General features: G+C 41.1%; 1 protein-coding gene and 1 long non-coding RNA gene across 2 annotated transcripts; one reads left to right on the top strand and one right to left on the bottom strand.

The window, feature by feature from the left end:
• Positions 1-50,973: 50,973 nt before the first annotated feature.
• MMP20 (matrix metallopeptidase 20) lies at positions 50,974-108,325 on the bottom strand. The gene is made up of 10 exons (XM_086338849.1): positions 108,200-108,325; positions 99,909-100,156; positions 95,711-95,859; positions 93,244-93,369; positions 92,299-92,460; positions 89,433-89,574; positions 70,526-70,662; positions 69,417-69,573; positions 52,198-52,301; positions 50,974-51,191 (listed from the first exon to the last, which is right to left on the bottom strand). The coding sequence occupies exons 1-10, from the start codon at positions 108,323-108,325 to the stop codon at positions 51,091-51,093; spliced, it is 1,452 nt and encodes a 483-aa protein (XP_086194975.1). The 3' UTR covers positions 50,974-51,090.
• Positions 103,597-105,753, top strand: LOC147357288 (uncharacterized). The gene is made up of 2 exons (XR_015141738.1): positions 103,597-105,150; positions 105,548-105,753. It is a non-coding gene; the product is annotated as an uncharacterized LOC147357288 (long non-coding RNA).
• Positions 108,326-144,179: the final 35,854 nt, after the last annotated feature.

Genomic DNA, 144,179 nt, shown 5'->3' with positions numbered 1-144,179 from the left:
TATCTAGGTTGGCCATAACTTTTCTTCCAAGGAGCAAATGTCTTTTAATTTCATGGCTGCAGTCACCATCTGCAGTGATTTTGGAGCTCCCAAAATAAAATCTGTCACTGTTTCTATTGTTTCTCTATCTATTTACCATGAAGTGATGGGACTGGATACCAATATCTTAGTTTTCTGAATGTTGAGTTCTAAGCCAACTTTTTCACTCTCCTCTTTCACTTTCATCAAGAGGCTGTTTAGTTCTTCACTTTCTGCCATAAGGGTGGTGTCATCTGCATGTCTGAGGTTATTGATATTTCTCCTGGCAGTCTTGATTCCAGCTTGTGCTTCTTCCAGCCCAACATTTCTCATGATGTATTCTGAATATAAGTTAAATAAGCAGGGTGACAATATACAGCCTTGACGTACTCCTTTTCCTATTTGGAACCAGTCTGTTGTTCCATGTCCAGTTCTAACTGTTGCTTCCTGCATACAGATTTCTCAGGAGGCAGGTCAGGTGTTCTGTTATTTCCATCTCTTTAGAATTTTTCACCGTTTGTTGTGATCCACACAGTCAAATGGTTTGGCATAGTCAATAAAACAGAAGTAGATGTTTTTCTGGAACTCTCTTGCTTTATTGATGATCCAACGGATGTTGGCAATTTGATCTCTCCTTCCTCTGCCTTTTCTAAATCCAGCTTGAACATCTGGAAGTTCATAGTTCACGTACTGTTGAAGCCTGGCTTGGAGAAATGTGAGCATAACTTTGCTAGCGTGTGAGATGAGTGCAATTGTGCGGTAGTTTGAACATTCTTTGGCTTTGCCTTTCTTTGAGATTGGAATGAAAAGTGACATTTTCCAGTCCTGTGGCCACAGCTGAGTTTTCCAAATTTGCTGGCTTATCGAGTGCAGCATTTTCATAGCATCATCTTTTAGGATTTGAAATAGCTCAACTGAAATTCCATCACCTCCACTAACTTTGTTCATAGTGATGCTTCCTAAAGCCTGCTTGACTTCACATTCCAGGATGTCTGGCTCTAGGTGAGTGATCACACCATCGTGGTTATCTGAGTCATTAAGATCTTTTTTGTACGGTTCTTCTGTGTATTCTTGCCACCTCTTCTTAGTATCTTCTGCCTTTGTTAGGTCCATACCACTTTTGTTCTTTATTATGCTTTCTTATGCCCATCTTTGCATGAAATGTTCCCTTGGTGTCTCTAATTCTCTTGAAGAGCTCTCTAGTCTTTCCCATTCTGTGTTTTCCTCTATTTCTTTGCATTGATCACTGAGGAAGGCTTCCTTGTCTCTCTTTGCTATTCTTGAAACTCTGCATTCAAATGGATATATTGCCTTTTCTCCTTTGCCTTTTGCATTTTTCTTTTCTCAACTATTTGTAAGGCCTCCTTGGACAATCATTTTGCCTTTTGCATTTCTTTTTCTTGGGGATGGTATTGATCACTGCCTCCTGTACAATGTCATGAACCTCCATCCATAGTTCTTCAGGGACTCTGTCTATCACATCTAATCCCTTGAATCTATTTGCCACTTCCACTGTATAATTGTAAGGGATTTGATTTAGATCACACTTGAATGGTCTAGTGGTTTTTCCTACTTTCTTCAATTTCAGTCTGAATTTGGCAATAAGGAGTTCATGATCTGAGCCACAGTCAGCTCCTGGTCTTGTTTTTGCTGACTGTATAGAGCTTCTCCATCTTTGGCTGCAAAGAATATAATCAATCTGATTTTGGTGTCAACCATCTGGTGATGTCCATGTGTAGGGTCTTCTCTCGTGTTGTTGGAAGAGGGTGCTTGCTATGACCAGTGCATTTTCTTGGCAGAACTCTATTAGCCTTTGCCCTGCTTCATTCTGTACTCCAAGGTCAAATTTGCCGTTACTCCAGGTATCTCTTGACTTCCTACTTTTGCATTTCAGTCCTCTATTATGAAAATGACATCTTTTTTTGGGTGTTAGTCCTAGAAGGTCTCGTAGGTCTTCATAGAACTGTTCAACTTCAGCTTCTTCAGCATTACTGGTCGGGGCATAGACTTGGATTACGGTGATACTGAGAGGTTTGACTTGGAAATGAACAGAGATCATTCTGTCATTTTGGAGATTGCATCCAAGTACTGCATTTTGGACTCTTTTGTTGACTATGATGGCTACTCCAGTTATTTCAAGGGATTCTTGCCCACAGTAGTAGATATAATGGTCATTTGAGTTAAATTCACGCATTCCAGTCCATTTTAGTTCGCTGATTCCTAAAATGTCAATGTTCACTCTTGCCATCTCCTGTTTGACCCATGATCTCATATCACTCCACAGGTTCATTTACTGTCCATACTTTAATCAGTTCCAAGCTTGTTTAAATCTCATTTTCCTGGACTTAATAACATCTTGTCACTTTGTTGCTATCAGGATAAAGGAAATGTTTACATATCATTTATCTCATTCCCTGGCATAAATTTAGCCTAAATCTCTTCCTTATAAATTTGTATTTCCTATCGCATTCTAGAAATGTTCATTTGGATGTTCTATAGGAACTACATGATAAACTAAAGTCATGGTCTTTCTCATCAGTCCTCCTCAGCTCTGTGTTTTTTATTTCAGTGAGTGTTACCACAGTTCACATTTGCTTTTGTGACTCTATAGGCATAGTGTAGGTCTGGAGCCAAAGTTCTGACTCTGGCTTTCAAATTCAGGTTAGCAGCTAGGGTGGTGGATATACTGTACAGCACAGAATATGGATGCTGCAGTCCATGGGGTCACAAAGGGTCAGACACGACTGAGCAAATGAAATTATAGCCAATATTTTATAATAGCTAAACCTTTAAAAATTGTGAATTACTATGTTCTACATCTGAAACTCATGTTGTGCGTCAACTATACTTCAACAGAAACAAAATATAATACATGTTTAAGTCTTTAAAAATGCACACAGAAAATAAAATATAAAACATTGAGAAAGGAAAAAGAAATAATACTTGGTAAGGAAAGCAGAAAAGCCAAGGGCAATCGAATTTCAACAATATTAATGACTGTAATTTAAAAATTACAATTCAAAGATGAATTATTGAGCTCTTACTATGTGTCAGACATGGTTTTTAATGTACCATGTGCATTATTTCACATAATACACAAAGTAATCCCATGAAGCAGTGTAATAGTCAGGGTCCAGTTGAGAATGACAGAAATCGCCTTACCTAGTTTTAGAAGAAAGGAAATAGAGGAAGAACTTTCAGAACAATACCATAAAACTTACCAAAGAAACCACTCCTTCCACATGCAGGATCCTGGGAAATCAGAGAGCTGCTCTCTGCATCAATGGTCCCAGAATTCCACACTTTATATTTGTCACCTGACTTATTTCATCAAGCACAATGTGCTCTAAGGTCTCCTGCATTGCAGACAGATTCTTTGCCATCTGAGTCATCAGGGAAGCCTTAGACCATCCACATTGCTGCAAATGGCAGAATTTCATTTTTGATGGCTGAATAATATTCCATTGTGTGTGTTTATGTGTGTGTGCATGTGAGAGAGAGAGAGAGAGAGAGACTTCTTAATCCAATAATCTGTTGATGGGCACTTGGATAGCTTCTGTGTCTTGGCTATTGTACATAGTACTGCTGTGAATACTGGGGTTGTTTGTATATTCTTGATTTAAGTGTTTTCATTTTTTTCAGATATCTATACAAGAGTGGAATTTCAGGATCATATGGTATTTCTGGGCTTCAACATAGAGAAGCTGGTTCAACCCCTGGGTCAGGAAGATCCCTTGGAGGAAGGCAGAGCAACCCACTCAGTATTCTTGCCTGGAGAATCCAGTGGACAGAGAAGCCTGGGATGCTACAGTCCATGGGGTCACAAAGAGACTGAAGCGACTTTGCATGGAGGCATGATATTTCTACTTTAATTTTTTGAGGAAACTTCATACCATTTTCCATAGTGACTGCCTCAATTTACATCCCCACTAAGAGTGTACTCGGGTTCCCTTTTCTCCACATCCTCTCCAACATTTGTTGTTTGCAGACATTTTGATGATAGCTATTCTCACAGATGTGAGGTGATACCTCATTGTGGTTTTGATTTGCATTGCTTTAATAATTAGTGATGGTAAGCCTCTTTTCATATGTCTGTTGGTGATCTGCATGGTCTCCTTTGGAAAAATGTCTATTCAAGTCTTCTATGCATTGTTTGATTTGGTTGTTTATTCTTTTGATGTTGAAATGTAAGTGTTTTTAATATATATTTTGAGTTTTAACTCCTTTTTGGTCATATAATTTGCAATATTTTCTCCCATTCTGTAGGTCATCTTTTCATTTTATTGGTGGTTTTCTTTGCTATGCAAAAACTTTTAAATTTAATTAGGTTCCATTTGTCTATTTTTGCTTTTGTATCCTATGCCTTTAGAAATAGATCTTGGGAAATATTGCTGTGTTGTTCAGTTGCCAAGTCGTGTCCGACTCTTTGTGGCCTCATGAACTGCAGCACTCCAGGCTTCCCTGTGCTTCACCATCTCCGGGAGTTTACTCAAACTCATGTCAATTGAGTTGGTGATGCCATCCAACCATCTCATCCTCTGTCTTACCCTTCTCCTCCTGCCTTCAGTCTTTCCCAGGACCGGAGTCTTTTCCAGTGAGTCAGCCCTTCACATCAAGTGGCCAAAGTATTGCACCTTCAACTTCAGCATCAGTTCTTCCAATGAATAGATCCTGGAAAATATTGCTATTTATGTCAAAGAGTGTCCCGCCTATATTTTCTTCCAGGAGTTTTAGGGTTTCCGGTCTTATAGTTAGGACTTTAAACCATTTTGAGTTTATCTTTGTATATAGTGTTAAGGAATGGTCTAATTTCATTCTTTTACTTGTTGCGGTCCAGTTTTCCCAGCACCATTTATTAGACACTGGCTGTTTTTCTGCTGTGTATTATTACCTCCTTTGTCATAGATTAATGAGCCATAGGTGTGTGGGTTTATTTCTGGGCCCTTTATTCTGCTCCACTGGTCTATGTGTCTGTTTTTGTGCCCGTGTTATAGTGTTTTGAATACTGTAATTTTGTGCAATTTGAAGTCAGGGAGCATGATAGCTCCAGTTTTTTCTTTTTAAAGATAGCTTGAGGAATTCAGCCGTTTGTGATTCCATGTAAATTTTAGGATTATTTGTTCTAGTTTTGTGTAACGTGTAATGGGTATTTTGATAGGAATTGCATTTAGTCTGCAGATTTCCTTGGGTAGTATGGTTATGTTAACAGTATTAAAATTTCCAGTCCAAGAACACAGTATATCTTCCCATCTGTTTGTCATCTTTAATTTCTTTCATCAGTGTCTTATAGTTTTCCAAATACAGGTCTTTCATGTCCTGAGGCAGGTTTATTTTTAAGTATTTTGTTCTTTTTGATGCAATTGTAAATTGTATTGTTTCCTTAATTTCTCTTTCTGATAGTTCATTGTTATGTGTATGGAAATGCAGCAGATTTCTATATATTAATTTAGTATCCTGCAGTTTACTGAATTCGTTGATGAGCTCTAGTTTTTTGGTGGTGTCTTGATTTGCTATGTATTGTATCATGTCATTTGCAAACAGTGACAATTTTACTTCTTGCTTTCCAATATGAAAGTGCTATCTATTTTTGTATTATACTTTATAATATAATACTAAAACTTTATAATATAACCATAATAGCAAATATTCTTATAAAATTTACAGTGTACTCAGCTCTAAGTGTTTAACATATTGTTAAGTCCTCAAAACACACCTGTGGTAGGTACTATTATTTTTATTCTTTTTTACAGTTGAAGAAACTGAGGTGTAGAGTTTAAGCAACTTACCCAGTGCATGCATGCTCCGTTGTATCCGACCCTTTGCGACCCCATGGACTGTAGCTCACCAGGCTCCTCTGTTCATGAAATTTCCCAGGCAAGAATACTGGAGTGGAATGCGATTTCCACCTCCGGGGGATCTTCCTGACCCAGGGATTGAACCTGTGTCTCCTACATCGAAGGTGGATTCTTTACCACTTACTGCTGAGCCACCAGGGAAGCAACTTATCCAGTATCACACAGCTATTAAAGTGGCAGAGACAGGCAGTCTATCCTATTCATCACTGTATAGTACTGCCTGTATCATGGGGTGAAATATTGTTTCATAAATTACTTCAAGGTTATTTCCTGACTCAATGGGACTACAAGGTCTTTGAGAGCAGGAACTTGCCTTTTTTTTTTGCTGTGTGCTCCACTTTGCGTGTCCTCCAAGTTATTTTCTCTTTTCATATGTACCTTAAAAACTTTTTAGTTTAAAATAATTTTAGATTTTCAGAACGTTCTTAAAAATAAAATAAGGAGTTCCTGAATACCCCTTACCCAGCTTCCTTTAATATTAATATCTTACACAACCATGATCTTTATCAAAATGAAATTAACATTGGAATATCACTTAACTAACATACAGACTTTATTTAGATTTCACCAGTTTTTTCAATAATTTTTTTCTATTCCAGGGTCCAATATGATATACCAAGTTGCATTTGGAATTTTACTGTTTTTTAAATCTTCAAATAAGCAAGAGAGGAAAGCTGACTATAGGGGCCAATCTGATAATGATATCCAACAGTCTAACTCTAAATATTCAGAGTTTTTAACCACCAGGTTTTCCTCCTTAGTTTTCAGTGATAGCAGTATAAATTTCTGTGCTTTAAAGTAGGTCAGTATGACACACAAAGTTCAACATTTAAAAATAAGTGTGTTTTTTTGTATTTGAATAAGGAGAAAATTCAAATTGGATGTGTAATTCTGGTAATTACATTTAATTCCATTCCTCTTAAAAGCGTTGTTATTAAAAAAAGCCACAGTTTGTTGACTGCCTATTACTGTTTAGTAAGTACTTTACATGTGATTTTGCTGTTAATCATCACATCAATGCTAGAAGATAATTTTAGTGCCAAGACGTTAGTTTTTGTTTGTTTGGCAGTTTTTATTTTTGTCACTGCCCTTCCCCAACTTGGTATGATCTCCCGTTTGTGGATTGCCCACCTGGCGGCTCTATGGCGATGCTAATGGGGACCTCCTCCAAGAGAACTGATGCCAACACACTGCGCCCCCCAGGACTGCTGTTGCCGGTGCTCTGACCCCGAGGTGGGCCACTGTGGACCCACACCTCCGCAGGAGACCCCCAAACACTCACAGGCAGGTTCTCAGTCTCTGGTGGGGCCACTGCTCCTTTCCTCTGGGTCCTGGGTGCACAAGCTTTGTTGGTGCCCTCCAAGAGTCTTTGTTTTCCCCGGTCCTGTGGAAGTTCTGTAATCAAGTTCCGCTGACCTTCAAAGTCAGATTCCCTGGGGATTCCCAGTCCTTTTGCTGGATCCCCCAGGTTGGGGAATGCAGGGCCTGATGTGGGGCCAATCATACCAAAAAGGTTCTTGCACTGTTGCAAAGGTTCCTGGCCCCACTGCTGCTAAACTAGTTATGGCTCTTACCATCCCGCCTTTCAGTGTTTGCATGAGGTTGTTTCTTTTTTGAAACATATTCATTTATTTACCAAATATTTATAAAGCATATGGTATGTGCTATAGCCCTGTGAGAGGGCTAGGGAACTCAAGAAAACTAACACTTAGACACTACCATCAGGGAGTTGGCAGCTTCGCTGAAATAGCCACAGAAAACTAGCATGCAATATGGTCAGTGCAATGATAAGGTTTTCTTGAGATATGAAGGAATAGGGAGGAGGAATATTTAGCACAGCCTGGTGTTGTTGGCTGATGCACTTAGGACAACGAAGGCAGACTCACTCATACCTGCAACATCTGAGTCCATCACATATCGATTAACTGATTGGTTAATCAAGTAACTGACTGGTCCCCTTGAGAAACGCTACCATACTGAAGGCTCAGATTTGGTTCTTAATACTGACAAGTCAAATCTGTAGTAGCAGCGGCAACAGCCAGATGAACTGTAGCTGAGCTCATGAATAGCTTCCATGTCCATTACTGTGCATTTTGTTCATAGGTCCACTATGTTCATGGGTAGCTGAGGGCAGAGACGAGCTGACCTCTACTAGACACGTGATTCCATCCACAGAGGTGGTCAGGGCTTCCTCCTAGGAAGACGTGCTCCTTCAGGCACTGATGTGAGACGTAAAGATCCACACGTTTTGTGCTTACTTGCCTAGGTTCATTCAGGTGCTACTTTCCCAGACCTCTTTATATTTGATCTTTATAATCTTTCTATCTTGTTCCTTCCAGATTCCTGATGAACCAGTCAAGTGACTTGTGATTACAGGAATTTATGTATATTTTTATTTTTATGTGATCACTTCCCCCTCCAGACTGAGTTGGTGGCTGCTTATCATCATCAACATCAACAGCAAATGCACTGTTCAATGCTCTGCTTGCTGGAAGCATCACCCTTCGTTACTGCCTTTCACAGTCACCCCCCCGGGAGGCTCGAGTACGGCAACAGCCTACAGTGAGCCAGGCATGAGAGTTTTCCCTGTCATCAGTTAGTGAGGGGGAGCAGAAAATGCCACCCCAAATATGTCACTTTGGCATAAGGCTTATTTGGAGCTAAAGGCAAATGAGAAGAAACAGAGATAAGAAAAGCTCTATGCCCTCTCCCTACTTTCCTAAAAGCAGGACATAAATTTATAAAGTATCCCCATTCTCTATTTACCAGGACGGACCAGACCTCCTATCAGCTCAGAGACAGCCCTAGAGGAATCTATATAACAAGGTTTACTCACTAGATCTTTCATTAGTTCCCCCATATATCTACCTTCCCACAGTTTGCTGTGCCAGAAACTTAAATCCCATTTCCTTGTCTTGTCATTTCTCACATTCAGCTTCTCCTCTGAATTAAACCATCACCTTTATCCTAAAAGGTGACTGAACTGAACTTTACCCTAAATTAAATGACCCTCGTGCACTGTCATGTAAATGATTCTAAGTATCCAAAGATGTATAGGTAAGTTAAAAACATTTAGCTAAATAAAATATTTAGTATTATTCCCTTGGACACAAAAGAGATCCAACCAGTCTATCTTAAAGGAAATCAATCCTGAATATTCATTGGAAGGACTGATGCTGAAGCTGAAACTCCAATACTGTGGCCACCTGATGCGAAGAACTGACTCATCTGAAAAGACCCTGATGCTGGGAAAAATTGAAGGTGGAAGGAGAAGGGAACAACAGAGGATGAGATGGTTGGATGGCATCACCGACTCTGTGGACATGAGTTTGAGTAAGCTCTGGGAGTTGGTGTTGGACAGGGAGGCCCGGTGTGCTGCAGTCCAGGGGGTCGCAGAGAGTTGGACACGACTGAGTGACTGAACTGAACTGAACTTCATCCTAAATTAAATGACCCTCATGCACTGTCATATAAATGATTCCAAGTCTCCAAAGATGTATAGATAAGTTAAAAGCATTTAGCTGAATAAAATGGCTAGTATTATTCCATTTGCATAAATATATGTTTAAGTATAAAATATATGTGTAGTAGTGATTTCTTTTGAGGAGAGAGGACAGTGGAGCACAGATAAAGGGAGGTTTTCACTTTTTATTTTATAACAACAGTTAATAAAAGATAACATTTTTGTATGTGGCAGACCCTGGCCTAAAGCTTTACTTTTTTTTATTTCACTTACTCATTACAACCCCAGGAGGAAGATACTTGTGGTTGAGAGTGTAGACTCTTCCAGTCTATAGACATTTAAGAGTTCATATCTCAGCTTATAGTTTAGCAGTGCAACTGTGAGCTTAAAACAGATAACCTAAACACTCTGTGCTTCAGTTTCCTCATCTGCAAAATGTGAACAGAAGTAATAGAGTTGTTGTGAGGGTTAACTGAGGTACACATGGAAGCTTGTTAGAACAGGCCTTGACACATAAGGCACTCATGAAATTATTATTGTCATCATCATTTCCATTTTATAGACAGAGTGAGGCCCAAAAGTTTTAAGTAACTTGTTAGTAAGTGGTAGAGTCAAATATTAAACCCAGCCTGTCCCCAAAACCTAGGCTTTTAATTATTTAGTCAAACTGCTTCTCAGTTCTCTTGGATAATTGAACTTTTTGTAAGCATGCTTATGAACACGTGTGTTACTTCTGTATCTTGGAGAAATTAAAAGCTGTGAAAAGAAATGTGAATGGAAAATAAAATTTTACAAGATGAAGATGAAATTTTAAACTTTCACCTGTGCAATTTTTAAGAGAGTATCATAGATATTAATGGGGCTTCCCAGGTGGTAGAGCGGCAAAGAATCTGTCTGCCAAAGCAGAAGACACAGGTTTGATCCCTAGGTCAGGAAGATCCCCTGGAGAAGGAAATGGCAAACCACTGCAGTATTCTTGCCTGGAAAATCCCACGAATAGGGTAGCCTGGCAGGCTACAATCCATAGGGTCGCAAAGAGTCAGACACGACTGAGCACAGTGCTTGCATAGATATTAATAGTGTCTTTTTTTTTTAAGCAGCTTTATTGGGATTTCATTTACATACCATACAATTCACCTGCTAATGGTGGTTGGTTTAGAGAAAAAAAAGTCTTGGTTACAAAGTTTTGTTTTAGCTCATGGTAGCATTTTCAAATTCACTGCAGTATTTAGCTTGGTGTCCAATAATTTGGTTCAATTCAACCCACTCACAATTATTAAGCACTTATGGAGGAGAGGCCTTGCGGGATACAGCAATCATGTGAAAAGTCCCTAATTTTCCCTTAAGTATAATAGCTGGTGTTTTTTTATCATTTGCATTTGATTATTTTTGGCCTTTTTTTTTGTCATGATGTAAATCATGTTTAAATTATTCATCACATCACTGTTTTATTTTGTGGGTGTGTGTGTGGCAAGAGATAATAAATTCAACATTTTTGCTATCAGGGAAAATGTTTCTTTTGCGTACTTTTTTGTTTTGAAGAAGCTGCATTCATTTGTGGCAAAGGAAGGACTTCTCTAATAATCTACTATATCCCTTGGAAGTAATTCTAACATCATGTTGTATCCTGATCATTCTAGTCTGAGAATTTCCTGAAGTGTTTGTACAGTTAGAATGATTCCCCTTGGTTATTAGGAAACTCCATCAGCTCTCCTTTCATGGGACTCTCTTCATTACTGAATTTCCAACATCCCATGTCTAGCCTTCATCACAGACTGGCCTGAATTGACATCATGTCTCTATGTATTGTAAGTCAGGTTATTTTGTAGAAGGGTAGTCTTTTTCCTTAGGGACTTGAATTTGGTATATATTATGAGCCAGATAGAGATCATCAATTGGGGAAGCAGAATGAAGGTTACTGGAAGATTATAAATATTTGGAGTGGGTGATATGATGCTGGGCTTCCCAGGTGGCTCACTGATAAAGAATCTGCTTGCCAACGCAGGAGACGCAAGAGACATGGGTTAGATCCCTGGATCAGGAAGATCCCCTGGAGGAGGGCATGGCAACCCACTCCAGTATTCTTGGCTGGAGAATTCCATGCACAGAGGAACCTGGCTGGCTACAGTCCATGGAGTCACAGAGTTGGACATGACTGAGCAACTGAGCACATGTGCGCATGATGCTGAAAGGGTTGCTGTAGCCCCCACAACAGGCTTGGCTACATTTGTGAACCCCTTGATGAGGCAGTGACTGAGTCTGATCTTGTGTTTCTATTGATGGAGATGGTTTGTTTTCTCACAGGCAGGAGGCAGTTACAGGGTGATGGAAAGAATGTGGACTTTGGAATAAGATACATATTGATTCAAATCCGCGTTTCATCACCTTGGACAGGTTACTCAGCTTCTCTGAGTCTGATTTCTTACCTCTTCAATGGGGTTCTAAAACGCTTGTTTCTGGTCCCCTGGCTCTTGGTAATTTTTTTTTTTTTTTGCAGGGCTTCTTAGCCAAAGTAAATGTTCAACAGTCCTGTTTATTAAGTAGTTAGGTTTGAATCAACTTAATAATTATGTCCTAACAACTTAAAAGCTATTTGAAAAAAATAGACATTGAAAGAAAAATAATCTTTTTATTTCATCTTTAAATAATCACAATTTCTTACTAATGGAATGTGCAGGCTCCTGGTGGACACTACACAACTTCTGGATTTTGGGGGAGGATCAATCCACACTGATTTTCACACAGTACTTGCTTTTTATCACAGAACCCAGTTTTGCAAAGTTTGATGACATCCAAAGGAATGTAGCATGATCTAATATTGAAACTGTGAACTACCTTGAACTACTAGTTTGCTCAGTTTCCAAGAAACACTGAGCATTGCTGTATTTCCCCTGAAAATTTAAGCTATCCCAGGAGCCCCCCTGCGTGAAGTTTGGCAGCCATGGGGTTGAGAGAATTCAAGTGCAGTGATTTTGGAGGGATGATGTAATAATGAGTGGCCAGTGCCTGGAACGTCACAGGTGCTCAGTAAGTATGCTCGGTGAGGGTGGGAGACAGAGAACACGGCACAGGACTCGATTTGGTATTATTCCTCTTCAAATAAACTCCTCTCAGTGTGCTGAAACAGAGTGCTTTCTAGATGGTCCCTGATCCTTGCAGTACCACTGCCACGGTGCCCTCTTTCTTTTATATACACACATAATAGGCCGGTAGTATCAAATTCCCGGTACACTGGGGAGAGCCTGGGAATTCAACTCAGGAGATCCGATGTGCTGGTTTCAGTAATGTGAGGGTAATTACTTAGGGTCTCTGACACTTCAGTTAAGAGGCAGCATATTGTTACCAGATATATACCAGATCAATATATACCAGATATATCTATATAATAGATATATACCAGATCAATACCATATTGATACCAGAGATATCATAAATTAAAAAAGATTATGTATTTTGATTTTGGCTGTGCTGGGTCTTGGTTGCTGTGTGTGGGCTTTCTCTGGCACGTGAGCTGGTGCTCCTCTCTAGCTGCAGCACTCAGGCTTCTCATTGCGGAGGCTTCTTGACGTGGAACACGGGCACGCAGGATTCAGTAGTTGTAGCACATGGGTTTAATTGCCCTACGGCACGTGGAATCTTCCCAGACCAGGGATTGAGCTGCTGTCTCTTGATTTACCACAGGACTGCCAGGGAAGTCCCAGAAATTTTTAATATTATTAAAAATTTAATACCTAATACATGAAAATTCTGATCTTTTTGTATCACTTTCCATTGTGTTTATTTTAATAATGTCACTAATGACCTCTAAAAGGTTTTACAGAGCTGGGCATTCAAAAAGGTAAATTAAAAAAATTTTTTTAACCATTTCCCAATCTGCTAAATTCTATTTATATTTATTACTTTTAAATTTTATTCAAGTATAGTTGGCTTACAATGTTGTGTTAGTTTCAGGTGTATATAAAAGTAAGTTATAAATACACGTGTATCTATTTTTTCACTTTCTTTTTCCTTATAGGTTATTACAAAATATTGAGTGTAGTTCCCTGTGCTATGCAGTAGGTCCTTGTTGGTAATCTACTAATATTTTATATACTGTAGTGTGTATATGATAATCTCCAAATCCTAATTTATTCCTCTCCCCCTTTCCCCTTTGGTAACCATAAATTTGTTTTCTATGTCTCTGGCTCTATTTATGGTTTGTATATAAGTTCATTTGTCTCTTTTTTGATTCCACATATAAGTTAAATTATGTGGTGTTTTTCTTTCTCTACCTGACTTACTTCACTTAGTATGATAAAGTTCCTGCAGATGGTGTTATTTCTTTTTTTATGGCTTAGTAATATGCCACTGTGGGCTTCCCTGGTAGCTTATCTGGTAAAGAATCTGCCTGCAATGCAGGAGACTCTGGTTTGATTCCTGGGTTGGGAAGATTCCCTGGAGAATCTTGGAAGATTCTTGGATGATTCTCCAGGGAATCTTCCCAACCCAGGGAATGTGAACCCCAAAGGAAATCAATCCTGAATATTCATTGGAAAGACTGATGCTGAAGCTGAACCTCTAATACTTTGGCCACCTGATGCAAAGAGCCGACTCATTGGAAAAGACCCTGATGCTGAGAAAGATTGAGGGCAGCAGGAGAAGGGGATGACAGAGGATGAGATGGTTGGGCAGCATCACCAACCCAATGGACATGAGTTTGAGCAGACTCCAGGAGATATTGTAGGACAGAGGAGCCTGGCATGGTGCAACCCATGGGGTCACAAAGAAATCAGACAGGACTTAGCAACTGAACAACAAGACATATACCTCCTCAAGAGCAGAGGCAATGTTTTTTTCATCTTTGTAAGCCTATTACTTAGCAGATAATAGATTCTTGGGCTTCCCTGATAGCTCAGTTGGTGAAGAATCTGCCTGCAATGCAGGAGACCCCAGTTAGATTCCTGGGGTGGGAAGATCCGCTGGAGAAGGGATAGGCTACCCACTCCAGTATTCTTGGGCTTCCCTTGTGGCTCAGCTGGTAAAGAATCCGCCTGCAATGCAGGAGACCTGGATTTGATCCCTGGGTGGGGAAGATCCCCTGGAGGAGGGCATGGCAACCCACTCCAGTATTCTTGCCTGGAGAATCCTATGGACAGAGGAGCCTGGTGAGTTACAGTCCATGAGGTTACAGAGTCAGACACGACTGAGTGACTGAGCACAGCACACAGCACAGTATGCCACTGTATGTGTGTATACAGCACATCTTCTTTATCTATTCATCTGTTGACATTTAGGTTGCTTCCATATCTTGGCTGATGTAAATAGTGCTGCAATGAACATCGGGGTACACATATCTTATTGAATTATGGTTTTATTTGTACAGCCACTATGGAGAGCAGTATGGAGTTTCCTTAAAAAAACTAAAAATACAGCTACTGTGTGATCCTACAATCCCACTCCTGGGCATATAGCCAGAAAATCCTGATTTAAAAAGAATGTTTATGTAACTAATTTAAATAAATAAGTAAACAAACAAACAACCATACTGTGTGGCCCAACACCCTGCAGGTCAAACAACGTGTGCCTTTGGGTTAGATTTTCCCCATGGATCATGCTTTCCAACCCTGAAACCAGCCCAAACTCTTCACCGCTGGTTGACAGGACCCAGAGCAAATCTTACGGCCCATGGAGTGAGTCATTTTTCAACACCTCCTTTCTCTGTATGACAAAATTATTTTCCATCATAATCAGGAAATGAAATGAATAAGAGTACTGACTGGAAAGAAAATGCAGAAGGTGAAATTTTCAGTTACCGAACATTGTAATGAATAATGCTGCACTTTCTGTTTTTGGACCTGAACTTCATTGTAATCGATTTTGCACAGTTGTGTCAAAATTTGTCAATCTATCTTGACTCACAGTGCATCGAAGAACACTTTTTTGATTTGCACTTTATTTACTAAACTTTTAAAATTGACATATAGCTGATTTACAGTGTTGTGCCAGTCTTTACTGTGTAGCTGAGTCACTTATGCACATATAGATGGACATTATTTTTAAAATACTGTTTGCTGTTATTGTTTATCACAGGGTACTGAATCTAGTTCCCTGTGCTGTACGGTAGCACCTTGCTGCTTATCCGTCCTGTATGCAACAGTTTACATCTGCTAACCCCAGACTCCCGGTCCCTCTCTCCGCGCTCCCCACTGGCACTCACAAGCTTGTCCTCTATGTCTGTGAGTCTGCTTCTGCTTTGCAGATTGGTTCATTTGTGCCGTATTTTAGATAAAGGTGATATCATATGGTATTCGTCTTTCCGTTTCTGACTTACTTCAGTTAGTATGACGATCTCTAATTGCACCCATGTGGCTGCAAATGGCATTATTTCAAAAAGAACATTTTTATTAATTTAATTTTAAAGGTTTTTTTTTTCACATGAAGTGACCAAAAAACAAATAGTTAGGAAAAATCTTAAACTTAAGGATACATTTGTCAGTCATGAAAAAATCCCATTTCACATCATTTTCCAGATATCACAGTGCTATCCACATCTGTTACTTTGGAACTGACTTTAGCATCTTTCATATATCTCTACAGTCGAAAAATTTTAAATACCAAAAAGCTCCACATAGTCACAGGGGATGACAGAAATGATGAAGTTCAAATTCTGTTCTCTTATTTTTATAATCCCTTATTTCTATTCTTTATCTTGAATCTACTCTTCAAACATAGGAATGAGTAGTCCTATAGAAACTAGAGAAAAGAATTGGGCCATAGTGATCATGAAAGTTATGAACTTACTTTTAAGGGTATGTGTGTAGCTGAGTCCGCATTAGTCCATGGCTAACTTCAGCTATAAGTTCTCCAAATTAAGTTCTATGTGGCACACAATGTCTATTAAAGATAAGTAATAAAACCATGCTTACTGGAAGTCTGCATATACATTATTAAAATTCAACTGTAATGTCAGCATTTATTTAGAATACAGATTGACACAAGATTTTTGGAGCGGGCTTATTTCAATGCTATTTGTTAGAATTGCTGGCATATCGTGATAATAAAAAGGAGACTGATATTTAGTCAGTCTGGAAACATGAAGCAAGCTATCCAAGAACACAGACTTCATTAACAGAAGCTTCATTAACAGCTCCAGGACTGGAGCTCAGATTTCTTGTTTCCTAGCATCTGGTAACAAGATGGGTAGCACTGCAACATGAAACAGTTCCTCAGGACTGTAAAAGGAAGTAAAAATAATTATTAATTTAATTTTATATCAATATATTTATTGATCAATTTATTGCTTGTTATGAGCTAGGCATTGTGATATGTGTTTTATGTAGATCGTCTCACTTAATGAAAGTCAAAACTATGAAATGGGAAATGGAGGCAAAGGAGCTAAAGTGAGCTGTGCAATAATGTAATGCTCAAAATTCTCCAAGCCAGTTCAACAGTGTGTGAACCGAGAACTTCCGGATGTTAAAGCTAGATTTAGAAAAGGCAGAGGAACCAGAGATCAAATTGCCAACATCTGTTGGATCATCGAAAAAATAGGAGAATTCCAGAAAAACATCTACTTCTGCTTCATTGACTACACTAAAGTCTTTGACTGTGTGGATCACAACAAATTGTGGAAAACTCTTAAAGAGATGGAAATACCAGACCAACTTACCTGCCTCCTGTGAAACCTGTATGCAGGTCAAGAAGCAACAGAACCAGAGCTGGAACAACGGACTGGTTCAGAATTGGGAAAGGAGTACGTCAAGGTTGTTTGTTGTCACCCTGCTTATTTAACTTCTATGCAGTGTACATCATGCGAAATGCTGGGCTGGATAAAGCACAAGCTGGAATCAAGATTGCCGGGAGACATATCAATAACCTCAGATATGCAGATGACACCACCCTTATGACAGAAAGTGAAGAAGAACTAAAGAGCCTCTTGATGAAGGTGAAAAGGAGAATGAAAAAGATGGCTTAAAAGTCAACATTCAAAAAACTAAGATCATGGCATCCAGTCCCCTCACTTCATGGCAAATCGGTGGGAAACAATGGAAACAGTGAGAGACTTTATTTTCTTGGGCTCCAAAATCACTGCAGGTGACTGCAGCCATGAAATTAAAAAATGCTTGCTCCTTGGAAGAAAAGCTATGACCAACCTAGACAGCATATTGAAAAGCAGAGACATTACTTTGCCAACAAAAGTCCGTCTAGTCAAAACTATGCTTTTTCCCATAGTCAGGTATGCATGTGAGAGTTGGACCACAAAGAAGGCTGAGCACTGATGCTTTTGAACTGGGGTGAGAAGACTCTTGAGAGTCCCTTGGACTCCAAGGAGATCCAGCCAGTCCATCCTAAAGGAAATCAGTCCTGAATATTCACTGGAAGGACTGATGCTGATGCTGAAGCTCCAATACTTTGGCCACCTGATGTGAAGAGCTGACTCATTGGAAAAGACCCTGATGCTGGGAAAGACTGAAGGCGGGAGGAGAAGGGGACAACAGAGGATGAAATGGTTGGATGGAATCATTGGTCTGAGCAAGCTCCAGGAGGTGGTGATGGACAGGGAAGCCTGGCGTGCTGCAGTCCATGGGGTCGCAAAGAGTTGGACATGACTGAGTGACTGAACAAAAAGAACAACAGCAACATTAAAGTAATAGGAATTTCCTATTTTTTCCTGGTGTTTCCAAGGAAGTGTCAGGGGCCTCTGAATTTTGGGAAGTGGAAAGGAAAGTACAGGCAAGGGGAGAGAGAAGAGCCCTGCAGATGGAGGGGATTAGGGCCTGGGGCGAGAAAGAGGCAGGAAAGGATATTGGGCTGACATGGTTTGGGAAGGGAAGGAGCTTCCCTGGTGGCTCAGTGGTCAAGAATCTGCCTGCCAATGAGGAGACATGGGTTAAATCCCTGGATCAGGAAGATCCCCTGGAGAAGGAAATGGCAACTCACTCCAATATTCTTGCCTGGAAAATCCCATGGCGAAAGCACTGGTGGGCTACAGTCGTGGTGTTCAGTTGCTCTGTTGTGTCTGACTCTTTGCAACCCCATGAACTGCAGGACCCCAGGTTTCCCTGTCCTTCACAATCTCCCAGAGCTTGCTCAAACTCATGTCCATTGAGTCAGTGATGCCATCCAACCATCTCATCCTCTGTCATCCCCTTCTCCTCCTGCTTTCAATATTTCCCAGCTACAGTCTAAGGGGTTGCAAAAAGAGTCAGACGTGACTTAACATGTACACACACACACACACACACGGTTGGAAAATGTTTTAAGAGAGTGTTGAGAGACTCCTGTGCTCTAATTTTCTCCTTAAACCTGCGATAAATCTGCCCCTCATAGCCCTGTGATTGTGATGACCTGGAACAAGGGGAAGAGGGGCTGTGTCCATGATGAAGGGGACAAAAGGCCTAGGAGAGATGACAAGGCACAGGCGACTGTGATGATGAGGAGGAGCTTGAGCAAAGACAATGGAACAAATAAGAGATGAGAGAGAAAGCAAGCATCCCCCTAGCATGGAAAGTCTCAGAGGATCTGCTTGGTGATAACTTGAGAGTCAGTGCAGAAAGGGTGACCTTGAGGGTGGAAATTTGGAGCTAAAATCAGTAGTGTAGGCTGACTCAGGATTGTGTCCACCCAGAGGGTAAGGCCAGGCCAACTTGGCCCTCAAAGAAGCAGACTGAGTCTCCCAGGGTTTTTCCCTCCCTGAAGGACATCCAAGAGTTTCAAGAGGGGAAAACCGATGATCTATGCGCAGACATGCTCCACTTGCGGGTTGTGGGAAGGTGGTCAGACAGCCAGAACCTCAGAGCACCCTTCCCAGGGTTTACCTGACGTTTTTAGAGCTCAGCTCATCAAAGAGGCTGCCGGCTTTCTCAGAGGAATTCCCATCAGAGTGGGAGGATAAGCCCGCAGCAGGGGAATGAGGAAGAAATAGAAAAAACAAACAGAACCAAGAACAAAGGGTGGAGTTCCAGGAAGAGATAACAGAAATTTTCTTCCCTGGGAAAGGTGAAATGTGTGTGAAAATCACTCATTCAGAGCCCTGGAGTCTGTATTATTCTGTATTATTATTCTAGGAAAGTTCCAGAAAGTCCGACGACTCATTGCTCAGGAAGTGAGAGATGCTGGAGGCTGCAAGTGCAGAGGGCAGAGCGATCCCAGGCAGAGCTCTTGACCTCACTTGGGTGTTGTCCATCTCCCAGTCTTGCCTAAGCCATCCTTCCCCTCCTTCCAAGTCTCCAAAGCATCTTCCTACACTAATTGCATCTGGGAGGCTTGTTTCTATTCCTATCAGCTCTCCGTGTATCCCCATGCAGAGCTGATGGGTGGCTGACTCACAGGACCAAATGCAGCTCTTCGTTTACTACACTGAGGGGTACTTTTCAGATGTGCTTGCTCTGGGTGTACTGAATCTTTCTCAGGGAAGGCTTAGTGGCTCAAAGCATTGGACATGGATTCCAGTCGTACCTCTGCCTCTAGGACTAGGGCAAGTTCACTTAACCCAGAAATAGAGAAACAGAAATACCCACCTCATTGAGTTGTGAAGATTAAATAAAACAACACATGTAAAGCATTTACATGGTGTCTGGTACATAGTAAATGCTCAATAAAAAGGATCATTCACTGGAACGCACACACTGTTGACTGAAATGTATATTAGGACAATCCTTCAAAGATGCATGCACTCTTGAAGACAACTTTTTGCATATATTATATATCAAAGCTGAACATATGCATCAATTATCTCAACAATTCTATTCAAAGTTACAATTTTTGTTAGTTTAAAAGGTCACCATCATGGAAAATATGCTCTGAGCTCTAAAGAGCCAACTAACAAAGTTTTGAAATTCAACCCAAGTATAACTTGAGGACTGTTTTATATCTGATTCATAATGTTGTGGTTTGGTGCAATGGCAACCCACTCCAGTACTCTTGCCTGGAGAATCCCATGGATGCAGGAGCCTGGTGGGCTGCAGTCCGTGGGGTCACTAAGAGTCGGACATGACTGAGCGACTTCAATTTGGTGCTGTTTGGTACTTAAATTTCTGAGCCTTATTGGCTTGACGATCTTTGCACTCCACGGTTAAATTAGTCACATGGTCATATTTTGGAATTTGAGCTCTGTTATTAGAGGAGTAATTACATCTTGGACTGACTTGGAAATGACTCAGAATTGGTTGACATCCTTGAATAGACAAGAGTAAGTCCCATGATGCTAGGCCAGCCACTAGGAGGGTTTCTGGGTGTGACAAATGTCACATTGAAATGCTTGACAATTTTCACTGTTGAGGACATTATTACTTGTGTAAGAACTAAACACTCATCAAATGCTCACTTGGTGAAATTACATTCAAAGCTCTCTTATTCACTCCTCAGCAGGATTGTCACATTTGGTTGTAATATTTTATGAATAAAGCCTTATTGATATACATTTTGGTGCAATCATAAAACCGTCAGCTCATTCTACTTCCTCTCTTCTTACTTCCCTCCCTTCTTCCTTTATATCCCTGCTGTGATCTATTTTCAGATATCTCATAAATATAAACATATATATTAATATGAAATACTTTACAGTTGACTTTGAATTTGAAAACTCGCTGAACAACACTGTTGATATGATAACAAATTTGAATTTAAGGTGCATCATTTTGAATGGCTCCATCCCATGGACCAGGGATACTCAGAATGTGGTTCACGGGGCAATGTCCGTCTACGATCTGCTTGCTACCAATCTGTGAAGACATACCTGCAGAACTTCTATAGAACCTGACAGTAAGCATTTATACATTTTTATAAGCAATTTCTCAGAGTGATTTTATGTCCGTCGAGTATGTCTGTAATAACGTCTTCCAAAGAGAAGCAAGTGGCTCGTCTCATGCTACTGCTTCTCTTCCTCTTTTTCTCCCACCCTCCTCCTTTTCCCCTCATCCTTTTTCTCCTCTTCCTCCTCCTCCTTTTTCTTCTTTTCCTCCTTGTCCTTCTTCTATAGACATAAAAGTCTGTGATATTGACATAAGGTGCATAAAGAATTGTTCCTCTGAGTCAGTGTAATGTCAACTTTGTTTAAACCACTGTTGGAGGAGGCCCTGTGAGGACACGACTGCCCGCTGACCCTTGGATTGCTGTGCATCCTGCCATCTACGCCAACTGTATCACTGATCGTGTTCATGACACCAGCTGTCTTGCTGTTCACACTGTCCGCACTGTGCTGAACCCGGGGTAAGGCAAGGTGCAAGCTAAGAGGCTGGAAGCAAACTCGGGCAGCGGTCGGATCTGCAGATGCGTTTCTTCTCGCCTGTCTGACGCAGCAGCCGTAGCAGCACACGTGCTATATTCTCCCCTCTGCAGGTTGACCCCACGGACACAGCCGTGACGCAGCAGTAATTGCCACCACCTTCTGAGTGGAGCTCACATATGCACACCGCACACAACCCGAGACTATGCCAGCACTTTGTGAGGCGCATGCGCAGTGCTGTAAGTGATCTCAGTTGTACTGTTTTCAAGAGTCAAGACATGCGAGCAACCTAGATGTCCCTCGGCAGACGAATGGATAAGAAAGCTGTGGTACATATACACAATGGACTATTACTCAGCCATTAAAAAGAATGCATTTGAATCAGTTCTGATGAAGTGGAGGAAACTGGAGCCTATTATACAGAGTGAAGCAGGTCAGAAAGAAAAACACCAATACAGTATATTAACGCATATATATGGAATTTAGAAAGACGGTAATGATGACCCTATATGTGAGATGGCAAAAGAGACATAGATGTATAGAACAGTCTTTTGGACTCTGTGGGAGAAGGTGAAGGTGGGATGATTTGAAAGAATAGCATTGAAACATGTATATTACCATATATAAAACAGATCACCAGTCCAGGTTCCACGCATGAGACAGGGTGCTCGGGGCTGGTGCACTGGGATGACCCTGAGGGATGGGATGGGGAGGGAGGGGGGAGGGGGGGTTCAGGATGGGGGACACAGGTACACCCATGGCTGATTTATGTCAATGTGTGGCAAAACCCACTATAATATTGTTATTAGACTCCAATTAAAATAAATTAATTAATTTTAAAAATGATCTCAGCTGTTACACAGTCATTATTTACAAAACATGGGGGCGAGAGTGTCTGAACAGTCCATTTTGGCCAGTGTGCTCTGTCCCCATGACCCCCTGGCTGGACCTGGGCAACCAGAGGCTTTTCCCTCCCTGCTGCCCCTGGAAGGCATGTTTTGCCCACCCTTCCCACAGCAGGAGTCATTTTCAGGGCACAGCTTAAGAGAGTGTGTGCTGTTGAGATCATGTGTGACGGTGACTGAACCTGGTTAAGACCTCTGTATAAACAAGACTCTGGGGGCAGGTGCAGACATTTACTCCCCTTGAGGTCGCCCAAGACAAGCCTTGTATGTCAGCTCCCTTGCTTATCATACCTGCCACCTACCCATCTGGAGTGATCTGCTTTCTCCAGCCTCTCCTTGCTTTACACATGTGGGAGCCAGTTTCACATTTCATCCAAGGGAACTCTTGAAGTTGTGAACCAATACCCATTATTAAAAATGCCCCCTTTTCTCTCTGCTGCTGCTGAGTCACTTCATTTTTGGCTGACTCTTTGTGACTCTATGCACTGTAGCCTGTCAGGCTCCTCGGTCCATGGGATTCTCCAGGCAAGAATATGGGAGTGGGTTGCAAGGCCCTCCTCCAGGGGATCTTCCCAACCCAGGGATGGAACCTGCATCTCCTGCGGCTCCTGCATTGGAAAGTGGGGTCTTAACCATTAGCTCCACCTGGAAAGCCCAAGTGCTCAGTACTGCTCCCCGTCAGGGAATCAAACCCTGGTCTCCTGTGTGACAAGCAGGGATATTCACCACTATACTAAGGAGGAGTAGCTCCATTAAAAAAATTCAGTTTTGCAACTTGCATTTTTTATTAAGTAAAATATAGTTCTTCAGCTTGACCTTTAGGATCTTAACATAAGCCCAGTATAACAGCTGAATTTCTCATAATTCTTATAAAAGTTAAACAATTTCTTCTTATTATCCATTTAAACCATTTCTTTTCCCAGAATGTTTTCTCTGCTTAAATATTTATGAATTTATTCACTCATCTAATGAATATTTGCTGGGCTTTCCTGGTGGCTCAGATGATAAAGAATCTGCCTGCAATGCTGGAAACCTGGGTTCAATCCGTGGGTCATGAAGATCCCCTGGAGATGGGAATTGCTACCCCCTCCAGTATTCTTGCCTGGAGAACTCCGTGGACAGAGGAGCCTGGTAGGTTACAGTCCATGGGGCTGAAAGAATGATCATGACTGAGCAACTAACACTTTCACTTTATTTTTTCACTTCAGATGCTGGGCAATGGGTTTCTGCCCCTCAGTAGTTTAATAACTAGTATTTCAAATACTTACCTGCTTTGGGGACTAGCTCAAGTCTTGCGTTCCCCATGAGGTGTAATTAGAAAAAGTACTGACTATTGTCAGAAGAGTTGAGAGTCAGAACACTTCGGTGTGAATCCCAACTGGGAAAGTTACTTTACTCCTTGAGTCTCATTTGTATAGTCATCTGTAAAATGGGGCCAATAGTGATCTTTTATTCATAAAGATTTATTTTTTTCAAAACAGACTGATTGACTTACTTGTATCTAGCGGCACCGGGTCTTTGCGGCTGCCCACCCCCCTCCCCCCACTCCCTCCGGTTTTCTCTGGTCGCAGAGATGGGGGCTGCTCCTTGTTTTGGCGCTCAGGCTTCTCGCTGTGGTGGCTGCCCCTCATGGCGGTTCTGTTGTTGCAGAGCACCGGCTCTACGTGCACAGGCTCCAGTGGGTGCAGTCACGGGCTTAGCTGCTCTGGGGCATGCGGAATCTTCCTGAGCCAGGGATTGAACCCGTGTCCCCTGCGTTGGCTGGCAATTCTTAACCACTGTACCACCAGGGAAGCCTCATAAAGATTTTTATTTTTTTAAATTATGTGAGATAATGATGTAAACATGTCTGGCATAATATGAAGTCTCTCTACGCTATTTTCCTCTTTTCTCTAATGATAAATTTTGCTTTTTACTCAATCTAATTCTGCCATCAAAGGCATGTTTTTTTCTCTCCTCAATACTGTACACATTCTAAATTAGTTCATTTAACAGGTACTATCTTCCTATCCTAACTTTCCCCTTTTCTGGAATCTCCTCCCTTCCTTTCCCATCTGCCCCAATTCATTATTTTTTTCAGGATGAGATTCAAAAACCTTGCTTCTCCATAAGTACTCACAGGCCCCTTGACTTTTCAGGATTTCCTTAGAGAACTTTAGCTTCTGGCCATGTTATCTCAGGTGTTGTTGAGATGATGTTGGCCATCATATTAACCCCACCTTATTGATCTAATGAAAATAAATGTTCTCTGATGGTAAGGAAAATGTTGTTATGTGTTGTTTGTATTTTCCTGCTCCCTGGAGTTTAGAAAGTATGATAAGAAGTTAAAAAACCCAGTAGAACCTTGACGCTGGTGAAGATATTGATGGTAAGTGACCCCAGTGGCTGCAAGGTCTACTGCTCAAATGCTTCTCTCATGTACAGCATCCAGACCAGGGAACTGCAACCAGTTTGTCCTTTAGCAAAATAATTAACCCGTTTCCTCAGACATTCTGTTTGCAAAAACCTGAAACTTTGAGGGTAAAAACTCAAGGGCTTCTTATGCTTTTGATAAAGTTGGTTGTGCCCCAAAATACCGGATGGAAAAATTCTTACTCAGCCAATTATTTTGACATCGTGCTGCTTCAGTAATAGACATATCACCAATTACCTGTCAGGTGTGGCTTGGAAGGTGGCTTTTGGGTAAATACAGACAAGGGAATAACTGCTAGTTCTTGCCTAAAGGCTCTGAACCTGCTTGCATTTTCCCAGCTCTGAAGGAGCAGATGCCAAACACTCCTCGGGGTGCTCAGTGAACTTCCAGAGGCCACATCACATGTCTTCAAAAGTCCCGCTCCAGGAAGTGTCCTTTCTCAAATGTTCCATCTCTCAGTAGCTCTACCCAGTAACCAACTTTCTGAAGAACAGTGTCTAGCAAAATGGAAGTAGAGAGCAGTGTTCTGACTTAGATGAGTATCTTTTATTTAGTTTTAACTTTATTTATATTGACTTTATTTACAAAAATTCAAAAAGAAAAAAGTAAGCTCAGAATTACACTGTATTAAGAACTAATATTAGAATTAACTTTCAAATTATAGCTAACCCTAATTGAATGCTTACAATGTACCTGTGCAGTCTTTCTTGTCCAGATGGTATATGAAAGCAGACTCAAAAAGTGCATGAAAACTGAACAAAGAATTAATTATATAGCACTGAATAAACTGATGTTGGAAACTAATTTTGGTTATTTATTGCAAATTTCAAGAAAAATTATGAGACTTAGAAATGGAGAAAAAAGAGAGCATTGAGTATTCTTTCAGCAGAGTGGTCATGAGTGTTGTCTAGCTGATCATCCAGGGATTATTTGATTATATTTTACTATTTCACTGTCTTGTCTGATTGACAAGTATATTCTATAATTCTGAGAGATAGAAACTAAGTTGTAGAAAACTGATAGCAATCTAAGTTTTTCTAGTCCACAGTAATGCAAACAATCTCGCCCATAGAGATGCAAACACTCTAAAAACAAATGAACAAACAAAACAAAAACAGTCTCATAGAAACAGAGAACAAACTGGTGGAGTAGGGGTTGAACCAAATAGGTGAAGGGGATTAACAGGTACAAATCTTCCAGTTATAAAATAACTGGGCTTCCCAGTGGTGCCTGCTAATGCAGGAGATGCAAGAGACGCAGTTTTGATCCCTGGGTCAGAAGGATCACCTGGAGTAGGAAATGGAAACCCACTCCAGTATTCTTGCTTGGAAAATTTGCTACACAGAGGAGCCTGCTGAGCTATAGTCCCTAGGTTTGCAAAGCGTTGGATAAAACAGCATGCAGGTGCACACACGCACACACAATAAGTGTCATGGGGATATAACGTACAGTGTAATATCTGATAATATTTTAATAACTTTGTATGGTGACAAGGCCTCCCTGGTGGTTCAGTGATAAAGTATCCGCTGGCTGACTCAGGAGACTCAGGTTTGATCCCTGGATCAGGAAGACCTCCTGGAGAAGGAAATGGCAATACACTCCATTATTCTTGCCTAGGAGATCCCATGGACAGAAAAGCCTGGCGGGCTATAGTCCCCGGGATGGCAAAAGAGTCTGATATGACTTAGCAACTCAACAAGAAGAAGAAGAAGAATGGTAACAGATGATAACTAGACTTATCATGGTGATCAATTCATAATATATGAAAATGTCAATGGCATATTGTCTCATAGAGATAAAACTTTGAAATGTAAAATTTATATCTTATTGACCTATAGAATTTTAATCAGTTTTGCATTTATTAGCAAAAATAGTTGAGTGTACCTAATTGCACATATATATTCTCCAGAATCTCTGTCTCGTACACCCATTAATTAATTGAATAAACAAATTCTTTGATATATGTTTATGTTTGAGAGTCATCATTTTAGAAAATTATAGCTTAGCATTTTTGGAATTTCCACTGAGAAACCTGAATGGGCTCTCTTGGCAAAGTATTCAGTTCAGTTCAGTCGCTCAGTCGTGTCCGACTCTTTGAGACTCCTTGAATCGTAGCATGCCAGGCCTCCCTGTCCATCACCAACTCCCGGAATTCACTAAAACTCATGTCCATTGAGTCAGTGATGCCATCCAGCCATCTCATCCTCTGTCATCCCCTTCTCCTCCTGCCCCCAATCCCTCCCAGCATCAGTCTTTTCCAATGAGTCAACTCTTCGCATGAGGTGGCCAAAGTACTGGAGTTTCAGCTTTAGCACCATTCCTTCCAAAGAAATACTAGGGCTGATATCCTTCAGAATGGACTGGGTGGATCTCCTTGCAGTCCAAGGGACTCTCTAGAGTCTTCCCCAACACCACAGTTCAAAAACATCAATTCTTAGGCGCTCAGCTTTCTTCACAGTCCAACTCGCACATCCATACATGACCACTGGAAAAACCATAGCCTTGACTAGACGGACCTTTGTTGGCAAAGTAATGTCTCTGCTTTTCAATATGCTATCTAGGTTGGTCACAACTTTTCTTCAAAGGAGTAAGCATCTTTTAATTTCATGGCTGCAGTCATCATCTGCAGTGATTTTGGAGCCCCCCCAAAAATAAAGTCTGACACTGTTTCCACTGTTTCCCCATCTATTTCCCATGAAGTGATGCGACCAGATGCCATGATCTTCATTTCCTGAATGTTGAGCTTTAAGCCAACTTTTTCACTCTCCACTTTCACTTTCATCAAGAGGCTTTTTAGATCCTCTTCACTTTCTGCCATAAGGGTGGTGTCATCTGCATATCTGAGGTTATTGACATTTCTCCTGGCAATCTTGATTCCAGCTTGTGCTTCCTCCAGCCCAGCATTTCTCATGATGTACTCTGCATACAAGTTAAATAAGCAGGGTGACAATATAAAGCCTTGAGGTACTCCTTTTCCTATTTGGAACCAGTCTGCTGTTCCACGTCCAGTTCTAACTGTTGCTTCCTGACCTGCATACAGGTTTCTCAAGAGGCAGGTCAGATGGTCTGGGATTCCCATCTGTTTCAGAATTTTCCACAGTTCATTGTGATCCACACAGCAAGGGCTTTGGCATAGTGAATAAAGCAGAAATAGATGTTTTTCTGGAACTCTCTTGCTTTTTCAATGATCCAGCGGATGTTGGCAATTTGGTCTCTGGTTCCTCTGCCTTTTCTAAAACCAGCTTGAACATCAGGAAGTTCACAGTTCACATATTGCTGAAGCCTGGCTTGGAGAACTTTGAGCATTACTTTATTAGCATGTGAGATGAGTGCAATTGTGCGGTAGTTTGAGCATTCTTTGGCATCGCCTTTCTTTGGGATTGGAATGAAAACTGACCTTTTCCAGTCCTGTGGCCACTGCTGAGTTTTCCAAATTTGCTGGCATATTGAGTGCAGCACTTTCACAGCATCATCTTTCAGGTTTTGAAATAGCTCCAATGGAATTCCATCACCTCCACTAGCTTTGTAGTGATGCTTCCTAAGGCCCACTTGACTTCACATTCCAGGATGTCTGGCTCTAGGTGAGTGATCACACCATCGTGATTATCTGGGTCATGAAGATCTTTTTTGTACAGTTCTTCTGTGTATTCTTGCCACCTCTTAATATATTCTGCTTCTGTTAGGTCCCTACCATTTCTATCCTTTATAGAGCCCATCTTTGCATGAAATATTCCCTTGGTATCTCTAATTTTCTTGTAGAGATCTCTAGTCTTTCCCATTCTGTTGTTTTCCTCAATTTCTTTGCATTGATCACTGAGGAAGGCTTTCTAACTCTCCTTGCTATTGTTTGGAACTCTGCATTCAGATGTTTCTATCTTTCCTTTTCTTCTTTGCTTTTCACTTCTCTTCTTTTCACAGCTATTTGTAAGGCCTCCTCAGACAGCCAGTTTGCTTTTTTGCATTTCTTTTCCATGGGGATGGTCTTGATCCCTGTCTCCTGTACAATGTCACGAACCTCATTCCATAGTTCATCAGGGACTCTATCAGATCTAGTCCCTTAAATCTATTTCTCACTTCCACTGTATAATCGTAAGGGATTTGATTTAGGTCATACCTGAATGGTCTAGTGGTTTTCCCTACTTTCTTCAATTTAAGTCTGAATTTGGCAACTAGGAGTTCATGATCTGAGCCACAGTCAGCTCCTGGTCTTGTTTTTGCTGACTGTATAGAGCTTCTCCATCTTTGGCTTTAAAGAATATAATCAATCTGATTTTGGTGTTGACCATCTGGTGATGTCCATGTGTAGAGTCTTCTCTTGTGATTTGGAAGAGGGTGTTTGCTATGACCAGTGCATTCTCTTGGCAAAACTCTATTAGTCTTTTCCCTACTTCATTCCATATTCCAAGGCCAAATTTGCCTGTTACTCCAGGTGTTTCTTGACTCCCTACTTTTGCATTCCAGTCCCCTATAATGAAAAGCACATCTTTTTTGGGTGTTAGTTCTAAAAGGTCTTGTAGGTCTTCATAGAACTGTTCAACTTCAGCTTCTTCAGCGTTACTGCTTGGGGCATAGACTTGGATTACTGTGATATTGAATGGTTTGCCTTGGAAACGAACAGAGATCATTCTGTTGTTTTTGAGATTACATCCAAGTACTGCATTTCAGACTCTTTTGTTGACCATGATGGCTACTCCATTTCTTCTGAGGGATTCCTGCCCCCAGTAGTAGATATAATGGTCATCTGAGTTAAATTCACCCATTCCAGTCCATTTTAGTTCGCTGATTCCTAGAATGTCTATGTTCACTCTTGCCATCTCCTGTTTGACCACTTCCAATTTGCCTTGATTCATGGACCTGACATTCCAGGTTCCTATGCAGTATTGCTCTTTATAGCATCGGACTTTGCTTCTATCACTATCAGTCACATCCGCAACTGGGTATTGTTTTTGCTTTGGCTCCATCCTTTCATTCTTTCCGGAGTTATTTCTCCACTGATCTCCAGTAGCATATTGGGCACCTACTGACCTGGGGAGTTCCTCTTTCAGTATCTTATCATTTTGCCTTTTCATGCTGTTCATGGGGTTCTCAAGACAAGAATACTGAATTGGTTTGCCATTCCCTTTTCCAGTGGACCACATTGTGTCAGTAAAGTATTAGTATCAAGTATTAGTCAGCAAAGTATTAGTATCTAGTAAACCGCACTTCTGGAAATGTTCACTAATGGTTATTTAACCTGAATACATCTCTTCTTGGAATCCAGGGTGAATTCCAGTAACAGTAGAACTTAAGCTCTAGTTACTCTGTTTCTGTAGTTTTTCTTCTCTCTCGACTGATTTTTTTGTTTTATTTTCCTTTCTGATTTGCTCATAGTCAATAACACATTGACTGGTATCCTGGTGGCTTGTGCGCACCAGGACCAAGGAGAAAAGAGCAATGACCCCACAAGAGACTGAGCCAGACTTGCCTGTGAGTGTCCAGAAGTTTCCCGTGGAAGCCTGGTTTGACAGCGGCCTGCAGTGGGGTCAGGGGCACTGAATACAACAGTCCTGGGAGCTGCATGGTGTTCTGGCATGAGTCCTTTTGAAGGAATTTGGCCTCAGGCCAAACTACTGGGAGGGAACACAGCCTCACCCATCAACGGAAAATTGGATTAAAGATTTTCTGAGCATGGCCCTGCCAATCAGAGCAAGACCCAGATTCCCCCACAGCCAGTCCTTCTCATCAGGAAGCTTCCACAGCCTCTTATCCTTATCATCAGAGGGTAGATGGAATTAAAAACCACAATCACAGAAAACTAATCAAACTAATGACATGGATCATAGCCTTATCTAAATCAACGAAACTATGAGCCATGCCATGTATGGTCACCCAAGACACACCGGTCATGGTGGAGACTTCTGACAAAATGTGGTCCATTGCAGAAGAGAATGACAAACCCTTCAGTATTCTTGCCTTTAGAACTCCATGGACAGTATGAAAAGGCAAAATGATAGGACACTGCAAGATAAACTCCCCAGGTTGGTAGGTGTCCAATATGCTACTGGAGAAGACTGGGGAAATAGTGCACAAAAGAATGAAGAGGCTGAGAAAAAGCAGAACAACACCCAGTTGTGGATTTGTCCAGAGATGGAAGTAAAGTCCTAGGCTGTAAAGAACAATATTGCATAGGAACCTGGAGTGTTAGGTCCATGAATCAAGGCAAATTGGAAGTGGTCAAACAGGAGATGGCAAGAGTGAACGTTGACATTTTAGAATCAGTGAACTAAAATGGACCAGAATGAGTGAATTTAATTCAGATGACCATTAGATCTACTGCTGTGAGCAAGAATCCCTTAGAAGAAATGGAATAGCCACCATAGTCAACAAAAGAGTCCAAAATGCAGTACTTGGATGTAATCTCAAAAATGACAGAATGGTCTCTGTGCATTTCCAAGGCAAACTATTCAATATCACAGTAACCCAAGTCTATGCCCCAACCACTAATACTGAAGAAGATGAAGTTGAACGGTTCTATGAAGACCTACAAGACCTTCTAGAACTAACACCAAAAAAGGATGTCCTTTTCATCATAGGTGACTGTAATGCAAAAGTAGGAAGTCAAGAGAAACCTGGAGTAACAGGCAAATTTGGCCTTGGAGTACAAATGAAGCAGGGCAAAGGCTGATAGAGTTTTGCCAAGAAAACACACTGGTCATAGCAAACACCCTTTTCCAACAACACAAGAGACAACCCTATACATTGACATCACCAGATGGTCAATACCAAAATCAGATTGATTATACACTTGCCTAGTGGCTCAGACAGTAAAGCGTCTGTCTGCAACACAGGAGACCCAGGTTCAATCCCTGGGTTGGGAAGATACCCTGGAGAAGGAAATGGCAGCCCACTCCAATATTCTTGCCTGGAAAAATCCCATGGATCACAGAGCCTGGTAGGCTACAGTCCATGGGGTCACAGAGTTGGACACGACTGAGTGACTTCGCTTCACTTCATACTCTTTGCAGCTGAAGATGGAGAAGCTCTATCAGTTCAGTTCAGTTCAGTCACTCAGTTGTGTCCGACTCTTTGCGACCCCATGAATCGCAGCACGCCAGGCCTCCCTGTCCATCACCAATTCCCGGAGTTCACTCAGACTCACGTCCATTGAGTCAGTGGTGCCATCCAGCCATCTTATCCTCTGTCGTCCCCTTCTCCTCCTGCCACCAATCCCTCCCAGCATCAGAGTCTTTTCCAATGAGTCAACTCTTCGCATGAGGTGGCCAAAGTTCTGGAGTTTCAGCTTTAGCATCATTCTGCCCGTGCTAAATGCGCTGGTCGCAGCCGCCTGCGCTAAAATGGGAGAAGCTCTATACAGTCAGCAAAAACAAGACTGGGAGCTGACTGTGACTCAGATCATGAACTCCTTATTGCCAAATTCAGACTAAAATTGAAGAAAGTAGGGAAAACCACTAGACCATTCAGGTATGACCTAAATCAAATCCCTTATGATTATACAGTGGAAGTGACAAATAGATTCAAGGGATTAGATCAGACAGACAGAGTGCCTGAAGAGCTATGGACAGAGGTTTGTGACACTGTATAGGAGGTGGTGATCAAATTCATCCCCAAGAAAAAGAAATGCAAAAAGGCAAAATGGTTGTCCTAGGAGGCCTTACAAGTAGCTGAAAAAAGAAGAGAAGTGAGAGGCAAAGGAGAAAAGGAAAGATATATCCATATGAATGCAGAGTTCCAAAGAATAGCAAAGAGAGATGAGAAAGCCTTCCTAAGTGATCAGTGCAAAGTAATAGAGGAAAACAACAGAATGATAAAGATTAGAGATCTCTTCAAGAAAATTAGAGATACCGAGGGAACATTTCATGCAGAGATGGGCACAATAAAGGGCAGAAATGGTATGGGGCTAGAAGCAGAAGATATTAAGAAGAGGTGGCAAGTATACATAGAAGAACTGTACAAAAAGGATCTTAATGACCCAGATAACCACCTTGAAGATATTAAGAAGAGGTGGCAAGTATACATAGAAGAACTGTACAAAAAGGATCTTAATGACCCAGATAACCACCTTGGTGTGATTACTTGCCAAGAGCCAGATATCCTGAAGTCCAAAGTCAAGTGGACCTTAGGAAGCAGCACTATGAACAAAGCTAGTGGAGGTGATGGAATTCCAACTGAGCTATTTCACATCCTAAAAGCTGATGCTGTAAAAGTGCCACACTCAATATGCCAGCAAATTTGGAAAGCTCAGCAGTGGCCACAGGACTGGAAAAGGTCACTTTTCGTTTCAATCTCAAAGAAAGTCAATGCCAAAGAATATTCAAACTACCACACAATTGCACTCATTTCACACACTAGCAAAGTAATACTCAAAATTCTCCAAGCCAGGCTTCAACAGTACATGAACCAAGAACTTCTAGACATTCAAGCTGGATTTAGAAAAGGCAGAGGAACCAGAGATCAAATTGTCAACATCCATTGAATCATAGAAAAAGCAAGAGAATTCTGGAAAGAATTGACCATGCTAAAGCCTTTGGCTGTGTGGATCACAGCAAACTATGGAAAATTCTTAAAGAGATGGAAATACCAGACTCCCTTACCTGCCTCCTGAGCAATCTGTATGCAGGTCAAGAAACAACAATTAGAACTGGACATGGAACAACAGACTGATTCCAAACCGGAAAAGGATTCCATTAAGGCTTTATATTGTCACCCTGCTTATTTAACTTATATGCAGAGGACATCATGAGAAATGCTGGGCTGGATGAAGCACAAGCTGGAATCAAGATTTCCAGGAGAAATATTAATAATCTCAGATATACAGATGACACCACCGTTATGGCAGAAAGCAAAGAGGAACTAAAGAGCCTCTTGATGAAAGTGAGAGAGGAGAGTGAAAAAGCTGGCTTAAAAATCAGCATTCAGAAAACTACGATCATGGCATCTGGTCTCATCACTTCATGGCAAATAGATGGGGAAACAAATCACTGCACGTGGTGACTGCAGCCATGAAATTAAGAGATGCCTGCTCCTTAGAAGAAAAGCTGTGACCAACCTAGACAGCATAAGCAGAGACATTACTTTGCCAACAAAGGTCCATCTATTCAAAGCTATAGGTTTTCCAGTAGTCACGTATGGATGTAAGAGTTGGACCATAAAGAAAGCTGAGCACCAAAGAATTGATGCTTTTGAACTATGGTGTTGGAGAAGACTCTTGCGAGTTCCTTGGATTGCAAGAAGATCAAACCAGTCAATCCTAAAGGAAATCAGTCCTGCGTATTCATTGGAAGGATTGATGTTGAAGCTGAAACCCCAATACTTTGGCCACCCGATGTGAAGAATGGGCTCATTGGAAAAGTCTCTGATGCTGGGAAAGATTGAAGGTGGGAGGAGAAGGGGATGACAGAGGATGAGATGAGATGGTTAGATGGCATCACCGACTCGATGGACATGAGTTTGATCAGGCTCCGGTATTTGGTGATGGACAGGGAAGGCTGCTGTGCTGCAGTCCATGGGGTCACAAAGAGTCGGACGTGACTGAGGGACTGAACTGAACTGAAGAGCATATTGTCAGTTGGTTGCATCAATTTTGGTTTTGGGAAATTTGCTTTTATACCACAACCATTTGATAATCTTTCTAGATAATGGATATGAATTCTCAGTTTGGTGAGAAACAGCAGAGAAACTGGTCTTTTTTGTTTGTTTTTCTGTTTATCTATTTGTGAGCTCACATTTATTCAGAATTTTGAGGCCATTGGGAAGGAGGATAATGCTGTAAGATCTAGATGAGTTAGATTTTTTTTTTTTCTGTTTTATTCTCGACTCAGCTGAAGTGTGAGACTGAAGCCAGAAGCTCTCTATGTGCTTATGCATCTCTCTGTGTTAGTGTCTGTAACTGAAACAGGTTCTATCCTATAATTGTGAAAATGGAAAATGTTTTCCAACTTCTGGAAGGTATTGCTATGGCAGAGTATTAATAAATTAGATTATAATGTCTTAAAGAAGGACTGTTGTGATTTTTTCAGAGGTAAATAAGCACTTATATAATTATTAAAAAATAAATGCATAATATATTTAAAAGGCAGTAATAGTCTTCCCATTCTTATGTCTTCTTTTTCTCACAATGTGCAGCAGCATAGACCTCTTGAAAATTGTAATAAATAAATTTAGCAGTGTCACAAAATCCGAAATTCATACCCCAAAATCAGCTGTATTTCTATATACTCACAAAGAATAATTGGAAACTGGAATAAAAAAGAATGCCATTTGCAGCAGGATGAAATATTTATATATAAACTTAATAGAATACATGCAACACCAGAACACTGACAACTACGAAACACTGCTGGGAGAAATCAGGGAAGCTGGCGGTGGCTTTCCCATCAGGAGCTCTGTTTTGGATGGAATGGAGTCCAGGCATGAGAGACCCATGGGGTCTGGAAAGGGAAATAAAGGTGCGCTGGCTTTGCCATCCGTGTTGGTAGTAATAGGAGATATCTCCAGGGATTGCTAGGTGAACTCATCTGAGACCAATAATTCATGATACACATGGTGTTACTGACCTGGCTTCTTGGACTCTGTAGTCAATAGAAATTGATGAGAAATTCAGACAAGGATTTATTAGGACTCAGCATGCAGGAGTGAAAACAAGTAACAGGTTCCCTTGCTCCATCTCTGAGTGGGGCAAGCTGGTCCCTCTAGTGGGGTGAGGGTAAGGGCAGATCCACGGTCGGGCCAGAGGGGAGGCTTAGGTGGTCTGGCCACCCCCTTGGTGCTGCTGTGTGCAGGGATCATGCTTAAGTACTTCACTTTTGCTCTCAGCACCTCAGAAATGGCAGTTAGGGTTTGGTCTTTTTGAATCTTACTGTTCATAACTTGCCCCAAGTGGGCATGCACACAGTTATTTTTAGTCCATTGTAGTTTCTTTGTATTTTGCTGCTTGAAATGTTCGTTCAGGTATAAATACTGCAGTGATTTATAGAAGGGTGTCTCTTTTTCTTATAAGTGAATAAATAAATACCTTGAGTTAATGAAAAAAGTGATTCATATATCATTCCCCACCCTTTTTCCATAGTAATAAAGACAGAGCCTTGGGGTGATGTGCTGAGGACAGAGAGAAGTATTGCAAGACTCTAGAATCACATAGCTAGAGTTTTTCATGTGATGTGCTTTCCGGAAAAGCCTTTACTTTCTGTAGTAGTTTGAAGCCTGCTTCTACTGTAGTTAAACTTCCATTCACATGCACATAATGTATCTAGGTTTCAGGCTTTCAAACTAAATTTGATCTGGAACCTGGGAAAAGAGACAGAGATACTGTGGGGAGGTACTGAGAGAGAGATTGGTTATGGGGTTGTATTCAAGGAAAGTGGGGATCCTGATAGTTAAGCTTAACCACTTTAGAGTATTGCTGCTATTGTGCTCAGTCATGTCTGACCCTCTGCCACCCCATGGACTGTCGCCAGCCAGGCTCCTCTGTCCATGGGATTCTCCAAGCAAGAGTACTGAAATGAGTTGCAGTGTTCTCCTCCAGGGGATCTTCCCAACCCAGGGCTCAAACCCAGTTTCCCCCATTTCAGGCAGATTCTTTACTGTCTGAGCCACCACGGAAGTATTCAGTTCAGTTCAGTTCAGTTCAGTCGCTCAGTCATGTCCAATTCTTTGTGACTCCATGAATCACAGCACGCCAGGTCTCCCTGTCCATCACCAACTCCCAGAGTTTACTCAAACTCATGTCCATCGAGTCAGTAATGCCATCCAACTATCTCATCCTCTGTCGTCTCCTTCTCCTCCTGCCCCCAATCCTTCCCAGCATCAGGGTCTTTTCCAGTGAGTCAACTCTTCGCATGAGGTGGTCAAAGCATTGGAGTTTCAGTTTCAGCATCAGTCCTTCCAATGAACACCCAGGACTGATCTCCTTTAGGATGGACTGGTTGGATCTCCTTGTAGCCAAAGGACTCTCAAGAGTCTCCTCAAACACCACAGTTCAAAAGCATCAATTCTTCGGCACTCAGCTTTCTTCACAGTCCAACTCTCACATCCATACATGACCACTGGAAAAACCATAGCCTTGACTAGATGGACCTTTGTTGGCAAAGTAATGTCTCTGCTTTTGAATATACTGTCTAGGTTGGTTATAACTTTCCTTCCAAGGACTAAGCATCTTTTAATTTCATGGCTGCAGTCACCATCTGCAGTGATTTTGGAGCCCAAAAAATAAAGTCTGACACTGTTTCCACTGTTTCCCCATCTATTTCCCATGAAGTGATGGGACCAGATGCCATGATCTTCGTTTTCTGAATGTTGAGCTTTAAGCCAGCTTTTTCACTCTCCTCTTTTACTTTCATCAAGAGGCTTTTTAGTTCCTCCTCACTTCCTGCCATAAGAGTTGTGTCATCTGCGTATCTGAGGTTATTGATATTTCTTCCGGCAATCTTGATTCCAGCTTGTGCTTCCTCCAGCCCAGCATTTCTCATGATGTACTCTGCATACAAGTTAAATAAGCAGGGTGACAATATAAAGCCTTGAGGTACTCCTTTTCCTATTTGGAACCAGTCTGTTGTTCCACGTCCAGTTCTAACTGTTGCTTCCTGACCTGCATACAGGTTTCTCAAGAGGCAGGTCAGGTGGTCTGGGATTCCCATCTCTTTCAGAATTTTCCACAGTTTATTGTGATCCACACAGTCAAAGGCTTTGGCATAGTGAATAAAGCAGAAATAGATGTTTTTCTGGAACTCTTGCTTTTTCGATGATCCAGCGGATGTTGGCAATTTGATCTCTGGATCCTCTGCCTTTTCTAAAACCAGCTTGAACATCTGGAAGTTCATGGTTCACGTATTGCTGAAGCCTGGCTTGGAGAATTGTGAGCATTACTTTACTAAAGGACTAGACCTGATTGATAGACAGAGTGCCTGATGAACTATGGACGGACGTTCGTGACACTGTACAGGAGACAGGGATCAAGACCATCCCCATGGAAAAGAAATGCAAAAAAGAAAATGGCTATCTGAGGAGGCCTTACAAATAGCTGTGAAAAGAAGAGAAGTGAAAAGCAAAGGAGAAAAGAAACGATATAAGCATCTGAATGCAGAGTTCCAAAGAATAGCAAGAAGAGATAAGAAAGCCTTCCTCAGGGATCAATGCAAAGAAATAGAGGGTCTTTTGGACTCTGTGGGAGAGGGAGAGGGTGGGATGATTTGGGAGAATGGCATTGAAATACGTATAATATCATATATGGAACGAGTCGCCAGTCCAGGTTCGATGCACGATACTGGATGCTTGAGGCTGGTGCACTGGGATGACCCAGAGGGATGGTATGGTGGGGGGAGGAGGGAGGAGGGTTCAGGATGGGGAACACATGTGTACCTGTGGTAGATTCATTTCGATATTCAGCAAAACCAATACAATATTGTAAAGTTTAAAAATAAAATTAAATTAAAGTGGGGGCAATAATAGTAAAAAAAAAAAAAAGAGGAAAACAACAGAATGGGGAAGACTAGAGAATCTCTTCAAGAAAATTAGAGATACCAAGGGAACATTTCATGCAAAGATGGGCTTGATAAAGGACAGAAATGGTAGGGACCTAACAAAAGCAGAAGATATTAAGAAGAGGTGGCAAGAATACACAGAAGAACTGTACAAAAAAGATCTTCACAACCCAGATAATCACGATGGTGTGATCACTCACCTGGAGCCAGATATCCTGGAATGTGAAGTCAAGTGGGTCTTAGAAAGCATCACTACAAACAAAGCTAGTGGAGGTGATGGAATTCCAGTTGAGCTATTTCAAATCCTAAAAGATGATGCTGTGAAAGTGCTGCATTCAATATGCCAGCAAATTTGGAAAGCTCAGCAGTGGCCACAGAACTGGAAAAGGTCAGTTTTCATTCCAATCCCAAAGAAAGGGAAGTATTGCTGAATCAGACTTCAGAATCAGACTTCAAGTTCACTTGTAAGAAGGAATATCCAAGATTCCCTTTCTTTTTCCTTCTCTCTTGCCACATTAAAAAAAAAAAAATTGGATTTCTGTTTCTTTTCCCTTCCGTCTTGCCAATTTTTTTCCCCTAAATTTGGGTTTCTATAGCATGTTTAGCTTGTCTTCCTCCCTTGGCAATTTAGTTAGCATTGATTTTACTCTCTGTACACATTCACATACATTTCTAGTCTTATCTGTGTGACTGTGGAAGTAATAATATCTCTCAGGGTTATTGTGAGTCTCCAAGCAGATTAGGTGTGCAACGATGCTTTAAAAACTCTGGTGCTGAATATAATTCTGAGACACCAGCCAAGTGATCTGGGGTTAAAAGCAGGCTAGGAATTTGTGTGCTGAGAACAAACTCTGAGGCAGGGGTAAGGGTGTGCATCTCTGGGAGTCATCCTAGCCCTTGGAATCCTGGCCCACTGGAGAGCGCCACTGATGGCTGGGCTGAGTTTCCAGGCCTAATGGTTGTCTTAAAGGTTGACTTGGATACTGAGGTAAAGACACAGGGACTTCGGTTTTCAGGCAAAGACAGAAAAATGTGGTCGAGACCTGGCTAGTCACCTTCTCTGTAAGGCTTGGGAACATTACAAATATAAGTTCTTTCACTATAAGAACAAAATGGATTTTTAAAAACTCTTAAAACTTTTTAAGAGTTTTAAATAAATTCCTTTTAAATAAATTCCCAGGATACCAACTTCCTTCCAGAAGAGCAATCTGTAAGATTTTGTATTTTCTTTTATGATTTAGGCTTTCATTTTTGCTCCAAGAAATGTAACTATCATGGAAAAAAAGCCTCAAAACATCAAAAACTCTTGTTAAAAATTAAACCATGTTCTTGAAGAGGGTAAGAAGAATGGATTAGTAGACTGAGCACTAGATCCTGATTAAAAAACTTTGAATTATTTTTATCTGCCTCTTTATTCTTTTATAATTCATTTTACCCAGGTTTTGTGGTAGTCTGTGGGGGAAAGGGCCTCAGCAGGTTGTAAACTGCAAGGTAAGGGTTATCTGTGATTCCCAGATATCTAGCTCCAAATTCTTTCTTGAACTCAAGCTTTTATATCTACTACCTAATTGAACATCTTCCCTTCGAATACATCCCCTTGGATGTATTGATAGGTAACTCAAACCCAGCAAAGTCAAAATTGCACTCCTGATTTCCAGCCCTCATAAACCTGTTCTTCCTCTAATCTCCCTCATTTTACCACCATTCTCCCATTTGCTTCGCCCCCAAATCTTGGAGTCCTTCCTGACCCCCTTCTTTTTCTTAAAGCCACATGCACTGTGGGGGCGAATCCTATTGGCTTTCATTTATTTTTTTTTTAAAGTAACAGCTTTGTTGCAGTATGAATTCACAGACCATAAAGTGCACTCTTTAAAAGTATACAGTTAAGTGGTTTTGGGTATATTCACAAAGTTGTGCATTGGTCATAACCACCTGATTTCAGAACATTTTCATCTCCAAAAGAACCCCATTCTCATTAGCATTTATTCTATTCCCTGTTCCTCCAAGCTCCTGGTGGCTGCAGGCACCACTTTACAACATACCTGCGTTGAGGGTTCCATTTTCTGTACATCCTCATCAGTATTTGTTATTGTTTTTGATTAGAGCCATCTTAGTGGGTATGAAGTGGTATCACTCTGTGTTTATGATATGTATTTCCTGAGCATCCTGTTGGCTCTGTCTAGAAACCTTCCTCTCATCTGACCATCCTTAGCGTCTTCATGGCTCTTTCCTTGGTCAGCACCATCATCATCTCCCCGCTGGGAAATGCCACTGTCTGGTGTCCGTCAATGCTTCTACACGCATATGTCCCACCATATGCATATGGCGTCCCTCGTCCACTTGTATGCTTCTACAGGCCTACTGCCAGCCGGCAGCCAGACAGACCCTTAGAAACCTGAGATCATCATGTGCCTGCTCACACCCTTCTCGTCAGTGTGCAGCCCATTTCCTTAGGTGGCCCACAGGCTCTGCAGAGTGTGGCTGGCTTCCTCTCTGATCTCGCCTTTTCTACTTCTCCCACCGCCTGCAGCCACCCTGGCCTTTCTGCTGTGCCTCAAACATGCCCGACCCTTTCCTAGCTCAAGGCCTCACCTTGCTGCTTCCTCTACCTGAAACCTAGAGACACCCGTGTCTCCTTCCTTCCCTCACTCACATCGTTGCATGAACATTCCTGACTCAGTGTATCCTTTCCCCACACTTGCTTTTATAAAATGTAACTCCAACACCCTTTTCCTTCTCTCCTGCTTTATGTATTTTCTAAATTATTTTCAATGTCTTTCATTGTATTGAGATTTATTGATCCATTTGAATATTGACTGTCTCTCCCATTAGAATGTAAGCTCCTCAGGGTAGAAGTTTACACTTGAAAGCAGCTGAGCCTAGACTGGTGTTCATAAAAAGCAAACGCTTAGTTTTTAATGAATTAAGAATGAATCCTGATAGCTAGAGCCTTCAAAAAACACTGAACTATTTGTGGAGATGAAGTATGACACGATCCTTATGGCAGAAAGTGAAGAGGAACTAAAAAGCCTCTTGATGAAACTGAAAGAGGAGAGTGAAAAAGTTGGCTTAAAGCTCAACATTCAGAAAACGAAGATCATGGCATCCAGTCCCATCACTTCATGGGAAATAGATGGGGAAACAGTGGAAACAGTGTCAGCCTTTATTTTTTGGGGCTGCAAAATCACTGCAGATGGTGACTGCAGCCATGAAATTAAAAGATGCTTACTCCTTGGAAGGAAAGTTATGTCCAACATAGACAGCATATTCAAAAGCAGAGACGTTACTTTGCCAGCAAAGGTCTGGGTAGTCAAGGCTATGGTTTTCCTGTGGTCATATATGGATGTGAGAGTTGGACTGTGAAGAAAGCTGAGTGCCGAAGAATTGATGCTTTTGAACTGTGGTGTTGGAGAAGACTCTTGAGAGTCCCTTGGACTGCAAGGAGCTCCAACAAGTCCATTCTGAAGGAGATCAGCCCTGGGATTTCGTTGGAAGAAATGATGTTAAAGCTGAAACTCCAGTACTTTGGCCACCTCATGCGAAGAGTTGACTCATTGGAAAAGACTCTGATGCTGGGAGGGATTGGGGGCAGGAGGAGAAGGGGACGACAGAGGATGAGATGGCTGGATGGCATCACTGACTGGATGGATGTGAGTCTGAGTGAACTCAAGGAGTTGGTGATGGACAGGGAGGCCTGGTGTGCTGCAGTTCATGGGGTCGCAAAGAGTTGAACACGACTGAGCGACTGAACTGAACTGAACTGAAAAGTGAAGAAGAACTAGAGAGCCTCCTGATGAAAGTGAAAGAGGAGAGTGAAAAAGTTGGCCTAAAGCTCAACATTTAGAAAACTAAGATCATGATATCTGGTCCCATCACTTCATGGCAAATAGATGGGGAAACAGTGGAAACAGTGACTGACTTTATTTTTTTGGGCTCCAAAATCACGGCAGATGGTAATTGTAGCCATGAAATTAAAAGATGCTTACTCCTTGGAAGAAAAGTTACGACCAACCTAGACAGCATATTAAAAAGCAGAGACATTACTTTGTCAACAAAGGTCTGTCTAGTCAAGGCTATGGTTTTTCCAGTGATTATGTATGGATATGAGAGTTGGTCTATAAAGAAAGCTGAGCACCAAAGAATGGATGCTTTTGAACTGTGGTGTTGGAGAAGACTCTTGAGAGTCCCTTGGACTGTAAGGAGATCCAAGCACTGTACCCTAAAGGAGATCAGTCCTGAATATTCATTGGAAGGACTGATGCTAAAACTGAAACTCCAGTACTTTGGCCACCTGATGCAAAGAGCTGACTCATTTGAAAAGACCCTGATGCTGGGAAAGATTGAGGGCAGGAGGAGAAGGGGACGACAGAGGATGAGATGGCTGGATGGCATCACTGACTCGATGGACGTGAGTCTGAGTGAACTCCGGGAGTTGGTGATGGACAGGGAGGCCTGGTGTGCTGCAATTCATGGGGTTGCAGAGTCAGACATGACTGAGTGACTGAACTGAACTGAACTGAACTGAAAGTCTTTCAAAATAAACCGTTGAAAAAAAATTAACTTCCAGAAATTGCCAATTCATATATGGAAATATGCCTAAAGTTTAATGGAATAACATGTTGCACTCAATGGGGATTGAGTTGCAAGTGATTCATGTGTAACGTGCTTTAAGAGGACTTTTGACGTCCCATCCCCTACTGAGGCAGATGTGAACACCCAACCTCAAGAGTTCACATTATTTACTTTGTTTTACAGGCCTGGAATTTTCCAAGAATAAACAAATTACTAGCTATTTACATAGACTTGATTTTCTCCCACCACTGCAGATGATCTAAAGTGGATTTAAATGTTACATTTCTTAATTGGTCTTTTGAAACTGTTTTTTCATCCTTTTATCTTTTTCTGATCTCTCCCTCTACTTGTAGAAACAATATACTGCATTGTATAACAAAGATTTAATTTTATCCCCAACCATTAAAAAGGATATCTTGAATGAAGGAAAGTATATTGGATTAAGATTAATGGAGAAGAGGTTAAAAATGAGGATAGGTCCTTTAGAAGCATCCCAAAGTCACTGACTAATTTCTTACTCTACCTTACTTACCAGCATGCTTCCAATTCTGCTTTATTTCAATCCCAAGATTCTAAGCTGTGACAGCAAGGCAGAAATTATGCAGTTTTTAGCATAATAGGATGCCCTTTAGCCTTACCATCTTGACAAGCCACTTGGGGATGAGAATGAGACCAAAGAAAAGTTCACCAGATGGAAGATAATCAGAAGATACTGTTTAGGCCTAGTCAGGCCTGTAGGACAGAGACACAGAGAACGTTTTGGCCCAGACCTTTCTATGATCCATTTTGTTGTTGTTATTCAGTCACTAAATTGTGTCTGACCCTGTGACTCCATGGACTGCAGCATGTCAGGCTCCTTTGTCCACCATCTCCTGGAGCAAGCTCAAACGCAAGTCCATTGAGTTGATGATGCTATCTAACCAACCTCATCCTCTGCTACCTCCTTCTCCTTATGCCTTCAATATTTCCCAGCATCAGAGTCTTTTCCAATGAGTCAGCTCTTCACATCAGGTGGCCAAAGTATTGGAGCTTCCGTTTCAGCATAAGTCCTTCCAATGAATATTCTGGGTTGATTTCTTTTAGGATTGACTGGTTGGATCTCCTTGCAGTCCAAGGGATTCTCAAGAGTCTTGTCCAGCACCAGAATTCAAAAGCATCAATTCTTTGGTGCTCAGCTTTCTTTATGGTCCAACTCTCACATCCGCACGTGACTAATGGAAAAACCATAGCTTTGACTATAAAGAGAATCTAAAACTCCAACCCGTTGACAAGCATTAGGCATTTCGACTCACTGGGAAATTTGAGCTACAAATATTCACATACAAACTTCAATAGAAGGAATGACTAAAAGCAGGAATGAAGAGGAAATGTGGGTGACGTATAAATGAAAGCTCTTAAAAACCCTGTGACACACTTTAAACGTATCACACACAATTCCAGATTAAAAACTGTAGTTCATCTGTCATCTACCACGTGAAACAGAAGTCCAAGATGCTTCTGAATAAACATTTGAAAAAGAACAGAGGACCTAGCAAAGTTGACTCCACCATTTCACACCAGGCTAACTGGAAAAGAGCTTGGTTCCAGCCACAGAAAATTTAATGCTGATCTGTTAGGGAAGCTCCCCACCTGGGTGATCCATTTGTCCTTTAGCAGCCTTTCTGGTGCTTTCCAAGGCCACCCACAAATCATTATAAAGAGATTAATAGGACAATACACAGAGGTCATCAGAAATCGAACTCTGTTCTGCTTCCTCTTGATTTCAAAAGAAGCAGTTGGTTCACACTTTGGTCAAAACTGTTATTTAACCAAATATTTTTGCACTGTTATCCTGAAAACACTGTATTCCAGAAACATCTACTTCTACTTCATTGACTACACTAAAGAATTTGACTGTATGGATTACAATAAACTGTGGAAAATTCTGAAAGAGATGGAGATACCAGACCCCCTTACCTGCTTCCTGAGAAATCTGATGCAGGTCAAGAAGCAACAGTTAGAACCAGACATGGGACAACAGACTGGTTCCAAATAGGGAAAGGGGTACATCAAGGCTGTGTATTGTCACCCTGCTAATTTAACTTATATGTGGAGGACACCATGAGAAACACTGGGCTGGATGAAGCACAAGCTGGAATCAAGATTGCCAGAAGAAATACCAATAACCTCAGGTATGCCCATGGCCACCACTGTTATGGCAGAAAGCGAAGAAGAACTAAAGAGCCTCCTGATGAAAGTGAAAGAGGAGGGTGAAAAGGTTGGCTTAAAACTCAACATTCAAAATACCGAGATCATGGCATCTGGTCCCATCACTTAATGGCAAATAGATGGGGAAGCAATGGAAACAGTGACAGACTTTATTTTTCTGGGCTCCAAAATCACTGCAGATGGTGAGTGCAGCCATGAAATTAAAAGACATTTGCTCCTTGGAAGAAAAGTTATGACAAATTTAGACAGCATATTAAAAAGCAGAGACATTACTTTGCAAACAAAGGATCATCTAGTCTAAGCTGTAGTTTTTCCACTAGTTATGTATGGATATGAAAGTTGGACTATTAAGAAAGCTGCTACTGCTCCTGCTAAGTCACTTCAGTCGTGTCCGACTCTGTGTGACCCCATAGACGGCAGCCCACCAGGCTCCCCTGTCCCTGGGATTCTCCAGGCAAGAACACTGGAGTGGGTTGCCATTTCCTTCTCCAGTGCATGAAAGTGAAAAGTGAAAGTGAAGTCACTCAGTCGTGTCCAACCCTCAGCGACCCTCTGGACTTCAGCCCTCTAGGCTCCTCCATCCATGGGATTTTCCAGGCAAGAGTACTGGAGTGGGGTGCCATTGCCTTCTCCAAAGAAAGCTGAGCACAGATGAATTGATGCTTTTGAACTGTGGTGTTGGAGAAGACTCTTGAAAGTCCCTTGGACTGCAAGGAGATCCAACCACTCCACCCTTAAGGAAATCAGTCCTGAATATTCATTAGAAGGGCTGATGCTGAAGCTGAAACTACAATACTTTGGCCACTTGATGGGAAGAGCTGACTCATTGGAAAAGACCCTGATGCTTGGAAAGATTGAAAGTGGGAGAAGGGGAAGACAGAGGATGAGATGGTTGGATGGCATCACTGACTCAATGGACGTGAGTTTGAACAAGCTTTGGGAGTTGGTGATGGACAGGGAGGCCTGGAGTGCTGCAGTCCATTGGGTCACAAAGAGTTGGACACAACTGAGCGACTGAACTGACTGATCTTGAAAACAAGTGAGCAGTATATGTTATAAACTACTTCTGCACAAAAGTCCTCTTTCAGATGAGTATGTAAATACTCTGATTGAGTTCTGACACAAACAAAATCACTTTTTCCTGTGCTTTAGAGACACTATATATTTACAAAATACATACATTTCCCTTACTCAAAAAGGGTTAAGGCATTGTAAGAATTCCTTTTGGTGGATGGGGGTTAACCACAGTCAGTATATTATTTGATTATTAATTCAATTTGGAATTTGGGAATGAAATATTTCAGGTCACTGGTTATCAATCTTTGTAGTACTATTGCTCAGCTATCTCAAGGGATAATTACAAATTCTATAAAATATCTCAAAACAAAATTAATTCTAATTGTTTCAAAAGCGAGAGTTTTAGAGCCCTTATATGGGTTGTCTAGAGTTCCACATATTTTGATTCATATATTTAAGCCTCTAAATATCCCAGCGAGGTAAGAATTATTTTTACTGTAATTTTACAAAGGAGGAAACTAAGATAGAATTAGGGAACTTGACCAATATCACAAGGCTAAAGATGACAGATTTGGGGTTTGAATTCAGTCAGGCAGGCCTCAGAGCACACACATTCATTTATTTGGTGAAGTGTCTACATTGGACACATGCAGGACTAGCAGTGGCTGCAAGACACCTCCCCGGGTGTACTCAGCACCACATGCCTTCAGGCCAAAGCTTCGCTGCTGTGGGTTCCCGGCCACAGCTGGTCAGCAGGCACGGCCTGCACACATCATCACACTACCTTGATCTCCTAGCTTATTATTTCAAAAAATATAACAGGTTTATTGAGAAATAATTCACATACCATACAATCCATTCACTTAAGGTGTACAATTTAATAGCTTTCAGTATATTCACAGATTTGTGCAACCATCACCTGTAGCAAGTCATATGCATTAGCAGTCACATCCACACGCCCTCTCTCCAGCTTCTGACAAGCAGAGATTAGTTTCCTGCATCTCTGAACATCTCATACATATAGAATCATGCAATATTCTCTGCCTTCTGTGCATATCAATGCCTTATGTGTGTGACTTTTTCACTTAGTGTAATGTTTTCAAATTTCATTCATATTGTAATACGTATTAGTGTTTTTTTAATTGTCAAATAATACTCCAATATGTGAATTTTCCAGATTTAAAAAGTCCATTCATCATTTGATGCCTGCATTTCCACTTTTTGGCTATTATGAATAATGCTGCTGTGAATCTTTATGTGCACATTTTTGTGTGGACATATATTTTCACTTCTCATAGGTATATACCTACTTGGAGCCTGGTGGTCTTCAGTCCATGGGGTTGCAAAAGAGTCAGACACAACTTAGCAGCCAAACACCACCACCACCTAGGAGTGCAATTGCTGGGTTATGTGGTATCTCTGTGTTCTGTGTTTTGAGGAGATGCCAGCCTGTTTTCCCTTCTTGCGTATTAAGTTTTCCTCAGCTGACCATTTTTGCAAAAGTGACTTTTTTTTACTCTGTAGAGTCAGTTGACATTGGAAATCAGGGTTACCAGATTTTGTCGTCAACAGTCTGGTTGGCTGTAAATAGCCACTTTCAGTAATGGAAACCAAATGGAAATTTTAGAGTACCCTTGAGTAACTGTATCCCGTCTTACTATTAAGTCTTTTTAGTGAGCATATGAAACAAATTTAATAAATAATAGTAAAATTATAACTAGTATCTATTGAATACTGTAGCTGTTCCTGGCAGTCTATGAAATATGCTAACTATATTTTATCATCTAATTTTAGAACTACTTTTTAAAAACATTTTTTTAATTGAAGGATAATTGCTTCACAGAATTTTGCAGTTCTCTGCCATACATCAACAAGAATCAGCATAGGTACACCCATGTCCCCTCCCTCCCAAACCTCCCTCCCACCTCCCTCCCCATCCCACCCTTCAGCCTGTTACAGAGCCCCTGTTTGAGTTTCCTGAGTCACATTAAAAAAACAATGAAGTATGGTTGATTTACAATGTTGTATTAAATTCTGATGTATAACAAAGTGGTTCAGTTTTATACATGTACGTATTACATATTATTTTTCATATCTGTTTTCATTATGGCTTATTACAGGATATTGAATATAATTCCCTATACTATATAGTACAGCCTTGCTGTTTATCTATTTTATAAATATTTGTTCGTAGCTGCTAATCCCAAACTCCTAATTTATCCTTCCCCTGCCTTTCGCCGTTGGTAACCATAAGCTTGTTTTCTGTGCCTGTGAGTCTGTTTCTGTTTTGTAAATAAATTCATTTGTATCATATTTCAGATTCCACATATAAGTTATATCGTGCGGTATTTGTCTTTCTCCTTCTGACTTATTTCACTTAGTGAAATAATCTCTAGGTCCATCCACGTTGCTGCAAATGGCGATATTTAATTCGTTTATAGCCGAGTGGTATTCCATTGTATGTTTATATCTCCATTATCCATTCATCTGCTGGTGGACATTTAGGCTGCTTCCATGTGTTGGCTATTGTGAATAGTGCTACCATAAACGTTGGATTGCATATGTCTTTTTAAATTAGAGTTTTCTCCAGATATATGCCCAGGAGTGGGATTGCTAGATCACATGGCAACTCTATTTTTAGCTTTTTGAGGAACCTCTATGCTGTTTTTCCTAGTGGCTGCACCAACTTACATTCCCACCAACAATGTAGGAATGTTCTCTTTTCTCCACACTTTCTTCAGCATTTATTGTTTATAGCCTTTTAATGATGGTCATTCTGACCTGCGTGAAGTGATAGCTTATCGTAGTTTTGATCTGCATTTCTCTGTTAATTAGAGAAGTTGAGCAATTTTATTGGCAATCTGTATGTCTTCTTTGGAGACATGTCTATTTAAGTCTTCTGTTCATTTTTTGATTTGGTTCTGTTTCTTTGTTATTGAGTCGTATGAGCTGTTTGTATATTTTGCAAATTAAGCCCTTGTCAGGTCTCATTGTGTATTTTCTCCCAGTCTGCCAGTTGTCCTTTTGTTTGTTATGGCTTCCTTTGCTGTGCAAAAGCTTACAGTTTGATTAGGTCCCATTTGTTTATTTTTGCTTTTACTTCTATTTCTTTGAGAGACTGAACTAAGAAAATGTTGCTATGAATTATGTAAGAGAATATTTTGCCTATGTTTTCTCTTCTAGAAGTTTTATGGTGTCATATCTTATATTTAATTAAGTCTTTAAGCCATTTTGAGTTTACTTTTGTGTAGGATGTGAAAGTGAAAGTTGCTCAGTCATGTCCGACTCTTTGTGACCCCCTTGGAATTCTCCAGGCCAAAACACTGGAGTGGGTAGCGTATCCCTTCTCCAGGGGATCTTCCCAACCCAGGAATCCAACTGGGGTCTCCCGCATTGCAGGCGGATTCTTTACCAACTGAGCTGTTAGGGAATCGTGTAGGGTGTGAGGAAGTGTTCTAACATCATTAATTTATATGTAGTTGTCCAGCTTTCCCAACACTACTTGCTGAAGAGACTTCCTTTTCTCCATTGTATATTCTTATCTCCACAAAGACTAATTGACTGTAGGTACGTGGGTTTATTTTTAGACTTTCTACTCTGTTCCATTGATTCATACTTCTGTCTTTGTGCCAGTACCCTGCTGTTTTGATTACTGTGGCTTTGTAGTATTTTCTGAAGTCTAGGAGGGTTATGCCTCTAGCTTTATTCTTTTTCCTCAGGATTGCTTTGGCAATTCTGGGTCTTTCGTGGTTCTGTATAAATTTTAAAATTATTTGTTCTAGTTTTGTGAAAAATGTCATGGGTAATTTGACAGGGATTGCATTAAATCTATAGTCTGTGTTGGGTAGTAAGGCCATTTTAATAATATTAATCCTTCCAATCTAAGAATATGGGATATCTTTCCATTTCTTTGAATCATCTTCAATTTAATTTATCAATGTTTCAAAGTAGAACTACTAAAATGTAAGATAAAAAAATAAGAATGACAGCTGTATTTATTTTATCTGTACTAATGACTAGGTAGAAAAAAATTTTAGCTTGAAATGAGAAAAACTAAAGCAAAAGACAAACTTCCCCAAATGAAAAGCTAGTCAGAAGAGGCCCTCTTAGAAGGGTTAAAGACAGTTTCATTGAGGGCATTTTATCTTCAGGAAGGAGGAAAAAGAGTGAATTACTATTATTTCTTCTGAGTCTGAATATTCACGATACTATCTCAAGGTTTGAGTTTTCTATAAAGTACACAGAATTTGCTATCAAAGTGTGATAGAAGCTAGTAACCATTAACTAAAGAGAAATACTGGATTGATCTTATACAACAATTTTATTGGCTTTTGTTAAAAATTTTCTTGTTGTTGCAAAACGCCCATCTCTTACCTAGTATGAGAATCCATGTGAGTAGATTTGCCCATTATAACCTACTTCAAAGACCAGTGAGCACACATAGAGTTAAACAAACAAACAAACACACAAACAATGAGAAACAAAACTTATACAGTGTGTAGTCTGTGATATGGTTAAAGACGGATACATTTATATTCATCATAACAAATGTTAAGACCAAAAAGGCTTGTATAGAATTAATGTAATTTGTGTGGTAATGCTATTTCCTATTAAAAGAATAATAATACACGTCAGAAAATCCACAAACTGATCAATTTGCCTCAGTGTATCAGTGAGGAAAAAAAATGATGGGTATCCAATTGAAGAGTTGCACTATGTTGATTCTGATTTTGTGTGAAGCTGACCGTATAATAATTTCCCATTTGGTTTAAAATTCTGAATCCAAAACTGAGAAACTATTTAGAAGCATAATTATTTTCAATGAATTCGAAATTACCCTTAGAAGTGAAGGCCATGGGAAGAATATGTAACCTGAGTTCCGATTTAGTCCTTAAGATCCAGTCCTCAGATCCAGCTCTCAGTCATCTTCATTCTTTAGGAAAGACTAGACTTTGCTATTTAGCAACCAATCCAGGAACTAGATTTCAGCACACTAACCACATCTTCCTTCTCTGTATCATATTTGTATGCTTTGGGTCCCGAAAAGAAGTAAATGTAGCCTAAAAGAGACAAAGATGAAGTTATGGTCACTGAAAAGGACTTGAAAATTTATAAATGGGATGGCCTTGCAGTTGTAACTTTCTTGAGGGGGCACCAAAGAGAAACAGGAAATGTGCCAGGGGCAGTTGGCTAACCCTCAGCACAGCTCTCTCTGAGCCCTGGAATCCGACACCCCTAACTTGCTAGTCATCTCTCATCATTCTCTCTGCCACGCCAGGGGCGCTCTATGCTTCTCCTCAGGCTGCTCCCATCCGGGAAAACCACCCCTGACTTTTTCTTTCCCGAGTCAAAAATCTAGCCGTTCTTTAAAACCCAGCCAAAGTCCCATCACTAAATCTATACCAACTGATGCCTGTTTTGATCTTTTCTTTCTCAGATCACCTCTTGCAATTATTGGGAAGATGACCACAACAATTCAGTACTAAATTATACTTGATTTCTAGTAATTTCATCTGCATTGGATGGAGGGGCATTTCCCAAAGACAGTAACCATTCCATGAGGGCAGAGACCATATCTGAAGTTGCCTTTGCATTTCTCAACAGTGTCCAGCTCTGTGCTAAACACTCAAGAAGAATGTGTTGACTGACTGATTCAAAGATTCAGTTAAACTTCAACCCAGTTCAATTCAACTTTCACAGCTATGTGTCAAATTTCAGAAGTTGGGTGATAGAATGGGGAAAGGCATTTATTCTCAATGGGAGGGTTGAGAATATGTACATTTTAAAGATGAAAAAGGTAATTTTGACTGGATGGCCTTTATGGTGTAACTGGCTAATGGACTGAAGCTATGCTTTTAAAATTTTCCATTTGTAAAGAGAGACCCATAATGGCAGACTTTTTATACTTTTTCTGGTGGTTAATCTGGTTAAATTTATAAGGGACTCAGGGCCCCAAAAAATAAGAACCAAGGACTCCCATTTGGAAATCCATTTTCAGTTATGTTAAAGCAAAGCCCAGAAATTGTTACAATTTCTACAAAGAAAGTGTTCCATGGAAACACTCACCATTTAATTCTACGGCTGCATCTATTTGGCCATTGACTCCTGAAAATTCTTCTTCAGTACTCTTTGGATAGTCTTTTTCCATTTTCCTTTTTCTTTCATCGTAACTGTAAGAAATATTATTTCATAAATAATATAAACATGAGGTATTCATTGAATGTAGAGGACATCATGCTAATCGGGTGTATTTAGCCAGGGTTGACTTATGATTTACTTCAGATCTCCTCTGCCTCTCTGTTTGCTGTGTCTCTCTCTCTCTCTCTATTTCTCTCTCTCTCACACTCATTCTGCCATTACTTTCCCAGGTTGCAGAGATTCTGTGGCCACTAGTTTGGGAGTCATTTGCTCTAAACATTTTCTTTAGCAAATTGCCAGATATGTTGGTTAGACTTAGTTATATTGTTTAGAATTGTAAGATCATATTTCTATAATAAAAAATTACTGCTTTTCAATGGAAAAACTACACTTATTTTTAGTGCTTTTTTTACTATTGTAATTTTTCTCTTACCCTCCATGTATGAATTTCCTGGCTCACCAAACAGTTGAAAGCCCTTCACAGAGGCTTTCATTAACCATTGCCATGGTTTGTCATCAGAAGTGCCGGTAAGGAGCTTTGTGCTCCGTAGAGAAGGGATTGAACAAATGACGCACGATGAATGAATAAATAAAGAAACAAATGTGTGAATGATCAGTAGATAAAGACAAGAAGTGAGAAAGTCTGGAATAACAGATATTCTGCTTTTAAAACATTCTAATTGTTTCCTAGAAAGATTATACAACTAATCAAAAAGTAGATTAGGTTTGTTTTTCTGAATTCACAACTACCATGCAATGATAACTCCGAAGACTGATTAATACATCTCTTTAGTAACTCTAAATTATCCCTTGTAAAGAGATTGTGACTCATATGAACCAGTATGACTTGGATGAGCTCATGTAGGCAGAGCAGGCTCTCTTCCCTTCAAGAAGACTTCATTTAAAGTGTGAGAAAAGTCCCTTCTTCATCAGCATGGAGCTCCCAGTGGGGACATTCCCTAGGTGGACACCCTACTCATTTCCCACCAGAAGGTCAAACAGTTTCTCCCGGTGCCTGGGCCACTGGGAGTTTCCTGCAGCAGCAGAAAAATAACCCGCCTTCTCCTGAAATGTGCCTCTCACATGGCTATGACTACACAGGCAGGGGACAGTGCTCCTGATACTGAGCGGATCAAACCCCGGGAAGGAAGTATTCAGGTTGAAACTGACTTGTGGTTGAGATGCTTTGCTGGGTGTTGAGGAGAGAAGTGGGAGTTAACTCCTGGAAGTCCAAACTCCCTTTCCAGGACAGTCATTAGAACCTTCCAGCGGGCCGAGGGGAAACCCGAGCTATGTGAGTTATACAAATAAGGATGGAAACCATTGCCACGGTTTGTCATCAGAAATGCCAGTAGGGAGTGGGGACAGGGCATGTCTACGCTATCAGAAGTGCTGCAAGGTGTCAGGACTGTAGTGAGGGAACGAGTGGAGGAAAAGGACAGCTGGGCATATTGCCTCGCCAGGGCTTGGATTTCTCTTGTTTGCTTTGTTCCAGTGTTTGAAATCTAGAGTCCCTGGTTTAAATTGGGAGTGTGGTTGTTTACATATTAACCAGTGCTTACTAGGTTCCCTTCTCTCACTTCCCTGAAACAGTTGAATTGAGGAAACGGATGCTATGACTGGAGGTAATGAGGAGGGTAATTCTAATGCTTAAAATATTTGGGGCGAGGGATGAAACAGGAAGAACAAAGTGACCAAAAGGTGTTGGCATGTCTGAAGACATACAGAGAGTTGTGGTGGGGGATACCAGGTAATGTGACATTTTGAATTCTTTGTTTAATGTCGATCCCTAAGCTCAGGGAAAAATAGTGAAATGCCTTTCATATCCTCCTCCTCTTTCATCTGTCCTGAATAAAGGATTAGGGGGTGAGCTATTATAATTAGAGCTATGCCTTACCTTTGTGTGCATTAAACATTTATGAGGGATTTTAAGAACTTCATCACCATTTACATCATTTTACAGCAAAATGTGTTCTCAGTTCCAAACAAATGACTGGCCAAAGAATATCTGTAGGGAAATCTATTACAAATTGATATCTGCTCATACTGAGACATCTGGAAAGTATGAAAGGAGAGAGTGAAGATCTTTTCTTGAGAATAGAAAAACCATTTAAATAATATGGAATAAGTTTTCAAGAAAATGATGACTATTAATCCAACAACAACAAAAAAAAAGAAAAATCCAGTAGATTTGAAAAAGTGATTTTTCTTTCTTTTAATGTGTGTGCTTAGTTTGCTAAGGGCAGAGGTGACATCTAAAATCTTATATATCTATCTGTTCAGAAGATAATGGAGTTAATAATATTATATGTAAATATAATTTCAGCAGAAATTTTGGATAAGCAATATCCAGCTGAGAATTTTAATTTTCAATTACATTTATAAAAACATAGGCAAAAATTTTGGCAAACCTATGAAATCATTTTCCTTTTTTTTATCCCTTCTACTGCTTAGGTATTTAATAGTTCCTCTCCCTTTCTGCCAACTGTGTCTCTGCCCTCTTGCCCCTTACCCTAGAACTGCTTTTCAAAGAGTATCTTTTTAAAGAGTATCAATAAAATCTATGTCAAAGTATCAGTCTGACACATAAATCATGTGGTCCTTGGATGTTGGAGTGGGTAACCATTTCCTTCTCCAGGGGATCTTCCTGACTCAAGGACTGAACCCTGAAATGCAGGTGGATTCTTTACTATCCAGGGCCAGAGCGATTAGGGAAGCCCACATTTTAAGATTAGCTGATAACATATATATTTCATTTGGACCTCTTACATGGACACTGTGCAGATGGCCTTATGCAGTTAACATAGGGTTAAACTACTTCTTATTTTACCAAATAAGAACATTACCATTAACCATCAAAATAATAATTATCACCTATTTTCATCATCATTTCATAAAAAAAGAAACTTTAATACTAAAAAAGGCAGAAAGAACATAACCTCAGAAGAAAAGATGGTTCTTGCCCATAATACTGACCCAGATCACATCCTCCTATGTCTTTATTGTGCTATTTTAATATTTCTGTGGACTAATGAAAACTTTGTGATGATCTATGCCTTGGTTTTTGGACAGGTGTTTGAGGATTTCACTTCCCTGGTACCTCAGTTGGTAAGGAATCCACCTGCAATGCAGGAGACCCCAGTTGGATTCCTGGGTTGGGAAGATTCCCTGGAGAAAGGATAGGCTACCCACTCCAGTGTTCTTGGGCTTCCCTTGTGGCTCAAGTGGTAAAGAATCTGCCTGCAATGCAGGAGACCTGGGTTTGATCCCTGGGTTGGGAAGATCCCCTGGAGGAGGGAACAGCTACCCACTCCAGTATTCTGGCCTGGAGAATTCCATGGACCGTATAGTCCATGGGGTTGCAAAGAGTCAGACATGACTGAGTGACTTTCATTTTCACTTTGAGGGTTTCTGTTATAGAGCAGAGAGCACAGTCGATGGCACATCAGGGTTTGAGTTCTGACTGTTATGTGCTGGCTCTGCAATCAGGAGAAAGTGTTCTGAGCCCTGGTTTCTTTATCTGGAATATAGTGGCCATGAGGATGAGAGAAATCACACACACACACACAGACACCACACAGGCACCTATGCACATAGAAACGTGCCTGGTATGTGTAGAAATCAAGGGCTGGCCCAAATTATTTGATGTTTATTTTGGCCCTAAGAGGGCTTCCCTTGTGGCTCAGCCAGTAAAGAATCTGCCTGCAATGTGGGAGACCTGGGTTCAATCCCTGGGTTGGGAAGATCCCCTGGAGAAGGGAAAGGCTATCCACTCCAGTATTCTGGCCTGGAGAATTTCATGGACTGTATAATCCATGGAGTCACAAAGAGTTGGACACGACTAAGTGACTTTCACTTCACTTGGTCCCAGGAGCCATTAACTGGTTGGCTAGTATGAAATTGAGTGAATGTGTGATTTTGTCTGGGATCCTGAGTCATCAAAGAGTTTAGTGTTTACCTAATTTTTTAAACACACTTCATTGGGATAACATTTTGCAGTAGTAGGCAAAGTTGAGAAAAAAAGAAGAAAGGAGGACTTGAAAATATTGGAGGTAGTCCAGAGACCTCAGCAAAAATGAGGTTAGAAGGTCTACTGTTAATAGTATACTGAGGATTTTACTGAGGATTAAAGAAAGTAAAATTATATGACGGGATGAGAATTATGGGCATGGTTATTGACAGTAAATAAATGGATGGTGAAGAGAATGAAAAGTTACTACACATGGTAGATGGAAAGGACTTCTGGATCTGGACTTGGAGAGCATAAAATGTAGCCTTGGATGGACTACTTTTAACTGTGTGGCCTTGACTTAATCACTTGATCTCTTAGATGCAATGTTTTTAACTGTGAAATGAAAATAACAATATCTACTTCTCAAGATGGTTGAGGAGGCAGATGGGAAAATGAGAGGAAAAAAAGAAAGTAGTATGAGTTCTAACACATAGTAAACCATCAATATTTGAATACTAAGAAAGTATTTGTTGTAAATATACTATATACCGTGTATGTGCTAAGTCGCTTCAGTTGTGTCCATCTCTGTGCGACCCTATAGACTGTGGCCTGCCAGGCTCCTCTGTCCATGGGATTCTCCAGACAAGAATACTGGAGTGGGCTGCCGTTTCCTCCTCCAGGGAATCTTCACAATCCAGGGATTGATTCCACGTCTTTTACATCTGCCTGCTTTGGCAGGTGGATTCTTTATCACTAGCACCACCAGTATACTAGATACCTGGTAAAAGCATTGCACACATTTTCTCACCACTAAGGTCTTGTTTGTGAAACCCAAATACCAGCTAAAAACGATTGACCAGTAACTATGTTTATTGCCTTTGAGAGTATTTGTTTCATCATTTAACACTGATCAATGAGTATAGAAATTAAACGAATCATTACTGACACTTAAACTTTACTAGCAATATTGTTTAACTGCAATATTGTAGGGCTGTAGATATCTGATATGCTTTTTCATATATATTGTCTTACTCTTCACTTTTGTAATCTAAGGATTTAGGGAGTATTTTGGTAAAGTACCTGTGAATTGTTTAACTTTTGACCGAGAACTTAGATTTGTTAGAAATTTCTAGCGTTTTCATTGTGATGATTTCTAACTTGTGTCAATGCAAAATTTAACAGCATTCTGTCTTCTTTGAACTACTGGATCGGGAGTTCGGTATGCTAAACAATGCTTAAAGAAAATGTGAGAAAGGATGGCAGACGCAGGAATTTACTGTTAAGTATGTAAGATACTGTCTTCCCAGGTGGGGCTAATGGTAAAGAACTCACCTAACAATGCAGGAGACATAAGAGACTTGGGTTCCATCCCTGGATTGGGAAGATCCCCTGGAGGAGGGCATGGCAACCCACTCCAGTATTCTTGCCTGGAGAATTTCACAGACAGAGGAGCCTGGTGGGCTACAGTCCATAGGGTTGCAAAGAGTTGGACACGACTGAAGCAACTTAGCATGCACACATGTATTTATGGTACATGTTTCAGGAAGTTTCTTCAAGGAGACCTTCCTAGTGAAATCTAATGGAATTTCTAGTGGAATCCCCTTTGAAGTTAAGCCACTTCTAGCCAGGAATCACATGGTTCTCATGGAGGAAGGGATCTTTGTGGTCTAAACTAGAGAGGGAGGGGGGTAAATGGTCAGGAATGAAGAGAAGGGAGAAGAGTAAGAACCGGCTATGCACCATCCTAGATGACGTGCATCCCCATGAGGAAAGTGGCTATGAGAAAATTCTGGAACAAAGAATTAGTAATAATGTTGAAAAGTACTGATGATCTCAATTACTACCTGATTGATGAAATGCAAATTTATATCCAGCCTGAATTCTCTAAATTCAAGACCTGTATGTCCAACTCCCTTCCAGACATTTCCATTCTTTGATCTTACCAGGATGTCAAACTACATAAGTACAAACTGGAATTTCTGTTCATTCTTTTAATTTTGCTTTACTTCTTAATTTTATTCTTTCCCTATTGAATGGCCTTAGCATTCTTGTCAAAAAGCAACTGAACATAGATGTATGGACTGTCAATTTTATTCCATTTGTCTATATGTCTGTTTTCATTATTAGTATCACATTGTCTTGATTAATTCTGCTTTCTGATAAATTTTGAGATTAGGAAGTCTGAATTATCCAGCTTTGTCTCTCTTTTTCAAAGTATTTTGGCTATTCTGAGTTTTTTGATTTTCCAAATAGATTTTAAGATCAGCTTCTCAATTTCCAAGAAGAAACCAGTGGTATTCTGGTAGGGACTGTGTAGAGTCTATAGATCTGTTGGGGGAGCACTGCCATTAGGGCTCTGAGCCATGAACATAAGGTATCTTTTCATTTAGATCTTGTTTAATTTCTTCTGACAGTGTTTTGCAGTTTTCAGATTACAAGTTTCCCGTTTATTCTGTTAAAATTTATTCCTAAGTGTATTTTTCTTCTTGATGCTATGGAATTGCTTTCTTAATTCATTTTTGCATTGTTCATTGAAGTATCTAGAAATACATTAGATTTTTTCATATTGAACGTATCTACAAATTTGTGGACTCATTTATTAGTTCTAACGGGTTTTTTTCTTTTGAGATTCCTTAGGCTTTTCTATGTAAAAGATTATATGACATACAAATACAAATAGTTTTACTTTCTTTCCCATCTTCTGTTATCATTCTTTTTTAAATATCATTCATTCTTGCTTAATTGCCCTGACTAGAGCCTCCAGTAAAATGTCGAATAGAAGTGGTAAGAATAAAAATTTTTGTCTTGTTCCTGATTTTAGAGGGAAAGCATCCGATCTTTCAACACTGAGAATGATATCAGCTGTGGGTATTCATAGATGCCTTCTATCAGAGTGAAAAAGTTTCTATTCCTTGTTTGTTGAATGTTTTTTTTATAATGCAACAGTGTGTGATTTTGTCAAATGCTTTTTCTACATCTATTGAGGTGATCTTATGGTTTTTAATTTTTAACTCTATTGATATAGTGTATTATATTAATTGATATAATTAATCAATTATAGATGTTATTATAGATGAACAGATGTTAAACCAATCTTGCATTCTTGGGGAAAAATTCCCAGCTGGTCATGGTGTATAATTCTTTTTTATATGTTTCTGGATTTGGTTTGGTAGTATTTTTGGAGGATTTTTGCATCCATATTCATAATAGATATTGGTCTGAAGTTTTATTCTATGGTGCCTTCATCTGGTTTTCATATAAGGGCAATAATGTCCTCATACAATGAGTTGGGAAGTATTACTTTCTCTTCTACTTTCTGGAGGAGTTTGTTAAAAATTGGCAATAATTCTTTAAATGTTTTGATAGGATACACCAGGAAACATGTAGGCCTGGGTTTTTCTTTGTGGATAATTTTTATACTATGAATTAAACCTCCTCATTTGTTATAGGTCTATTCAGAATGTCTATTTCTTAGTGACTCACTTTGTTTTTTTTTTTTATCACTTTGTATTTTTCTAGGAATTTGTCTATTTCATCTAAACTTCCTAATTTATTGGCACACAATTGTTCATTCTTTTATAGTCTATTTTATTTCTGTAAGGTTGTGTTCACTCTTTCATTTCTGATTTTAGTAATTTTGGTTTTCTTTTTTGTACAAGGTTAATTTAGTGAGAAGTTTATAATTTTTTTTTACCTTTTCAAAGAAACACATTTAGCTTTGCTGATTTTCTCAAATTGTTTATTCTCTACTTCATTTTCACTGTTATCTTTATTATTTCCTTTTTCTTGCTTGTTAGAATTAATTTGCTCTTTTTTCCAGTGTCTTAAGTGGAAAGGTTATTGATTTGAATTTTTTCTTTTTTTTTAATATGGATATTTACAGCTAGAAGTTTCCCTTTGAGCACTGCTTTAACTGCATCAACATAGGTTGTGCTTTAATATTCATTCATCTTAAAGTCTTTTCTAATTTCTCTTGTGATATCTTCTTCATCCCATTGGTTGTTGAAGAGCGTGATATATCATTTCTATTTATTCATAAATTTTCCAGTTTTCTTCCAGGTATTTGTTTCTACTCAATTCTATTGTAATCAGAAGAGATATTTTGTATGATTTCAATGATTTTAAATTTATTGAGGCTTCTCTTCTGGCCTAACTTTTTATCTATCCGGGACAATGTTCCACACGTACTTAGGTAGAATCTGTAGTCTTCTTTGACTGAATGAAGTGTTCCATAGATACCTATTAGGTCTAGGTGGCTTCTTATAGTGCTGTTCAAATCTTCCTTTCCTAACTGATCTTGTTTTCCAGTTGTTCTGTCCATTATTGAAAGTGAAGAATTGAAGTCTCCAACTATGATCATTTCACATGTTGTTTTTCTCTCTTCATTTTTGTCAGTTTCTTTGCTTCATGCATTTTGAGGCCCTACTATTAGGTTCTTATATTTTTGGTAGAGTAATCTGTCTTTCACTATAAATTGTCCCTGTCTATTCCTAGTAATACTTTTATTTTAAAAGTATTGTTTTGATACTTCTTGTTGCCTGATATCATAGCTACCCTGGCTTTCTTATGGCCATGGTTAGCATGATATATATATATATATATATTTTTGTTTGTTTGTTTTTTTTTGTTTTTTTCCCCATCCTTTTAACTTTCAGTCCAGTTGTATCTTTGAGTACACAGTGGCATCTTGCTTTTTAATCCAGTATGACAGCCTTTGTAATTTGATTAAATTGCTTAATCTATTCACATTTAATATTACTAATATAACTGGATTTATATACTTCTGTTTTCTACATACCCCACATCTTTTTTAGTTCTTTTTCCCTCCTTATGCTTTCTTTTGCATTAGTTACAAATTTCCAATGCACCATTTAAATTTCTTTTGTTATTTTTTCACTTCACTTAATAGAGTTATTTTCTTAGTAGTTGCTATAAAGCATACCATATACATATTTTAACTTACCATGCTCTGCTTTCTTCAGAAAGAAACAAATCTTTCTATATGTTATAGGCCCAACAATATAATTATACATATATATATATATGATTTTATACAGTTAATTTAAAAATTAGAGCAAACATACATTTATACTACCTATTATAATTTCATAATTGCACTTACTGGTGTTCTTTTTTTTAATGTGTTTTCAAATTTTCAAATTACTGTTTGGGTTTACTTGCTTGAAGAATTTTCTTTACTACTTTTTGTAAGGAAGATGATAGTGATAAATTCTCTGTTTTTGTTTATTTGGGAATGTCTTCATTTTGCCTTCATCTTTTAAAGATAGCTTTGCAGAATATAGGATTCTTGGTTGAGCGTTTTTTCCTTAAGCACTCTGAAGATGTTTCCTACTACTTTCTGGCTTAACTGGTTTGACTGCTTTTCAGTCTTGTTCCAGCTCTAATACAGCTACACTGCTTCCAGAGTGATTTAACAAAAACCTTAATGACTTACTTCCCTGTTTAAGACCTTTACAGATATCCCTATTTTCTCTAGCACTGATCTCCTAGAATGGCACAGGCCCTTCCTGATCTCCACCCTTGGGCCACATCTCTCATCCCAGCCCATGTTCTGATCATACTGAACTATTTGAGGTTTTCCTCCTATACACAGTCTGTTTTCATGCATCGGTGCCTTTGCTTCAACTGCTGTCTCTGCCTGGAAGATACCCTGCCCATCCTGTCTGGGAAACTCCTACTCAACTCTCAAAATGAAGCTCAGTCATTGCTTCCTCTAAAAACTCTTTCTTGACAATTTTGCTAGAATTGGCCATTTCCTTTTAGTTTTGCTCCACTGAACCCCATGCAGTCTTCCATGAGGCCACTTGTGGCATCTGGGTTGCTTTTAATTAGTTATCTATACATTTACTTTCAACTGTACAACTTGCTGAGGGCATTGATAACACCCAATATGAATTGAGTCCTTACTATACAACAGGAATTTCACATTTTTCTCATTGATTTCCACAACTCAATGAAGTAGATACTATTTCTGCATCCAAAAATGATCCAGCAGAAAGATGATCCAACATGCCAGAGCTGAGATGAACACTGTCTTATTCCTGTCTACACTCTTAAACAGCAAACTTTGTGCCTTGTCATGAGTGTCAAGGTCTTAGTACACAGCTTGACATGTAATCATGACCAATACGGACATGAATGCAGTAGTTTGGTAATGCATTAAAAAAAAAAAAGATTAAAAAACAAGATTTTGAAATCTACCCATCTTTCTTATTTTTGTTACTATTATTTATTTCCCTATTTTAATTAACTATAAAATCTTTAAATAAACAGATCCAGTTTCAGCATTCTTGAGGGATCCAGGAAGGAAAGAATCTGGAAGACTGTATCCTACTTTGTGCTTCCCTGATAGCTCAGTTGATAAAGAATCCACCTGCAATGCAGGAGACCCTGGTTGGATTCCTGGGTCAGGAAGATCCTCTGGAGAAGGGACAGGCTACGCATGCCAGTATTCTTGGGGTTCCCTTGTGGCTCAGCTGGTAAAGAATCTGCCTGGGTTTGACTCTTGGGTTGGGAAGATTCCCTGGAGAAGGGAAAGGCTACCCACTCCAGTATTCTGGCCCAGAGAATTCCATGGACTGTATAGTCCAAGGGGTCGCAAAGAGTCAGACATGACTGAATGTCAATCATGCCTCTAGTCTACCTGTTAGAAAGAATGATTTAGGAGTGGAAAAGGGCTTGTACCTAAACATTTGTAAGTCATTTTACACAAATTTTAGAAACCACTGACAGAAGCAGAAGATATTAAGAGGTGGCAAGAACACACAGAAGAACTGTACAAAAAAGTTCTTCATGACCCAGATAATCATGATGGTGTGATCACTCACACTTACCTAGAGTCAGACCTCCTGGAATGTGAAGTCAAGTGGGCCTTAGGAAGCATCACTATGAACAAAGCTAGTGGAGGTGATGGAATTCCAGTTGAGCTATTTCAAGTCCTAAAAGATGATGCTGAGAAAGTGCTGCACTCAATATGCCAGCAAATTTGGAAAACTCAGCAGTGGCCACAGGACTGGAAAAGGGCAGTTTTCATTCCAATCCCAAAGAAAGGCAATGCCAAAGAATGCTCAAATTACTGCACAATTGCACTCATCTCACACGCTAGTAAAGTAATGCTCACAGTTCTCCAAGCCAGGCTTCAGCAATACATGAAATGTGAACTTCCAGATGTTCAAGCTGGTTTTAGAAAAGGCAGAGGAACCAGAGATCAAATTGCCAACATCTGCTGGATCATCGAAAAAGCAAGAGAGTTCCAAAAAAACATCTATTTCTGCTTTATTGACTATGCCAAAGCCTTTGACTGTGTGGATCACAATAGACTATGGAAAATTCTGAAGGAGATGGGAACACCAGACCACCTGACCTGCCTCCTGAGAAACCTGTATGCAGGTCAGGAAGCAACAGTTAGAACTGGACATGGAACAACAGACTGGTTCCAAATAGGAAAAGGAGTACGTCAAAGCTTTATATTGTCACCCTGCTTATTTAACTTATATGAAGAGTACGTCATGAGAAACGTTGGGCTGGAAGAAGCACAAGCTGGAATCAAGATTGCTGGGAGAAATATCAATAACCTCAGATATGCAGATGACACCACCCTTATGGCAGAAAGTGAAGAGGAACTAAAAAGCCTCTTGATGAAAGTGAAAGAGGAGAGTGAAAAAGTTGGCTTAAAGCTCAACATTCAGAAAACGAAGATCATGGCATCTGGTCCCATCACTTCATGGGAAATAGATGGGAAACAGTGGAAACAGTGTCAGACTTTATTTTTGGGGGGCTTCAAAAGCACTGCAGATGGTGACTGCAGCCATGAAATTAAAAGACGCTTACTCCTTGGAAGGAAAGTTATGACCAACCTAGATAGCATATTCAAAAGCAGAGACATTACTTTGTCAACAAACGTCCATCTAGTCAAGGCTATGGTTTTTCCAGTAGTCATGTATGGATGTGAGAGTTGTAATATAAAGAAAGCTGAGCACCAAAGAATTGATACTTTTGAACTGTGGTGTTGGAGAAGACTCTTGAGAGTCCCTTGGACTGTAAGGAGATCCAACCAGTCCATCCTAAAGGAGATCAGTCCTGGGTGTTCATTGGAAGGAAGGACTGATGTTGAAGCTGAAACTCCAATACTTTGGCCACCTGATGGGAAGAGCTGACTCATTTGAAAAGACGGTGATGCTCGGAAAGATTGAGGGCAGGAAGAGAAGGGGACGACAGAGGATGAGATGGTTTGATGGCATCATTGACTCAATGGACATGGGTTTGGTAAACTCCGGGAGTTGGTGATGGACAGGGAGGCCTGGCGTGCTGCGGTTTATGGGGTCACGTAGAATTGGACACGACTGAGTGACTGAACTGAACTGACCATCTCAGAGCACGGTGGAGTTGATGGCACCCCCCTTCTCCCAGAGTCCTCAGGAGCTCCTTGGTGTAATCACTGCTCTGGTGCTAGTAAGCAAGGGAGAATACTTACAGGGAGAAGTTATCCAGAGGCGGTAGAAGTAATGTAAAGAAAGAAACTGAATGGATAATTGAGGCTGTCTAGAAATAGAAATGGAGGAGGCAATGGCAACCCACTCCAGTACTCTTGCTTGGAAAATCCCAGGGACGGGGGAGCCTGGTGGACTGCTGTCTATGTGATCGCACAGAGTCAGACACGACTGAAGCGACTTAGCAGCAGCAGCAGTAGCGGCAGAAATAGGAAAGGAAGGAATAAAAGCAAACAGACGAATGGGGAAGTAGCCCTTGTTAGTAAAGTTTACACGATGTGTCATTTGGTGGGGCAGCATGTGCTGGCATCAGCCTGGCAGAGCCCCATTTAGGTTTCACTTTGTAGTTCTATGGTCTGTTCCTCTGTAAATTACTATTACACTGATATGTGGGTTCTCACTCTTAGGTGGTGGTGGTGGTTTAGTCACTAAGTTGTGTCCCACTCTCGCAACTTCAAGATTTGTAGCCCACAAGGCTCCTCTGCCCATGGGATTCTCCAGGCAAGAATACTAGAATGGGTTGCCATTTCCTTCTCCAGCGGATCTTCCCAACCCAGGGACTGAACCCCAGTCTTCTACACTGCAGGCAGTCTCCTGCATTACAGGTATTCTCATGCATTTCAGGCAGATTCTTTACTCTTAGCCACCAGTGAAGTCCCCTTACTCTTAGAGCCTGAATCAACTTGGCCCAACCCAACACTCAATCCTGAGTGCAGGAAGCTATTCAGTAGTTTTTTAATGGCACGTCATTCACTAAAACGGGTCCCAGCCCTAGGGGTTCATGGAGAATTTCCCTGACAACAAGCATATCTAGAGCCTTTTCTTGCATTAGCACAGTGTTTGTACCGCAGACTGAACTAGTATGAGGACCAAAGAAGAACCTGAGGGGCGACCATGGAGAGTAAACCCTAACACACTGTCCAGGGGTATCAATAGAGTAAAATTATTGGTGTGTAACTTGAGGCTTTGGTATTTTTAGATGTGTCCATGTGCTTTACCTATAGAACTTCATTGCCCCCTTTCTCTTTCTTTCCAGTCCAACTTCTTCCTATTTAGCATAGGATGTAATGACTGAGGCACAACTGGCCATCTGGAATCCTGTGGCAATCATAAGAGTGGAAGCTACCTGTTAATACTTGGGCAGAATGTCAGAAGGAACTTGGGACCCTAATGGCCACGGACCCATCTTACCAGCTCTAAATCCATAAAACTTCAAACATCTCACATATATGAGGAAAAAACCCCTTGTGGTGTTTAAGCCACAGTTATTACTGGGTCTCTCTTTCTAGCAGCTGAACATAATTTCTATCTGATATAGGGCTTTATAGCCTGTAAGATGTCATACACATGAGGCCCTATTGAGGAAAATGTGTCCAACACAGGGGGCAGTTATTAATAAAAATCATACATTAGCTTTTCCTGAACTTCTGAGCTGGAGGTCAAGGTTATTTGTCATATTCCTTATTGTGAAAAACAGTGTGTGTGTTAGAGAGTGTAAAATAGAAGACTCTTATTGCTGAAAGTACTGTACCTGCCTTGCCAGAAGCAGAGATTTCAGTGCAATGTCAAGGCATTTGAGTGTTTAAAAACAAAATTCCCTTTGATGAACTCTTTGACTGGATTGCTATTTATAAGAATATTTAGGTTTAAGCAATCACTTGTTAATTATCACAACATTTAAAAAAATTATTTGTTAATTACCATATAAGCTCAAACAGCAGATGGCAAGAGTGAACATCAACATTTTAGGAATCAGTGAACTAAAATGGACTGGAATGGGTGAATTTAATTCAGGTGACCATTATATCTACTGTGGGCAAGACCCTTAGAAGAAATGTAGTAGGCCTCATAGTCAACAAAAGAATCTGAAATGCAGTGCTTGGATGCAATCTCAAAAACGACAGAATGATCTCTGTGTGTTTCCAAGACAAACCATTCAATATCACAGTAATCCAAGTCTATGCCCCAACCACTAATGTTGAAGAAGCTGAAGTTGAATGGTTTTATGAAGACCTTCTAGAACTGAAAAAAGATGTCCTTTTCATCACAGGGGACTGGAATGCAAAAGTATCAAGTCAAGAGATACCTGGAGTAACAGGCAAGTTTGGCCTTCCAGTCTAAAATGAGGCATGGCAAAAGCTAACAGAATTCTGCCAAGAGAACACACTGGCCATAGCAAACACCCTTTCCAACACCACAAGAGACGACTCTACACAAGGACATCACCAGATGGTCAATACCAAAATCAGATTGATTATATTCTTTGCAGCTGAAGATGGAGAACCTCTACAGAGTCAGCAAAAACAGGACCGGGAGCTGACTGTGGTTCAGATCATGAACTCCTTATTGCCAAATTCAGACTGAAATTGAAGAAAGAAGGGAAAACCATTAGACCATTCAGGTATGACCTAAATCAAATCACTTACAGTTATACAGTGGAAGTGACAAATAGATTCAAGGGATTAGATCTGATAGACAGAGTGCTTGAAGGATGATGGATGGAGGTTCGTTGCATTGTACAGGAGGCAGTGATCAAGGCCAACCCCAAGAAAAAGAAATGCAAAAAGGCAAAATGGTTGTCTGAGGAAGCCTTATAAATAGCTGAGAAAAGGAGCTGAAGGCAAAGGAGAAAAGGAAAGATATATCCATCTGAATGGAGTTCCAAAGAATAGCAAGGAGAGATAAGAAAGCCTTCCTCAGTGATCATTGCAAAGAAATAGAGGAACACAATAGAATGGGAAAGACTAGAGATCTATTCAGGAAGATTAGAGATACTAAGGGAATATTTCAGGCAAAGATGGGCACACAAAAAAGGACAGAAACCGTATGTACCTAATAGAGGCAGAAGATATTAAGAAGTGGCAAGAATACACAGAAGAACTGTACAAAAAAGATCTTAATGACCCAGATAACCATGATGGTGTGATTACTCACCTAGGGCCAGACATCCTGGAATGTGAAGTCAAGTGGGCCTTAGGAAGCAGCACTACTAACAAAGCTAGTGGAGGTGATGGAATTCCAAATGAGCTATTTCATATCCTAAAAGATGATGCTGTTAAAGTGCTGCACTCAATATGCCAGCAAATTTGGAAATTTCCGGGACTGGAAAAAGTCAGTTTTCATTCCAATCCCAAAGAAAGACAATGCCAAAAATATTCAAACTACCACACAATTGCACTCATCTCACAGGCTAGCAAAATAATACTCAAAATTCTCCAAGCCAGGCTTCAATAGTACATGAACCAAGAATTTCCAGATATTCAAGCTGGATTTAGAAAAGGCAGAGGAATCAGAGATCAAATTGCCAACATCTGTTGGATCATCAAAAAAGCAAGAGACTTCCAGAAAAACATCTACTTCTGCTTCATTGACTATGCTAAAGCCTTTGATGGTGTGGGTCACAATAATCTGTGGAAAATTCTGAAGGAGATAGGAATACCAGACCACCTGACCTGTCTCCTGAGAAACCAGTATGCAGGTCAAGAAGCAGTAGTTAGAACCGGACATGGAAAAACAGACTGGTTCCAAATTGAGAAGGGCGTATGTCAAAGCTGCATATTGTCGCCCTGCTTATTGAACTTATATGCAGAGTACATCATGAGAGACTCTGGGCTGGAGGAAGCACAAGCTGTAATCAAGATTGCTGGGAGAAATATCAATAACCTCAGATATGCAGATGACACCACTCTTATGGCAGAAAGTGAAGAGGAACTAAAAGCCTCTTGATGAAAGTGAAAGAAGAGAGTGAAAAAGCTGGCTTAAATCTCAGCGTTCAAAAAACGAAGATCATGGAATCTGGTCCCATCACTTCATGGGAAATAGATGGGGAAACAGTGGAAATAGTGTCAGACTTTATTTTTTAGGCTCCAAAATCACTGCAGACAGTGACTGCAGCCATGAAATTAAAAATGCTTACTCCCTTGAAGGAAAGTGTAAGCTTTTTGCTTCTCCCTTAACGTTCAAAAAGTCAAGGAATGCTAAAGTGAGAACTGTGACTGGAGAAGGTGTAGCAGCAGAGCTTGGCAAAGTTGTACCAAGTTCTTCAACGTGAGCCAGTTAAGGTAGTGAGATGAGGCCAGAGAGACGAGGTGTGAGCCTGTGCACAGTGATCGAATCTGCTCATAGTAGTAAGACAGGCCTGGAAATTACACACGATCTTTGGATAAGAAGAATTTTCATGCTCCAGGTTAAAGAACATATGGCCTTTTCCTTTCAGCAAGAATTTCCTTCAAAGAGCCCCACTGTCGTCACCACATTCATTTTGTACAAAATCACAGAGCATTCTGGAATGCAGTGATATTCATGTATCAATAAGATATACTTACATAAGAGGGAATCAGTTCTTCTTTCAAGGCATTCCCAGTGGGTAGTTATGTATTGGGAATGGTAACTCCACTCTTTTGGGCCACTGGGCATCCAGTTAATGAGTGCTTTGAAAGACTAGGATGTTTCATGTGTTAGACACCAAACAATGGGATTATTGAATGAATGTTTCATCCAGTATTATTCATCCATTATTTGGATGGTTCTGTATCTTGAAGACAGTGTCAACCATCAGCAAATGACACTCTAGTGACTGGGAAGAGTCAACGGGCCTTTTGTAAATTTGCCTTGCATTCTTTTTAGCAAAAGGATTTTCCTTCTCGTTGAATACAGCTGGACAATCACAAAGAGAAAAGCCATACCTGTAGTATTCATCTCCCACAAAGAAAAGGGTCTTCTGTGCATCCTTGAGATAGACTGCGGCATCTATTCGCTGCACATATCTTGGAAACCCAAAGTCATAAATAGTCCTAGGAGGACCTTGCATTTGGAATCCTCTTGTTATCCAATAGTGAGGTCCTGGAACCAGAAATTAAAGCTTACAAAAACTCTGTACTATTTAGTGGAGCCCTTCACTCATTAGGATTTCTAGGCAGGATTACCAGTGGGGCTAGTTTATGGGATATTTGCCATGGATAAAACCCAGGAGGAGATACAAGTCTCTATTCAGTTCAGTAAAAGACTTAAAACTTGCCCTGGAGGCAGAAATCCCTAGTCACGCCTTATGAAGGCAATAATACTGATACAACTGTGTCTCAAATGCAACACATTCATTTTTTTTCAAGATACTTTTCATCTGTATAATCTCATTTCAGTCTTAGATATGTGTGAGAGAGAAGGGGCAAGTGAAGCACAAATGCTGGTTCTTGCTTAAACTGGCACTAATCTTCTATTCTCAGCCCTCGGCATCAAGAAAATACAATCTAAACTGATAGTTAACGTTTGCTGGACAATTTCCATTGGCTAGCCACGGTCACATCTTCAAGGTTGTTATTACTGTGACTATTTTGCACGGGAAGAAACGAAGATGCAGAGCAATTAGATAACTTCCTTAAGGCACTAAAGGGCTGGAGACAAGAGTCCAGGCGTCTGTCTGCTCCCAGATGCTTGTATTGCTATCCTGAGGTTTCCTCGCTGACTTCTGTGAATGAGAGGCTCTCAGTAGAGAATACCATGTCACTCAGAGCAGAGGTCTGGCGGGTGGGGCGGGGCGGGGCAGGGAGCAGGTTTCCGCCTTCCCGGACACTCGCCTATCACCGAGCCTCACCAGACTGCACTTTTGGCTCTGGGAAGGGTACCGTCACTGCTGTCACTGTCACGATAGAGTAGAGGGATGTTTCACCCCAATCTGAGGAGCAGGAATGGCTGGAACTGCTCTGTGATCACTAGTAAACACTGATAGTTCTGGGTGCTCCAGACACACCGTGTCGTGTACCCGGCCACTTCTTTCTTCGCTGGATCTTCAGCTTACCTTTAAAGAAGTAGGCTGTGCCCCGCTCAGCCACTTCATAAGCTGCATCCACATTGGACATAAGCTGGGGGAAGGAGCTGGTGATGGTGCTGGGCCGGATCCCTGACATCAAGTGAACCTGCCGACGCCAGAAAATCCTATTTGGCAACAGAAAAGGAATAAGATCAGGGTTGACTTAGATCTTCAATTGAACTTGGACTGAAATATACGGCAAGCCATACTTTAGAGGCCATTTCTAAATGCCTCTTGGCCATGTCTTGTTTTTAAGTAGAATATATATATATATATATTGGCTTTAGTAATCTGTTTCTTTTTCCTTTTCATTCTTTCATTCTTTTAGCATCTCTGTAATTCTTTTTCCTTCATTTATTTAAGGATGTTCAAAGCATGGAAGGAAATAGCAGGGATTGACATCAATGATGCATACACTTAAGCTGTGCATCTTCCTATTCCAAGTATCATTTGCTACAAGTTTCCCTTTCCTCTTCTGATTTTTTTTTTTATTGTGTGTGTGTTTGTGCCTTAAAAATTTTTTTTAATTTATTTTTTAATTGAAGGATAACTGCTTTACAGAATTTTGTTGGTTTCTACCAAACATCAACATGAATCAGATCTTTTGAAAATTAAAATCTCATAAAGTTAGCCATTCAGGTGTATTTTATAAGTATTATATAAATGAGCCAAATTTTTGTGGTTTGGAGATGCTAATTACTTCCAGTAAAAACAGCAAAAACATTAACAATTATAAATTATGTTGCCTATTTACTTATCTATTGAAAGTGTTTATATCTTAGGACATAATGGCTGCATCTGGTCCCATCACTTAATGGGAAATAGATGGGGAAACAGTGGAAACAGTGTCAGACTTTATTTTTGGGGATTCCAAAATCACTGCAGATGATGACTGCAGCCATGAAATTAAAAGATGCTTACTCCTTGGAAGGAAAGTTATGACCAACCTAGATAGCACATTCAAAAGCAGAGACATTACTTTGCCAACAAAGGTCTGTCTAGTCAAGGCTATAGTTTTTCCAGTGATCATGTATGGATGTGAGAGTTGGTCTGTGAAGAAAGCTGAGCGCCGAATTGATGCTTTTGAACTGTGATGTTGGAGAAGACTCTTGAGAGTCCCTTGGACTGCAAGGAGATTCAACCAGTCCATTCTAAAGGAGATCAGTCCTGGGTGTTCATTGAAAGGACTGATGTTAAAGCTGAAACTCCAGTACTTTCGCCACCTCATGTGAAGAGTTGACTCATTGGAAAAGACTCTGATGCTGAGAGGGATTGAAGGCAGGAGGAGAAGGGGATGACAGAGGATGAGATGGCTGGATGGCATCACTGACTCCATGGATGTGAGTTTGAGTGAACTCTGGGAGCTGGTGATGGACAGGGAGGCCTGGCGTGCTGTGATTCATGGAGTTGCAAAGAGTTGGACACGACTGAGCGACTGAACTGAACTGAACTGAACTGAATGGCTAGTTCACAAAAATCTGGTACCTATACATTAACTTAAGATTTAGCAGCTTAACCATCCATTTTCCCAATATTATTTACATAAAATTGTGGGAGTATACATGAGGGTACTGGTCTGAAAATTTCTTTTTTTTTTTTTTTTTAGGCCTAATTTACTTTTTATCAGAGGTAGTCTTGTTCTTCAGGTAAGTATTTGAATGCTGACTTTAAATATTTCAATGTAAATGTGGTCTATTTTGAATTTTGGAGTTTAAAATCATTCTTATAAAATATGAATAGTTTACTGACTCAGTAGAAGCTAGAATCAATACATAAAAGTATTTGTGGACAGGGAACTTAAGGGAAAGTTTTGGTTTTTAAATTTCCATGTGGTAAATTTAGGTACTCCTCAAACATTCTGTTGAGCTTTAGTTAATTTAACAAATGTTTATAAGAACCTATCAGCAGGCACTGAGTAAGACCTTGGGATGAAACACTGAACAAGATTCAGGCTCTGCCCTCAAGAAGCTATCATCTAGTAGCAGAGGCAGATAAGTAGTTAGACACTGTGCATGCTTAGTTGCTTCACTCGTGTCTGACTCTTTGAGACCCCATAGACTGTAGCCCCGCCAGGTTCCTCTGTCCATGGGATTCTCCAGGCAAGAATACTGGAGTGGGTTGCCATGCCCTCCTCCAGGGGATCTTCCCAACCCAGGGATCGAACCCAGGTCTTCTGCATTGTAGGCAGATTCTTTACCATCTGAGCCACCAGGGAAGCCCAATTAGACATTATAATTCAGGGCAATTTGTGCAATGAAGAGTTAAGTTCATGATGTTCTGGAGCATAGTATGTACCCCGTAAGAGGGATGCTGCATACAGGGGTCTGCTGAAGCTATCTGGGTGAGCTGATAATGAAATCCAAAGGACAACTCTATTGAGAGAGAGGAATATTTTTTCCATGTTCCTAAGCAGCATCATTGGAGAAGGCAATGGCCCCCACTCCAGTACTCTTGCCTGGAAAACCCCATGGGTGGAGGAGCCTGGTAGGCTGCAGTCCATGGGGTCGCTAAGAGTCGGACATGACTGAGCGACTTCACTTTCATTTTTCTTTTTTTTTCACTTTTATTTTTCACTTTCATGCATTGGAGAAGGAAATGGCAACCCACTCCAGTGTTCTTGCCTGGAGAATCCCAGGGACGGGGGAGCCTGGTGGGCTGCTGTCTATGGGGTCACACAGAGTCAGACACGACTGAAATGACTTAGCAGCAGCAAGCTGTCTTTGCACCTCCAATGCTGCCATTATTTCCAAGCTTGTTTCATAATCTCTTAAATGAAAATAATAATACCTGGCCTATCTCATGAGATCATTAAGAGGATCAACTGAGATAAAGTGTCTGAAAGTGCATCATAAACTGTAAAGTGCCACTTGGCTGGATATTGTCCATTTTAAAAATAATTACTTGGGCACATACCATAGATAAAACTCAGTGTGGCAGGAGTCTATTGAGGGTACACTTCCTCTCCCCAAGCCCTATACATCACGGCCTTATCTAGACTGTAGGTATTTTTGTGGTTGTTGTTGTGTTAGTTAAGTTTTATTGGGGGCAATATGAGGACCGTAGGCTGGGAGATGGCCCCTCAGATGGCTCTGAGAAATTGCTCCAAAGATGCAGGGTGGGGGGAGGTCAGTATATATATTTGGTTTTGGTGAAGAAGGAATATATATAATCAAGCACATATTTTTCCAGAAGGTTTCTGCTAGTCTGGTGAAGCTTTCTGCTAGTCACAAGTAACAGTTGTCACTGTGAAGGATTTTAGTGCTTTTCTACATATGAAGAGGTACAAAAATTAAGCTCATAAAATCAGCTCCTAAAAATATCTATCTGAAAACCCATTCTGCCAGCTTTTCCCTGAGCACAGAGTGCCTCATTTTTGCTCTCCACCTTGAACATTTTCCGGGGGATGTTGAAAATCAGCAGTTGCCCCAGCTCACGATTTAATTCTTGTAGAGGTAGGTGGCAATTTGTAGTTGACAGAGCCCCCTCATGGTTACAAATTCGACCATACTTTAGGAGGCATTTCATGACCATTTCATCCCATGGAGCAAGGAACTCATTCTTAGGTCTGGTGAAGATTTTGCTGTTACCAGCGTACTGTTACTATCAACAGTAACCAAAGGGCTGGACCAACCTGTCTTACCCAGTCTCTTACAGTCCAGGAAAAATTTCCTCTTGTTTGTATCCTTCCATATCTAGAGTAATTACAGTTACTGATTGCATCCAGAACTATGTGTTTGATCAACTTTTCCAAGTCGCCTAGTTATTATTATTTTGTTGGAGGTTCAGTCACACATTTGGTAATGCAGGAAACAACAATCTCATAAAATAGGCAAAGTGCAAGTAACATAGCTAGCAGTATTATTAAAATTATACGTAAGAATTAGGCCAAAAACTTGTTAGGTGTGGGAAGCCCCTGGTGGCTCAGAGGTAAAGAATCTACCTGCAATGCAGGAAACATGGGTTCAATCCCTGGATCAGGAAGATCCCCAGGAGAAGCAAATGGCAACTCACTCCACTCCAGTATTCTTGCCTGGGAAATCCTATGGACAGAGGAACCTAGCAGCCTAAAGTCCATCAGGTCTCAAGAGTTCAACACGACTTAGCAACTAAACCACCACCATCATTCCATTACGTGTAGCTCAGTATATTCTCAGGTTGTCTGAATTAGTCTATTTTATACCAATCTTTATCTTTCAAGGAAATTATATATTTACATTGTATGAAGTAAAAGATAGAAAACTGAGTGAGACCCAGAAAGGCTGGGAGGCTCTAATGTCAGTGAGCGGCTAAGGCCAGACAGAGTCAATTAAACTCCAGCTGCCTTGATTTTCATCATACCCCCTAATTTCTCTACTTGCTCCTTCTCAGGCTTGTGACCTCTGGTTTTCCTCTGTTTATAACTTGACTGCTTATCCAATGAGATCTGGCCTTTTCTGGAGGCCAGAAGGACTGCTTTTCCCCACTTCCTTCTCTTCACCATCACAAAGTGAAAACTTTTTGGGTATCCAGAAGAATCAGGTAATAAATATAGAAAAACAGATTAAGTCAAAAGCTCATAATTTCATCTTTGATAAGGAGGCCAAACAATGGATTCACTGGGAACCCATGAAGAACCCAAAAAGCATTTTCCAATTAATTCAACTTAATATGTAATTCCAAAATGCTGACTCTGCTCATCACTGTGCTAGATTCTCTCTAAGGTACAAAGTGTGCCTTTCAAGCAATTAAAATAATGAGGATGAAGAAAGTGGGAAGGAGGAGGAGCAGACACATAGTCTAATAATCAGGCTGTTTTTGAATTACATCACTGATAAGGTTAACTTCCAGCTGCTTTCTCTTTTTGGGTACTCTAGAGCTGGGCTGTATTTTCTTTCATTTCTCATTTAAAAATCATGTGGGAGTTTTTAAATTCTCATTTAAAAATCAAGTGGCTCTAGACAAATTAAACCCAATCTTTCATTTGAAGTTACATGTTATTGATGTCCCAGATGACTCAATGTGAGAGGTAGTAAAGCGCAATGGTTAAGAGTTTAGGCAAACCAAAAACGTACTTTTGGAACTGTTCACAGGCGGTAGAATCTTATATTCCTTACTTAACTTAGGATATTGTGGGTACTGGGAGGATTAAATTGATGTGAAGTAGTCATTCTAAAGCAAGAATAATTTTGTGCCATGGAAGACATTTTTTAATGAGTGGTGGCAATTGTGGTTGTCACAACTAGGAGTGGGCACTGCTTTTGGAGTCTAGTGAAAACCAGGGATATCATTTTAGTTTACCTTTTACAATGCACAGGATAGTCCAGCATGACATAGACTTGTCTGGCTTAAAATATCAGTAGTGCCAAAGTCAAGAAACCTTGGCTTAAACACTGTTGTGACATATTAGAATGTATACATGAGGTAGTAATAAACACTACCTATATGTGATACTTATGTAAAGTATCACAAATTCCAAAAGAATCTGTACTCATGAAAAATTTCAAATTAATGAAGAAAAATTATATCTTGTGGGTAATAAAGTGATAAGACACATATCCAGAGGATTTACAAACTTAGAGCTATAGATTACAATAATAATTAAAATTGACCAAAAAAGGTATAACAATTAACCTCCTAATATACCTGTAAATAGATTTAAAGTATAAGGCAAAAAAAGCAAGTCTATAAAACTGTTAGAAAAGAAGAACTGAGGGGGGTGGAAAAAGATATTCCATGCAAATGGAAATCAGAAGAAAGCTGGAGTAGTAGTATTCATATAAGACAAAATGTTGTTGTTGTTGTTTAGTCACTAAGTCAAGTCCAACTCTTACAACCCCAAGCACTGTAACCTTCCAGGTTCCTCTTTCCAGTGGATTTTCCAGGCAAGAATACTGGAATGGGTTTCCATTTCCTTCTTCAGGGGATAGCGCTGACCAAGGGATCAAACGCATGTCTCCTGCATTGGCAGGCAGAGTCTTTACCACTGAGTCACCAAGAAAACCCAAGACAAAATAGACTAGAATAAAGACTCTTGGAACCCTCTTGCACTGATGGTCAGAATATAAATTGATAAAGCAACTATGGAGAACAGTATGGAGGCTCCTTAAATAACTAAAAATAGAACTACCATATGACCCAGCAATCCCACTACTGGGAATAAACCCTGAAAAAGTCAAGTTTCAAAAAGACACATGCACCTCAATGTTCACTGTAGCACTACTTATAATAGTCAGGATATGGACACAACCTAAATGTCCATCAACAGAGGAATGGATAAAGAAGATGTGGTACATACATACAATAGAATATCACTTAATCATAAAAAGGAATGAAATTGGGTCATTTGTAGAAATGTTGATGGATCTAGAGGCTGTCATACAGAGTGAAATAAATTAGAAAGAAAAAAACAAATATAGTATATTAATGCATATATGTGGAATCAATAAAAATGGTATATATAATCTTATTTGCATAGCGGAAATAGAAACACAGATGTAGAGAACAAATGTATGGATACTAAGGGAGGAAAGAGGGGTCGGATAAATTGGGAGATTGGGATTGACATATATACACTACTATGTATAAAATAGACAACTAATGAGAACCTATAGTACAGCTCAGTGCTCTGTGGTGACCTAAATGGGAGGGAAACTCAAAAAAGAGGGGATATATGTATATGTATAACTGATTCACTTTGCTGTGTGGTAGAAACCAATACAATATCGTAAAGCAACTATACTCCAATAAAAATTAATTAAAAAATGATAGATTGTTACAGGAGACAAAGAAGACACTACATAATGATCAAGGGATCAATCCAAGAAGAAGATACAGCAATTGCAGATGTAGCACTAGTGGTAAAGAACTCACTTGCCATGCAAGAGACTTAAGAGATGCGGGTTTGATCCCTGGGTTGGGAAGAGACCCTGGAGGAGGGTGTGGCAACCCACTCCAGTATTATTCCCTGGAGAACACATGGAAAGAAGAGCCTGGTGGGTTACAGTACATAGGGTTGCAAAGAATCAGACTTGACTGAAGCAACTTAGGACACATGCACCCAACATACACTTCCCAGGGGGCTCAGAGCAAAGAATCCACCTGCCAAGCAGAAGATGCAGGTCAATTCCTGGGTCAGGAAGAACCCCTGGAGAGGGAAATGTTAATCTTCTCCAGTGTTCTTGCCTGGTAAATCCCATGGAGAGAGGAGCCTGGTGGGCTACAGGCTACAGGGGGCCACAAAAGAGTTGGACATGACTTAGTGACTAAAGAACAACAAAAACAACACAGGAGCACCTGATAACAGATATACAAGGAGACATACAAGGAGATATTGACAGTAACACAATAACAGTGGGGGACTTCAACACCCTACTTACATAAATGGACAGATCATCCAGGCAGAAATGAATATGGAAATGCAAGGCTTAAATGATGAATTAAACCAGATTAACTTAATTGATATTTATAGAACATTCCATCTGAAAGCAGTGGAATATTCATTCTTTTAAGTGCACATGGAGCATTCTCAAGAATAGATCACATGCTAGGCCACAAAGCACGCTTCAGTAAACTTACAAAGATTGAATCATATAAAGCAGGGGTCCCCAACCCCCAGGCTGAGGACCAGTACTGGTCTGTGGCCTGTTAGAAAGTGGACCACACAGCAGGAAGTGAGTGGCAGACAAGTGAGTGAAGCTTCATCTGCCATTCCCCATTGCTTTCCATCATTCACATTACCACCTGAACCATGCCCACCCCCCCACCTGCCCTGTCCATGGAAAAACTGTCTTCCACAAAACCAGTCCCTGGGGCCAAAAAGGTTGGGGACCACTGATATAAAGCACTTTTTCCATTCACAATACTATGAGATTAGAAATCAACTACAAGATTTGTGCAAAAAAGCACAAACACATCAAGGCTAAACAATATGCCACAATAAACAACCAATGGATCACTGAAGAAATCAAAGAGGAAATAAAACAAAATACCTAGAGACAAAAGGAAGTGAAAACGCAATGATCCAAACCCTGGGGGTTGCAGCAAAAGCAATTCTAAGAGAGGAGTTTATAGTGACAAAAGCTTACCTCAGGAAACAAGAAAAATCTCAAATAAACAACTTAACCTTATACCTAAAGCAACTAGAGAAAGAAGAACAAACAAAACCCAAAGTTTGTAGTAGAGGGGAAATCATAAAGATCAGAGCAGAAATATTGAATAAATGAAATGGAGACAAAGAAAACATAGAAAAGATCAATAAAACTAAAGGCTAGTTTTTTGACAAAATAAACACAATTTATAAATTTTTATCCAGACTCATCATGAGAAAAAGGAAGAGGGCCCAAATTAATAAAATTAGATATGAAAAAGGAGAAGATACAACCCATACCATGGAAATATTAAAGACCATAAAAGACTACTACAAGCAATTATATGCTGATAAAATGGACAACCTAGAAGAAATGGACAAATTCTTAGAAAGAAATCTTATAAAGCTTAGAAATCTCATAAAGCTAAACCAGGAAGAAATTTTAAAAAAATGAATAGATGAATTACAAATACTGAAATTGAATCTGTGATTTAAAAGCTCCCAACAAACAAAAGCCCAGCACCAAATGACTTCACAGGCAAATTCTACTGCACATTTAGAGAAAGAGTTAACACCTATCTTCTGAAACTCCTCCAAAAAATTTCAGAGGAAAGAACATTCTCAAATTCATTTTATGAGGCAACCATCATCTTGATACCAAAATCAGAAAAAGATACCACACACACACACAAAAAAACAGAAATAAACCCATGCACCTATGGGCAATTAATCTATGACAAAGGTGGCAAGAATATACAGTGGAGAAAACACAGTTTCTTCAATAAGTGGTGCTGGTAAAACTGGACAACAACATGTAAAAGAATGAAATTAGAATATTCTCTAATATCACACACAAAAATGAGCTAAAAATGGATTAAAGGCCTAACTGTAAGACTAGATACTATAAAATTTGTAGAGGAAAACATAGCTAGAGTACTCTTTGACATAAATTACAGCAATACCTTTTTGAATCCATCTCCCATAGTCATAGAAATAAAAAAGTAAACATACAGGATCTAACTAAACATAAAACCTTTTGCACATCTAATAAAATCATAAAAAAAATAAAAAGACAACCTACAGAATGTGAGAAAATATTTGCAAAGGCAAACAATCCAACCAAAAAATGGGCAAAGGATCTAAGCAGACATTTCTCCAAAGAAGATGTACAGATGGCCAAAAGGCAAACAAAAATGCTCACCATCATTAATGATATTAGAGAAATGTAAATCAAAACTACAATGAGGTATCACTTCACACCAGTCAGAATGGTCAGCATCAAAAAGTCTAAACAATAGAGAGGGTATGGGAAAAAGGGAACCATCCTATACTGTTGCTGGGAATGTATTCTGGTATAGTCCCTATGGAGAACAATAAGGAGGTTCCTTAAAAAACTAAAATAGTACTATATATAATCCTGCAATTCCACTCCTGGGTGTATATCTGGGGAAAACCAATTTGAAATAATACGTGCACTTTGATATTCACTGTGGCACTATTTACAAAAGCCAAGACATGGAAGCAACATAAGTATCCATCAACAGATGAATGGGTATGAAAGATGGAATATATATATACATACATATATATGTATATAATGGAATATTACTCATCCATAAAACAAATGAAATAATGCCATTTGTAGCTACATGGATGAACCTAGAGATTATCATACTAAGTGAAGTAAGCCAGACAAAGACAAATATCATATGATATAGCTTATATGCGGAATCTTAAAAGACTGATACAAGTGAACTTACATACAAAAAGAATTAGACTCATCAATATAGCAAACAAATTTATGGTTACCAAGGGGAAAGGGAGAGAAGGATAAAATAAGAGTTTTTGATTAACATATACACACTACTCTATATAAAATAGATAACCAACAAGGACCTAGTGCATAGCGCAGGGAACTATACTCAATATTTTATAATAATCTATAAGAGAAAAGAATCTGAAAAAATATATGCATGTATAACTGAATCACGCTGCTGTATTCCTTAAACTAACTCAACTGTAAACCAACCATGTGTGTTCACTTGTGCCTGACTCTTTGCAACGCTATGGACTGCAGCCCACCAGGCTCCTCTGTCTATGTGATTTTCCTGGCAAGAATACTGTGTTGCCATTTCCTGGTCCAGGGTATCTTCTCAATTCAGGGAAAGAACCCATGTCTCCTGCTTCTCCTGTATTTCAGGTAGATTCTTTCCTACTGAGCCACTAGGGAAACCCAGTATACTTCAATTAAAATAAAAAAGAACAATTGCAGGATATTTTTAAAATGTAGTGAAATAAACAGATATTAATAGTCTGTAATCTGATCTTAGGTAAGGAGGGCAAAACAATGGAGTTTATTGATATTAAAGACTTGCTGATAGATATTTAACTGCATTGTTTAGCCAGGAACCAAAGCTGTATCTGGAACATAGTTAGGCTCAATAAATATTTGTTGACTAGATAGATAGATGTCACAGTTGTGTAGAACTTATTTAATCATCAGTTTTCATATTTTCTTTACTAAAGAACAGCATCTAAGTCATCAGGTTTGAGCAGAAGTCACTGGTAACATTCCTGGTGCTTGCTGCCAGTCCTGTGAGCTCCTTGCGGCAGGGTCGTGTATTATTCATCTATGTATTCTCGGGATCAGCAAGTCCTGGCACATCTGGGGCTTGATTCAAGTCTGTTAAGCTTTTTATCCTTTTTCTGTTGTTGTTGGACCCTTCTGTCTTCATTCCCCACCTGCTTGACTGATCCTCTCGCTCTTTCCTTTTTAGGAGACACGGTCACCTCTTCGCTGGCTGTAATCCAGCAAGAGTTGATGGGCCCTTTCATTTTCACCCCTGACTTTCCTTGACTCTTCTATTCTCTGTCACTCTGTGCCCTAGTTTCAGGAGGAGGGGATGTCTTTTTTCTTTCAGTCTTTTGATGCTGGGTTGAATTGATGCTTCTCTTCCCTGAGAATGGGCACTGTGGTGCAGTGAAAGAAGCAATGGGTGCTTGAGACCTTATTTTATTATTGGATGTGTGACCTTGTATGGAGATGGCAATGGCAACCCACTCCAGTACTCTTGCCTGGAAAATCCCATGGATGGAGGAGCCTGGTAGGCTACAGTCCATGGGATTGCGAAGAGTCGGACACAACTGAGCGACTTCACTTTCACTTTTCACTTTCATGCATTGGAGAAGGAAATGGCAACCCACTCCAGTGTTCTTGCCTGGAGAATCCCAGGGATGGGGGAACCTGCTGGGCTGCCATCTAGGAGGTCGCACAGAGTCGGACACGACTGAAGCGACTTAGCAGCAGCAGCAGCAGTAGCAGCAGAACTTGTATGAGTCACTTAATTTTTCTGAGGCTAAATTTCTTCTTGTCAAATAAGAATGAAAAAAATAATAATAACTGCTAACATTTCAAAGGATCAATTGAGACAATGCATATGAAAGTGCATAAATAATCTTACAATTATTTGTAAATACTTTAAAAAGATGTTTTCACCCTACAAATTTATTAATTATGTAATACTTAGAGTTTATGAATAGAACTAAATTTTCTTCTAAATTTTTCTCATTAATATAAAATTTTGTCTGTGGAAACTTTGAAATACAAACAATCACATCATTGGTCAAGAAGGCATTCATTTGTGGGGAGCTTGCTAACCAGGGCTGTTTATATCAGGAGGGTTAAGAGGCCAAGAATCAGACATGCATTAAACATCTCCCTGAAACCAAGAAAAACAGAGCTTATAAAATTAAAATCCTACATGTAGACAGTGGTTAAAACAGTGAAAACTATTCATAGTGTCCTTAAATTAAGTGTATATATCCATCTGTGGAGCCTATGGAGATCTATATTTTAAGCCACAACCTATGAAGATGTAAAGAACCTCGTCCTTAGTCAGAAGGAGGGGTTTCAGAAGAAACGACAGTGAATCAGCAATCTTTGTACACCTTCTGCCTCTTTGAATTCATAATACATAACAGAGAATCAATCTAAGTAAATACAATGCCATGTGTTGACTTTCAGTGATGCAACCTTATAGCCAGAAAAGAAATGTCCTCAGGGAGACTGAAGGAGGAAGACTTCCTCTTTAGTTGTTGTGCACGCTTTCCTCGAGCCCATGAAAATCTGGAAAACGCTAGGTTCCAATGGACTCATCTATTAATAATAGGAGAGGGTACTGATTATATTGTCTCTCCTTCTGATAGAGCTTTGCATTTCTTTCTCCTCAATGGCTCCTTTTTATGCCTTCAAATATTCCCAGGTATTTCTCAGACTGAAAAATCCTCATTGGACTCTGCTGCCTCTTCCAGTTATTGACTTAACTCCTTGTTATTAACAAGATTTTCAAATGAATGATTTGAAAATGAATGATCTATACCATCACTCTCTGCGCATGTATGCTGTCGCTTCAGTTGTGTCCAACTCTTTGTGACCCTAGGGACTGTAGCCCTCCAGGCTCCTCTGACCATGGGATTTTCCAGGCAAGAATACTAGAGTGGGTTGCCAGGCCCTCCTCCAGGGGGTTTTCGTGACCCAGGGATCAAACCCTCATCCCTTCTGCCTCTTGCACTGGCAGGGGGGATTCTTCATCACTAGTGCCACCTAGGAAGCCCACCATTACCCTTGGCCTTTTCATTCTGCAGGATCTGGGTTCATTCCTCCTTGTTGTTTAGTCGCTAGGTCGTGTCTGACTCTTTTCAACCCTATGGACTGTAGCCTTCCAGGGTTCTCTGTTCATGGGATTTCCTCAGGCCAAAATAATGGAGTGGGTTGCCATTTCCTTCTCCACAGGATCCTTCCCAGGCAGAGATTGAACCCGCATCTCCTGCATTAGCAGGTGGGTTCTTTACCACTGAGCCACCAGGGAAGCCCCAGCTGTGCTGCTAAAACTATATTCCTTCATCATCCCAGACAGTCAGTCCTGTTCTTCAGTTTTCAACCTGGTGACCTCAACAGCATTGTACACTACTGATCATTAAAAAAAAAAAAGACAATCTTCTTTCCCCTGACTTATCTGGGGTTCCATTGTAATGATTCTGTCTCTGATGTCAAGTAAACCTAGGTTAAAACTCTAGCTGGGACAAAGAGCATGGATTGAAGGAGCAGATGTCTATAAAATGCTTAGGATAACATAGCACGTCGTAAAGGATCATAAAATGTCAGATTTTATAATTAATAATATTATGAGTTTATCTAAAATTGAATTTTTCTTGATGTGTCTAAATCTTTTTGATTTTCTTATCTAAGTGAGAGATGCTGCTACCATCGACTCTCTTTTTCCATTGTTCTCATCAAATCAAGATACCTCTTACATTCGTCCTTCTCTTCAATCCCTACATGCATGACCCTGAAACCTATTTTTCTTTCCATTACTATATACGATACATAACATCTTTAAGAATGTGACAATTAGTCGATCAGTCAGGGATTTACAGATGTTTTAAAATAAAGAACCCTATTTTGAGAACAAAACAGCATGTGGAGAAGCCTAGCAGACATTTCTGGGGACCTGGCTACTCAAGAACCTCCTTCTCCTTGTGGCTTTTCACCCTACCTGCAGGCCCAGGGCCCAGGGACATAGCAGCTTTTCTTACTCACGCAGATGCATTCCAGTCAGAAGGCATTCATTCATGAATTCAAGTCAAAATTCAACATTCTCTTCACAGTTCCACTGCACAGCTATGAAGCTTTCTATGTGAGTGATAGACTCTGTGCTGGGCGTCAGCAGGCCTGGGTTTCAGAGCAGGGTCTTCTGGGCTGAGAGTCCCGGGCCTGACTTTCTTGTCTCCAAAATGAAGGATTTGGACACGATCAACCTTTATGGCTATTCTACATGTGAAATGCTATTATTCACATGTAGAAGCTACATGTGAAGCTGATAGACATATTCTTGATCTTATCATTAAAATTGTATCATATAAAACCCAGAATAATAGAAGGCATACAAATATCATTTGGGTATGACTGCTGTTCTAGTCATTTCAAGGAAATCTGAGATAATATTTTGTCATTTATTTATAAGAGTAAATCTATGTGAATTAAATGTGTGTGTGTGTGTGTGTGTGTGTAGCTGAAGTTTCTCTTCAAACAGAACATTTGAATGGACCCAAATCCATTTATACACTGTGGAGAATATGCAGCAGTCTCACAGTGACTTTAAAAGGCACTGCATTCCATCATGCTTTGGAAACAAACTGTGCGGTTATTACATGCACAGCCTGAAATGTCTCATCAACAGATTATTGTTAGTGGTGGGGAATTCCAGGCTGGCGGGAGGGAGAGAACAGGTTGGGAATGCTTTCGTATAACCCCCAGGTTGCCATGCTGGCTGTGGCTGAAAGAATTCTTTGTTCTTTGTCCAGGCTTAGCAAGCCCTTGGGGACTTCTGGTGACGGCCAGTAGGGGATCAGCGCCATGCGAGTCCAGCTCTGCACGGCACCCACAAGGCAGCAGGTCAGGGCAGTTAGGAGCACAGCCTCCGGCACAGGACTGTGGGTGTGGGCCCCAGCTTCAAACATGACTAGCCTGGTGAGCACGAACAAGTTGTTCATCTTTTCTGTGTCTAATAAAAAGGGAGTAATAATAATTCATACTTTACAGGGCTGTTGTAAGGAGTTGATAACAAAATGCTTAGCACCAAGTACTGAACACATTGAAGTCACAACAAATATCAGGCAACATCTGCTTTTGCAAAGGAGGAAGAGAGGTTCAAGGTCCCATGGCAGGTTAGTGGCAGCTCCAGTGCTGAAAGGGTAGCATCCTCGTCCTCTTTTTATTTATTTATTTATTTATTTTTCCTCGTTCTCTTTTTAGCTCTTCCTAGTTCTTTGGAATTACCTGCCCTTACCACAATAGCTCCTCAGATCCTGAGTGGAAGAAGATGAGAAGGTGATGGCTGAGCAGATATATGTTAATGAGCTACCTTTCTTCCCCTAATTTCTTCCCTGCTTACCCCTTTATAAATGTCCCTTATATCTATACTTCTCTTTCTATTCTCTTACCACCCTCAGTATTTACATTTCATTTACATTTGGTATTTCATAAAAGGATACATTATCTCCAATTAGTTGTCAGCAATTGTTGAATGCTCATAGTTTGATAAATAGAAGTTTAAAACGTGTTTCCTTTAGTTTTTAAAGAAAATATAATTGTGTGAAAGGGCTGTCTTTGACTTCACCGTCTCCTTTGCCTCTATCACAACTGTTGATAATACCAAAAGAAGCAGCTACTCGCTGCACCGGGGCACAGGCGCTACACCCCTCATTGGGACAGCACGGAGTCAGGTGGAGCCGACGTCACCTTGCACGGTGTCTGGGGCTCTCCTGCTCTGCACCTTGCCTATCGCTCCTGGGTCAATGCCTACTGATTCCACTTTGGTTTACTTTTTGGTAATAATAAAAACACAGTAAATAATCAGCAAGTCTTAAGAAAAAAGAATCAATCAAAACAGGTAACAATTAAAAATACCTCTGATTGTTTCCAAGCCTTAATCCATTGTACATATTTTTGATTCCCCCTCCTAAATATAGTAACTGCCTTTTATTGAGTGCTCACAAGTTTGGCACATGACTTACCCAGTGTCACCTGATCAGTAGGAAGCATGACCAGAATTCAAACCAACTTAGCCTAAGGCTAAAGCCTAGATTTCTGGGTTTTCCTCTCACTTGCTTTGAAAAGTAGATGCCCATCTATTGTTGAAGATTTAGTTCAGCTGTTTCTAACTTTTTAAAAATTGGAAACAATCCAGATGTTCATTTGTTTGGGACTGGTTAAATAAGTAAGGATAGATCTATACACTGGGATGATATACACATGTATTAAATAAAGATGAAAATTAAAGTTCATTGACATGGAAAAAATGAGAGATAATTGAGTGAAAAAGTTTGCAAATCAGCACATCTAGCACATTACAAAGTCTTACTTTTGTGGATATCCCTGTCTCCCTCCCATATTTATGATAAATCTCTACCCAGAGAAAAAGTCTGGAAGGATATTCAACAACATGTTTAGCAATATGATTACTCTGTGTTATGGGCTGAACGTCTGTGTCTTCGCATGGTTCATCGTAACCCCCAGTGTAATGGGACCAGTGGGAGGTGATTAGGGCTTGATAAGGTCATGAGGGCAGGCCTGATGGAATTAGTGTGCTTTTATAGAAAGAGACACCAGAGCTTTTCTCTGTCTGTCTAAATACACCCACAGCACACAGATGGCAGTGCTGTTTGGGTGTTTCTTTCCCTCATCTAACCTTGAGGTGTGCAAAGGCCAGGGGACTGTTGATCTGTCTTTCCAGGCCCAGGTACTGTGATGGGGTTAGCACCCTACATCTGTTCAACACACACTCTTTTCCAATGAAGAAAAAGAACAAGTAATGTCACACATGCTTATGCCTAAGCTACCTCTGCCTATTCTGATGTGGTTGAATTCTGTCCCCAGTAAATGGAGGAGTGGAAGTGAGAGCTGGGAGGTTTCTTTTTGTCCAAGGAGAGAAGTAATTACAGAGTAACTGGTAGCCATGTTCCCAGAGACAGCACAGTAGGAGGGAAAGAGGAACAATGCAACTTTAATTCATGAGCTTTCCAACAAGTCTTCATGCTTAACCTTGGTCACTGTCTACTCGTACCCACGGGGCTCCCAGCTGTGGCTGGCGAGTCCCTCCAGCTCGGCCTTGCTCACCACTTCCCCCAGTCTCACTCAAGCACAATGGTTGGAGCTTTATTACTTTGTTTTTATCAGTGATAGAAAATAATAAAACTATCCAAAACACGGACATCTGTCCAGGTGTTACTACCCACACCAACTATTCTCATGAAGCAGATTGCTCTCTTCTCTATCAAGCCATTTAGGCCTAGTAATAGTTACTATTGGTATTAGTCAACTGCACTTAGCATTCATTCATGTCTGCACACCTGCATTTTAAAAATGCATATTATTTATATGGTCTGGGTTTATTCTTCATAACTATAAACAGGACACCTTTCAAACGGGCAGCTTATTTAAAGCTTTACTCTTTATTTCAGCCTCACTTACTATCAGAAGCCTACAGCTCGTAGACAGGCCTTCCCTTAAAGGATTTTTCTCCAAAGATTGAATTATCAAAATTGCTAACACATTGTATACTAATGCCTGCACCTGATTAATAAGACTCACTGCCACTTTCTTAGCAGCTGCCCAAAGTATTCAAATGATTTTTCTTCATGTGTCTAGAAGAATCTCGTTTTTTGACTCTAATTTTAATAAATGAAAATAATCCTCTCCTAAATGATTCTATTAAACGTCTTTGAATCAGAAGCATTTTCACTAGAATTTTTACTTCCAACAAGATTACTCCAATAACTATTGACATATAACTCTGCCCTACCACCTAAAATGAGCAGCTTTGCTCTAACTCTCTCAGGTTTTATTCTAGTACTTGAATTTAACTTTATAACACAAAACCTAAAATTTAATTCCCCTTTGTGTGTTAGTTGCTTACTGGTATATGACTCTTTGGGACCCCTCAGACAGTAGCTACCAGGCTTCTCTGTCCACGGTTTTCTCCAGGCAAGAATACTGGAGTGGGTTGCCGGTCCCTTCTCCAGGGGATCTTCCCGACCCAGGGATCAAACCCAGATCTACTGCACTGTAGGTTTCTTTACCGACTGAGTCCCCAGGGAAGCACCTGGATGAATTTTTCAACCTTTTCAGATTTTTCCAGTTCTCACTCACTGGCTGTCACCATCCATCCACCTTTCAGCAAGCCAAAAGTATTATTACACTTAATTTGGCTATAAAAATGTATTACCAAAGCCTACTTCCTATCTTCAAATAAACAAAAAGTTTTAATTCTCTCCCTTTCCCTTATTACACTAATGTTAAACTTATGTCTACTTAATTTCCATGAGTAATCTCCATAACAACAAAATTACTAAAAAATAAAGATCAACCACCAACCACCACTCATCATAGCCATATCTGCAGCTATTCCTATAGTATCTTCACTAAAAATCCAGCATCTCCAGTATCATAAATTACTCAGTCTCCTATGCCATAAAAGTCAAATACCAATGCCATCTCATTGTTTTTACAAATCACAGAACTACTGAAACTTCTATTAATAAGCCCAAAAGAAACATTCCTAAAACGACAATAATGAAACTCAAATATCAGGGTATTCTTTTAGTAGCTATAGCTGTGGTATAACAAGAAGTCACCAATATTCCCTTTCTTTCTGCACTTTTTGACAACTGACAGTTGAAAAGAGGCCTTGAGAAACAGGGGTTTAGGAAGAATACTAAGTTTAGAACTCTCCACCCATCTACCTATGCACCTGATTATTCATCTGTGAATCCATCCATCCATGCACAACCTATCTGTCCATCTTTCCATCTACCCAACCCTCTTTAACAAATATTTATTGAGAATATACTATGGACTCCCAGTAGGGATACAGAAGTGAATAAAGTAGAAATCAGAGAAATCTGGGCTGATGTCATAACTCAGTCACTTCATACAACTGTGTTACCTTGTAAAGTTTTGTGTTCTCTTGAGCTTCTGTCTTCATCTGTAAATTTTGGATTCTAACTCTGCTTCACAGTGAAAAGGATTAGAAGAAATACTGGACTTATATAGAAAACAGCCCAGTGGCAAGAGCATTGTAGGTACCCCCCAAACAGTAGCTTTGGCAATTCTGTGTCTCCCCAAAGACTCCTGCCTCCCATCCGATTATCAAACAGGACAGCACTTCTGCACGATCGTCACCCACGGCAGCGACAAGGTCGTCTCTGACAACATGTACCTGGGCGCGCGGCTGAGGCCTGGTGAGAGCTGGGGGCACGTGTCAGGCTTACCGGTCCCTGAAGAGCAGGAGCTCCTTCCCCAGCATCGTCACAGCATCGAAGGATAAGTTGGAGTCACAGAGGTCAGGGATGGACGGATTATGAGGGGGGCCGTGGGGTGCAGTGGGCTTCCCTGAGAATGCTCTCCGAGGTCCTAGGATTCAAAGTGACTTGGTCAAAATGGTACCAGGAATACAGTCTGTACACTTCTGCTCCAGGGACTCACTTCCAGTGCATATTACAAGATCACAAACAGCGTGGCTGTCGATGACATGAGGACCTGGGTTTGAATCCTGGCTTCATTAGTTTCTGACTCCTATGATGGTGGTTCAGTCGCTAAGTCGTGTCTGACTATGGTGACCCCATGGACTGTAGCCCACTAGGCTCCTTGGTCTATGGGATTTTCCAGGCAAGAATACTGGAGTAGGTTGCCATTTCCTTCTCCAAGGGACCTTCCCAACCCAGGAATCGAACCGAGGTCACCTGCATTACAGGCAGATTCTTTACCAACTGAGCTACGAGGGAAGACTCATGTGATTCAGATGAATAATTCAATCTCTCTAAGCCTCCATTTCCTCATAGTAAAATGGGGGAAGGCAATAAAGGTACCTATCTCAGAAGGTTTCTGTGAGAATTAAATAATGCCTGAAGAGCACTTTTAGTGGAGTGCTTAACACATAATAAAAGTTCCCCCCAAATGGCAGCTATTATTTTATTATTATGCAAATTTCTTTGATAGCTATGGGTGTTTCAAATTAGCAATCTATTTTGAAAATTTCCTCTGTGGTTTTCTTTTTTTTTTTTGGTTATAAAGTACTCTTGCTCTCAATAAGATTACATCTTTCTTGTGTGTTTTCTTATTTTTGAACAGCTTCTGGGTGTCCTGCCCTGTGCATAAGCTTTTTCTTAGGTGTCCAGGAGAGGCTGAGCAAATTCTTGGGGCCCTGAGGTACCATGGAGGTGTTTACCATTTAAAGGCATCTTCTGGTAGATCCTCTTGGAACATAGGACCCGGGCCTTGGGGGAAATGCTGTTGAGTTTTCATCTCCTGTTCTGTTCCTGAGGACTGTCTGCCAGCTACTGAGGAGTGAGCTGGGGCTGCCTAAGCCACTGCTCCCGGCAGGTCCCTGTGCTGTATCGAGTCTTGGTACCATAGCTGGGGATCAGGGAAGGAGTGAGGCCAGGGGGTGACGTGGATAAGACCTGGGTGGAGAAGGGTCAGCAATAGGATGAAGATCAGAGGTTGGGGTGAGGCTTTGGGAAAAGATCAGAAAGTGTAAACTGGTCGGATCAGAAACACGCTGCCAGTTTTTGAACACTTCTTAATCCTCCAAGCACTCTGCTGAAGCTCAGGGTGGTAAGGTGGTCAGCAGTAGGTGAGGCTTGTGCCTCTCGGCAATATAAAACCATGTTTCTGTATTTTGTCCACTTGTGGAAAAACAGCCTTGTCAAAATATAAACTTCCTCTCCTGGCTGAGGAACAGTGGCTGTCAGAGTGGTGGTGATGCTCCAGGGCACAAAGACCCATAAAGGGTAGGCACAGATCTGGAGTGGGTTCCTCTTGGGGGCCACAGGAGAATGGCATGACTACCCACTCCGGTATTCTCATCTGGAGAATTCCGTGGACAGAAGCCGCAGTCCATGGGGTCACAAAGAGTCGGACATGACTTAGTGACTGAGCAAGCATTCCCTGATAGCCGCAGGAAGGGTTTTACACTGGAGCCCTAGCTTGTTATATGGAGAGATTCACAGTTTTTTTTTTTTCCTGTCACTCAAGAGAGAAGCAGAACTGGCATAGACCCCACTCTGAAGGGAAACAGCTGGCTGAACACTTCTTGGGATGAAATTTGTCTTTTTTGTGCCTCAGGTGAAATCTGACTGCAGCTGTGTGTACCTAAGTCTAAACAACAGATGAACTGGCCAGATGTGGGAAGGCAGGAGGAGCTGGGTTCTACAGGCCCTTCTCTAGGCTGAGTGGAAGAGCAGGTGTACTTGCAAGTAAATGCTGAATGAGCAGGTTCTGAGGCTTACGGGAAAGGCAGCTTCCTAGATTCTCCAGCATTTTACCCATCAAACAGACAAAATGTCAAGGTCTAGTGATGTTTCAAGATTTCTTCTCATGGATGAATGGACTTGTCTTTCTGTTTAGGAAAATGGGATATAGAGTTCCTAATAATCCTTTATCATCTTTAAAAGAATACTAACATTTCAGATAATTTTGATAATTTGGGATAGTTACTGTCTTTGAGCCTCAGCTTTCTCAACTATAAAATGCAGAAAACATTTTACATCCCTCAGGCTAGTGATGAGGTCATCACATACTGATGACCATGATTTGGAAACTGCAGATTGGCTATATGACTAAATGGTACAGTTATTACCATCATCATTACTATTTTTAGGAAGATAAGGTCCATTCCCTTCTCCAGAGGATCTTCCTGATCCAGGGATCAAACCTGGATTTCCTGCACTGCAGGCAGATTCTTTACTGTCTGAGCCACCAGGGAAGCCCCGAGATAAGGTCACTTATTTGCAAATGGATAAACACTATATATATGAACTATAAAAAAATCCACCCTCTTCCAATATCTAACCCCTGATCAACACTCAAAATACACACAAATGATTGTATTTTCTATGGCCATCGAGGGACCAATATGTTCTGGAGGAAAGACGTAAAATTTAAATATTCATCTTACAAAAGAAAGCAATACCCATATATGGTAAATAAGTTCTTCCTAAGAGGGGATAGTTGGGGCTGCGGTTTCTAGCTTAATCTTCACCTATGCAGGTTAATGGCTGGCAGGATACACTTTGCCATGAAACCAAATGCCTGTCACTTTCAGAGTCTGTAGTCAAAAAAGTGTAGCGATTGTACCGTACAGTGCCTGGATCCCCTTCACATCGTCCTTGGGGAGACGGAACCCATAGGGATTCTGATACTTATAAGTTGGGTACATCAGTGCTGACGGGTCTGTGGAATGAGCCAGGCCCAGTGCATGGCCAAACTCATGAGCAGCAACGGTGAATAAATTGAAACCTAGATGATATGAGAGAGGAAAAGACAGCATCAACACAGAGTTTTATTTTCACTATTTCCTGTCTTCACAGGAGAATTTATGCCAAATCATAGTTTATTCATTTTCTTTTCAGACCTGGGTTATTATAATGTTGGTAGGGTGTTCTGGCCCTTAGCTTTGCTGACTTTAGCCTAGTTCTTCCCTCCTTGGCAAGGAGGGGATTGGGGTAGGGGGTGATGGAAATGTAAATCGATTTATTTTGTTCATGGTCAATGGTGCTCCGTAAAGAAGGGCTTTAGCACTAACAGTGGCTGTAATACCTAGATTTAGTCCATGCATGCTTTACTGGCTCCCTGTCTGCTCTCTTTTATCCACCCATGTTTCACACTGGAGATTTCCAGATGACATGCAGATATTCTAGAAATGTTAACCCATCCCCATTGTACTTCTCAGTAAAGTACTAATTCTTCTTAGGTCATTTCTGAACGTAGCCTATTTCCAAGTACAGGTAAGAAACAAAAAATACTATGCAGTTGAAGAAAAATACTGCTGTGTGTTGCGTAGGGTATTGCTGTTTCTCGAGATTATACCCTGTGAACTAGAGGTCAGACAAATCTACAGCACAACTGAGGGTGGTTCTTTTCCCTTATGGTGTTCCCTTTTGGATTTTTGGCTTACTTGTTTTTCCTAGCCAGCCCCCCTAGTTAAAGGGTGGCTTGGGACGTTGAACCTCAAGGTTTCATGATGGAGGCCCAGAAGAAGGTACAATATTTTCCAGGTTATGGTGAATTGTGCATATATACCATTCGTTCCCATAGTCCACTTCTCAGCATTGTCGAAATGTGTATCTCCTCCCAGGCCTTCTCCAGGTGCAAATGCATGGGCTAGAGTCCCTCGAGGCCCATCAAATGGATAGGAATCCCCGTGATCTAGACATATGGGGCAAAACGCCAACAGGATTTAGTCCTTCTAGCAAATTTTGAGGGGTACATAATATCACAGGGAATGGATAACTTTTTGAATAGCATTGGTATTTCTCATACAAATAGATTTACTTTTCAATATTCATTTTTTATAAGAGGAATCTCACATACCAGTGGGTGATCTATTAAAATAATAAAAGCAATATTTTGTATTTTAAAGATAGTAAGCATTAAAAATTAAAAAAAACGTTCTTTCGTTATTGTATTTGTTGCACTATTAATTGGCACATGGCCTACTATAGACTATGACCATGCTGCAGATTACAAAACGAGAGAGGCAGATGGTTATTCAGCCACCATCTTATCCACTCACTGGACTGTGAACACATGTTGGCAGAGTGATTTCAATGTATTATTTAGGGGGTGGCAGTGAGGGAGGGACAAATTAGGAGTTTGGGATTAACATATACACATTTCTATGTATAAAATAGGTAACTGACAATGAACTACTATATCACACAGGGAACTATACTCAACATTTTTGAGTATAGTATAATAACCTATAAGGGGGAAAAATCTGAAAAAGAACATATATATATATATATATGAATTACTTTGCTGTACAACTAAAACTAACACAACATTGTATATCATGTATATGTAAAAAAAATTGCTAACAAAAAAAACAAAACAAAAATACGATCTGGCTAAGACGATGACAGTAAATTGGACAAGCGTGTGCTTTCTGTTTGTATAGCCCAATATATTTTAAGGACATGTCAAAACAAGAAAGAAAATTTCTCTGTAATTTTATTATACTTTCATGCATAAAACTCCTGAAAGCAACAGAAGTATTTATAAAATTGCAGCTTTTAAAGCTTAATAGGCTTTTGTTTTAGTATCTATATTTACTTAAAAGTTCATTACAAAATAATAGGAAAGGAGGAAGAATAAAATGAAGGATATTATAGAATACATTTCACAGATTTTCAGGATTTTTGTGAGAATACCTTGTTTTATTTAAAACCAACAAAACAAAGTTCTGGTGTGCCATTCCCCAAGTTTCAGGGCTGCTACTGCTGCTAAGTCACTTCAGTCGTGTCCGACTCTGTGTGACCCCATAGACGGCAGCCCACCAGGCTCCCCCGTCCCTGGGATTCTCCAGGCAAGAACACTGGAGTGGGTTGCCATTTCCTTCTCCGATGCATAAAAGTGAAAAGTGAAAGGGAATTCGCTCAGTCGTGTCCGACTCTTAGCGACCCCATGGACTGCAGCATACCAGGCTCCTCCGCCCACGGGATTTTCCAGGCAAGAGTGCTGGAGTGGGGTGCCATTGCCTTCTCCGCAAGTTTCAGGGCAGTGTTGTTTAATCAGTACATGCCCTGAGATCCTGGTTAAATGGCAGCAGAGTGCCCAGTCCACTTGTTTTAGGGAACAGAGCCAGCTTGAAAGATCAAGAGAGAGCCAGATGTTAACTCCGTCACCCCCAAATCTGCCCCAAGCCACACCACCCTGCTGCTTCCCTGGGGGTGGCCTTGACCCTGTGGGAGGGTCGAGACCTACCATGGGCCAGTCACCCCAGGGCCACCTCTGAAGGGCTCCGGCTCAGGACTTGCTTGGTCCTCTCTCCCAGCTTCTATGCATGTCTCTCCCCAGTGACATCAGATTAAAATCAGGATAAAGACTTTAAAGAGGACACTTAGAAAGGTTATCTGTGGAGGGAAAGAGGTGGGGATACTCACCTTGACTCTGAGAAAGCTGAGAGGGAAAGGACTTAAACGGCCTTTCCTTCATTTACTTCTAGACCCGTTTCTCTGAAACAGGGGCAAGTGAGGGACGGAGTGTTGCAGGCCGGTGGCAGGCCTGGCAACTCCACCAACAGGCGTCTGAAGTGTGGGCCAGACAGCAGCGGCAGCCGCCCTCCTAACCTCCACTGCCCAGGAAAGCTGCAGGAGCTCTGTGGGACTGACCCTTAGAGAGGATTCAGAGGGGCAGATCCTTGGCTAATATGAAGGGGAGTGATGGACACCATCATGGGGCTGGGGTGAGGTCAGAGGGCCTCCCAGCCATAGAGGAGCTAAACCTGACAGAACTCGTCCCTGACGGGGCAATGCCACAGCGAAAATGGGCTATGCCAAGTCCATTCTGTAGCTCAGCATGTGGAGAACTCCCCTGGCTCTGTTTTCTGACTAAATAAAGGTCATGACTTTGCCGTTATCTTGGCCTCTGCCCTTCACAGTTCTGAGAAGGAGCGTGCTGGTCACATGGATTAAACATTGTATGAGGAAAAGTACTGAAATATTTTTCCTCTGGAGTAATAGACAAAATCCAGGAAGCACCACAGTACCTCCGGTTTCAAAAGAGATCATAATGTCTGCTTCGCCCGCATTGATTCTGACAAAGTTCAGAGGGACGGCGCTGCTCCAGGCCCGCAGGGCCATCTCCATGGCTCTGTCCACTTCCGCAGGGGTCATGGAAGGGGTGTATTTGGATATTCTGTCAATACAGAAGCAACACGTTTTCCTTTTAACAAGTGGTCCTAAGTGAGGAAAGTGAAAGTTATGTCTAGTTCATATTGAAAATAAAAATAGTGATAAAAATAGTGACCATAAATCTACAATTTATAGGTTTTTCTCCAAATTAATAATTCTTATTTTGCTTTCATCTTTATTACATTACTGAAACATGCTAACTTAAGAAAAATGAAGGGGGTGAAATGAAAAATTTGAGATTTCTGATGCTGAAACAGTTTGACTTTTGTTGTTATTATACATCACTAATTGGAAAGAATAATACCTATGTAACTTTATGAGTAGCTAGAAGTCCATTTTTTCTAAAGCGGTTTTAATTGAGAAGGAATCTTTTTCCCCTAAAGAGACCAAAATTTTTCAATTGTAAAAAATAAAGACAAAGAGTTTTGAGGTTTTGCAAATTCTTACTCAAAGACAAGCAGGTTTTCCCCAGGGCCATGGGGGAATGTTTTTTCTTAAAATAATGTACATCTTAAAAGAGGAAGTGCTAGCTTGTCACAAGGATGCTCACTTGGGCTGAAAAAGGCTCAAGTCTTTCTTTCATCAAGTCCTGCTCTGACAATGACATTGGAAGGAAAAGTATAGAGCTTTTTGGATACAGTGGGTAGAGACAGTTGGTGTTTTTCTAGGACGTGCCACTCTGGAACCCAAGCGCTGGGGATTCTAAGCTGCCATAAAGGAAGGGTGGAAGAAAGGAATTGAAACCTGGGGCAACTTGGGCTCAGGTTGAATAGTGGGGGCGAGTTAGAAGTGAATAGAGTTAGAAGTGAATTCTGTAAATGCCCACCTTGAGAGCCAGACACATACTCTGCCTTCTCCAGGTCCTAGCCCTGGCCCTTGCACATAATAGGTGCTGAGCAAACACTTGCTAAATGGATGAACTAATGAATAAAAGCTAGTGTTTTTTAGGGCCTACTCAGTTGTTCTCAAAGTTTAAGACCTGTGATAACAACTCAGAAAGCTTGTTAAACATACAAGCGCGATCAAGAAATTTGCATTTTAACAAGTGTCCCAGGCTATTCTGATGCAGGTGGTGCAGTCTCAGCCAGAAATCAACAGTAGTTGTCCCGGAGGCCCCAAAGGAAGGGACCGTGTCCCACAGAGAGGAGGGGAAATAGCCAAACCCAGCAACTGAGAGGGAAGGAATAAGATCTCTCACTCCAGGAATTGGGTCCAAGAGGAGGGAGCTAGAGTGTCCAGAGGGGGAACCAGGACTCTTAAAGGGACCAGTTAGTGTTTTCCGAATTTGCCACTCCCACAGCATAATATGAATCTGTGATTTGTCATGGCTTTGTATAGTTAGCATCCCCAAATTCTCTCATATTGTAGATAAGTTATCCATCCCCACATAGTGGCCTGTGAGTGCTGGGCTGGAGAAAACAGGCATGGAGAAGGGGTGGACCAGAAAGGAAGAGCACTTGGACAGAGGTCCTTGCCAAGAGGGTCTAGAGATGGATACAGCAGCAGTGATGACAGCCGACGTTCTGGGAACACACGCTAAGGGCTGGACCGGTTCCAGGCACTTTTCAATGTGGAATGCCCAGTAACCCTCACAGCTACCTTCAGAGGTAATAGTATCACTCTATGTTTCATGCGTAGTCAGGAACTGAGCCCAGTTCTTCATGGCTCCAAAGTTTATGCACATAAGCACTAGGCTATATTTCATCTTTTTCAGTCCTCTGTGTGCTAAGTTGCTTCAGTCTGTCCTACTCTGTGGGACCCTATGGACTGTAGCCCACCAGGCTCCTCTGTCCATGGGATTCTCCAGGCAAGAAGACTGGGGTGGGTTGCCATGCCCTCCTCTCAAGGATCTTCTCAACTTAGGGACTGAGCCCCCATCTCTTACGTCTACCTGCTTTGGCAGGAGGGCTCTTTACCACTGCCACCACCTGGGGAGCCCTTTCAGTCCTCTGTGTGTGTGTCAGTCGCTCAGTCCTGTCCAAGTCTCTGTGACCTGACGAACTATAGCCCAGCAGGCTTCTCTGTCCATGGAAATCTCCAGGCAAGAATAGTGGAGTGGATTGCCGTTCCCTTCCTCCAAAGGCTCTTCCTGACCCAGGGATCGAACCCTGGTCTCCTGCATCTCAGGCACATTCTTTACCGTTTGAGCTACAGGGAAATCCTTTCAGTCCTCTGGGCTATGTTGAAAGAAGTTATTCTGAGATCCAGTAGCTTCACAGAGCTAAGGTAGTCTCTAGTTTCTTTTTCTTTTTTGGAGAAGGGGAGGGGAGGAGAAGGTGAGTTGTTCAGGAGGAAGTGGATGCTCAGTGTGGGTGTGTTGAGGGGTTTTGGGGACTGCCCAGAGAATATTACCACAAGAATACTATACTTCAAATCCCAAGTTAGCTTGTCTTTGCTGTGCGTAATCACAGACTATGGCTTCCCAGGTGGCGCTAGTGGTAAAGAACCCGCCAGCCAATGCAGGAGACAAAAGAGAAGTGGGTTTGATCCCTGCGCCGAGAAGATCCCCGGGAGAAGGGCGTGGAAACCGCTATTCTTGCCTAGACAATCCCATGGCTAGCGGAACCTGGCGGGCTATAGTCCATGGGGTTGCAAGGAGTCGGACACGACTGAAGTGATTTAGCACGTACGTAATCATAGACGATGTGCTAGGAAATGTTTACAGTTTAGGAAATGTTTAGGAAAGTTTACACAGTTTAGGAAAACTTCCTATGACACAGTTTAGGAGATTATGGGAAAGATTTCATGAGTTTATATAAAAATTTCCTTTCTTACCTCATAATCTTGTGGGTGCTCTGTTTCTTTTAGGTGTTCCCCCCCCCCCCCCCCCCCAAGAAAGATCTTTGAGGCATTTTTAAACTGAGGCAGAAACTAATAGCTGTATTCAGAGTGCCACCTTATGGACTCAGAGGCTCATAGCAACTAACAGAGGAATCATCTGATCTCTGCTTGGGTTGGGCCCTCAGCGGTCACAAGGAGTCACCAGAGTGCTGGGGCAGTGTAACAGCTGGCTCTGTAGACAGCCCCCTCCCTGCGCTGGGTTTGCTGATCACCATGCTAGAAACACTCTTCACTACAGCTAACTTCAGCTACCAGCCTGCCACCAGCGAACCTGGTAGGACTAGATGTTGGGACTAGATGAGCCGCAGCAGGTCATTTCCATCACACAGATAAGACCTGTAACTCACCTCCCCAACAGAACATTGATAACAGTAAAATGCACTGTAATAATTAGGAAGCGCCACGGTCGGTCTATCTGAGGTGGACTGAGTGGGAAGGAAGCCAGCATTGGCCCCGCAAATGGATGCGGGCTGCGGGGTTGGAGTTCAGGCCTGAGACTCCCAAGCACAGTGCGGGGGCAGTTCTGGCTGGATGAGTCCCCTTGGCTGATGCAGAATCCTTGTTCCCCCTCCGGCAGGAAGAAACGGGAGGATGGCCGGGGTGGGGGGGGGGGATGCTGGTGCTGGGTCAGGCGCGGATGTCACGGGCCATCCCTGGGTGACCTGGTAGCTCCTCCACATGCTGTCACAGCTCTCTGCTTAGACTTGTGATTTCACATTTCTCACCCGGAGCTGCGGCTATTTGCATGTATTTCTCCCCAAAAGGCGAGGGAAAATGATGTACTTACCTTTTACCTCCAGAACTGAATGCCTATGGCAGACATTTAACAAATTGCCAATAAATTATTTTTGGAATTAATAAAAATTAATTTATTAGGTGAGCTTTACTTCTAATTTAGAAGATTATTTTAAGAAAGCTGGTTGGTACCATCAGGTTTTAAATGTTAGGCAAGATTCATTTTCTATATGGAAAAACGTGTTGTCTCTAAACTGGTAAAATTGTTATACCTAAAGTGGCCACTCATGACAATCTCGAAGTCATGTTTTCTCGTGAATTCTCGTGTCTAAGGAGTAGACCAAAAAAGTTCTCATTCTCTCTTATGATTGGGATGAGTCATGATTTTTATACACATCAGAAGGAAGATACTTTTAAAAGAAAAGAAGGAGAGGGAGGCTATTTCTTTCTGAATTTGGAAAGACTCGATCTCATTACCTGTATGTCAAAGTATTTTTTTTCCATTTGGGTTCACCTGGGAAGAGGCGATAGTTGGCCACGTCGGGAACTCCACAGCGAGGCCTCTTGATCACGTCCATGGTAGCTCGGTCTAACTTCCCGGTGACTCGGAGGCCGAAGAACTCCTGCAGCTCCTTAATCTTTTTAACCGTGGAATTGCCTCCTCTTGCAACCATCTCCCCAATCTGGGGCCCTCCTTTCTTTGTGTAATACTTGTCAAGGTACGCCTGAAACGGAGAGGCAGGCTGACGTCTACAGCACAAGCTCTGAGCAACACTCATGCTCAGGTAAGGCAGGACAGTATTCTTGTTATGCTAAAGACAGTCTGCACAGCATTAGCCACTTTTGGAAAAAAAAATTAGATGTATTTGCATAGATAAAGCTTAGATAGATAAATCCAAGTTATTAACAACAATTATCTTTGGGAGGTGGGATTTTAGATTTTTTTATTTGCATGCATTTTGTGCTTTTTCTACAATTAACTGCTATTTTAAGAGGGGAAAAAAATTAGAAAGAAAATAATGTGAACATTTTCCCCACAGCCCATTTACTTGTATTGAAGTCTTTACCAATTTGCAAAGTAAAGACTATCCTATTTCTCTGTAAGCAACTGTTCAGTGTTGCCTTTTCATTGTACCCTATGTAAGATCAGTGAGTTCTTAGCTCTGTGAGGCCTCATAGTGCCGTCTCTCCTTTTATGTGAAGCAGTAGGTGTCAATCTGTTTCCTGGCTGAGACTTTTAAATAATTCAGGTGGGTTGGATATGTGGGGTGTTTTTCAAGGGGCAGGTTTTCTAGGACTGACTCTTTGTCCCTTGAAGCAAATATTAGAAAATTAGTCATAAATATAATGTTTTCATTTGCGTTTAAAGGCTTAAAACCCCTAATATATCACTCAAAACACTCTGTATGAGTTCTTAGGTGAAGTGAATAACATAGTCATGCAAATGCAGGTTTAATGTGTTCTGTTGTCCTAGGAATTTCATCCACCCAACTTGTTTCAGGAAAACAGAAAGCAGCTAAAGATTTATATCTGTATTTTATTAAACATAAATGTTTATATGTTATAAGGTGTTTGTTGTATATAAATAATATTATTTGTATATCATATGAACTATATTCAGAAACTGTGTTTTATTATGTTCTATATAAACTATGTGTATTATTCATTTTTGTTAAATATATTTATGTATAAATAATAAAATATTGGAAGTAATCTTAATATCTAACAATAAGGAATGTGTTAGATACATTATTATATATTGATATGAAATAATACTAGGCCTCTGCTAATATCACGTTTTTGGAAAATATTTAGTGGCATGTATAATGATTCAATATAATGGCAATACACTGAGAAGAGCAGAAGTGAAATCTTTATACAGATTATAATCACAATTTCATACATAAACCAAATCATATAACGTATATGTATTTCGTTCATGTTTATTACATCTGTATGTTAATATATCAATAATAATGTTAGCATGTATATTAACATTTAAAGTTAACACACTAATCAATGCATTGGTAATTAGCACATATAATTTAATACAGTGAACATAAGTAACATAAATAATGGAAGGAAATATGTCTGAATATTAATCTTGCTTCTCTCTGAGTTATAAAATTATGGGTGACAATTTGTCTTTATCCTTTCCTATATCCCAAAGATTTCTGGTGTCAACATAAGCTGTAATTGTTAAGCAAAAAGTGAAAAGGAGTAAGACTCACTTGTTTAGACAAGGTGCTCTGTGTCCTTACTGTGTCCTTCCCGTGGGCTCAACCAGCCCTTAGTCCTTGGCCTGCTTGTGAGCAGACCTCACTTCCCTAGTGGTGGTTCTTGGTAAAATCTTAGTGAGATGAGAACCCAAGAGGAGAAAAACGGTAAGGGAGCCCTGGAACCCAGGAGAGGTGCCCTGAAACAGAGGTGTGACTATTTGCTTTCATTTCCGTGTCTCATTAAGCTATCCGATATGCACATTTATGTTTCTTTTTTTTCTAATTCTTTTGGCAAGATGACGTTGATTCTCTGAGCTGTTCTGTTTGCTCAAGCAGATGCTGTAGTCATACAAGGCTCATGGTGAGTCTGAATCACACTCTTTAGAGGTGACCTCTGTGTGGAGCTCTATGCTCCATATATTCTGAGGCTGTTTAAATTTCAAATATTTTGTTTCCTGTTAGAGTATGTGTTACAGTTACACTCTAAACTCTGATTTTCATTTCACAAAATATAGTCCCATAAGAAGATGCTTTGGCCACCAGCTGCGAAGAACTGATTCATTTGAAAAGACCTTGATGCTGGGAAAGATTGAAAGCAGAAGGGGACGACAGAGGATGAGATGGTCGGATGGCATCACCAGCTCAATGGACATGCGTTTGAGTAGACTATGGGAGGTGGTGATGGACAGGGAGGCCTGGTGTGCTGCAGCCCATGGGGTTGCAGAGAGTCAGACATGACTGAGCGACTAAACTGAACTGAAGAAGGTGCTTAATATGCATTAAGTGAAAAGGGATTTATCACTATTATTATTATAGTACAAGCCAAGTTTGTAAATAGAAATATGTGCATATGAATACACACAGACATACAGTGATAAACTAGGATGAGGTGAGGAAGTGGGTGGGGGCTGCCAAAAACAGTGATCCAGAAAAATAATATCAAATGCAATATTTTTGGAAAAAAACTTAAAAAGACAAAAAAATTCACGGTGGAAAAAATATCAAAATTTTAAATAAAGATAGGATCTAACCTTCAGCAGTCCTTTGTCCTAGTCCCAGCCCTGAGTCATAGAAAGTATTTTGAAAAATATAGACTAAGGGATTAACAATTGTGATATGTTGGTGATGGAATTAAGAATAATACTTTTAAAATCATATATGTTTTATATATATATATATATATGTTTGCTATGAACATATAGCAATAAAATTTTTACAATAAAATGGTTCTTCTTAAAAATGCGCACAAGAGGCTAGGCCTGCAGCTCAAGAAGTTTAAGGCCAGTGATAGTAAATAGGATGCAAACCATCTTCAATGAAGTAAAGGTAGAATCAGAAACGATTTCTCCTTAGAGCACGAGGACTGGTTGCTGAAGTGAGCGGGTGAGTTGCTCCCCGCTGGGTGCTCCCACAGGACGCGGCTCCTACACGAGGAAGCACCGGCCACTGTGCACACAGTCCACGGCCTTCTCATCACTCCCACCCGGGGGTCTCACGGTCCTCCCTGCTGGGCGTGATGATGCCTTCACAGCTACGGCTGTGGCCTGACCCAGTTCCAGACACAGGGTGGATGTTCAGTTACAATTTGAGGTCCTATCCTTTAGGCAAAATATAGCAAATATGCTTCTTTGAAGAATTATCAGGTGTTCCGAGGTACAGAGAGGCCAATGTTTTCTGTGCACTTTATTGCTAAAATTACCGACGAGGTTACCGACAAGATTACTGACGAGGTTTTAGCATGCTCTCCAGAGTCAAAATGTTCAGTTAGGCACAAAGGTGCACACTTAGATTTGTGTGTTCTGTTCTAACACTTGCGTGCTGTTGGCTCAGCTCTTGGTTGTGGGATCATCTGGGCCAAGGATTTGAGGCTTCCCCAGAACTGTCCTACATGCCTCCACCTCCTCATCCCCTCTGGTAAAACCACAGGAGCCTGCCGCTGGTGTTTGGGTGATCCTCTTTCCAGAAATTAGAATAGCAGAGGCCTGGAGAACAGGCCCAGAAGCTCTCATCCCGCCCAGCTCTTACTGAGTGTGCCTTCCGAGTGTCCCTCCCAGGAGGAAGGAGCTTAAAGCTCAGATTTAAGTGCTCCTCAAAAGAAGGTGAAGTTCAAGTTCATCAAGTTCTTCTTGATGAAGACATCAAGATACGATGTCTTCAACATTTCTTTCTGTTTTGGCAAAGTCACAGAAAGGCAACTGTGTGAATTTTCAGCTGTGTGATAAATCCTAGGTTCTAAAAAGTGTGGGCAATTCCTGTAATTTCTTTTGGTGTCAGTTTTCTCATCTATGAGATGGGTTCAGTGTCTAGCCTTCCCACACCAAGGTGAGGATCCAATGAGATGCTCAGTGTGAAAATGCTTTGAAATATATCGAAAGACTTTAACATGTTCATATCCTTTTACTCATTAATTCCACTTCTGGAAATCTATCCTGAAAAAATAATCCTTTAAATTAAGCTGATGTACAAAGATGTTCACAGAAATCTTATTCATATGGAAATATTCCATGTATCCAACTATATAAATGGAACAAATTATAGCTCACTTATTTTCTGAAATATTTGTCACTTTTAAACATGATGTTTATGAATATATAAACATTAAAATTTTATTATGATTTAATAATACAAAAAAGAAGGAACCAAAATTTGAGTATAATGGTAATTTAAAAATATCTTTATGCACAGAAAGTAAAAGGGTAGTAAAGGCACCTGAATTTAACAATTTGTATTTGGAAGTTTTTTTAGTTTCTTCAACTTTTAAGTTCATAATGCTGCTTGCTGCTGCTGCTGCTAAGTCGCTTCAGTCGTGTCCAACTGTGCGACCCCATGGACAGCAGCCCACCAGGCTCCTCTGTCCATGGATTCTCTAGGCAAGAATACTGGTGTGGGTTGCCATTGCCTTCTCCATAAGTTCATAATAATGTGATAATAAAAGCTTCTATTATTTTAAAGACAACTTAACAGCCTGTATTAAATGTCATATTGATATTACTATTTAAAAACAAACAAACAATAGGCTAAAATGTTGGATGATGAGACTAATTATTTCATCATTTGCCAAGCCTTTGTGATAACTAGCCAATGAGAATTGAAAAGATACAAGTGGGCATGAAATAAATCAATTACAAACCTGTTTATCTTTTCAAGAATAGACTATTGTGTTCCTGGAGGAAGAAGTGACTAGCACTTGGAAACATTTCCTGCCTGGAGTTCCCAGGCACAGGGAACCGTTTGCCCGCTCTTGGTGAGCGATCGAGAGAGAAGCGAGCAGGGTGGAGGCCCAGGCCCCGGTGTGTGCTGGCCTGACTCTGGACTCAGCGGTGTCCTCCTGCAATCTGGCCTGCTGCCCCGGCTGCTGCATTCATACTCTTTCCTCTGCTTTGACAGCTCTGTCTCCAGATCTTCACACGACCAAGAAGTTCAGGTCCACATAGTTCTTTACAGAGTTCAAGTTCATTGCAAATATCCCCTCCTCAGAGAAGCCTTCCTGGACTACTCAGGTGAGAATGCCCCTCTCCCCCTCCAGGGCCCTACTAACTCTCTATCATCCTGGTAAATTTATTTTTTAATATCACATGGACACTTATTGATTGCCTGGCTTGTCTCCTCCCAGCTCTTCCCACTCCTCCGTCATGCCCATGTCAGTGCTGGAAGAATAGGAGCTTTACTTGTTTTGTTCACTGATGTTTCTCCAGTGCTTAGGACAAACCCTGGCACATAGCATATAGTAAGTGAAAGGGTGAAAGTGAAAGTTGCTCAGTCGTATCCGACTCTTTGCGACCCATGGACTATACAGTCCATGGAATTCTCCAGGCCAGAATACTGGAGTGGGTAGCATTTCCCTCCTCCAGGGGATCTTCCTGACCCAGGGATAAATTCAGGTCTCCTGCTTTGCAGGGGCATTCTTTACCAGCTGAGCCACCAGGAAAGCCCAAGAAAACCGGAATGGGTAGCCTATCTCTTCTCCAGCAGATCTTCCCGACTGAGGAATCGAACCGGGGTCTCCTGCATTGCAGGCGGATTCTTTTACCAACTGAGCTATCAGGGAAGCCATTCAATAAATAATTGGTAAATGAATAAACTTAAGCTGTTTTATGAAATAAGTCTATTTTCATGTCATTTCATTTGTTGTATTGTTGCCTGAGTTGTTAGCTACTTCTTTAAACTATAAGGTGGGACAGTAATTTTTTGTAGTCATTGGGATGCACTTAGGAGGTTTGCCTAGATCATACCAGCCTGCTGAAGAGTGATACCCTTTCCTTCCTGGAGCTGACGCCTAGGGCCCCTGCAGGCAGGAGAAGGCCTGTTTGCCAGGTGTCAACAAGTTTCCTTGATCCTTGGTCGAAGGTCTTTCAAAGTATGTCGTAAGGGAAATGAAAGGGGGCTGACTTGCTTTGGAGAGAAAGGGTAAGGGGTCACTGTGAAAATTACTCAGTCGTGTCTGACTCTGCAACCCCATGGATTGTAGCCCTCCAGGTTCCTCTGTCCATGGGATTTCCCAGGCAAGAATACTGGAGTGGGTTGCCATTCCCTTCTCTGGGGAATCTTCCCCACCCAGGGATCAAACCCAGGCCTTCCACACTGCAGGCAGATTCTTTACCATCTGAGTCACCAGAGAAGCCCCAGGGGGTCACTAGAGACCCCTAACATTCCAAGAACACCTAATTCTTTCCTAATACTCTTAGCAAGGACAGATTTCTTTCAAGGCTGGCTGGCCTTATTCCTGCATAGACCACTGTGGGGTCAGTTAACTGTTTTCTGAAAGGTCCGATAATTAATATTTTCTGTTTCATCACCTGATTTCCACCATTGCGGTACAAATGCAGAAGATGATTTGTAAACAAACAAGGGTGGCCGGTTTGGGCCCGATGACCATAGCTTATCTGAACCTGGACAAAACCATGGTTTTTCAGCCACCAGATCAGTTCTAACCTCAGTATGACATTCCTTCTGGAGGTCCAGTGGCATGAAACTGGGTAAGCGACAATCACATGTCAGGAGAAGGGAGGCAAAGGCTGGTGGCAAAATACGATTGGAAATAGACCCAGGTAATATTCTGAGATATGTTATTTAGAATTTAGTTCGTCTGAAAGTGGTTTCAAGTCAAAGAACGTTCAACTCGACTGCTCTGTACTCGGCACCCACTGTGCTGTTTATTTGGAGAGCTGATATTCAAAACATTGAACGACCGGTGTGGCAGGGGGACTGATCAGTTAGAAAGCAAGAGTGGCATGAGCCATCAGTAGGGCCACGCGGTGTGTACAGAAGAAGCAGCCCACGAGTGTAGCCTGGCAGGTAGGAAAGCAATCCCCAGCAGGGCTGCAATCACAAGTATGCTGTCTTTGTGACAGATATACAAAACAGAGGCCTTGGTGCAAAAACGTCTCACTACACACCTTTCACGAACGTTGGAAATTCCTCCACTGAAGGTTTATTTCTTTAGGCTAAAGTTTGACATCTTTGTTTTAAATGTAAAAAAAAAACAAAAGCAAAAAAAATCCCTCCCACCACCCCCACCCCACCGCCCCCAAAAAAACACCCAAAAAACGCTTGGAAGCAAATATACATTGAACCACTTTGAGTCACTCTTAGTCTTTGAAGGAATTCTGGTATGCTGAATGAATTATTTGAATTCGATCCTTGCCAACAGTCAGTTGGGAGAGATTTTGAAAGAGAAAGATACAGAAAGTGTAAGTAAATAAGGGACTTTGGGAATATGCTTTAGAGAGGAAAGACCTTGGCATGAGAAGTGGGTTGGCATCCAGGAAAAATTCGGTTCACTTCAAATTTTGATCAAATTTGCCCTGAGTATAAAAGCCATTTTTCTGAAAAATGAACACAGGAAATCTTTCTGTTGTGACTGTTAGGAATCTTAGCACTAAATTTGCAACCCACCTCTACTGTGCAGTGGAGAAGGCGATGGCACCCCACTCCAGTACTCTTGCCTGGAAAATCCCATGGATGGAGGAGCCTGGTGGGCTGCAGTCCATGGGGTCGCTAAGAGTCGGACACGACTGAGCGACTTCACTTTCACTTTTCACTTTCATGCATTGGAGAAGGAAATGGCAACCCACTCCAGTGTTCTTGCCTGGAGAATCCCAGGGACGGGGGAGCCTGGTGGGCTGCCATCTATGGGGTCGCACAGAGTCGGACAGGACTGAAGCGACTTAGCAGCAGCAGCAGCAGCTACTGTGCAAATCTTACACTTTGTTTTTTATTTTTCTTATAGTTTTCCTTCTACGTTGTTCCTCAAACACTTCTTTTGTCTTTCTGTAATGCCTGTATTTTTGCAAGCCCCCTCAAATTCTGTGTGCAGCAAAATATCTGGATAGATATTCATTCATTTATTTATGCAATCTTGCAACACAGACACTCAGTGTGTACTAGACACCAGTCTTAGCTGAACAGGGAATCGTATCCATCAGGCTTCAGTGGACTTAGAAGATGATTTCAAAACCACAACAGATATTCCTGATTTTCTTATTATTATCCTCTTTAGATTTTCTGGGGCAGGAGGGGGAAGAGGGAATTGTGCAAAGATTCACCAACCTGTGCAAGGCGGTAGTTGTTCCTTGAGGTCCTGGGGGAGGCTGCAGGTAGGGAGGGGGCTGCGGTGGAAAACTTCAGAGCGGTGACGAGGAGGACAGCAAGGCCAGATGCAGGGAGCATCTTCATCTCCTCTTGGTGGATCGGTAATTATAGTAACCCTGGGGGACGCGAGACAGTGCATGTTTGCACTTCAACCTTGAGCTGCTTTTATAGAGTCAAACAGGTCTGGGCCCTCAGAGTAAGGATGATTCATGTCTCAAAAGGTAATTATACAGCTCCTTTCTCCCCTGATGATGGGGTAACACAGTAGGACACAGGAGTCAGGGAAAGCTTCATTCTTTGCCATTTATCAAGTGGCAAAAGGAGGAAAAACAATCACTTTTAATGCATTTTGTCAGCTATTAATAATTCCACGAATTGGAGTAGACATGATTAATCTGAACCCATCTCAAGTGAAACCTTTGATAAGTCTCAATTTGGGGCCTTGTCCATTCTACTTGCAGGAAAGGTAAAGGAATAGAATATACTTAATTTGTCCTCAGTAATTCTGGGCTCCCCACACGCTCACCCCTATCACCTTCTGCATTCACTTGGACATTTCTCAGAAACGAATGCCGCTTATAACGATGCTGCTGGGACACGTAAGATCCTGAGTCATCAAGGAAACAGTACATTATTCTGTGCTGACTTAGGTTGCAAGGTACACTGGTAATTGTTAGAAAGCTTTTGAATAAGTTAGCGCAAGAGAGATGTTCTTTGTTAACTGAAATATTAAATTCTGCATTCTCTGTGCATTCTGGTTAACTAGAGTCATCCTCTTGTTCCTGGCTCTGATTTAAATGGATCGTGACTTAAAGATAGCATGCAGAAATGGTGCAAAATCACTTTGGCATCAAATAGAGATTAAATTTCTAGCTGTGTGATTTTGGACAAGTTATGTAACCTCTGAACATCAGTTTGTTTTAATCTGCAAAAGACTAACTAATGCTGTGTGCAAGCTTGTCACATTACAGAGGTAGCAGAGCAGGCAGCATGATGTCTGTGGGCACCACTTGCATCCAGTAGACCTGGGTTCAAATGCTAGTTCTGACACTTGTCCATATGACTTTGAGCAGGTTACTTAATCTTTTTCAGCTATGTAATTTTTCCTGAAAAAACGGGGGAAAATGTGCCTACTTTGAAGAATTGTTATAAAGGAGTAAATCAGGTCTTAACAAAACAGAGTGCTCAGTAGACATCAGCTCTTACAAAATAATGTTCATCTTTTTACTTCGATACCAGGCACCAGGTAGGCTTTTAATTAATGTTTTTTGAATATATGTGCCCAGTTGTATCTGACTCTTTGTGATGCCCTGGACAGCAGCATGCCAGGTCCCCTGTCCTTCACCATCTCCTGGAGCTTGCTCATACTCATATCCATTGAGTCAATGATGGCGTCCAACCATCTCATCCTCTGCCACTCCCTTCTCCTCCTGCCTTCAGTCTTTCCTAGCATCAGGGTCTTCTCCAAGGAGTCAGCTCTTCACATCAGGTGGCCACAGTATTGGAGCTTCAACTTCAGCATGAGTCCTCCCAGTGACTATTCAGGGTGGATTTCCTTTAGGATTGCCTGGTTTGACTGATGGATATATGAATGACTCAATCAATGAATCTCAAAATGTAGTTCCTAGACCAGTAGCATAACTATTACTAGGAAACTTGTTGGAAATGTAAATTCTCAGGCCCCACCCAGAATTACTGAATCAGAAACTCTGGGACGGGGGCCCAGGAGGTATGTTTTATTAAAAAAAATTTTTTTAATTATTTATTTATTATTATTATTTTTTACTTTGCAATATTGTATTAGTTTTGCCATACATCAACATGCATCTGCCATGGGTGTACACATGTTCCCAATCCTGAATCCCCCTCCCACCTTCCTCCCCATACCATCCCTCTGGGTCATCCCAGTGCACCAGCCCCAAGCTTCCTGTATCCTGCATGGAACCTGGACTGGCGATTCATTTCTTATATGATATTATACATGTTTCAATGCCATTCTCCCAAATCATCCTCCCACTCCCTCTCCCACAGAGTCCAAAAGACTGTTCTATACATCTATGTCTCTTTTGCTGTCTCGCATACAGGGTTGTCATTACCATCTTTTTAAATTCCATATATATGCATTAGTATACTGTATTGGTGTTTTTCTTTCTGGCTTACTTCACTCTGTATAATAAGCTCCAGTTTCATCCCACCTCATTAGAACTGATTCAAATGTATTCTTTTTAATGGCTGAGTAATACTCCATTGTGTATATGTACCACAGCTTTCTTTTCCATTCGTCTGCTGATGGACATCTAGGTTGCTTCCATGTCCTGGCTATTATACACAGTGCTGCGATGAACACTGGGGTACACATGTAGGAGATACGTTTTAACAAGCTGTGCAGGTTATTCTGATGCATGCTTGGAAAACCATTGGAGTAATTGAGCAAACAGGATTATGAAATATGGGATGAAGTGAACAATATATACAAAATGCCAAAAACATCCTTGTCACAGACAGTATTCAGTATCACCCTTGCCATCTGCAGCAGTGTGGCATTTCTTGTATTTAAAGTCATTTGTGAAGTCTGTTGCAAATAATTTAACACTAATATTTGTTAGGTGATAGATAAAAATACGTGAATGTCTTACTTAGATATCAGAATAAGTATGATTAGATTCAAGGTTATTCCTAGGTGATCTCTCTCTCTCTCTTGCTCTGTTGCATGGTGATATATTTTCCTACATGAAGAGAAAATAGTGGAGTTACAAGCCATGTATGGGGGTCTGGTGAATAATCCCGGGTGCTCGATGAGAATTTGTTATACATATGAACATTATCTCTGTCATATGCTGTGAGATACACAAAACATGATCCTCAGAAGAAAAAAGAAAATCACAGATCCAGTAGGCTAGTTCAACTAACTAAATTATATTGTTCCTTGAAGAATGAATGATACAAGTCTCACTTAAGGTTGTTTTACAAATGAATAAATGAACACACACACATATACTCATTGCCACTTTTTGGTCTGAGAAAGGGAAAGACATTACAATAATCATTCAAAATTTCCATCTATATGTTCTCCTATCTTCTACAGTACTACTTAATACTATAACTTCATAACAGCTGCCACAATTGAAGAACAAAGAATGAATGAGTCCTTGAAACTTCCCTCCGTTTGATCATCTCATTCCCCTGTTTTCTCCCCACACTATTGTTCCAGTTTATCATGATGGTCCAGTGCAGACAGGAAGTGGAGGGATGGCAGCAGGAAATTCTGGACCAATTGAGAGAAAATGCTCTCATTTCCAGAACTCCAAACAGTTTACAAAATTCCATTTTTGGATACAAATTGAGGAAAATAACTGCTTATAAGGTATGATCTGGGCGTCCCTGGTGGCTCAGATGGTAAAGAATCTGCCTGCAATGCAGGAAACCTGGGTTCGATTCCTGGGTTGGGAAGATGCCCTGGAGAAGGGAATGGCTATCCACTCCAGTATTTTTGCCTGGAGAATTCCATGGACAGAGGAGCCTGGTGGGCCAAAGCCCCTAGGGTCACAAAGAGTCAGACACAACTGATCAACTAATACAAGGTATGATCTAGATATTTCTAGAAGATTCCAGCATCCAGTTTTCATTTGCATGAGCTTAATAAATCTCAATACTCTCAAGTATGACCCTTTGATTGTTAAGAACAAAAGCCGATAATTTCTAGGTATTTTCTCTCTTCACAGAAGAGAAAAAATTTGCTTTCTTCCGTTTTTGTGTCAAGTCTAAGTTAAATCCAAATCATTCCAACCTAAAAAGTTCATATCAAAGCAAGTCAAGGACTAAAAGGTAATGAAATGAGAGACCATATCACAGAGAAATGTGGAAAGCACAGTATCTGTAGAAAAATTGGGTGATAAAAATAATATGCAGATTGGAGGCTGATAATCTGTTTCATGTTTACTGATGCTTGGGTTGATGTTTTGGGGATCCTGCAGACGTTGTAGAAAGTTTATACAGAACTTAGGTTTCCATATACCACTAATATGTGGTATTATATAATGTGGTATAATAAGGGGCTAAGTATTTCAAATTATAGAATAAAGTTCACTGCAAATAATTGCTCTTTTTTAGACTCTCGCTGAATTCAATTCCATGGTGTGATCACTCATGTCTGACTATTTGTGACCCCATGGACTATAGCCCACCAGGTTTCTCTGTCCATGGGATTCTTGCCTTCTCTCTCCAGGCAAGAATACTGGAGTGGGTTGTAATTTCCTATGCTAAGGGATCTTTCCAACCCAGGGATCTAACCCACATCACTTAACTCTCCTGTATTGGCAGGCAGGTTCTTTACCATTAGCACCACCTGGGAAGCCCTTGATTCAATAGGGGTTTTAGTAAATCCTCAGCATTTAGGTTGCTGAGACGGTGCCTGCTGTGCATATGATGAATAATTGTTGAATAAATTACTGCTTGCCCAGTTGACTTACTTAAGGGGTTCTGTTTTTAGACAGACCTAAAATTAAATATTGACTTGGTCGCTTTCTAAATGTATTATTAGTTAGTGTTATTAAGTTTCAAGCTATGAAAATCTGTTTGGATAATTCAGTTTTGAAAGGATACCAGGCATCTGAGAGGACTGCCAGGAAGGCTGGCACATCAGGCTGGGAGATCCAGCAGAAATAAGGGCAGCAGAAACGAAAGCCAAGGAGTGCTCTGTGGCTGGGACCCGGGCACCTTACAGCCGGGCACAGGCCCAGCTGACAGTCAAGGCCATGCTGCGGGGCTCTGGTTTCTGATTGTCTTTTTCTCTCTCCCACAGCATTCAGAGTCTTTAATGAGAGATTCTGTTGCTTAGGTTGGGTCAGTGTCCTTACTTTGACGTTCAGGGTCAACGAGCATGTCTCCACAATAAGAGGCAGGACACCTTCCATAGAGATCACTGATTATATATATATATATATATTATGCATATAATGGCAATATCCCCTGGAGAGAAAATTGGTGCTGGGCAAAGAACAAAACATAACCAAACCCAGAAAATGTCTATTACAATCTGTGAACCCTCCTAAACTATCTCCTGCACTGTAAAATCAGGGAGTGGGGTAATATCTATCTCAGATGGATGTTGAGAGGATTATAAAATAGCTTATGGAAGCTTAGGATTCAGTCCAATTCTGAAATAGGAGGTTTCAGAATTGCTTTTTGCTATGTTTTGCAAAAATTCCCCAGAAATACTGTGATTAATTAATAAACAAATGAACATATGGCATTTTCTAACTTCTAAGATACCATTGGTTATTGAATTGACCATTGATTAAAATAACAATTATGGGAAAAAAACAAAGCATCACATCATTAAATGTACATATTGATATGCTATATGTTGTTTAAGTGTGTTTTGTCTGACACTCACTACTAGAATGTAAGCTCCATAAGAATAATGACTCTATATTTTCTCTGCAACAATATCTCTAGTACATAAAACAGTGTCTGGCACAAAATAGGTATTCAGTAAATAGTTGAATAAATGATTGCATGCATGAATGAATGATTGAATGATTAAAGCTAGGAATAAGAAAAATGATTGTCCTCAGAGGGATAAATTTTACTTAACCCATATGGTGAATCAAACCAACGTGTGTAGCATTACCCCAAGGTATTCTTAAACCCTTGTTAGACACCACACTTTGAGCCAAGCACCCTATGTACACTTCCCCCAAAAGTGTAGAACACTCCATTTTTTCGATGAAGACACTTCAGGCTTAGTTAGGGAGGGTAAATAGTTAGTTGGAGTATCCGTAGATGCTAACTGATGGCTCCATGATTTTAATCCAAATTTGTCAGAGCTCAATACCTGTGCTCCTGTAGGTTACAGGAAGCATGCACACATGGGTGCGTGGGCCAGGCAGTGTCCTCGGGATGCTGGGCTCGAGCGAGGAGAGGACCACCTGGCTGACTCCAGCTGCCAGCAGCTCCCGAGCACTTTCAGGTGTGGTTTCTACATTTCTGGTTTCTGCATCTCAATCTCTAGTGAATTCGGCTCTGGCAAATGATTGGATCTCTGGACTTCTGAGGTGCAGTTTGGGAGAATGCCTTGCTAGGAGACAGGCTCCTAGCAAATCAGCCACCAGCATTACCATAGCCTTTCTTTCATACTTCTCAAACAAACATACTCCACTTTGAAGTCTGACTTGTAAAAATGGTGCAAACTGATATAATCCTAAAATCACTATGTATCAAGAACCATATAAGGGTTCATACTTTTTTGAACATTTTGTATAATCCTCAGAATTCTCATTGAGAATATAATTTAAAAGAATAAAATCCAAAGTGTTTATTTTATTCTTAGTGATAACAGCAAAAACTTGGAAACAACCTAAATGTCTAAAAATAGGGAAGTGGTTATGTAAGTGATAGCAACTCAAGATTGTATAATTTAGTCATTAGAAAGGAAAGAGCAATGCATAAAATATTAAAGGAACAATTTCAACCAAAAAAGGAAATCACAAAATTGGGCAAATTTGTTTCAGTCTGCTAAAATATATATATATGCTGCTGCTAAGTCTCTTCAGTTGTGTCTGACTCTGTGCGATCCCACAGATGGCAGCCCAGCAGCTCCCCCGTCCCTGGGATTCTCCAGGCAAGAACACTGGAGTGGGTTGCCATTTCCTTCTCCAATGCATGAACGTGAAAAGTGAAAGTGAAGTCTCTCAGTCATGTCCGACTCTTCGAGACCCCATGGATTGCAGCCTACCAGGCTCCTCTGTCCATGGGATTTTCCAGGCAAGAGTACTGGTGTGGGGTGCCACTGCCTTCTCCCGAAATATATATATATACATAAAGGCAAAAGAGAATATCTGGAGAAATGGCAGCAGTAGTGTTAAGGTGGAAGGTCTTATACATAACTGTGTTTGTAAATCTTCTTCTAATTTGACCATAGTGAAAATTTCAGATATACAGAGCAAGCTAATGGTTATCAGTGAGGAGAGAGGAGGGGGAAGGGCCGTTTGCGGGAGAAGACTAAGAAGTACAAGCCATTAGGTATAAAATAAGCTACAAGGGGGGCTTCCCTGGTGGTCCAGTGGTTAAAGAAAAATACCTATTACACAGAGTGAAGTAAGTCAGAAAGAAAAACACCAATACAGTATACTAATGCATATATATGGAATTTAGAAAAATGGTAACAAGGACCCTATATGCGAGACAGCAAAAGAGACACAGATATATAGAAGTCTTTTGGACTCTGTGGGAGAAGGCGAGGGTGGGATGATCTGAGAGAATGGCATTGAAACATGTATATTATCATATGTGAAATAGATCGCCAGTCCAGGTTTGATGCATGAAACAGGGCGCTCAGGGCTGGTGCAACTGGGATGACCCAGAGGGATGGGATGGGGAGGGAGGCGGCGGGGGAGGTTTGGGATGGGGGACACATGTACACCCGTGGCTGATTCATGTTGATGTTTGGCAAAAATCAGCACAGTATTGTAAAGTAATTAGCCTCCAATTAAAATAAATGAGTGAAAAAAAAAGAAGAAAAATGGCCTTGCAGTGCAAGGAACACTGTTTGATCCCTAGTCTGGGAAGATCCCACATGACCAGAGCAACTGACCCTGAAGGCCACAGCTACTGAACACCAAGGACCCCGGCACAGCTGGAGCCCGTGCCCCGCTGCAGTGGGAGGGCTGCGCACCGCAGCTAGAGAAAGCCCGCATGCAGCCAAAGACCCACAACAGCCAAAGAGCAAAAGCACATAAATCTACACAGAAAAAATAAGCGACAAGGAAATAGTGTCCATCGCAGGGAATGTAGCCAGTATATTATATTAACTAAACATTTACAAATTGTGAATCACTGTATTGTATGTCTATACTTATAACAAACATCAACTATGCTTGAAACAAGTATAACATTTGGATGCCACAAAAAAAGAACCAGTGAACCATCTAAGACTACATCCATGTACTCCTTCCGTTTGTATTTGAGAAAACCTATATGATGAACTCAATGGCATATTTACTTATTCATTTATTTGCCCATTCTTCATTTGTTTCCCCACTCTAAAGCTCTTGCATCTTATCTATGTGCTGGTACTAGGCTTAGGGCTGAGGTACAAAAGATAAATAAAACCTGTTCCTACCCACAAGGGTCTCTGGGTCTCCAGGGAGCGAATCAGAGGTAAACTCAGAGAGTCCTGCAGCATAATTAATTGGAAATAGAGGTATCTGGCGTCCGGATGAGGGTGGAAGAGGACTCCTGAGAATGGAGGTGGGACGGGAGGAGGGGGTCAGAGTGGGCTCCCTGCAGAGTGGAGCTTCAGCTGAGTCCACCCGCAAGACAGGTGAGGTGAGGACTGAGCCAGGGAAGCGGGAAGGGGAAATTCTGAGGGGAAGGAATTGGGGGCGAGGAGCTATTAAAAGGCATGTTTCCTTCAGGAGACTGGAGGTGTTTCTGTGACCGAGTCTGTCTGGGGGCAGCATCAGGAGATGCAGCGGAAAAGGTAGCAGAGACCTGTCTGCTGGAGGATGCCTCTGACCCGCAGTTCCGATGACTGCATCAGCCAGGCAGGCCAGGGGCCGTTTGCCCGGGGAGCCACGAAGCAAGCCCGGAGAGCGAGCTCTGCCCCACACTGAGGTCCAAAGGCAGGACTGATCTGTGCAGGCACAGATCTGCCACGTGTGGACAAAACCCAGAAGGCAGAAGGTGAACAGAATGCCCAGCACCATCTGGGGCCGCTACAGCAGAGCCTGGAGAGCTCTTTGGATCTTTGGACAGCTTTGGAGAGCTTGCTCGGTTTATTTAAAGGGCAGAGAGGGGTGGACTGGGCAACGTCATGGAGCCCTGTGTGCCAGGCTAAGGCATCTAGACATTAAGGGTTTGTGATGGGAAGCCACGGGAGCATTTCTGCCCCGGGAATGACATGACGGGGTTTGCATTTCCAGAAAAGACTGTTCTGAAGCGCACAGCGCAAACTGGTGGGGACTGAGGACGGCAGGAAGGGGTCACTGAGGGGCGGGTTGTAGGAGGCCCGGGCAGAGTGCCAGCAGCTGTGTTTATCTTAGATCAAGTACGGTGCAGACACACATGTCAGTATGGTTAGCGTTCTGTTTATTCTGTAAAATCCCGGGCCTGTAATGCAAGGACCACTAATATCAGCGTTTGAGGTCGGATATTCAGTGTGTTTACTGTGGCCTGTGTGAGGGGTGGGATGTCAAAAGTTCCATGAGACCACATACCATGTGTCCAATCATTTTAGCAGTCAATTCTCTAAATTACAGATCTATTTCAGTGGAGGAATCAGCAATTTCTGGAAGTCGATAGCTGGCCCAGAAGTTTCTTTTGAAATCTCCATTTTCGTTTTCCTTTAGAGTTTTATCTGCATGCAAAATAAATTCAATCACTTTGAGGGATCTACCACACATATCTCCCACCATCCCCTCTGAAAGAAAGAAAGAAGGAAGGAAGAAAGGAAGGGAGGAAGGGAGGAAGGAATGGAGGAAGGGAGGAAGGAAGGGAAGTCGCTCAGTCATGTCAGACTCTTTGCAATCCTGTGGACTGTAGCCCACCAGGCTCCTCCACCCATGGGATTTTCCAGTCAAGAATACTGGAGTGGGTTGCCATTTCCTTCTCCAGGGGATCTTCCCAACCCAGGGATCAAACCTGAATCTCCCGCATTGCAGGCAGACGCTTTACCCTCTCAGCCACCAGGGAAGCCCCCCTCTTCAATATGTGTTCAAAAATGTTTCTTTGAGTATCCTCTACTTGTCTCAGATACTGTTCTGGATGCAGGGAATGCAGAAGTGAGAAGGAGACATTTAAGTAGAGATTTAAATGTAAGGAGGGAGTGAGTCTCTTCTGCGTGGAGGGGGAGGAACATTTCAGGTAGAGGGAACGGTCGGCTCAGGTAGAGCCAAGAAGAGTCGGAGGCCAGAGCAGAGGGGGTGAGGGCTGTGTGGCGGAAGGGGCAGGGTGGCTGCGGGGCAAGCGCGGCAAACTTGGGTCCCACATCTGGCTCTCCACGGGAAGGGGAGGCCTGGAGGATGGGTTGAGCAGATGCCTCGCCGTGCAGCCAGCGTGTCTATAGAGGTGACTGACCGCTCTGGAGACATGTGAGTCCGAGCAGGGAGACCAGCTGGGAGCCTGGTGTCCAGGCAAAAAGTGGTGGTGGTTAGAGAAGGGTTCTCCAAGTTGGTCCCTGGACCAGCCACATCAGCATCACTGCGGGGTTTCTAAATTTCTGGCCCCCTCAAGGCCTACTGAATCAGAAACTCTGGGCTAGGGGCCCAGCAAGCGGTGTTCTAACCGGCCTGCTAGGAGACTCTGATATATGCTTCCTGTCCTGGGCACTGGTGGGAAGAACATGTCAGATCTGGGATATACCCAGAGAGAGCTTTGGGGCTTGCTGATGGCATGGATCCGGTATGGATCAGACAAGAATCCAGAATGAATCTTGTTACGTCTGAGCAAGTGGTGAGGGAATGCGGTGAGGCATGGCAATTTTGAACATTAGTTTGAGACAGTCTGTCTGGGTTTCAATCCTAACTCCATCACTAAGTATCTGTGTGACTTTGGGGAATTAAAGTCTCCTGCAGAAGTAGACACTGAAAGAATGACTTAGGTGCAGTGATCCTCAGAAGTGCCAAGAGGGGCATCCTGTGTCATTTCCCAGGGATGGGAAGGAAGCCAATAAAAGGTATAATAACAGGAAAGTTACCACTGTGTACCCACAGAAGGTTCAGCCCCACCTAGGACCCCTGAGATCCTATGTGGAGCATACTTCAGAACTCCCCAGGAAGTGGGAGGAAACTGGGATATTTATCTAGTAACTCCTGTCTTCACTGGTTGAAGTTACTCTTGGGACATTCCTTTTCAGGAGCATCCAGACAGTAAATGTCCCCATAAAGAGATAGGAATTGGCTGTAGATAAGCTCTGACACTTCCCTGGTGGCTCAGATGGTAAAGCGTCTGCCTACAATGCAGGAGACCCGCATTTGATCCCTGGGTCGGGAAGATCTCCTGGAGAAGGAAATGGCAACCCACTCTAGTGTTCTTGCCTGGAGAATCCCATGGACAGAGGAGCCTGGCGGGCTACCGTCCATGGAGTCACGAAGAGTCGGACGCTACCGCATACAGCACTCAGCCTCTGACCTTAGCTAAGGTGCTGGGAGAAGGTTACTGACGAGGTCTGCAGCTTGTGCTCAGACCCCGTGCCTCACTTTTCTCATCTGGAAAGTAGAAATGGTGGTAATTATACATCCCTGCTAGAAATGCTCTGAGGATTAAATGTTAGGACATTTAATGCTATCGGAACTGTGTCAGACATCTTAGCACACGTTAGCACTCAGCGGACATCATTTTTTTTTTTTCTTTTAATGAGATAAAGACTAGGGGGGGTGAATTTGGGAGCAAGGGAACTCAAGAGTTCTGGGTTGGATGTGTCACGTGATTTTCTTTGCAGTTGACAACAGGCAAGGCGAGACTGAGGAGCTGTTCCAGGTGGAAGGAACCTAGAGCGATGACCAGGTGCCTTTGGGATCCTCTGCTGCAAAGGATGTGACCAGCATAAAGCAGGTCTCGGATGACGTCTCTGGGTGAGCGTCCTTGATACTCTTCTTGTGACTTTTCTGTAAGCTTAAAGCTGCTTCAAAATGGAAAAGAAAAATTTAAATAAACATTTAAAAAATGATCATTTAAATCATTCAGGCTTAGATGCAGAAAAATAGGACTCAGGCCCATGTAGTAGGAACTCCTTCGAAGTGTTTTTCCGAGGAGCTAGTGAAAGAGTGTGAAAGCGAATTTAAATTGCTGTATCTGTCGACTGAAAAAAATGCACAGCTTAATGGTTGAGAGTAACATTTTATCTGGTGGACAACACTAAGGACTTAAGCCTGGGACACAGCATCTCAGATATATAACTCGGGGAGACTGCTACAAGAGGCAGCAATGCAGGGGCCTCCAGATATACAGAGGTTTTTACAACAGAAACCATGCAGGCAGAGCATCAGAAGGTTATTGCTTTTTGTTTGTTTGTTTGTTTGTTTTTGGCTGGGCTGGGTCTTCTCTGCAGTGCCCCAGGCCTTTGTCGCTACGCAGTGGCTCTCCCTGGCTGTGGGGAGTGGGGCTCTCCCTGGCTGTGGGGAGTGGGGGCCCTCCCTTGCTGTGGTGAGTGGGGCTCTCCCTGGCTGGGGTGAGTGGGGGCTCTCCCTGGCTGGGGTGAGTGGTGTGTGTGTTCTCTCTGGTTGCAATGTGTAGGCTTCTCACGGTGCTGGCTTCTCTTGTTTTGCAGCATGGGCTCTCAAGCACTTGGGCTCGGTAGCTGTGGCTCGCGCACAGGCTCTAGAGCGTGCAGGCTTCAGTAGTTGCGGTACTTGAGCTTAGTAGTTGTGGCTTGGTTGCCTCTCGGCATGTGGGACCTTAGTTCCCAGACCAGAGATCAAACCCGTGTCCCCTGCATTGGCAGGCAGATTCTTAACCACTGGACCACCAGGGAAGTCCCAAGATTATTCCTAATTAAGGAAACCCAGATATCTCAAGTTAAGGAATTTAGTGCTTCTGTGTATACATAATCTGAGTTTACGGAAATAATCCCTTTGATATGCGCCTCAGCGATCTAGGACCAGCATCCTGTGCTTCTCACCCTGTGTCTCCTCAGGATGCAACCCGGGGGCGGGGGGTAGGGTTGGGGGTGAGGGGTAGCTGCAGCAGCGGACTGCTAGATGGGGCATCCTGCCTCCACCCTGAGATCCCTCGGGATGGTTATGATGTGATGCCTTGATAGCTGCAACATCCCTTGTTTACTATACGGCAGGCAATAATCTTCATGCACATATTCATGAGGAGAAGAGTAAATGCTAGCGATCTTGAGAACACTCAAGCCAGAAAAAAATTATTATAAACAATCTGTAAAACCATACCCACACAAAATAACTCATTAGCTTTGCCTAAATATTTAAGGGAAAAATTGAAATAAAAGATAAATCCAAATAAGTTAAAAGTTTATGATCCATTAAGTGCCTGTGATAAATCTCATTTTATATACAGAAGATATGATCTTTGTTTGGAGAAGGGAATGCAACCCACTCCAGTATTCTTGCCCAGAAAATCCATAGACAGAAGAGCCTGTCGAGCTACAGTCCATGGAGTCGCAAAGAGTTGAACACAACTGAGTGACTAACACACACATGAACTTTGTTACCAGAAAAGATTTTTTCCCTCATCTTTTTTAACTAAGCATTGAATAAGTCTTCTAAGATTATAGATTTGAAAGGTGCCAAATTATCAGGCTGACTATTAGGCTTTAGCTTTGGTCTAGTCTTGATTAAGGAAGGAGAGTAATATGACCTCTTAAATTCCCAGAAAATAATTACAATGGTCAGAAATGCGATAAAATTTAAATATACATGGAACAAGTCATCCTAAATTAGGAACATTAAATAATAAGTTTATAAATTTATTTGTTCTCTGAATTCATGAATATCTAAAAAATTTTGTCAAGCTAGGTAATCAAAATAAAAAAGTTATGAATATTTGAATAGAGAGATTTAGCATTATCAAACTCAGTTCATGTACCCCAACCCTAACCTCTTAGCCACATTATACCAGCTTATACCCATGTCCTTGGGCTCCTCTCTCATCTCCTTAGTTTACTTTCTTTTCCTTCAAGTGTGTTAATCGCTCAGTCTTGTCCAATTCCTTACAACTCCATGGACTGTAATCTGCCTGGCTCCTCTGTCCATGGGATTTTCCAGGCAAGAATATTGGTGTGGGTTGCCATTTCATTTTCTAGGGGATCTTCCCAACCTGGAGATCGAACCCTGGTCTCCTGCATTGCAGGCAGACTCTTTACCCTCCCATCCAGCAGGGAAGCCCTTCTTTTCCTTATCTAGGCCTTTAAATAAATGGACATTTGGATTGCTTTCATATTTGGGGTGTTGTAAATAGTGTTACTGTGAACATTTGGGCTCCTGGATCTTTTCAAATTAGTGTTTTCATTTATTCTGGATATATACCCAGAAGTGGAAATGCTGGGTCACGTGGTAGTTCTATTTTTGGTTTTTTGAGGAATCTCCATATGGTTTTCCATAGTGGCTGCATCAGTATCACTGCACATGGTGATTGCAGCCATGAAATTAAAAGACACTTACTCCTTGGAAGGAAGGTTATGACCAACCTAGATAGCATATTCAAAAGCAGAGAAATTGCTTTGCCAACAAAGGTCCGTCTAGTCAAGGCGTCATGTATGGATGTGAAAGTCGGACCGTGAAGAAAGCTGAGGGCCCAAGAATTGATGCTTTTGAGCTGTGGTGTTGGAGAAGACTCTTGAGAGTCCCTTGGACTGCAAGGAGATCCAACCAGTCCATTCTAAAGGAGATCAGTCCTGGGTGTTCTTTGGAAGGACTGATGCCAAAGCTGAAACTCCAGTACTTTGGCCACCTCATGCAAAGAGTTGACTCACTGGAAAAGACTCTGATGCTGGGAGGGATTGGGGGCAGGAGGAGAAGGGGATGACAGACGATGAGATGGCTGGATGGCATCACCGACTCAATGGACGTGAGTTTGCGTGAACTCCGGGAGTTGGTGATGGACAGGGAGGCCTGGCGTCTTGCGATTCATGGGGTCACAAAGAGTTGGACACGACTGAGCCACTGAACTGAACTGAACTGAATGTACATTCCCATCAACAATGTACAAAGATTTCCTTTTCTCTACATCTTCACTGGCGTTTATTATTTGTAGACATTTTGATGATAGCCATTCTGACAGGTGTGAGGTGGTATTTCATTGTTGTTTTCATTTGCATTTCTCTAATAATTAGCATTATTATTATTATTATTGGGTGCATATATGTTAACAAGCATATCTTCTTATATTGATCCCATTATATTGCTGTTTTGTTATATAGCCTTTCTTTTAAAATCTATTTTACTTGATATGAGTATAGCTACCCCTGCTTTCTTGCAATTTCTTTTTTTTTAAATTTTATTTTATTTTTAAACTTTACATAATTGTATTAGTTTTGCCAAATATCAAAATGAATCCATCACAGGTATACATGTGCTCCCCATCCTGAACCCTCCTCCCTCCTCCCTCCCCATACCATACCTCTGGGTCGTCCCAGTGCACTAGCCCCAAGCATCCAGTATTGTGCATCGAGCCTGGACTGGCATCTCGTTTCATACATGATATTTTACATGTTTCAATGCCATTCTCCCAAATCTCCCCACCCTCTCCCTCTCCCACAGAGTCCATAAGACTGTTCTATACATCAGTGTCTCTTTTGCTGTCTTGTACACAGGGTTATTGTTACCATCTTTCTAAATTCCATATATATGCGTTAGTATACTGTATTGGTGTTTTTCCTTCTGGCTTACTTCACTCTGTATAATAGGCTCCAGTTTCATCCACCTCATTAGAACTGATTCAAATGTATTCTTTTTAATGGCTGAGTAATACTCCATTGTGTATATGTACCACAGCTTTCTTATCCATTCATCTGCTGATGGACATCTAGGTTGCTTCCATGTCCTGGCTATTATAAACAGTGCTGCGATGAACATTGGGGTACACGTGTCTCTTTCCCTTCTGCTTTCCTCAGTGTGTATGCCCAGCAGTGGGGTTGCTGGATCATAAGGCAGGTCTATTTCCAGTTTTTTAAGGAATCTCCACACTGTTCTCCATAGAGGCTGTACTAGTTTGCATTCCCACCAACAGTGTAAGAGGGTTCCCTTTCCTCCACACCCTCTCCAACATTTATTATTTGTAGACTTTTGGATCGCAGCCATTCTGACTGGTGTGAAATGGTACCTCATAGTGGTCTTGATTTGCATTTCTCTGATAATGAGTGATGTTGAGCATCTTTTCATGTGTTTGTTAGCCATCTGTATGTCTTCTTTGGAGAAATGTCTATTTAGTTCTTTGGCCCATTTTTTGATTGGGTCATTTATTTTTCTGGAATTGAGCTGTAGGAGTTGCTTGTATATTTTTGAGATTAGTTGTTTGTCAGTTGCTTCATTTGCTATTATTTTCTCCCATTCTGAAGGCTGTCTTTTCACCTTGCTGATAGTTTCCGTTTGTATGAAATGCCTTTTTCAATCCTTTCACTTTCAGTCTGTGTCTTTAGCTCTGAATTGAGTCTCTTATAGATAGAATATGGGTGGCTCTTGTTTTTTTTCTTTTTTAAAATCTAATCAGCCACTCTATGTCCTTTTTTGGGAGCATTTATCAAACTGTTATTTAAAGTAATTACTGGCAGATTTGCATTTGTTGTCATTTTATTACTTGTTTTCTGGTTGTTTTTGTATATCTTCTCTGTTCTTTTTTTGTTTGTTTCTTCTCTTATGGTTTGTGGATTTTCTTTAGTAGTATGCTGTGTTTCTTTCTTTTTGGGTTTTTTTTTGGTATCTCTTTTAGGTTTGTTTTTTTTCTTTTTTTAATTTGTGGTTACCATGGGGTTCATTTATCTTGACCTACAACTGTATCTACGTGTTTTGAACTGGTAGTCATTTAAGTGCAAACACATTCTAAAAGATCTATATTTCTTACTCCCTCCACATTTTGTGTTTTGATGTTATAATTTACATCTTCATGCTTATCCCTTAACTGTTTATTGTAATTATATTTGCTTTTACTTTTTTTTTTGTCTTTAAACCTATATACTGGCTTATTTAAGAGGTTGATTTTCAGTCCTTAACTATATATTTGTCTTTCCTAGTAGAATTTTCCCATTCTAATAAGTAAAAGATTATTACTTCTTTTCCACTTAGAGAAGATCCTTGAACATTTCCTTTAAAAGGTAGCTTTAGTATTGAACTAGGTAGAGTATCCTAAAATAAGGTAAGGTGTTAGTACTATGCTCAGTCATGTCTGACTCTTTGCAACACCACAGACTATTGCCCGCCAGGTCCCTTTGTCCATTTGATTTCCCAGGCAAGAATACTGGAGTGCATTGTCATTTCCTTCTCCAGGGGACCTTCCTGACCCAGGGATCAAACTTGCATCTCCTGCATTGTAGACAGATTCATTATGGACTGAGGTACCCTAGGTTGCAGGTTTTTTCCTTTCGGCATTTTGAATATATCATGACAGTCCCTTCTGGCCTACAAGTTTTCTATAAATAAATCAGCTGATAGGGATTCCCTTGTATGTGACTCTTTGTTTTTCTCTTGCTGCCTTTAGGATTCTCTATTTTTATTCTTTGCCATCTTATTTATGATCTGTCTTGGTTGGGTCTGTTTGGGTTCATCTTATTTAGGATCCCTCGTGCTTCCTGTACATGGATATGTTTTTTTCTTCAGACTTTGGATGCTTTCAGCCATAATTCCATCAGATACATTTTTGATGCCTTTTTCTCTCTTTTTTTCTGGGACCCCTATAATATTAATGTATACATGTTTAATGTTATTCCAGACATCTATTAAATTGTTTTTATTTAATAAAATTTGTATTTCTTTTTGCTGTTCTGATTGGGTGATTCCCATTATACTATATCCAGATTAAGTGAAGTGAACTCGCTCAGTCGTGTCTGACTCTTTGCGACCCCATGGACTGTAGCCTACCAGGCTCCTCCGTCCACGGAATTTTCCAGGCAAGAGTACTGGAGTGAGTTGTCATTTCCTTCTCCAGAGGATCTTCCTAACCCAGGGATCGAACCCTGGTCTCCCACATTGCAGGCAGATACTTTAACCTCTGAGCTACCAGGGAAGTTAGCTAATATCCAGATTACCTATGCATTTTTCTGTATCACTTAGTCTGCTATTCAGTCCTTCTAGTGTGTTTTTATTTTCAGCTATTGAATTCTTCATTTCTTTTTTTAAATTTATTTTAAATTGGAGGATATTTGTTTTACAATGTTGTGTTGGTTTCTGCTGTACAATGTGGAAGTCTTCATTTCAGATTCTTTTTTTTTTTGCATTTTCTATGTCCTTGTTGAAGTGTGTGCATCGGTTCTTTTCCCTAGTTCAGTTAACATTTTTATTATTGATGCTTTGAATTCTTCATCTGGTAAATCGCTTATTTCTCTTTCATTATGTGGTTTTTCAGGGGTCTTCTCTTGCTCTTTCAGTTGAGAGCAGTTTCTCTCTCCTTTCATTTTGCTTTACTTTCTCTGCCCCTATTACTCTAGAAGAAACAGTTACCTATTGTGGTCTTACAGGGGTGATCTTCGTGGGAACATCCCTGTGCAGACTGTGTGCCCAGTGCCTTGGGTGGGAGAGTTGGGTTTGCCTTGGAGACAAATCACGTCTTTCCTCAGGCTGTGCTGGCAGCTGACCCCTTGGTAGGGGATGTGGCTAGAGCTGGAGCTGGGTGTGATGGGGATGTCCCCCTCTGCTTAGTGGCTGCTCCCACCCTACCGAGGGGAGGGCCTGATTCCAAGTTGTTAGAGCACAACCCAGAGCTGGCTCTCTTCTCTTTGTGTGTGTTTCCCTCTCCCTTGCCTCAGAGGGCTTGAATGCTGAATTGCCTGTCTCTTTAGACTCAGCTCAAAGATCATCTATTTATCATTTATCATTTCTCATGCTGTTGAGCGAGTGTATGTCTCTCCTTTAATTATGCTTTGAGCTCCTTAAGGAAAGAAACTTGATATCCAGTAAATATGGTTATTGGATATAAGATGTTGAAAAAATTAACAAACTATATTTGTTGAACAAATTAAGATTTTCTTGAATGAATTAACAAAATTACTTGATAAAAATGGGATTAGAATGAACTTTGGATGTTCTAGAATAGTACTACATAGTATTTTCTTTAGACTTCAGGAAAAGTTTAAAAATAATGATATGTAATTGACATATGTAACACATACATTTTTGTGATACATATAACAAAGATCGGGTTCTCCTGGTGGCACACTCTGCAGTGGACACAAGAGTGTAGGAAGTTATTGGGAAGTGGTCTCAGCACTGCCAGTTGTGGAAAGGATGGGAAAGGAACTGAAAGAATGTGAAGGGAAGGAAAAGGAAGGGAAGGGTAAGGGAGGGAAGGGGAGGGGAGGAGAGGGGAGAAGAGAGAAGGGGAAGGGGAGGGGAGAGAAGGGGAGGGAAGGAGAGGGGAGGGGAGGGGAAAGGAGGAAGCAGGATTAAGCAGATGGAGAATCTCAGCTGTGATATAGTTTCAGGATGGTGTCAGCATCCCGAATGGTGTCAGGAGCTGACAGGGTCCTTTAGAGTTGTCCTGAGTTGAACTGTGATTGACTTGCCTTATAACCCATACATGTAATAAGGATGTGGTCTGCCTTGGAAGGGAGGAGGAAATGGCAACCCACTCCAGTATTCTTACCTGGAAAATCCCATGGGTAGAGGAGCTTGGCGGGCTATGGTCCATAGGGTCGCAAAGAGTCGGACATAACTGAGTGACTGAGCGCTGTCTTGGAAGAGGCAAAATCCCTCCAGTTGAAGCAATGCAGAAAAGGGCTAAGAACTGAGGGCTGTCTGCTGCAGTGCTGCCAAGAGCTGGGGGGATCCTTTTAGTCCAGAGGAGGATCTTGACATGCTGCACAGCACCCGGTACATCCACAAACACGACGCTCGAGATGGCTTGGATTCCATTGACCTGAGTGTAATTGTGTGTGGACGGAGGTGGGGTTAGGGAGGTGCGTTTCTTCCAGGGCTCTAGAACCACTGGCCATGATTTCTGTGAGGGAAAACAGAGCTCAATAAAACTTACACTGTGAGAACAGTGTGGAGATTCCTTAAAAAACTGGAAATAGACCTGCCTTATGATCCAGCAATCCCACTGCTGGGCATACACACTGAGGAAAGCAGAAGGGAAAGAGACACGTGTACCCCAATGTTCATCGCAGCACTGTTTATAATAGCCAGGACATGGAAGCAACCTAGATGTCCATCAGCAGATGAATGGATAAGAAAGCTGTGGTACATATACACAATGGAGTATTACTCAGCCATTAAAAAGAATACATTTGAATCAGTTCTAATGAGGTGGATGAAACTGGAGCCTATTATACAGAGTGAAGTAAGCCAGAAGGAAAAACACCAATACAGTATACTAATGCATATATATGGAATTTAGAAAGATGGTAACAATAACCCTGTGTACGAGACAGCAAAAGAGACTGTCTGATAGAGACTGATGTATAGAACAGTCTTATAGACTCTGTGGGAGAGGGTGAGGGTGGGAAGATTTGGGAGAATGGCATTGAAACATGTAAAATATCATGTATGTAATGAGATGCCAGTTCAGGTTCGATGCACGATACTGGATGCTTGGGGCTAGAGCACTGGGACGACCCAGAGGGATGGTATGGGGAGGGAGGAGGGAGGAGGGTTCAGGATGGGGAACACACGTATACCTGTGGTGGATTCATTTTGATATTTGGCAAAACTAATACAATTATGTAAAGTTTAAAAATAAAATAAAATTAAAAAAAATAAATAAAATAAATTTGATAATAATGACTTAAAATCGTTTGATTTTAGTCTTTTATTAGGTTTAATGTTTCTGTCTAAGAAGAAAAACAGATTTTACATACTGAAATTCTGAAAATGTGTTAATTTCAAAATCTTCAGTGAGGATTCTAGAATAAGGAAGTCACCTAAACATAAAGATTTACATTTTTAGATAAGGAAAAATTGTGAATAAAGTGCAATGTGGGTAGCAGTGATTTAAAGGAAGTGTATATAAATAGAGGCTAGTTGTCTTAAACCACATAATCACAGTAATTCATGAACACACAATAAAACAACCACAGTTTCCTGTTCAGTGTTCCCAGTAATTAAAAATGTATATTGCGTATATCAAACTTCTCAATTTTATTTTAATGTCTATGAAGGCAGAAATACTGATCCCTCCATCCTATAATCCTGAAGTATTTATGTCAATAAATGTTTTCTCAAGACCAGAATGATGGTTAAATAAAACCTTAATTTTGGTTTATAAATCTTCCTCTAATAATCTGGGGCAAATCCAAAGGACACAATACACTAATTATTAACCAGAATGTAAACAAGGACAACATTCCATTTTGGAAAGAAATTATTGGTCCACTTGAGACATAGGTGATGTTTTGGTAGCAACAGTCCTGAAACTTTGCTTTCCAAGTGGCTCAGTGGTAAAGAATCCGCCTGTCAAGCAGAGTCGCAGTTCAATCCCTGGGTCAGGAAGATCCCCGAGAGAAGGAACTAGCAACTCACTCCAATGTTCTGGCCTGTGAAATCCCATGGACAGAGGAGCCTGGAGGCAAAAGAGTCAGACACGACTTAGCCACTAAACAACAACAAACCATTTGGACAAGTCTGTTTATGCACAATGATGCTAAATTGTAATTAATTGTTACTGATTTCTTTAATAACTTACATATATGCAAGATAAGTAGGCACTTATAGTTGTCTGATCTTCCGCGAGGTAGTTTACTTTCTAAGGTTTGAAGATGAAGTAAGTCTAAGGTTTGAAGATGATAAAGCTCAGTTGTGTCTGACTCTTTGCGACCCCATGGACTGCAGCCTGCCAGGCTCCTCCGTCCAAGGGATTTTCGAGGCAAGAATAGTGAGTGGGTTGCCATTTCCTTCTCCAGGGGATCTTCCCGACCCACGAATCGAACCCAGGTCTCCCACATTGCAAGCAGACTCCTTACCATCTGAGCCACCAGGGAAGTTCTTTCTAAGGTTTAGTTTCTTCAATTAAGGAATGAGGATTTTAAAACTTACTTCACTGAGTTATGTGAATTAGATGTGACAGTGTGTATAAAGGCTTCGTTTAATACCTGAAATGTAGAAAGTGATGAATAAATGTTTGCTATTATTATATATTATGCCATATATATAATCCAATTATAATTTAACATAATTATTATACTCCTAAGATATAATTTATCTTCAAAGCCTCTTAATATCACTCCCTTTTGACCTGAATCCCTTCAAGCATGCTTAGAACAGCTATGCAAATGTGTGCAGCTTAATAAATGGTTATAAGTACCCTCTGGTTTTCTTTTCTCTCATACTTTTCTTTTTCCCAATCTTCTAAACATATCCTGAACTTATCTACCCTACCCCTGCCCAACTACTCCACAATTAAAAAGTAAAAAGTACCTCTTTGTCAAGGACCCAGGGCTCACTGTGCCCTTCCTCCCCACCTCCACCCCTTCCATGCCGGTCACCCCCACAAAGCCCCTAGAACACTGCTTAGGAAGTTTTTGCCAACAAAGTTTGAAAGAAGAGCTGATTAAGATTTACGACTATCCCAGTTACTCATTCACAAAACATATGGCCACAGCCCTGCCACGAGTGGTATTGTAGTAAACGTGACCCAGCTCTACCCTCGGGGAGCTCACTAGCTGGTTTAAGACACAGGCATTTAAAAGAGCAATTGTAAAACAGGGCCAAGGGCAGATACAGGTTGTCATTTTTATGGGGTTCTTGCAGAGGTCAGGGAAAGCTTCCTGGGCGTGGTGGTATAGGCAACAGTGAACTAGGTGAAAAGAGAAAAACAGGTGTCCCTTTAGAAAGTGGGATGTCTGAGATGTCCTGGTTTGTGCAGAGTCGCAAGATTCAAGGCAGAAGAAGCTGGGGCCCAGTCACAGACTTGGAATTTACCTGGTGCAAGTGAGATTTTAACCCTGCCTGTACTTGCGGTTTTAACTTCCTGCTTTTTCCTGAGGTTTTCTGTGTACCTTCTTCTATTGATCCTAGCATCAAGAACAGAATTGTGGCTCTGGCTGAAAATGTGCATTCTTGAGAAGTTGGAGTCCCAAGGCAACAAAAAGAAGCTTCTGGCACATTCTTATCATCACCTGCCACTGGGCTGAGTCTACAGCATGCTCCTGGTTTCTCCCAAGGCAGGTGCTGATTTCTTTTGGGTCATCAGGCTGTATTTTTTCTTTTTTGAACTATGTCATTTTTTTTTTCCCTGCTCAAGTGGGAAGTGTCTAGATTTTATTCTCACGTCTCATTCTCCAGTTGCTGTTTCAAAAGAAAATTTCTGACTTTTAAGTCTGATTATTCTATTATTATAATGAGAAAAACAGTTACTCAAAATAAGTGTGCTTATTGTAAGGTAGGTCTTCTTTTTAACAGCCACTGCAAAATCAGTGATGGCTTGGACTTTAGCTGAAGTCATAAACATTCATCACTCATTCAAATGATTCTTTCCTTTCATTCTTCTTGAAGATCAAATTCAAGGGAAATTTAATATTAGTTAATGCTTCTGTTTTTCATTTTGTCATTGCAGTTGGCTCTGTTTTCCTCAAAACTTATTGCTCCATTGTCATATATTTAGGTGTACAGGATTTGTCTGTAATTAATCATTTCATCTGTTTCTTTTTTTTCCTGGAGCATTGAATCTTTAAAAATTCTAATACATGTCATTTGAAATTAACTATGTCCCCTCCCCAACTCCCAATTTTTATTAAAGAGGAGTAAGTAAAAAGTGAAATGAACAAGAAAGGTACCAATAATGTTGTTTCACACATTAACTATAATGCATGGTTTTAATCAGGAAAGCAAACTCAGCTGTGTTTTCACATTATTTCGTTCCTGCTAAGTTGCTTCAGTCATGTCTGACTTTGAGACCATATGGACTGTAGTCTGCCAGGCTCCCAGGCCTTCTGTCCATGGGATTCTCCAGGCATGAACTGAAGAGGGTTGCCATGCCCTCCTCCAGGAGATCTACCTGACCCAGGGACTGAATCTGCGTCTCTTACACCTCCTGCATCGGCAGGTGAGTTCTTTACCTCTAGTACCACCTGGGAAGCCCTTTCACACCACTGAGTAACATTAGTTTTTTTCTCAGAAAGCCTTTCAAATGTTAACCACTGATTTTAAATCAAGGGGTGTAATTTCTTCATCTGCAAATGATTATTTGGTTTTAGAGTCTTTCGGTGAGAGGAACAGAGGTTAGAATCATTGACAGGCAGTGGCAGGTAAGAGTGGCCACCTTGTGGCATCCAGGACTAGAGGTCAAGCTGGCAGTGGTGGGCATGACACCGTGACTTAGCAGTAGGACTAAAATGATCTGATGAACTTGCATTTATTGTTCCCCAAGACCATCATCATCAAGTCGAAGTCAGTCTGTACTTCTGTACACCAGCCTGAGAAAGTGGCAAGCTGTCCTTTTTACATTTCTTTCCCTCTCCTTGACGTTCACCTTACCCTGATTCCATCCGCATGAAACGGCGGTGGTGGTGATGAGCCTACTTCCTACGGGCTGGCTCTTCCTGGGGTATTCTGTGTCTTCCAACTCTGATTTCTTGAACAGTGAGGCCACACTTTGGCTTCTATGCACAATCATCTGACCACCAGGCTGGCAGCCCTTGTGAGGCTTATGCTGTAACTTTGGGTTCAGAGCCTCCTTGGCTTTATTTGGCATTATTGTCCCTGCTGTAGTTTTGCTTTTCGTCTCTACCAGGCTTTGATATAGTGGCCATTGTCGTGTTTCCCTCAGGATAATGAGATATGCTAGCACGACAAAGAACAATGCTTAAGATTTGCAGCAGCTGCATTTTAGTGTCTTAAGTTTTATTAGATAGCATTTTCATAGAACTCCATTTCTGTATTTATCTCCTTTTATTTATGCTATTTACTGTATTCTGATTCCCACGTTATGTAATATTAGGAGGTCTCTAAAAGCCGAAATCAGTATTTCACGCATCTTTGACTTCCTATCTAATATAAATGGCAGACAGCAGTTTAGAAAGTGTACACTGTACAAAATAAACTATAGCAGCAACAAAGATATTGACTTGGGACCAGAATCATGGTCCAAATTCAGAAGTATTTACCTTTTTCTCCCTGAGAAACCAGGATCTTTTTTAAAATGCTAATTTGCAGTTTGAAACTGTTGAAAATACAAGAAGCAGCAGCAAAAGAGACGAAGCAGGCACTTTTGGATATTATAATTACACCTAAGGATTGTTTTTATTATAGTTCTTCAGGTTTAATCATGCTCTTGATTCTGTGAAATGTCATGGAATCACAGGACGGAGGGCTCAAAAGGTCTTTAGTCTCTGTCTTTTAAAGAAATGCGAGTTTAAACTTCTGCAAACATTTACTTACCCTATAGTTTTCTTTTAAAATAACCAAGAAAAGAAGGACCCAGAGGCCCAATGATTTGTTTGAATAAATAATATTTTACTCAAGCCTTTTTGGTTAATCTAATACATCTGTTACATCTAATACATTGGTTCTCAGTTCTTCCTTTTCTTGCCACTTCTGGGATTTTCCTTTCTCTGATCTCTTTCTCCTCTTTTCAAACAGAATTTTAAATCCCTCACTTACCTGCTGTACAGAGAAATTTAGCAAGCAATTTCTGTTTCTTGAGCATGCATCTACACCCTGTAGGTGATGCTAACTTCTGCTGCTGCTGCTGCTAAGTCGCTTCAGTCGTGTCCGACTCTGTGCGACCCCATAGATGGCAGCCCACCATGCTCCCCCCGTCCCTGGGATTCTCCAGGCAAGAACACTGGAGTGGGCTGCCATTTCCTTCTCCGATGCGTGAAAGTGAAAAGTGAAAGTGAAGTCGCTCAGTCGTGTCCGACTCTTAGCGACCCCATGGACTGCAGCCTACCAGGCTCCTCCGTCCATGGGATTTTCCAGGCAAGAGTACTGGAGTGGGGTGCCATTGCCTTCTCCGGATGCTAACTTCTAGTAATGGTTAATTCAGACAGTTGCTACAAGACGAGAGAGATTTCTATCAGAGATTTTGGTGACTGAGATTTTTCATCTCCTTACATTTTCATGTACTCTTCTTCTAAATAAATGACTCCATCCCATCATTCTTTCAACACAGTGCTTCCTTTCCAGAAAGATATTACAACTTTGTTTCCTCTTTTTTTGGTCCTCTGCTCCGGTCAACACCCATCATCTAGGTTTAGACCCAGAGCTGATTACAGTTTCTAAAAAAGGCCAGACCACTCCAGATTGTAGCATTCATGGGTGGTTGAAAGTGCTGATGACTCAGTTGCTGGGATTCGCCAAATACCACCATTTGCAAGTCAAACTATATTTTAGCACTATTATTTTTAAATCTTCATTTGTTTTCCATCAGACTTCTGGGTTTTCTACTCTACTCATTTTGTTCTAGATTTAGTAAAGTTGTTACTTTTTTCCTACTCTTCAGGGCCAAAGGATTCTAAGGATTCAAATAGTGTATATGCTGCTTTTCTGGCTATTTTTCTTTGATCAGTTCAACACACATAGATTGTACCGACTCTGATCATTAAGTTCTGGGCTTCCTGGCCTGCTGTCTTGAGAAAGACTTCTGATAAATGTGATGATAGACACCCCATGCAGTGTGCTAAGGGAATAGCATGGGAGGGAAACCGCTGGCTATCAGGGAAGAGTCTCCATGAGAGGGAAACTTTATCTGGTGTCCTAAAGCCTGAGAAGGAGAGGGCCAGGTGAAGAGGATGGAATAGTAGCGGGAGAGAGTTCCAGGAAAATAAAACAGCAGGTAAAAAGGCCTGAAGGTGAAAAAGAACATGGCCATGTTTAAGCAAACACATGCAAGTTCAGCATGGCTTGAGCATTAGACACAAGGCTGGGTGGGTAACAGGTGATAATAAAGCGTGGTAGAGCCTTCTGTCATGCCAGGCCTTGTGAGTCATGTTAAGAAAGCTAAGAGTGATGGAGAACCACTTAAGGGTCTTAAGAAAGACGATGATATTAGTAATTTCAGAGGGCTTACTCTGGCCTTGGTATGTAAAATTGGAGGCCATTTGATCCCAATAGCTGGACATAGCAATAGAGACAGGATGGAGGCTACAACTGAGGAGGGAAAGATTAGATGAATTTGAAAAATATAAATATGGTAAAATTGGAAAATGAGATGAAATACCCTGCCACTCCTATCATATTTGCCATTAAAATTACACAAAATTTAACTGTAATCCATGGGATTAGGGGCTATAGTTGGAGAAGGAAATGGCAACCCACTCCAGTGTTCTTGCCTGGAGAATCCCAGGGACGGGGGAGCCTGGTGGGCTGCCGTCTATGGGGTCGCACAGAGTCGGACACGACTGAAGTGACTCAGCAGGGGCTATAGTAAGCTCTTGAAACAAGGCACTGAGGAACAGGAGTTCCCCGGTTTTCTTTGATGACAGCTTGCTTCAATAGCACTGTCTCGAAGTAGAGTGACTGACCTTACAGGCATCAGATTGCTGTCATGCATGTATTTCAGGACTGGATGCCGGGAATGATGTGCTGGCTGAGATGGTTCACTGATCTCAGCCCTGATCGGAACACACCTGCACCACTGTATAGGTTCTAAAGTCTGCATTTGAAACTGGTCCTAACTGGAACCTCTACAGAGAGGAATAAAAAGATAAGAGGCCCTCAAAGCACATCATATAAGGAATAGGTCAAGAAAGCAAACATATTTAAGACAGGAGGCACACAACAGCTCTCTTTGAATACCTATAGGGTTCTTAAACTTGTTCTGTGTGACCTCAGAGGGGTGATCTGGGGCCTATGGAAAGACAGGAGTTCCCAGAAGGTAGAGAATAGACTCTCACCCTGACATCCAAATTTTGGAGTTGACTGAAAAGTGGAGACAGTGTGTTCGCTCCCAGTGTGAATATTCAGCAGACCAGGCTGTGACCTCAAAAGTACCTTCCAGATCCGAGTCACTTAGTTTTGAAAATACTTCTCTTCTTCCTTCCACTGACAGGCCTTGCACAGAGCAGAGTAGGAGATACCTTGCCACTTACACTAAGCATAGCAAGTGAGTAATAAATATGTGATGAATGCCAATGACACTTCCTGTATTAGTGCCTGAGTTGTCACCACATCCTTTTTTTTTGGGTGGATCTTTATAAGCCTATCTTAGAATGAGGATTCACTGAAAATCAGTCATGATTTTGTCTATACTGAAGTCCTAAGTTTCCTATTTGTATCCTTCTTTGCCAGAAGCACTGAAAGTGACCGTGGGTATAGGAGTGAGGGTAATCATGATGGAGAAAGCAGGGGGATGGTTGAGAGTGGGCTCATAAAAAAATTTATGTTACAGTCCACTTATCTACGGCTTCCCTGGTGGCTCAGTGGTAAAGAATCTTTCCTGCCAATGCAGGAGATGTGAGTTTGATTCCTGGGTTGGGAAGATCCATTGGAGAAGGAAATGGCAACCCACTCCAGTATTCCTGCTGGGGAATCCCATGGACAAAGGAGCCTGGTACAGTTCATGGGGCCACAAAGAGTTGGACACAACTTAGTGACTAAACAGTAACAACAACCACTTATATAGGCCACCTCACTGGCAGTTGGGAGATGTAATATCTAAACATCTTGTCCACGTTTTAGCAAAAATTTTGATTTTTTAGTATCTACTTGCTTATGATTCTTATCAAAAAATGATCACCAAGATTAAATTCCTCATTTTTCCTCTTTCAGATCAGATCAGATCAGTTGCTCAGTCATGTCCGACTCTTTGTGACCCCATGAATCGCAGCACGCCAGGCCTCCCTGGCCATCACCAACTCCTGGAGTTCACTCAGACTCATGTCCATCCAGTCAGTGATGCCATCCAGCCATCTCATCCTCTGGTGTCCCCTTCTCCTCCTGCCCCCAATTCCTCCCAGCATCAGAGTCTTTTCCAGTGAGTCAACTCTTCACATGAGGTGGCCAAAGTACTGGAGTTTCAGCTTTAGCATCATTCCTTCCAAAGAAATCCCAGGGCTGATCTCCTTCAGAATGGACTGGTTGGATCTCCTTGCAGTCCAAGGGACTCTCAAGAGTCTTCTCCAACACCACAGTTCAAAAGCATCAATTCTTCAGCACTCAGCCTTCTTCACAGTCCAACTCTCACATCCATACATGACCACAGGAAAAACCATAGCCTTGACTAGACGAACTTTTGTTGGCAAAGTAATGTCTCTGCTTTTGAATATGCTATCTAGGTTGGTCATAACTTTCCTTCCAAGGAGTAAGCGTCTTTTAATTTCATGGCTGCAGTCACCATCTGTAGTGATTTTGGAGCCCAGAAAAATACAGTCTGACACTGTTTCCACTGTTTCCCCATCCATTTCCCATGAAGTGGTGGGACTGGATGCCACGATCTTCGTTTTCTGAATGTTGAGCTTTAAGCCAACTTTTTCACTCTCCACTTCCAGTTTCATCAAGAGGCTTTTTAGTTCCTCTTCACTTTCTGCCCTAAGGGTGGTGTCATCTGCATATCTGAGGTTATTGATATTTCTCCAGGCAATCTTGATTCCACCTTGTGTTTCTTCCAGTCCAGCGTTTCTCATGATGTACTCTGCATATAAGTTAAATAAACAGGGTGACAATATACAGCCTTGACGAACTCCTTTTCCTATTTGGAACCAGTCTGTTGTTCCATGTCCGGTTCTAACTGTTGCTTCTTGACCTGCATACAAATTTCTCAAGAGGCAGATCAGGTGGTCTGGTATTCCCATCTCTTGAAAAATTTTCCACAGTTTCCTTTTCAAACAATTTAATCCAGAAGCCATAGGGTGAAATTAAGGAAATAATGATGGTCCAGAACAGGATGTGAAGCCCAAATGGGATGAGGAGGTGTCTGTCAGTGGGGGAGCCCAGCACAACATACCTGAGCGTGAGGAGATGAGAAGGGTGTCCATGCAGGTGTGTGGGTGATGGCAACCCCATGAGGGGTGTTGGGGCCTGAGAGGTGTGAAAGGGCATATGCCTGAGGTCTAGGTTTGTCTCTTATATACAAGGAGGTTTGTTACATACAGGAGGATCAGTTAATTCAATAAATATTGTAAGGATAACGGGAGCTAGGTTTTTCAATGTCAGAAGATAGCATTATAAGTAAGGAAACAGAAAAAACTAGATGTTAGATTGGGACTGGAGACATTAGTGTGAACTTATGGTTTTCAATGTATATAGATAGAGAAATAGGTTAGTTGTGTATATACATACACATATGTGGGCTGATATATCCATGCATTTGATTGTATATACAGCACATTTAGCTTTATCCAGTCAAGGAGTCCTGGAGCTGTGGCACCCCCATAGTATTACACACAACTAGCACGCAGATCTTGGTTTCTAAACACCAGTCTCTCCTCAAAGGGACCAGGGCTTCTTGGAGAAACGATTGATTTCTGGTGTGGGGAAGGAAAAGTACAAAATAAGCTGGAAATACCTTGTTTGGCTAAAAAGTAAGAAATTGTTTAAAGAATAACAGAGACTGACAAAAAGATGGAATAACTAGCTTTAAGGGGTCCTGTTGACCAAATCTGGAGCACTTTGAGTATCAAAATAAATAATTATAGAAGTATAATATAATTGAATAAAATAGTTCTCAGTTAATTCATTAACATGTAAATTAAAAACAGTTTAATGATGAGATATTTGGATGGTCTCAAAGTACTTTTTAAATGAAATACTTTTTAATTACAAAGGGGAAAGGGGAAATCCAAGAGTTGAGAAAACCAGAAAGAAAAAAATTTCACAAGAATTTTGAGGGAGGGGCTGAAGTTCTCCTGAAATCCTGGGTTTAAAACATTTGTACACTGATATTAGTGGGCTGTATATATGTAGGTATTCAGATTAAAAGTTCACAGTCTCACTTAGGTTCACCTTCACAACAACTGTAAAAGAGAGGCATTACTGTTGCCCATTTTACACACAGGCAAACAAATGAGAAATTAAGCAACTTGCCACAGCCACTAAGTAGCTTCAGGATGTGAACTCAGGCCTGACTCTAAATCTGCTTCAATTTGAGAACCAACGTGGAGTACCAGAGAGCCCATGGCGGCTCAGATGGTAAAGAATCTGCCTGCAGTGTCTGAGACCCGGGTTCGATCCCTGTGTTGGGAACATCCCCTGGAAAAGGAAATGGCAACCCACTTCAGTGTTCTTGCCTGGAGAATCCCATGGACAGAGGAGCCTAGCAGGCTACAGTCCACGGGGTCGCAAAGAGTCGGACACGACTGAGTGACCTCACTTTCTATGGAGTCCCTGTTTCATGCTTATCACAGGCAAGATCTGCAGCAGTTTCTTTATTTCTCTAAATTAGTTCTGGTTGTAGGCCTGCTGAATATAGCCCATAATTTATAATGAACACATTTCGTGTAAAACTCCATTTGTTGTTCTTGTTGTTGTTCTTCAGTTGCTAAGTCACGTCTGACTCTTTGCGTGCCCATGGACTGTAGTATGCCAGGCTCCTTTGTCCTTCACTATATCCCAGAGTTTGCTCAGATTCATGCCTACTGAGCTGGTGATGGTATCTAACCTACTCATCCTCTGCCACCCTCTTCTCTTTTTGCCTTCAATCCTACTCAGCATCAGGATCTCATCCAATGAGTTGGCTCTTGGCATCAGGTGGCCACAATATTGGAGGTTCAGCTTAAGCAACAGTCATTCCAAAAAATATTCAGGGTTGATTTCCTTTAGGACTGACTGGTTTGATGTCCTTGCGGTCCAAGGAACTCTCAAGAGTTCTCCAACACCACAGTTCAAAAGCATTGATTCTTAAGCTCTCAGTCTTCTTTATGGTCCAACTCTAACATCTGTACATGGCTACAGGAAAAACCATAGCTTTGACTATATGGACCTTTGTTGACAAAGTGATGTCTCTGCTTTTTAATACATTGTTTAGGTTTGTCATAGATTTTCTTCCAAGAAGCAAGCATCATCTAATTTCATGGCTGCTGTTGCCATGTGCAGTGATTTTGGAGCCCAAGAAGAGAAAAAATCGTCACTGCTTTCACTTTCCCCCCATCTATTTGCCACTGGGCTTCCCTCATAGCTCAGTTGGTAAAGAATTTGCCTGCAAGCAGGAGACCCAGGTTTGACTCCTGGGTTGGGAAGATGCCCTGCAGAAGGAAATGGCAACCCACTCCAGTATTCTTGCCTGGAGAATCCCATGGACAGAGGAGACTGGCAGGCTGCAGTCCCCGGGGTCGCAAGAGTCAGACACGACTTATTGGCTAAAGAGAGAGAGAGAGATGGAACTGAATGCCATGATCCTAGTTTTCTGAAATGTTGAGTTTCAAGCCAACTTTTTCTCTCTCCTCGTTCACCCTCATCAAGAGGCTCGTTAATTCCTCTTCACTTTCTGCCATTAGAATGGGATCATCTGCATAGCTGAGGTTGTTTATATTTCTCCTGGCAATCTTGATTCCAGCTTGTGAGTCATTCAGCCTGGCATTTTGCATGACGTACTCTGTATATAAGTTAAATAAGCAGGGTGACAATATACAACCTTGATGTTTCCCAATTTTCAACCAGTCCATTGTTCCATGTCTGGTTCTAACTGTTGCTTCTTGACCTGCTTACAGGTTTCTATGACCTGAACAGAGGAGGCAGGTCAGGTGGTCTGGTATTCCCATTTCTTTAAGAATTTTCCACAGTATATTGTGATCCACACAGTCAAAGGTTTTAGCGTAGTCAGTGAAGCAGAAATAGATGCTTTTCTGCAATTCCCTTGCTTTTTCTATGATCCAACAGATGTTGGCAATTTGATTTCTGGTTCCTCTGCCTTTTCCAAATCCAGCTTGTACATCTGTAAGTTCTTGCTTCATATACTGCTGAAGTCTAGCTTTAAGGATTTTAGGCATTACCTTACTAGCATATGAAATAAGTGGGATTGTGCAGTAGTCTGAACATTCTTTGTCATTGCCTTTCTTTGGGACTGGAATGGAAACTGACCTTTTCCAGTCCTGTGGCCACTGCTGAGTTTTCCAGATTTGCTGGTGTATTGAGTGCAACACTTTAACAGCATCATCTTTTAGGATTTGAAATAGCTCAGCTGGGATTTCATCACCTCCATTAGCTTTGTTCACAGTGATGCTTCCTAAGGCCCACTTGCACTCCAGGATGTCTGGTTCTAAGTGAGTGACCACACCATTGTGGTTATCTGGGTCATTAAGACTTTTTTGTACAGGTCTTCTGTGTATTTTTGCTACCTCTTCTTAGTATCTTCTTCTTCTGTTAGGTCCATACCATTTCTGTCCTTTAATTGTGCCCATCTTTGCATGAAATGTTCCCCTGGTATCTCTAATTTTCTTGAAGAGATCTCTAGTCTTTCCCATTCTATTGTTTTCCTCTGTTTCTTTGCATTGTTCACTTAAGAAGGCTTTCTTATACCTCCTTGCTTTTCTTTGAAACTCTGCATTCAGTTGGGTATATCTTTCTTTTTCTCCTTGGCTTTCTGCTTCTCTTCTTTTCTCAGCTATTTTTAAGGCCCCCTCAGGCAACCATTTTGCCTTCTTGCATTTCTTTTTCTTTGGGATAGTTTTGGTCACTACCTCCTATACAATGTTGTGAACCTCCATTCATAGGTCTTCAGGAACTCTGTCTACCAAAAATAATCCCTTGAATCTATTTGTCAAAACAAGAGTCTGAAATGCAGTACTTGGGCACAGTCTCAAAAATGACAGAATGATCTTGGTTTGTTTCCAAGGCAAACCATTCAACATCACAGTAAATCAAGTCTATGCCCTAGCCACTAATGCTGAAGAAGCTGAAGTCATAATTGTTCTATGAAGACCTCAAGACCTTCTAGAACTAACACCTATTAAGATACCTTTTACATTATCATAAGGGATTGGAATGCAAAAATAGGAAGTCAAGCGATACCTGGAGGGAGGGAGGTTCAAGAGGGAGGGAACATATGTTTACCTGTGGTTGATTCACGTTGATGTTTGGCAGAAACCAAAACAATTCTGCAAAGCATTTATCCTTCAATTAAAAAACAAATACATTTTTAAAAAATTAAGAAAAGAGAGATACCTGGATTAACAGGCAAGTTTGGCCTTGGACTATATAATGAAGCAGAGCAAAGGTTAACAGAGTTTTGCAAAGACAACACACTGATCAAACACCCTCTTCCAACAACACGAGAGACAGTTCTACACATGGACATCACCAGATGGTCAATACCGAAATCAGATTGATTATATTCTTTGCAGCCAAAGATGGAGGAACTCTATATGGTCAGCAAAAACAAGACCAGGAGCTGACTGTGGCTCAGATTATGAACTCCTTATTGCAAAATTAAGGCTTGAATTGAAGAAAGTAGGGGAAAACATTAGACCATCTAAAGTGAAAGTGAATGTGAAGTCGTTCAGTCGTGTCCGACTCTATGTGACCCCATGGGCTGTAGCCTACCAGGCTCCTCAGTCCATGGGATTTTCCAGGCAAGAGTACTGGAGTGGGTTGCCATTTCCTTCTCCAGGGGATCTTCCCGACCCAGGGATCGAACCTGGGTCCCCCACACTGTAAGCAGACACTTTACCCTCTGAGCCACCAGGGAAGCCCCCAGACCATCTAGGTACGACCTAAATCAAATCATCATAAATTGTTGAAACAACAGATAATAAATCATGTTCGTCATCATAACAGCTAAATAATATTGAAGGATTGTCGTGTTCTAGATCCTATTCTGGGCATTTAACATATTCATCTAATTTATTCCTCATAACACCTGAAAAGTAGCACTATAACTACTTCATGTTGGTGGAAACCAATGTCCAATTTTGTCTTTGGATTGTGGTTGGGAAGATTTCCTGGTCTTTTTTGCTGTTACTCAGTAATTTGAGATTATGTATTTGGATGAACTTGCAAAGTTCGGGATTTGTGGGTCTCACCCATGTGTACACCATACGAGTCTGAAGTTTACAACTGATGTTTTCTGTTCATGAAATCTTTATCTTAAGGGAGCAGCTGCAGATTGGAGACAGGATGCAAGCAGGAGCTTTTCCATAAGTGCTGGAGGTGAGCTTGAAGTCAGAGTTCTTTCCATGACCTAAGACTGCAATGCCAGGCATGAGTGTTGATATTCGTTCTCCTTCCTTTATTCATGGAAGACATAACTAATTTCTCAAAAACTCTGAGTCTGGATATGGCTTCTGGATTTTTTTTTTTCCCACAAGGCAGCACTTCTTTCCGCAGATACTTGAGTAGAGCTGTCCCTCCAGGTGAAAGCTATTTGCTTTCCTTAGTCAATGAGGCCCTTAATAATTGTAATCCATAGTTCTAAATATTAGCATTCCAGTAAGGTTTGGCTTCCTCCTACTCTCAATAGCAGTATAGATTACAAAGTGCTTTCATGTAAATTGTTTTATTTTATCAGCAATAACTACCATCTGAGCTCTCATGTATTAAGTATTTATTATAGACAGTCTAAATTATACTAACTTTGAATCCTTCTAGGTGGATATTGTGATTCTCATTTTATTGATGGGAAAACAGGCTCAGAAATGAGAAATGGCTTGCAGGAGCCCAACTGAAAGGCAGTTGTGCTCACTACTGTATCACTAATACCCACCAATTGGCTTCCCAGGTGGCTCAGTGGTAAAGAAACTGCCTGCCAATGCAGGAGACATAAGAGACCCAGGTTCGATCCCTGGGTTGAGAAGATCCTCTGGAGGAAGGCATGGCAACCCACTCCAGTATTCTTGCCTGGGAAATTCCATGGACAGCGGGAGCCTGGTGGGCTATAGTCCAGGGGGTTGCAAAGAGTAGGACACAACTGAAGAGACGGTACACACACACCATACCACCAACTGGTAAATAGCAGAACCAGAAGTTGGACACGTTTTTACAGGGCAAGTTCTCAGTTTCTTTCAAACACTGTAGCTACATCAAGTTTCCAAACACTGGAGCAAATTCAGTCTTTTTAGCCAGATGCCTGAAGGAATGTTGCTATTGTTCAATAGAAGTGTTGCCCCTCCCTATACTTCTCCCTCTGTCTTCCCCGGTGTGCGTATGTGTGTGCAAGTGTGTGTGTGTGTATACATGTGCACACATATGAAACATTCACTTGTTTTAGGCCCTTGAAACCTTGCTAGGTTATTTGGCCAAACACAGAGTTGTCTTGCAAACACAGTCACTTTTCTTAGGAGACCAAGATCTCGACCTCTTAGAAAGATGTGTCTATATAACTGGAAAGTACATTCTCAACACTGCTCTGAACCTGTGCAATGATTCTGCTGACAGCACCTGAGTGAATCTAACTAAAGGGTATACAGATGCCTAACCTTACATTAGCAAAGAATCAAGGTAAATAAATGTGTACACAGCCT

Source organism: Bos grunniens, chromosome 15 (genome assembly GCF_055505025.1).
Source record: "Bos grunniens cultivar Pamir isolate PY7600 chromosome 15, Bosgru_T2T1.0, whole genome shotgun sequence".
Lineage (NCBI taxonomy): Eukaryota > Metazoa > Chordata > Mammalia > Artiodactyla > Bovidae > Bos > Bos grunniens.
Note: the sequence above shows the minus strand (reverse complement) of the source record. Positions and strands in the feature narration are given on the sequence as shown.

What these genes read in the sequence shown, in the direction of transcription:
- MMP20 (XM_086338849.1), bottom strand. Translation starts at nt 108,325, where the DNA reads ATGAAGATGCTCCCTGCATCTGGCCTTGCTGTCCTCCTCGTCACCGCT. An exon ending in CACAGCCTACTTCTTTAAAG is followed by an intron (nt 69,574 to 70,525) that starts GTAAGCTGAAGA and finishes TTCTGGTTCCAG; the next exon opens with GACCTCACTATTGGATAACA. An exon ending in GTGGGAGATGAATACTACAG is followed by an intron (nt 52,302 to 69,416) that starts GTATGGCTTTTC and finishes TATTTCTTACAG; the next exon opens with TTACGATGAAAGAAAAAGGA.